The sequence below is a fragment of the Watersipora subatra genome, chromosome 8 (assembly GCF_963576615.1).
Source record: "Watersipora subatra chromosome 8, tzWatSuba1.1, whole genome shotgun sequence".
NCBI classification, from domain to species: domain Eukaryota; kingdom Metazoa; phylum Bryozoa; class Gymnolaemata; order Cheilostomatida; family Watersiporidae; genus Watersipora; species Watersipora subatra.
Genome location: NC_088715.1, coordinates 56,338,922 through 56,483,100, shown reverse-complemented (window position 1 = coordinate 56,483,100; position 144,179 = coordinate 56,338,922). Strand labels below are relative to the sequence as shown.

General features: G+C 34.1%; 6 protein-coding genes across 8 annotated transcripts; 3 read left to right on the top strand and 3 right to left on the bottom strand.

Moving 5' to 3' along the window:
* Positions 1–39,344: 39,344 nt before the first annotated feature.
* Positions 39,345–39,947, bottom strand: LOC137402766 (uncharacterized). Its single transcript, XM_068089273.1, has one exon. It carries the CDS (start codon positions 39,945–39,947, stop codon positions 39,345–39,347), a length of 603 nt encoding a protein of 200 aa, XP_067945374.1.
* Positions 39,948–54,359: 14,412 nt separating this feature from the next.
* LOC137402765 (general transcription factor II-I repeat domain-containing protein 2B-like) lies at positions 54,360–54,743 on the bottom strand. Its single transcript, XM_068089272.1, has one exon. The coding sequence runs from the start codon at positions 54,741–54,743 to the stop codon at positions 54,360–54,362; it is 384 nt and encodes a 127-aa protein (XP_067945373.1).
* A 640-nt stretch (positions 54,744–55,383) lies between these two features.
* On the top strand, positions 55,384–67,204 carry LOC137402764 (uncharacterized). The gene is made up of 3 exons (XM_068089271.1): positions 55,384–55,387; positions 56,370–56,518; positions 66,329–67,204. Exons 1-3 carry the CDS (start codon positions 55,384–55,386, stop codon positions 67,202–67,204), a joined length of 1,029 nt encoding a protein of 342 aa, XP_067945372.1.
* Positions 67,205–68,131: 927 nt separating this feature from the next.
* On the bottom strand, positions 68,132–69,124 carry LOC137402763 (alpha-(1,3)-fucosyltransferase fut-1-like). The gene is made up of 2 exons (XM_068089270.1): positions 68,578–69,124; positions 68,132–68,433 (listed from the first exon to the last, which is right to left on the bottom strand). The coding sequence occupies exons 1-2, from the start codon at positions 69,122–69,124 to the stop codon at positions 68,132–68,134; spliced, it is 849 nt and encodes a 282-aa protein (XP_067945371.1).
* A 13,185-nt stretch (positions 69,125–82,309) lies between these two features.
* Positions 82,310–103,399, top strand: LOC137401685 (uncharacterized). Of its 2 annotated transcripts, none has more exons than XM_068088144.1 (7): positions 82,310–82,436; positions 93,631–93,669; positions 93,825–94,402; positions 94,637–94,696; positions 95,958–96,020; positions 97,501–97,554; positions 102,820–103,399. In XM_068088144.1, exons 2-7 carry the CDS (start codon positions 93,650–93,652, stop codon positions 102,939–102,941), a joined length of 897 nt encoding a protein of 298 aa, XP_067944245.1. In that variant the 5' UTR covers positions 82,310–82,436; positions 93,631–93,649; the 3' UTR covers positions 102,942–103,399. The 2 variants fall into 2 exon arrangements, with proteins under 2 accessions (XP_067944245.1, XP_067944246.1); XM_068088145.1 differs by lacking the exon at positions 102,820–103,399 and adding an exon at positions 99,598–100,509.
* Positions 103,400–104,672: 1,273 nt separating this feature from the next.
* LOC137401761 (coiled-coil domain-containing protein 91-like) lies at positions 104,673–141,315 on the top strand. Of its 2 annotated transcripts, none has more exons than XM_068088241.1 (12): positions 104,673–104,745; positions 112,068–112,651; positions 113,491–113,544; positions 114,905–114,958; positions 115,905–115,961; positions 118,017–118,070; positions 118,370–118,423; positions 121,383–121,433; positions 128,776–128,829; positions 131,748–131,801; positions 139,665–139,718; positions 141,084–141,315. In XM_068088241.1, exons 2-12 carry the CDS (start codon positions 112,078–112,080, stop codon positions 141,185–141,187), a joined length of 1,164 nt encoding a protein of 387 aa, XP_067944342.1. In that variant the 5' UTR covers positions 104,673–104,745; positions 112,068–112,077; the 3' UTR covers positions 141,188–141,315. The 2 variants fall into 2 exon arrangements, with proteins under 2 accessions (XP_067944342.1, XP_067944343.1); XM_068088242.1 differs by lacking the exon at positions 139,665–139,718 and adding an exon at positions 139,237–139,290.
* The last annotated feature ends 2,864 nt before the right edge of the window (positions 141,316–144,179 follow it).

The following is a 144,179-nucleotide window of genomic DNA, read 5'->3' as shown; positions in this document are numbered from 1 at the left end:
TTCTACCAACTAAGTGAGGACAACTACAAAACAATATTACACAACAACATCACCAAAAATTATAAGAAGATACTACATGATATGTGTAAACAATTAAACGCTGAAGCTCGTGATATTGCAGAAAGAGTGGAATTGGATGATTGAATTAACACCACTGTTGAACGACAGGCATATATAACACTAAAAGACCCACAAGCCAAACTTTGTGAATAACCCTTTATGCAGATTAATAAATCCACTGAACTTGAAATTGGCAAGATAAGTAAACAACTATTAGATTGCATCAAGACAAAGATACTCAGCTCTAACCCACTCAACCAATAGAAAAACACAACAGCAGTCATACGATGCTTCAACAACATCAAGCACAAATTACAATGCTCATTCATTGAGTTTGAAGTGGTTGAGTTTTATCCATCAATAAATATGAAATTGCTAAAAGCCGCACTAGAATTTGCCACCAAATTTATTAACATCACCGAGGAAGAGAGAAACATCATCAGACACTCCAAAAGATCAATCCTACATTATGTAGTGAAAGAGAATACTGGTGAGAAACATCAGCTGGTGAGCTATTTGAAGTAACAATGGGAAGTTTCGACGGTGCCGAAACTTGTGAGCTGGTCGATACATTTCTACTTCATCAGTTCACAACAAAGTATGGTAACAACTTTGGATTGTACAGAGATGATGGGCTAGGCATAGTAGAAGGTTCAGCATGTAATGCAGAATCAATGAAAAAATATTTCTGTGCTATTTTCAGCTCATATGTACTAAAGATTATCATCAATGTTAATAAAAGAGTTGTAAACTTCCTTGATGTTACCCTTAACCTAGACAATAGTAAACACATGCCATACATCAAACCCAATGAGAGATCAGTGTATGTCAAAAAAGAATTCAACCAACCACCTGGCATAATCAGAAACATCCCAGCAAGTACAAATAAGAGGCTCTTTAAAATTTCATCTGATGCTGAGAGCTTCAATAAAACAGCAAATATCTAACAAGAAGCACTAACCAAGAGCGGATATAACCACCAACTAACATATCAACAACATCAATTTACATCTGAAAACAGACAACGCAAATAAAGCATGAGGATTACATGGTACATCCTACCTTACAGCAATAATGTCTATACTAACATCTTCACCCTAAACTCTTCACCAAACTAGTCAAGAAGGAATTTACGACAAGGCGCCCACTAAATAAAATATTCAACAGCAACAATATCAAATTTAGCTACAGTTATATGAACAATATAAAAGAGTCCATCAATGCTCACAACAAAACTATACTGACTGCCAATACAGCAAATGAAGACCGAACATGCAGCTGTAGAAAAAGAGAAGAGTGCCCGATGAATAGAAAATGCCTGAAGACATCATTAATATACCAGGCTACTGTGAAAACCAACACCGATTCACCAGACCAAACATACATTGGACTAACAGAGAACACTTTCAAGACGCGATTCACCAACCATAAAACTTCTTTCAACCACTACATCTAAGGGAAACTCTACTAAATTAAGCAAATATTTATGCTCACTAAAGGACAATAATACCAACTACTCAATATCATGGAAAACTCTGCGACATGCTAAAGCATACAAAACTACCTCCAACAAGTATAACTTATGCTTACGGGAAAAGTTCTTTATTATTTACAAACCATCACTAGGCACCCTTAATAAGCGTAGCGAGCTATTATATCATGCAGACATTTTTTTAAGTTCTACGCAATTGTACCACTTAACTATTTGGCTTTTGGCTTCTGTACCCTCACCCAATTATCAGCTTATCTAACTCTGCATAACAGCATATTACTGGTGTATGCAATTCATTTTAGACATTTTATCTGAAGAGTGTGATACTTATTGTACCACATGAAACTATTAGTAGTAAAATGTTTAACTTAAAGAGTGAAGTTCCACTTATATATATAATATATATATTATATATAATATCTTCATATATAATATATATATCAAAGTTCTTATATATATAAGAACTTTGGCAGCTGCGTAAAATTAACCTATTTTTTAAGCGATCCAGCAGGGTACTAAAGGCTCTGGCCTCTCTCCATGGTCAGCCACAATGGTGCACGGTAAGCCCACTAGTTATCAGAGAAACGGCCGTTGGGCAGACTCACGCCCTTGCTCACTTTAGGGTTGGTAGAACGATCAACCGACCACGACTATCCTGGTACTGGCTAGGATGATAGCCACAGTCAAAAGAATAATCAAGAGCTGTATGGTCTGTCGGGCAACAGAGGATGGTGGCACCAGAACGGCCGATGGCAAGGATAGACTCTATGTTGGGCACCTATGGCAGAAGGTGGCTGTAGATCTGGTGGGACTGATGTTGGAGACTGGGAAAGAGAATAAGTGAGCCCTGGTGCTCAAGGACCATTTTACAAAGGGGCTGGATGTCATTAAGGTTTATATTTTTTTTGTATTCAGCAAAGAACTAGACTGCCAACTGCAGGAGCTCCGAAAAAGCCAAAAAACTGGCGAAATGACAGGAACAGCAAAAAAAGGCTTCGGAAAAGCCAATTAGGCCCGCAAGCCCTGCACAAGACCGGCTTTTTAGTCCAACAAAAAATATTCTTGGGGTCAATGGCTACAACCGCCAATCAGCACAAAACATTCTGCCAACTGACTATTACGGAAAGTGGGAGTGGTTAACCATGGTAAGACTCAATCAGGAAAGCAACAGGCGTAGTGCTACCGGAGCCCAAGTGAGCATGGGTGCTAAAATCACTGATGACGTAACACCTATTGTTTATGCATTGTCAGAAAAGCCAGTCAGACACAGTTTTGCTTTTGCAAATAAAACTGCTCAAAATTTTGGTGAGTGTTCCATGGCAACCTCAGAAAAGGATATTTGCTCCTTAGCTGGAACGTTGAAGACATTGTACCATAGATGAGGAACTGCTGGTGAGTATGATAGACTTAGAGAAGAGTGCAGATGTGTGCGCTGGTGTGTCAGAGCATGGGCCCTGCTACTTCCACAAGTACATCATAGCTCCTTGGCAACTCAATGAAGTAAGTTGACCAGGCTGACGCTCAGGGTCAATATATTATTGGAAAAAATCTCAAGTAGAGTCACACCTAGTCGACATTCTAGTTAAGATAACAGAAATTTCTGGCATACATCATACCTATAAAGAAGATCCCACAAACTTCGCCTACCGAGGCACCACCAAAAACCCACAAATGACTGGACTGATTGGAAGAAGTAGAGAGCGTTGAGTTGGTCACAGAGTCGGTACGGGTATCAGGTGTTACTAAGACTAAACCCAGTTTGCTGCCAACATGCAAGCAGCCACCAACACAGAAGCTCAGAATTAAGCTGGCCAGGGTTCAAACAGAAAAAGAAACAGTGCAAATGAAACAATACGTTACTGGTGGTACCTGGTTTGGTCGGTTAGAGATGCCTTCAAAATTTTAGCAATCTTTCATGATCCAGCTGTTATATCGATTTAAAACTGAAATAAAACTAAAAACATGAAGTCGAAGTTTGCCATTAACTACTATTTTGTGGATTGATTACTAGTTGTCTGACCCTGACTTGTACTTAGTTATCATATATAAATGAGACGCAAAGGTCTACAGCATTTGCTTTGGGTATTATTTGTGTGTTTGCTCCTAACCTAAACACTACAACTAATTTAAAGTTTGTACAAAAGTGTCATCACTGTTGTATAGGTAACAGGAATAAACAGACGCAACAATTATAAACGCCCATATGCAAAAATGAGCAGCGCACTCAAAGTAGTGCAGTTATTTATATGGCACAATCAGATCTGTATTTTTAAACAACTAGCAAATGCTGTAAAACCAAATTGCAGTTTTTGGCAGTTCTGTTTAAGCCTTAGACAAAGAAAAAGAATAAGAAGGAAAAAGACAATAGAAAAAAAACAGAAGAAAAAAACTAAAGAGCCGCAATACTTAGTCAATAGAAATCAGAATTCCCAAAGGTCTGTCTACGGGTCTTTAGCAAAAATGATGTAAGGTGGAACTGAAATGTCCTGACTGCCTAAATGGTACGTTTATAACGAAGATATCAGTTGAAGATTACAAAAAGTCTCAACAAGCTAAAGGATAACAACTCCAAGAAAAACATGCAACTTCTTGCCCAGCTAAGCCGCGTAGTTGGTCAATGCACAAATCCATTAAAAACATACACCACACAGGGTGAGCCCAATTTTACAATCCCAAGTAGACCAGAAATACAGAAGCTTGAAAAGAACTAATATTCTGTCAGCAGCCAATTTTAATTTCTGTGTGGAATTTTTTTATCGAGAAATTTCTTTTCATCTCTCATTTTATTTCTTTTGAAGAACGGTTGGTACAAAAACAGTTTATCTTCAACTACTGAACTTGTGTTTATATGACTGAGGCTTCGGAGCATGGTTTCTTTTACTCATTAAAAGACTTGGTTTATAAACGACAAAATCTGCATCAAATTCTTGGAAATGGAAATGTCAACATCAATATATTCAAATCTGAATCTGATAATTTTGAATCAAATCTGAATCCGATATTTTAAAGTACTGTACCACTTTGTGATGCTTTAACCAACTCACATATCATGTCCATCCAAATTATGCATTAACATTTTGGTAAATTTTAATTTATGCAAAACTTCAAGTGGTAGTCTATAATCAAGCTACTCTGATAACGCGCCTGTTGTTCTTTTCTTAAAAAATGTGTGCAAAATTAAAAACAACAGTAATGAAATATAGAAATCTGAGTGTCAGTCTTGAAAAAATGGTTAAATTTTATGAGGAAGTTTCGTTTCTACCGGCTTTTAATAAAAGTAATGCTAATTCTGCGTACAACATATTTCTTGAGATTTTCACAGATAATTTCAAACAAGCCTGCTTTAGTCTGTTAAGAAAAGTTATTGAACAAGCCAAGAAAAACACCACACCATGGTTTAATTCTGCAGTAGAACAAAAAATTCAAGAATAATGAAATTTTTCTCAAAACATCTAAACTTTTCATTAAAAATGTTATATTCATATGTATAATATTATATTATTATAATGTTATATTATATATAAATTATAATATATTATATCTTCATTCATTTAAAATATTAAATGAAACTTGGTAACAAAGCCTTTCTTAGAGGCAAACTCTGCCATAATATAAGAAATTGCTTTAATGTATCAATACTTCTAGGAACTTGTAGATCATTATGAATAAAAAAATGGGCAAAAGATTTGTGTTTCAAAAATTTTAAGACATACTCCAAATTTGCTGCATTTCAAAAAATTTGATCTAATTGTAGCAGTTGAATATAAAAAAGCTCAAAATCTAAACAGGTATTATGTCTCAATTGGGCCAAAACTAGCATCAGAACTTTGACCTTCTCTTACTGAAATAAAATAGGTTGGCTTTTAATTTGGTCAGGTTCATCAAATAAAACCATCATAAAACACTCGCTATATGAATGAATTAAACTTCATTCACGTTATTATAAATTTTAACATGAACTGGGATCTTCAGATAAACAAGTTGAGAGAAGATTTAGACAAAGTTTTTGGGCTTATTCTTTACTCAACAAAGTTTATGCCAAGGTCGGTTCCAATTTTTATGTACAATGCTTTAGTTCATTCTGAATAGGTATACTATATTAAAAAAAGCATTAGAAAAAAACAAAAGAATTATTAAAAAGCCCTCTTGCGCATTTTTGAAAAGTAAGTAAGCGAAAACATTGAAAAAAATTCTTCAGTTTCACTGCTTAAAACTGTCAAAAATATTTCTGTCTCTGACCTCTATTTCCATCATATTCGTTTGTTCACTTACGGCCTGTTACTGTACTATACCACTTGTTCTACAGTATCTCTAAAACCGCTGTACTGGAAGCTCGTCAAGTTTTCTGTAAAATCAACAGATGGTAAGATATAATTATGTTTTGGTCTTTTATTAATCTTAACACATCGTGCTGTCAAACATATTAGTAGTATATACAAGTAAATTGGCAGAATAGTTAGAATTACATAAAAATTTCATGGCTAGATGAACATAAGTAAGTTAGTTTCTACTTACAAATATTACTGGTTCTTTTAGAGTTTAATTTAATTAAGAAAACTGTCCAAAAGCTACCCACTATAGCTTGATTATTTTAAAATTAAACAACGTGCATATATTCCGCTTTTTTTTGCTTTAGCATAGTGTTGCTTCAATACGGACTTGTTATTCAAAGTCTTGAGTTGCTGCACACAAGGAAATCCTTATCCAATGAGAATGCTTGCTAGCCTCTAACTCAATCCTGTTGCTAAGTGATGAGAACTTTGTCAATTGTAGATATTACTTGTAATAGATGTAGTGATAATTGTACGCTTTGTCATAGGTTACAGTGAACAAACTAAACAAAGCCCATGTTTGTTCTATTAAAAATACTCCCAATACATCAGAGGGGTAGGGGGGCAGTCAAACTTGAGAAATTACTAAACATTAACAAACATACGGCGGTAATACCCTAAGAAAATGAACACAAGGGATTGTCTGACAAGTGTCTGACATAAACAAACTATTAAAATCAAAATGCAGAAATGCTATACCACCAGTATGTGTCAGTGTGTGTGATCATATATAGGTATCAGTTAAGAGTAGATGTAATAACATGTCATTATTATATGTGGTACTTACTGCTTTTCAATTGGAACGATCTATTGTGTGTGCTTCTTGATATGATGACAAAATGACAGAAAGACCTGTGTGAGTTGCATCCTCCCTACCTGTGCTGAAGTTTTGATACTGTAAGTCTACTCGCTGAATGATACCATTCTTGTCCGGATAGATTTGAATAATCATGATTGACACTAAAAGATTGCTCCAATGCTTGCAAATCCTGACAAAATCAACCCTCATTTAAATCTCTATGACTTCATGCCCTCTTTTTGTTAACATGGCTGAATTTAGCTCAAATTGAGGTGTTGACATCCTTCGGAGGGTTGTTATGCGTAACTTTTGAAAGATAGACCTGCAGAAATATGTGTCGTTTGAAGACTTCTATTCAAAATATGCTGCAAGCTCGTAAGCTTTGTCACTAGTATCACTCAGTACTACTAGCATTAGCTTGACAGCTGTACTTTCAGGAGTCAAACACTTACTAAACTAGACTTTGCAAAGATTTATCATATGATGAAAAAACTCTACACAGTTTTTCTGCATTGAACCTGGCATCGATTATCCCAGCCGATTCCCAAATTCCATGTCTCCCTGAGATACACTTTACCAATCACGAAAAATGAACTGAGTATCTCGAGAGGATCATAAAGTCGCAAGATTTGCCTAAGAACCATGCATTTGGTGAGGGTTTTTAGGTTGGCTTTGAAGATCTCATCAGATTCTATTTTGCAATCACTTTGTTTGCCGCTCTTTGTTTGTGAGAAGTCAAGGGTTGGTCTGAACTGAATCTTATCTGTTCTTAGATTTCATGCCAGGCTAAGCACAACCGATGTTTTTTTTCTGTGTAGTGATCAATGAAAACCCATCCCTTGATCTGTGATTCTTTTGAAAGTACTTTTGTGACATCAGCTGCTAGACTTTTGACCTTTACTTTATTTCCTACTGACTCACCCACATACATTGACTTTCACAAAGGTCTATCTACTCTAAGGTATTCTTCTTTAGCCAGTTTCGCTATCTTGAGAATTGCCTCAGCACTGGGTGGGTGCTGGTCTATCCTTCATATCGAGCTTAGTAAGAACATAAGTTTCAGGTTCTTGTGTGAGATCTATGTCATGCCAAAGGAACCGATGTCAGGTTTGTTCCATCTCATTGATGTAAATTGAATTGAACATTTTTCCAACATCTCCTATGAGCGCAAGGATTCCATGCGATTTGAGTAAAATATCCAACAATTGTGCTGTATGACTATCATCTTTGTCTGCTATTGAGTCATTAAGGGATTGGTTGATGAACATTTGACTGCTATTGAATACAATAATTCTCACAGGTTTAGAAGATGAGCTAAAACTTTTGATTGCCATATGACTGATGTATAAAGTTGTACATGACAAGTTCTGGATTTTATCTGGTGAAAGTTTCTGAGCCTTTTTTTTGTCTACCATGTCCTGGACTTGGTCCTTATCAATTCTGGTGCAGTCTCTTTCTCTTTTTGTTAGAGTTTTCTTGGCACTTTTCAGGGTGTTGATTGCTGCTTTTTAGTTGGCAGGAAGCAGTGTAGAATCCAAAGAGTGTGTTGTAGTCAACGTCTCTTTGTCTGGATCATACCTGAGGTGGCTCCGGATCATCTCCAAGTTTTGCTGTTCTTAAAAACAGTATGTGTGTCCCTGTATTGGACATTTTTTACACTTGCAAACACTACATCGTGACTGTACCTTGCTCGCCACATCTTCTAACTGCATTAAAGAACTATTCTCTAAACATTAGTTTTTGTCACACATGTTTCTGTGCCTACTGTACTTTTTTATGAAACCAATTGCTTGGATCATTTTTCTCAATGCTTTTAAACTGCCGACACTCCATTGTGTTGTGGGTAACTTTTGGATGCGTATGTATTAGAAAGGAAGGTTATTTTCCATTTGCTGCACTTCCAGCAGAGTATTTGTTTGCAATTTCCTTACTTTATGAAAAAGATTAAATCCAATTCAATTTAATGTCATTCATTTTTAGTTTCCTTTGGTAATCAACTTGTAGATGGTTTTCATTTCAATCCCTTATTATATTTATTTTTAACCACATTTTTATCATGCAAATTTATATGCGCATATAGAGTAGATAATACTGAGCACGCAGAACTTTTTACTTCAATTTCTTATCTAGTTACATTAGTGAAAAAAATTCTCTACCACACTTTTATTAAGCAGATTCATCATCGGATGAAGTCTAGAGTAGATGAAGGTTGTTTATGAAAAGCAGAGTTGAAATGAAAAATTTGTAAAATGGGTAAAACATCAAGAAATCGTTTCTGAGACAAAAATACAAAATGAAGAAAGTATTACAATAATCCAGAGTTGCATTAGGATGTACTAGTTTTCCCTAGCTGCTTTATACTATGTTATATTCTATATTTATAGCGTAGTTGTATCTTAAGTTTTCTATGCTGCTTTACGTTGTTTGACAGTGTTTCTTTTTATCTTAAAATGGTTGACTAAATCATAATTGTTAAGGTGACGGGCACTTTATACTCATACAAACAATTGATACTGAAAGTAAATAAAAGCTTGTACTTGAAAGATTTTAATAGATTCTTAAAATAAGTCAAATTAATGAAGCACTTAACAAGTATCACTCTAAATTTAAAGATATAAAATGTTCAACTGGAAAAGCTGGGTAAGCTGGTGGCCAAATAAATTGGAATTTTGAGCTTTTGAGTAGCATCATACCTTTCTTTTTTAAATGGTTTGTGATGGATCACAAACACTTAGCTGTAAAATAGCTGGATATTCCCATTTAGTTGTTGTCGAAATTTAGGGAAATATGCGAGTTTGCATTGGAGAAGTCGAGAAAAAGCACCACACTGTAACATTATACTTTTCTGAAAGTCATATGATTGGCACCGTTGAAGACCATACTATCAAGCATCCCAAAAAAGAAGCTGGTTTCCATATTGGTAGACATCTTGATACGTTCACTGTTGGTCAAACTACTATCATCTGTAAAAACACACAGTATACTTTAAATTGTACTGACAATGAGACTACAGAAATAAGATTGTTAACCATAATTTCTGCTATAAAGTAATCTCTAACCTTTAAATGACCTCCGTTAAACATATCAGTGACAAGTCAAGATGAAGCTTTGAAAGATTTATGACAAAATGAAAGATTTCGGTGCAAACTTGAGCAAACAAAAAAGGTCTCTGTAGGTGCCTGTGTATTTGAGCCATCAGAAGAAGAGAAAAAACTCATTGTTTGCAGTGGTGGCTGGCCAAAAGTAGGTGATAGTCACAAGAATTATTTGCTTCTAATGGATGACACAAAACGACATAATATTCTAGCTATTTTAGTAAATGTACTTGATAGAATTGAAGCTAGAGATATGAGAGGTGTTCTTCAACTGTCAATGGAAAGAGATCGCCTTGGAAGTATAGTTAAACCTGGAAATGAAGAGCTTGGTAAATATAGGTGAGATGATAAAGATAAAAACAACTCAATTCATGAAGCAAACAAAACATCAGGAACATATTACACGATCCCAAAAATTAGAAATTTTTTCAAACTAGATTTTTACACAGTCATATTTAGTAGTGAAGAAGTAGAAATGGCAACAGTTAACAATTCTAGTTCGATAACTTTTCAATTTGTTTGGAAAGTTGCCTTGGCAAAAAATCTGAAAAAATTAACAGTACTTATAACTAACTATGTATTTCTGAGTTATTTAGCCTGCAGCTGTCTAAAATGGGAAGAAAGTGACTTTTATAACTCAAGAAAAGTGAATGGCCTTTTTCGAAAATTTAGTAAAACCACAATCTTCTTGTTTCGGCTGTCGGACACTCTAGCCATAACAACTTAGCGTACTATAATGTGCACCCACCCAATTTTTTGAGGTCACTAATGACTTTTGAATGCACCCCATCCAAAGACTTTGAAGGCATAGCTTGACTACAAGCAAAAATCCAAAAGGAGTGACAGTTTTTATGTTATCAATGCTCCTGACGATGGTTTGGCAATCTCAAATAAAAGCTGAAAGGCTCTATCAAAAATGGTATCATCTATGAAAATGCCTCTACCTACCTAAAGGACAAATCATTCATGTGCATTGCAGAAAGAGGTTCAATATGTTGCTTAGTAGATTCAACAACCAATTATGAGCTGGTCAGTTTTAGAAGCTCTGAATCATCGATTTAAATTCAGCAATATACTGACTTCAGTGTGAATTTTGATTTTCTCCAAACTGCTATGATTCTATCATCAGCTTTAAAGCATTGTTGCTAAAGTTTTAATCTAGATGAAATACCTGCACCTAAGATATCCTACATATATTTTGGTGCAGTGAATGACATTTTATGTGTTTTTAATATTTTAACTATTGAAACATAAACAGTTCTCACAGTTATCTAACCTTTTGAAAACAAATTTAAAAATGCTCAGCATTTTTGATTCTGTATAGTTGTAAATGTTGCGTATCAATCAGGACCAATATCACATAACTAATTAGTAATTAACTATTCTTTATCACATACATTTATTAGAAATATATTCTTTATATTATTTTACTTGCTAATAAGTTTATAAACAAGTTGATGAAGTTAGCTGCACTTGTAGTATCTGGAAAAAACCGGCCAATGCCCAATCTACTTTAGTGACTTCTTGCTGTGCCAAATTCTCCTTCTATAGACATGTTCTTGCACTGGTAACAGCTAGCTGCCAATTCTGCATGCTGAATGACCATTAAAGATATTCTTTCAGCTAGCTATTTGTGTTCTACTCTAATCTGTGTTTAAACGTGTATTTTAAAAATGAGACACCCTACAGATACAATAATGCAGTGAATGACATTTTGTGTTCAATTTAATTCAATTCATTTTAATATTTTAATCATTGGAGAATAAACAGTTCTCACTGTAACCTTTTAGGAATCCATTAAAAATGATCTGCATGTCTTGTGCCCTATAGCTGTAAAGCAAGTTTTGGTCTATTTCCTTAAAGTTTGTCTCACAATTATAATGTTTTAAAATGGATGTTTACTAATACGTATGCTTACGTTTTTTAATATGCAATAAAGCACATTCAAAAGTTATTGATCAGCAATAATATTAAAAACCATCTAGTGTTTTCTTATAGCATTTACTAAATTATCAATTACCATGTAAATCACAAGATAATAAAGTGTGATGCACTTAGAGCATCTACAGAAACAGCCCACGTGCCCAATCTAAATTGACGATTTCTTGCTGCACTAAGCTATATTTTTATAGGCATGTTCGCGGACTGGTGATAGTGAGCTGCCATTTCTGCTTGATGAATGACCATTAGAATTACCGTTGCTTTCAGCTAGCTATAATTGGTGTACAACTCTATTCGGTGTTAACAAATGTATAATAATTTGTTAAAGCTAACTATTTTGCACTTGATGTTGTTTAAATTTAAAGTGAAAACATGCAATAATGCTAACACATTCTTAGTGGTTTTAGTTACACTAGTTTGTGTGTAAAGTGATTGTCTGTAAACATATGACTCTCTTGAAGTGTTTTCTGATATCAATCACAAAAGTTCCCTAATTGAGTACACGGTACCTGCTAAAACATAACTTCTAGTGTACAGCTTTGTAGAGTATACACTCAAGTTTCTTAATCTTTACTATTTTAGATTTTATGATAAATCCTTCAGGCTTCCAGCCTTTCAATCCCTCAAACTCATTCACCGTGTGATTGTGTTATACATGTAAAATGCACTATTCTGTTTGTTTCTGATCTTCTAGCCTAAAATTGTACAAGGATTAGTGATCAGGTACAATGATCAGAATGCAGGATTGTGCCATCATTAGGTTTTTATAATAACACTGCACAATCAGTTAAAAGCCAAATAATTACATAATGGTTATGATTTATTATGCTCTAGAAAATTCTATTTTTGGATACTATGTAAGGGGAGACAGCTGCCATTTAATTCAATTCAGTTTGGACTTGCTTTAAAAACACAACGCAACCAATAAATGTGATACAAGTCAACATTAATAATTAGAGTTTTTTAAAACTTGTACAGCACAGCAAAAGTAAAAAAAACTACTGGATGTTACAAAACTGGTTTGTGGCATAATTGGTGGCTTGTTTTGAAATTTTTACCTACTTTTACTAGAGGGTTTCTGAAGACTAGAAAAGTCTGTAGGTAATCCCATAGGATTATTTCTCAGTGGAAAATTGGTAGACATTGTAGAAAAAGTTATTTATCTTTTTACAGCTAGTCTAAAGACTAAGAAGTTACGGCAGATAACTGGAAAAAAAGCAATGGCAACTTACCAGTGCTAGCAAATTGGTGCATAGCAGCCTTGTCAAATAGTAGAGATTGAAGTGAATTGAACATCCTCTATTGGGAAGACCAAGGTTATCATTCTTGGAACACTAGCCAACCCACTGCTGACTGAAAATATTTTTAGTCGCATGCTGTTGGTGGGACTAACAGCATGCGACTAAATCTACAGCCGAAGGGTGAGTTGGTGGTTTCAGTAAGTCGTTGTTATGCTATAGGGGCAGCTAGAACAATAGGAGAACACTATACCACCGAAGCTGAAAAAACAGATAGGGTCAAAGTGGATAAATAGGGGCTATATTTCCTACTCTTTCACCAAAAAATGATTCACCTTGTTTCCAACATCAGATTATCGTATGTCAAATTACCAGGACAAGGGCACCAAAAAACCAAACACCTCACTCATGGTGAAAACATAAACATTTTAATAATTTTTCAAACACCCCAATCACAACAATATAGAACTAAAATCTCAGCTGGTTGCTCCCCCCAAACACCGAAATACTCTGCACTGCACTAGACACATGAAGTGCCACTCACTGCTCATTTGGACACTAACAAGACTGAGGATGCAGAAAAAACTACTTGCAATTGCCATTCAGGTGAATGGCAATTCAGATAATGGTCAAGAAATGTGCCTGCTCAAAACTAGGTTGGTAAATATTCCGGAGGATGATGAGCAATTCAAGTGAGTAGCTTCACGACATAATTGAAGTGTTCACTTCTAAGAATTAGTCTTGACAGATAGATCTTAGCTATAGTAGACTACATGACTAGATATTCCAAAGCAGTGCTATCCGAGGCTATATCAACCAAGTTGGGTGCCAAAGCTTTACTTGAAATGTTTAGCAATCTCAAATTTTAGAAAAAAAACATTGGTTAGTATTGACAATTCGTATCCGGCTAGATGTAGAAAGTCTCATACCTCTTTTTTGTTAGCCAACTTAAGACAACTCCATATAGCTTGAGTGTACTGGGATGATACAGTGGAAACACAAAAATTGCATCGATGAACTCAAGAACTGGCGCAAATTTATCGATGCTGCCTCTTTGCTTATTTGTAAGTGCCTCAGCAAGCCATGGAATTTTTCCCTTATAAACTGTCATGTAAGAGGACTCAGACAGATATGATTTCTTGCATTAAAGCTTCAGTGAGCCTGAGCAGAACACTGCAACAACCGTGACTACTTACAGATACATGTTGGAACTGAGAAAAAGTCAAATGACATGATAGAACTGACACATTGATTAGTGGCTGAATTCCAGAAAAAAAAAAGTTTTCTGACTAGCACCCACATACTGATACCTAATCTCAAACCTATTTAGCGAGCAGCTGACAAATTGAAAGTTTTGAGGTCATACGGAATTCAATTTCAGTCTATTCAGCGCCGATAGTGCTTGTGCTAAGGCATCTTCGCACAAATTTTTGCAAGCATAGCAATTTACTCATGCTCACTTCTGAACAAATGAAAATATCAGAAAAATTGTGTGAGAAGCTGGATCAGGGCTGAGTGTTACAGCAAGGTTGTTCTGGCAAAATGTTATATGCAAATTCCAGTAAGAGAAGCTTTCACAAAGACCACTTTTATCAACACATATTAAGTTTTCTGTATTTTGCATTCAAATTTTAAAAGCATTCGTAAAATTTTTATTCAATCCATAACTTGAATATAGTTTTTGCCAGTACCTAATCGCGTAATTAATCGATCTGAATTTTTTATATGTATACGAGTGATCCTGCTTTTTGTGGCCTAGTTATTTTGTAGGAAGTAGTAACATAACAAAGTAAACAGGTTGAACCATCACTATTGTTGTTCACTATAGCTAAGATTTGAAAAAATGGTTGCTAGAAAAGTTGGTTTGCTTTAACTATTTAACCTGTAGGTATAGAACTAAGGCTTTGGAACTTCGTTCTTTTTTCTCATCACCAAAAACTTTGTCGTAAGTTTCCAAAACCAACCACTAGTAATTCTATAAAATTGCAGAACATTGCGAGTAAAAAAACTGGACAAAGAATTTGTGTTAATTCTAAGGCTACCCTAATTTTGCTACAGCTCAAACAATCTGTTCCAATTCCGTAACATAAATATAAAAGAACTCAGATGCTAAATGGATATTTAACCTACAGTAATTTTGGCCAAAACTAGCTTTTAATCTTTTAACTTTTCATATTGAAATTATATAGTTAGGCTCTCAATACTGCCTGATTCATCAAATAAATCCATCATTAACTATTTGCTATATAAATGAATTAAATTTTGTTAAATAATTTAAAATTCCAGTTGCAACTAGGAACTTCAGATAAACAAGTAGAAAGCATATTTAGACAAAGTTTCTGTAATCACTTTTTTGCTCCTGAAGGTTTATGCTAAGGTTAGTTCTGATTTGTATGTACAAAGTTTTAGCTCATTCTGAATAGGTATACTGTATGAAAGCACAGGAAAATGCTCCCTGGGCATTTGTAAAAAGTAGTACGCATCTAAGAACATCAAAATTTAGGTTCACTATTAAAAACTGTTAAAATCATTCCTGTATTTGATTTACATTGTCATCATATTTGTTTGCTTGCTCACAGCCTGTAGCAAACCACCGTTTCTCTCCCTAAAGCCAACCTTCTTACTTTACCCATAAATTAATTTCTAGCAACTGGTTTAGCATCTGAATGTTGTTAACTTTCATACCACATCTGAGAAGCAAAAAAGCGTCAGCCTTCTGACATCTAGAGAATGTAAATTACTAAGTGGTACAAGAAAGTCTAGCGGCAGCACCTGCTGTCGAGGCTAGAGTAGTCTGTGTACCGTTGAGCTGAATTTGTTCTTTCTTATTTAAACTGCTGTGTTTTTTTTATAATTTTGTTCATGACTGCTTCACCCCACTTACTGCTTGTTAACTAAGCTTTGCACCTCAATTAGTCAAACTATCGTCTACACAAAACCTTCATGAATGGTTTCCATAGAATATTTTCAAAATTGCTTTACTTGATGAAAAATAAAATCTAGTTTAACTCAAAATTGATCATTTTTCTGCTTGAAGTTAACTATCATGTAGATCTTTTCATTTCTATATTTTATTGAGTTATTTTATATGTTTTCTCTTTTAATCTTTATCACAGTTTTATTTTGCAGACTTTTTATATGCGCATGTAAAGTTAGTGAAGCTTGTTTATAAAAAATCAATAAAAAAATTTAGAGAGACAAAAAAATAAAATAAGAATTTCTAATAACAAAACGTAAAAATTACAAAAGCATAAAATATACCAAAATTACACAACATGATCTTTAAGTTTTGTGAGTCTGCATTACGATATGTAATTTTTGGACAGTATATATTTTTATTTCAATGTCTAGTGTTAAGATGATGGTCGCTTTTTGATCTTACTACTGATAAATACTACTTATAAATACACATGTAAGCTTGTAATTGAAAATGTTTAATAAATTCTTGAAATAGGTCAAATTAATGAAGTACTTAGCAAATATCGCTTAGAAATCTAAACGATTAAAAAGTCTGATTCGACAAGCCAATTAGTATGGCAGCCAATCGAGCTTTGGCATTCCTTGATGGACAAAATGAATTGGAACTTTGAGCTTTTGAGCAGAATCACAGCTTTCTTTTGGAAATGGTATGTGGTGGATCACGAACTTTTTGCTGTAGATTAGCGGAATCTTCACATTTAGCTGTCGTCGATATTCAGGGTAACTTACGATTTTGTATTGGAGGAGCTGAGAAAAATCACCACAGCGTAACAGTATATTTCTCTGAAGGTCATGTGATTGGCTCTGTTGAAGATGACACTATCAAGCATCCCAAAAGTGGAGCAGGTTTCCATATTGGTAAAAATTTTGAAACGTTTACCGTTGGCCAAACTATTATCACTCGTGATACAGCAAAGTATACTTTGAATTGGCTTGATGATGAAACACCAGAAATGAAAGTTTTAACTATAGCTTTTGCAATAAAGGAAGCTCTAACTTTCAAATTATTTCCGTTAAACAGATCAGTAAAAACTCAAAATGAAGCGTTGAAGGATTTGCGACTAAATGGACGAACATTTCAGTGCAAACCTGAGCTAACAAAAAAGGTTTCTAAAGGTGCTGGTGCATTCGAGCCATCAGTAAAAGAGGAAAAACTCATTGTCCGTAGTGGTGGATGGTCAAAAGTGGATGATACTCACAAGAACTATTTGCTTTTAATGGATGACACAAAACGGCATAATATTCTAGCTATTTTAGCTAATGAACTTGGTAGGGTTGAAGCTAGAGATATGAAAGGTGCTCTTCAGTTTTCAATGAAAAGAGATTGCCTCGAAAGTATAGTTACACTTGGAAATGAAAGGATTGGTAAATATAAACGTGATGATAAAGATAAAAACAACTCAATTCTTGAGGTGAATGAAACATCAGGGACATATTACATGGTCGCGGAAATTAAAAGTTTTTCGAAAGTAGATTTTTATGCAGTCATATTTAGTATTGAACGAGTAGAGCTGGCAACAATTAAAAGTTCTAGTCAGATAACTCTGGAACTAGTTTGGAAAGTTGCCTTGACAACAAACCAGAAAAAATTAATTGTTTCATTAATTAATGTAATGAATCGCGCGATTATTAAACTAAATGAAAACACATCATATGTATTCCTGACTTGTGTAGACTGCAGCTGTCTGAAATGTGAGAAAAGCAACTTTCATACCTCAAGAAGAGTAACTGATCCTTTTCATAAATTTAGTAAAGCCCGAAATCTTCTCGTCTCAGCTGTCGGCCACTCGAGCCGTAACAACTTAGTGTACTATAATGTGCACCCACCCAACTTTTCAAAGTCGTTAATGACTTTAGAATGCACCCCATCTAAAGACTTTCAAGGCATAGCTCGGCTCGAAGCAAAAAATCCAAAAGGCATAGCAGTTTTCTATGCTATCAATGCTCCTGACGACACTTTGGCAGTCTATGGGTCAGATGAGAAGCTAACAGGCTATCTTGATGATGGTATCATCTATGAAAATGTGTCTACCTACCTAAATGGCCAAGCAGTCATGCGTCTAGTAGAAAAACATTCAAAATGTTTCCTAATAGATTTATTAACCAATACTGAACTGGTCAGTTTCAGAAGCTCTGGATCATCGGTTGAAATTTATCAATCATGTGACTCCAGTGTAAGTTTTGATTTTCTCCAAACTGCTATGATTTTATCCTTCGCTGTCAAGTATTTCTGCTATCAATTTAATCTAGATGAAATACCGACACCTGAGATATCCTACAGATACAATGAGGCAACAAATGACCTTTTATGTCCTTTTTAATATATTGAAGCATAAGCAATTCTCACTCTCATCTAACCTTTTAAAAATAAATCAAAAAATGCTTAGCATGTTGGATTTCCTGTAGTTGTAAATGATGTATTTGTCTGTTTTTTTCTAAAGCTTGTTTCACAAGTTTCATTTTTTAAAAATTGTGTTCAGCAATAATATGGTTGCTTATCTATTTGGGTATGTAAACCAGCTCACTCAAAATTTATCATTCAGCGATGATATCAAAAACTAATTAGTGTTTTCTTATAGCAATTACTAAATTATCATTTACCACATGAAGCACAAGTTTATAAAAGTAGATGCGCTTGTGGTGTCTGGAAAAACAGCCAAGTATCCAATCTACATCGGCGTATTTTTGTTGTGCTAACTTACATTTTTATAGACATGTTCGCGCACTGGTAATAGGTAGCTGCCATTTCTGCATGTTGAATCACTGTTAAAGATATTTTTTCATTTAGCTATTTGTGCACTACTCTACTCTGTGTTTAACATGTATTTTTAAAATGCATAATACTTTGTTCAAACTTATTATTCTGCACTTGGTTTGAATATAAAGTAACAAACATGCAATAATGCTGCCACATGCAATAATGCTGCCACATTCTCAGTAGTTATGGTCACACTAGTTTGTGAATAAAGTGGTTGCCTGTAAACATATGACTCGCTTAAAGTGTTTTCTGATATCAATCACAAAATTTCCCTAATTGAGTACATGGTACTTGCTAAAACATAAATTCTAGTGTACAGCTTTGTAGAGCATACACTCAAGTTTCTTAATCTTTACTATTTTAGATTTTATGATAAAACCTTAAGGCTTCCAGCATCTCAATCCATCCATCTCATTCACTGTGTGATTGTGTTATACATGTAAAATGCACTATTCCGTTTGTTTCTGACTTTCTAGCCTAAAATTGTACAATGATTAGTAAGTAGAGTGTGACATTGTGCTATCAACATGTTTTTTTTTCATAATAACACTGCACAATTAGTTAAAAGCTTCATAATTACATAATTGTTATGACTTATGTAGTTCTAAAAAGTTTTCTGCTTGAATACTACGCAATGGGAGGCAGTTGCCATTTAGTTCAATTCAGTTTAGACTTTCTTTAAAAAACACACCGCAGCCAATAAACGTGATAATAATCAAACTAAATAATTAAAATTTTGTAAAAAATGTGTAGTATAGCATAAGTCAAAAGGCTGCAGGGTGTTACGACATTGGCTTTTGGCATATTTGAAATATCTTTTGGGAGTTTTTACCTACTTTTGCTAGCAGGTTTTGGAAAACTAGAAAAAGTTTTAAGGTGGTCCTATTGAGCTATTTCTCAGTGGAACATTGATAGACACTGAAAGATGATAAAATTCCAGAAATTTATCTATACTTCCATGGCTAATCAAATAACTAAGTTAAGATATTCAGTTAGATAATTGTAAAAAGAACAGTGGCGACTTTTCAGCTTTGGAAAAATTGTGCATAAAAGTTTTGCAAAAGCACACAAAGTAGAGATTGAAGTGAATCGAACATACTTTATTAAAACCACTAAAGCTATCACTCTTGGAACACCAAGATTTTAGCTATTGCCCCTCAAATACCGAAATACTCGGTACTGCACTAGGCCCATAAAATGCTACTCACTGCTCATTTGGGAACTAACAAGATCGAGGATGCAGAAAAAAACTCCTTTCATTTGCCGTTCATGTGATGCGTGCCAGAAAATAGTCAAAAAAAGGAGCCTGCTCAAGGCTAGGTTGGTATATATTCTCGAGATCAATTTACAACGTGTACAAATACATTTTAACTATTAGTAAACTACACAAGTAGATTTTCCAAAACAATGTTGCCCAAAGCTAGATCACCGAGTTGTTTGCCGAAGCTTTACTTGATACATTTGGCAATCTCAAAATTCCACACAAAATATAGATTAGTATTGGCATTTCACATCTGGCTAGATGTAAGAAGTGTCTTGCTTTTTTGTTAGCCCTTTCAAGACAACTCCATATAATTTGAGTGTAAGGGGCTAGTAAAATGAAAACACAAAATCCGCATCGAAGAACTCGAACAGTGTCACAGATTTAGCAGTATTGCTTTTTATGCTTATTCATGGGTGCTCTAGCAAGCCATGGAATTTTTTTTGAACTGGTGGTGAAAAGACTCGATAAAGACTGATCTTTTGCATAAAAAATTTTAGTGAGCAGAATGATGAACAAAGCTGTAAACGATGTAAAAGCTTACAGATATATTCGAACTGAAAGAAAGTCAATTGATATGATTGAACTGAAACAATGAGTAGTGGTTAAAACCCGGAAAAGAAACTAAATGTATTTTAACTAGCACTAAGAGGATCCAAGGTTCTGTGAGAGCAGAAGGTACTTATTCTACTACTAAACAAATGAGTAAGCTTCTCTTGTCGTATAAAAAGTTCTACTAAGTTGATTGCTAAAGCCTAGGATACATTTAACAACTATCTTATGTAGCTAAGGAAGGAAAAATCTAGGTGTTTCATATGAATCTGCTGAAAAATTATCAGAGCAGGCATGACACTCAAAAGAATTACACTCTGAACATATGAGTCACCGATGCAAATACTTCTTCTGAGAAAGGTCCATTAGACAGTTGCACAAATATACTCTCAATCTAAAGCAGATTGTCAACCATAGAAATGAGCTACAGCGATCCCATCAATAAAAATAAAAGGAAACAAACTATTCAGATTATCTCAAAGTTAAAAAGCATTTTGGCGGATTTCTATCTAAAAACCTAAGTTTCAGAGTGACAAATTCAACTCACAAGTAAACAACATAAGGCACCCACATACTGATACTCGATGTTGTTTAGGGAGCAGCTGCAAATTATATTAAATAAATTGAAGGTTTTGAGGTCATATGGAAATCATATTCAGTTTATTCAGTACCAATAGTGCCTGTGCTAATACAGATCGTTGCAAGCCTAACAGCTTAATCATGTTTACTTATGAACAAATGAAAACATCAAAAAACTTTAACTCCTATTTTCTTACGAACAAATAAAAACATCCAAAAACTTTTGTGAGAAAAAACTTTGCTGGGTCAGTGAAGCTGTAAACTTGAGTGTTACACCAAGGTCCTTCTAGCAAAAAGGTTATATGCAAACTCCAGTAAAAGAACAAGTTGTGAAGACTACTGTTATCAACACATTTTTAGTATTTTATGTTTCACATTCAAATTTTAAAAGTATTTGCAAAATTTGAAATTATTTGATAAACTTTATACAGATTCTACCAGTACCTTATCGCATAATTTGTCAGTCAGAAATTTTGTTAAATGTAAAAAAACACTCCTGCTTTTTGCGGCTCAATTATTTTGTAGGAAGTAAGAGCATAATAAAGTAAACAGGTTGAAAGATTTATGTTCACTATAGCTATGATTTCAAAAAATGGTTTCTAGAGAATTTGGTTTGCTTTAAATATTTAACCTGTAGGCATAAAACTAATGCTTTGGAGCTTCGTCTTTTCTTCCCCTCACTAAAAAAATTTGTCTGTAAATTTCCAAAACCAACCTCGCTGGAAATGTCAACATTAATATATTCAAATCTGAGTCTGACCATTATGGTGATATCTTAAATCAGTACCACTTTGTAATGTGATCACTATACCAATTTGCACATCATATGCACATCTCAAACATACACATATCATGTTTTGGAAAATTTTAATCTATGTGAACACTTTAAGCGGGAATCTAGAATCAAGCTGTTCTGATCATTTTGCAGATTTTGCTTGCTTCAAAATTGTGAGCCAAATTAAAAACAACAGTTATGGAATAAAATCATCTGTTCTGAAAAAATTGGTTAAGTTATATGAGAAAGTCTTGTCTTTTTAAATCACAAATTTATAAAGTTAGCTGCGCTTGTGACATCCAAAAAAACTGCCAAATGCCCAATCTACATCAGTGACTTCTTGATGTGCCAAACTAAATTTCTAGAGACATGTTCCTGCACTGGTAATAGCTAGCTGCCAATTCTGCATGATGAGTGACCATTAGAGATATTCTTTCAGCTAGCTATTTGTGTTCTACTCTAATCTGTGTTTGAACATGTATTTTAGTTGGTTAAAACTAATTATTTTGCACTTGGTTTACATTTAAAGAGACTATATGCAATAATACAATCACAGTCTTAATAGTTTTGGTAACATTGGTTTTTGTATACTATAAGGTGATTGCTTACAAACTTTATGACTCACTTGCTGTGTTTTCTGATATCAATCACAAAATTTCCCTGACTGAGTACCAAGTGTCTGCTAAAACGTAAATGCTAGTGTACAGCCTTGTAGAGCATGCCCTCAAGTTTTTTAATCTTTACTTTAAAGCTTTCAGCTCTATGAAACAAAGGAACTTGTAAGTCTTTAATTTTTGGATGAAACCTTCAAGCGCCCATAACTTCACTTGAAACGTGATTGTATTACACACGTATCTTACAATATCTCATTCTATTTGTTTCTGATCTTCTGGCATAAAGTTGAACAATAATTAGTAAGTAGAATGCGACATTGTGCCATAACCATGTTTTTATTTTCATAATAACGATGCACAATTAGTTAAAGCCTAATAATCACATAATGGTTATGACATATGTTGTTCTAGAAAGTTTTCTGCTTGGATACTACGCAATGGGAGGCAGCAGCCAATAAGTTCAATTCAGGTTTGACATTGTTTAAATACTACACTGCAACTAATAATTATGATAAAAATGAATAGAAAAATTAAAGTTTTGCCCAAAATATGTAGTGCACCATAAGTCAAAAAGCTACTGGGCGGTACAACACTAGTTTGGGGCTAATTTTAAGAGCTAGTTTTAGAGTTTTCACCTAGTTTTGCTAGTGAGTCTCTCTCTTTATCTATCTCTCTCTCTCTCTTTCTCTCTTTCTCTCTTTCTCTCTTTCTCTCTTTCTCTCTTTCTCTCTCTCTCTCTTTCTCTCTTTCTCTCTTTCTATCTCTCTCTCTCTCTCTCTTTTCTCTCTCTCTCTATTTCTCTCTTTCTCCCTCTCTCTCATTAGGAAATTGATAGACATTGTAAGCTGATAGCATTCTAAAAGATTATCTACTTTTGCCACAGCTAAACTTAGGACTGAGAGATTTGCGTAGATAATTGTAAATAAAACAGTGACAACTTGTCAGCGCTCGCGAAATGGTGCATAACAGCCTTGCAAACAGCACACAAAGTAGATATTCAAATGGATTAGACATAGTTTATTGGAAAAACCAAAGCTATTAGTCTTAAAACATAAACCTACGCCCTGATGATTAAAATTATTCTAGGTGCTTGCAGTTATGACGACTCAAGGTGAGTTGGTGGCTTAAACAAGCCATGGTTCTGCTATAGAAACATCTAGAAAGATAGGAACATACTATACCACCAAAATTTGAAGAAAACTGATGGAGCCATAGTGGACAAAAATAATCTAAATTTTCTACATTGTGATTGCTAAAGGGTTCACCATGGATTCTCAGAAGATTGAATATACCAAAGCAAAAACATCATAAATCTAAAACTATCTTCTTTATGGTGAAAGCGCGAGTCCTCTAATCTTTCTAACACCCCGATTGCAACAACTAACAACCAAAATTTCAGCTGGTTGTCCCCAAACAGTGTAACACTGTACTGCACTAAGCACATGAAGTGTCACTTACTGCTCTTTTGAGAACTAACAAAACTGACAATGATATTAAAAAATTATTTTTATTTGCCAGTTAATTGATGTATGCTAGATAATGGTCAAGAATGGGAGACTACTCAAGTCTATGTTTGTGAATATGGCAAGATTGAAGTACAATTCAAACGAGTAGCTTTGGAACATAATCAAAATGATTACTCCTAGGACTGAGTCTTGACACAGATACATCTTAGCTATAATAGACTACATGACTAAATATTCCAAGGCAATGCTGCTCAAAATTAAACTCACCAAATCATTTGCTGATGCTTTACTCGATACATTTAGCACTTTCGATATTTTTGAAAAAAATCTTTGGTAGATTTTGGCACTCAATTTACATCTGATGAAGTGTAAGAAGTGTCCCACAGTTATCTTTTTAACAAAATCAAAGAATCTCCATATAATCTCAAGTGTAACAGATTAATTGAATGAAAACAAAAACTCTGCACCAATGAACTCGAGCAGCAGCAGCACAAGTTTTTCAATGCTACTTACTTTGCTTAATTTTTGCTTCTTTTTAAGTCATTTGGAAAGACTTGTTTAAGAAATCATGAATAGTAATAATAGAATAAGAGTAATAATAATATAGTATTAATAATATAGTATGAATAGTAATAATAGAATGATAAAAGCATAATAGTCTCTCATGAATTATAGTATTAGTGAGCAAAACAATGAACTAACCATGACATCTTGCTGGTACATAATGAAACTGCCAGATGGTCGGATGGCATGATGTAATTGACACAATGATTAGTGGCTAAAACCTAGAAAAGAAACAAAATGTATTTCTATCAACCCTCAAAAGATCGAACGTTTTTTACAAGGGTGAGATGTTACTCATCTTCCTACAAATAAAACACGAGTTAGCTTTTCATGCAGTGTAACAATTTTTATAAAGTTAGTTGTCAAAGCCAATGATATAACTAAAACTACCTAGTGCAACTTAAAAGAAAAAAACTAGGAATTTCATGTTAATTTGCAGAAGAAGTAGACGAACGGATGTTTGACTGGTAGCTTAGATGAGTCGAGCGGAGTCTAGGGCCAAATGGCTGGTTCTCACCAAACCACAATTGCTTTAACCGTTCCACTACCTTTGCCAACAAAAAGCTTCCATACCAATGAAAAAAATATATTTGACAGCAAATAAGAAATGTTTGGCTGTCATCTTGACCATAACATGATTTTAGCTATATTTATATTTGTATTGCTCAAAGCTGTATATTTGTGTGGTAGAGACTGAATTTCATATTGACCACTGTCCATTACCATGACATGATATATTCAAGTTTGACAACAAGAATGAAAAGATGTGGGCAGTAGTATTGCACGTGTATCGGATGACAGCTCATTACATCAAGGGGGCAGGTGATAAAAGTATTGCAGGTGTATTGGATGACAGCTCATTACATCAAGGAGGCAGGTGATAAAAGTATTGCAGGTGTATCGGATGACAGCTCATTACATCAAGGGGGCAGGTGATAAAAGTATTGCAGGTGTTTTGGATGACAGCTCATTACGTCCAGGGGCAGGTGATAAAAATATTGCAGGTGTTTTGGATGACAGCTCATTACGTCCAGGGCCAGGTGATAAAAGTATTGCAGGTGTATCGGATGACAGCTCATTACATCAAGGGGGCAGGTGATAAAAGTATTGCAGGTGTTTTGGATGACAGCTCATTACATCCAGGGGCAGGTGATAAAAGTATTGCAAGTGTATCGGATGACAGCTCATTACATCAAGGGGGCAGGTGATAAAGGTATTGCAGGTGTATCGGATGACAGCTCATTACATCAAGGGGGCAGGTGATACTAGTATTGCATGTGTATCGGATGAAAGCTCATTACATCAAGGGGGCAGGTGATAATAGTATTGCGTGTGTATCGGATGACAGCTCATTACATCAAGGGGCAGGTGGTAATAGTATATCAGGCGTATCGGATGACAGCTCATTACATCAAGGGGCAGGTGATAATAGTATATCAGGCGTATCGGATGACAGCTCATTGCATCAAGGGGCAGGTGATAATAGTATATCAGGCGTATCGGATGACAGCTCATTGCATCAAGGGGCAGGTGATAATAGTATTGCGTGTGTATCGGATGACAGCTCATTACATCAAGGGGCAGGTGATAATAGTATATCAGGCGTATCGGATGACAGCTCATTGCATCAAGGGGCAGGTGATAATAGTATATCAGGCGTATCGGATGACAGCTCATTGCATCAAGGGGCAGGTGATAATAGTATATCAGGCGTATCGGATGACAGCTCATTGCATCAAGGGCAGGTGATAATAGTATATCAGGCGTATCGGATGACAGCTCATTACATCAAGGGGCAGGTGATAATAGTATATCAGGCGTATCGGATGACAGCTCATTGCATCAAGGGGCAGGTGATAATAGTATATCAGGCGTATCGGATGACAGCTCATTGCATCAAGGGGCAGGTGATAATAGTATATCAGGCGTATCGGATGACAGCTCATGGCATCAAGGGGGCAGGTGATAATAGTATTGCGTGTGTATCGGATGACAGCTCATTACATCAAGGGGCAGGTGATAATAGTATATCAGGCGTATCGGATGACAGCTCATTGCATCAAGGGGCAGGTGATAATAGTATATCAGGCGTATCGGATGACAGCTCATTGCATCAAGGGCAGGTGATAATAGTATATCAGGCGTATCGGATGACAGCTCATTACATCAAGGGGCAGGTGATAATAGTATATCAGGCGTATCGGATGACAGCTCATTGCATCAAGGGGCAGGTGATAATAGTATATCAGGCGTATCGGATGACAGCTCATTGCATCAAGGGGCAGGTGATAATAGTATTGCGTGTGTATCGGATGACAGCTCATTACATCAAGGGGCAGGTGATAATAGTATATCAGGCGTATCGGATGACAGCTCATTGCATCAAGGGGCAGGTGATAATAGTATATCAGGCGTATCGGATGACAGCTCATTGCATCAAGGGGGCAGGTGATAATAGTATATCAGGCGTATCGGATGACAGCTCATTGCATCAAGGGGGCAGGTGATAATAGTATATCAGGCGTATCGGATGACAGCTCATTGCATCAAGGGCAGGTGATAATAGTATATCAGGCGTATCGGATGAAAGCTCATTGCATCAAGGGGCAGGTGATAATAGTATATCAGGCGTATCGGATGACAGCTCATTGCATCAAGGGCAGGTGATAATAGTATATCAGGCGTATCGGATGACAGCTCATTGCATCAAGGGCAGGTGATAATAGTATATCAGGCGTATCGGATGACAGCTCATTGCATCAAGGGGCAGGTGATAATAGTATATCAGGCGTATCGGATGACAGCTCATTGCATCAAGGGGGCAGAGAGAAACCAGAGTTGATTAAATGTGTGGAGAGCACTCTGATTAATACTGAAGTAATTCGTTAGAATCCTTTTTGAAAAGGGAAAGGTTAAACACCTTCATGATAGCATTTTATGATACAATCTTAGTTGTTTCTGAATTACTTGCCTAAAATTATACTAGCATCAGTAAGCGGCATACTGTATTATGCAATAACTGTGTTGTTTCATAATCAGCATTGATAAATAAGTACATGAGTAATAATTGCATAATTTTTTTATGATCTATAATGCCATACAAAATTATTTTTTGAATGTTACATAGAAAAATGCAACTGCCACTTCTTTGAAGCAGCTTTTTTGTTAGCTGCCTCATTCGATTGATAACACACAGCAGTCTTTAAATATGATAAAAATTAACCCAAATGATTAAAGTTTTTTATTAAATTGTACGGGTGACATAAGTCAATAAACTTGACTTATGTCAAGTTTAAGTTCAAGTTAAAAGAAAGTGTTACATTATCTGTTTGGGACATTATAGTATAATATATTCCTGGCTACCTATAAGGTACTTTTTAGTCATTTTTAGAAGGTTGCTTATAGTTTTTAGCCTTTTAAGAGGCACGTCATAGCCTCCATTGCTTTCAAGTGTACCTTTGACTCTTGCTTTTCAAGCCAGGTATTTAGTCACTCAACACTTGCATCAACTTTAATTCTTTGGATTTTTTTGTAATCATTAGCCTTGTGAAATTAATTTTTGGGGCTTGTAAATGTACTTCCTACCAACTTGACAACTAAAAAAATATCATTTAGGAACCAGAAGTTAATGGATCCATTTGATATAGAAAATCATGTTAAAGCACTTTTGAATGAATTAAAAACTAAAAACAACCCATTGAGGTGCAAAAGACTAATATGTGGGCGCTGAAAGCTTAAAGAATAAGGCTGTCTTAAAACAGATACTACGAATATCTTTCAGGAAACCTAATTGAGGATAGTATCATATAGAAAACTGAAAACTTGAAGTTCATTTGCTGGAAACTAGATGTTAAAAAATACTCTGTATAATAAACTAAAAAACAGGATACACATTTTCAATAACTTGATATTAGAAGCTTTTCTCTAGGGAGTCATATACTAAAAATACATTTAATGGAGCTTTAGTGAAGTAGACAATATATAAAAGGCTGTTGACTAGAAGGTGCCTTTTCAAACTATAAGTTAGAAAGTAACGCATTATAAGTTAGTCACTACTAAGGTACATAGAAAGTATTTCTTTGAGACCGTACAAAAAGTCTAAAGAGCTTCATTTTAACATGTTATTATTCTTAGTTAGTCTTATTATCAACAAGACTTATTTACCAGGGCTCGTTGATCGTAATAGAAGTGCCTCTTTTGCTTGTATATAATACTCTAATTATCAGTAAACTATTATTTTACTTGTAAGCACAGGGAATGGCTCCAATGAGCTACCACAAAATGTTTTTAGTCATTTAGAAGTGACTGCTTAGAATAATATATTATAAAAACTCTTATCTTCCATCAACTCCTTTGTTTAAAATATCTCGTGTTCTGCCTATACAGCAACTAAACCAACTAAGGATATGTCTTTTAACCTTCACACAATTTAAGTCACAGATTAACTTGTCAACACATTATAACCCTCGTAGTTCCTTATTTTCCTTACATCTTCCAACCTCTTCCTCTACCGGCTGCCATAAACAGGTTGCCTATCGTGTCATCAGCATGGAATTCCTTGGCAATTTGGCTAAGAAAAATTGGTAGTCCTGTTAGTTTTAGGGCTGCTTTGAAGCAGTTCCTGTTGGACTATCTGAAATATATTTTTTACCGATTTCAATTGCTTAGACAACTTGTTTTTTTTCATAGACAATCAATCCCATTAGTTATCTCGGGCTCTGAGCCTCGAATAACCATGCTATTGCGCATATGAACCCACTATGCACTTTAACTTTTATATAATCTTGCTATGCCATGACTTAACGTGAAATAAAACAAATAAAGAAACAAATTAAACACCTAAAAGTAAACTTTGGCAAGTTCGCACTTTAAATGAATCTTTCACAAAACAAAATACTGTATGTTAGCTTCCCAAAAACTCAAAAATAGAATGTATGACCTCAGAAGTGACAAACTAGCAGGCAGTTTTTATAGAGCTAAACAGTTTAAACTAGAGTCGGTACTAGAGACTCAAGAGAAACCTATAGAACTGTTTTTAGCTTTGTTGAAGGTACTTTTTAATTTTCAGTTACATAAATTGCACTTTTTAGCATCTAGCTCTCGTACAACCAGAACTGTCAAATCAAAACCTTTATCCACTGGTTGCCACACTTACCCTCATTAAATGTCTTTCAGCTAGACGAGCAATAGCAGATTTTAAACCTTCTATGAACTTCTTTGCACTGAAATTGAATAAACTGTATGGATGAATCATCAACTGTATTTCAGTTTTTCAAACATCAATAGGCACCTCATTTGGCAAAGAATGAATATGATCCATAGAGTTCAATTTTAGTTGGTCAACTTTGTGTTATATACACCTGTGCATATTATAGGTTCCAAAGCTACAAAGAACTGGCCAGACCCTAGATTTACATTAGGAAGTCACATGAAGTAAAGGCTATATATACAAAGCACTGTGGTATGATATTTACTCATTTGGCATCTTCTTACTGGCAAATGACCAGTAGAAATCCAACATGGCACCGCTGGCAAATTTGGTTAGTGAGGGAAAGTTGATTCAGTGAAAGTGTTTAGTACTTGAATCGTCATATCGGCATTTGAAGCTGGTGCAAGAATAAGTGTTCAGTGATTCTGTTACAAGAGATGTTTACTTCTTCGTTTCAGAAAGATCGAGGATAAGGGATTTATTACTTTAGTACGGAAATTGCGTTCCGGGCACTTTCGTTGTTTTCAATGATGACTGTCCTCTGGTCTGACATAAACAAAACTTTTAGGTTTTTTATTAACCCTAGAAATGTAGCCAGTTCCTATAAGTTTCGGCTACAAGAATGTGGTTTATGTGCAGAGTTTACCAGTGTGCATATGGGTAAGGCTAAAGATCATCAGGATAATTTGACCAGTCGCATTAAACTGTTTGAGTTGTTGAATGCTGTTGAACTTTATCTTCATTCCTAAAATCTTCCATCGGTATATCATTAGACACAAACATTCTGTTGGCAGCCATTTTTAGTTTTTTGGTTGATTAGAGATACCTTGATATTGTAGCAATATTTCATGGACAAACTTTTTTATCAACTTAAAACTTGGAGGAAAAAACTAAAAACATGAAGTCAAAATTTCCAATTACCACTATTTTGAAGATTGATTACTAGCTGTCTGACCCTGATTTGTACTTATTTATCATATATAAATGTGACTTAAAGATCTGCAGTGGTCACTCAGGGGTTTACTCATGTGTTTCTGCTTATTTCCACTGCAACTAACCTATGGTTTGTAAGCAAGTACCTCCGCTGTTAGATTGGCAACCAGAATGCAAAAATGCAAATGCAATTAGCCGCTATGTAAGCAATTAAAACTGTAATAAGTTTTCACTTCAGATTTGTCTCCACCACACCAATATAATGGTTTTGCTCAATTGGCGGGCACCCAATTTATTAACTTTTGAACATGGTGTGCTGAAGAGCAAATCTGGGATCAAGGTGTAATGTCTAGACTTAAAATGCCAGCAAACTGAGTTCAAGTCATGCAGGTTCGTTTGTGAGGCAATACTGAGCCCTGTGATATTTTTCCTCTAGAACTAGTCAATCATTTTAGCTAAGCAGGCTAAGTTATCTGCTGACAAGTTCTAACTAATAGAGTTGCTTCTACCACGAGAATTTTTAACCGTTCACTATGCCAAATAACAAAACCAGATGAGGTTGGTGGCATGTGCCCATCTAGCAAATTTTATCTATTAAAACAGAGAAAAAAATGTACAAAATCTACTAAAATTGTTGCAAAGCATAGCATAAAATGTAAAAGAACATTCCCACCACTCTAAAAAAACAACTCTGCCCCTAGGCTATGTCACACAAAGAGTCACTTGCCTGAACAGTAAATAGCTCTGGTAGAGAGTCTGAGAGCGTGCAAGTGTAAATATAGATATAAGTGTATGTGTGCCAGCGAGTGTGCTTCCAAAGTTACTGGGTAGTGTATCTGATAGAAAAATGATAACTTTCTCGCTTTTATAATAATGGTAAATATTCTGTATATATAACTGGTTAAAAATATCTTGTAATTCTATTGGCTAGCATCAGACTGACGCAAAAGGGTTTTAAAATAAGAATATTGAAATGTGGTTGCAAAATCTGTTCGTCATCTGTTTGTCGTGACTCCAAAAGGGAAGATAGACCGTGAGAGCGGAGAAATACGGTTTCTGCTATGTAAGTTCAGCAGAGGTCTTTAGTTCGCCTTAGTCATAGGTCCTGATGTGGGTTTGGGTTTCAGTATAAGGTATTGTCTGTCAAGATTTTATCACGTGTAGGCTTGGGCAATGTCCATGTAAACATCTTTTTTGACCTTCTACTACCATCTGGTGTAAGTCTGATTGATGACAGATTGATTAGCATTTATTGCGGGTATCTCTGGAGATTGACGCGCTCTCTTTCTCAAGAGCTGCCTGCAACAACATTAATTGATTTTTAATGCCAGCCTCATCTGCTATACTGATTCAAGCATATGGTTAATATATCTCTATCAAAGTCAAACAGCATTACAACAACATGTGTTTAAGTGAGGTTGCTTATAAAACAATGCAGTTATTTGTACGCCGCAGTCAACTTTGTATTTTAAAATAATTATAAAATGCTGTACTATTCAAGTTACCAATTTTTGCCAATTTGTACCAGCTTTAACTAGCAATCCATACTATTATTACATACAGAAAAAGAAACAAAATAGAAAGCATCACAATTTGGTCAATACAAATTATGATTACCAAAGAGTCTGTCTATTAAGCAAAAATAATGTTGAGTAAAACTTTATTGTTCTTGTATGTTTATAACAAAAATATCAGCTGAAGATTACAAGAAGTCTCAACATGCTAAAAGGATACCAAGCAATAGAACCATAAGGATTCAACCACTTGCCCAGCTAAGCCGAAGGGGGTCTGACCAGTGCAGTCATTTGTTGCACGGGCAGTCTTGCTGCTTTTTGAAAAAATTAGGGTCACAAGAGACTCGTCTAGAAAGTTTTTAGCAACGCCTACAGCTTCTACCTTGGCCTTCTCCGCACTAAAGGTTACTTCCCTAGAATAGCTCTCAAGGTTTTGATGACAAGAGCCGGGCCAAACAGCTTTTTCTGCTACAACATGAGTGCCGGCGGAAACGCTATCTACTACCGCCTAGCCTTCACAGATCTGGAACGCAAACGAGCTTTCACTTTGGCCATTTTAGCTAAGGCACCTTGGAGGATGGCAAAACTCTTGTACTCCTTGCTCAACTCCAGTTCTACTCTCCAAATCTCCCATTTGCTCCTCAAAACTGCGTTGTAACCTCTGCCCCTTTGTTTAATAGATTTTCTTTTTTTCTCAAATTTATTCTCATCAAAAAAGTCTCTTTCTACTTAGTCTAAAACCTACTGTCTTTGATCAATATAAAACATTCTGAACTTGTTCATTATTCTTTATTACACTAGCATAACTTGTACAAATTGAGAAATTGATCCGCTAGGTTTATGCTCGACTATTTCTTCAGCCTTTCTCTTACTAGTTCTGTAAAATCTATCAGCTCCATAAGGACACTAAGTGATTGTGTCCAAAGGTCTTACACTACCTACATTCTATCTCCTGATTGCAATTTCTAGTCCAGTGACAACCCTGTTTACATTTATTACAAAAACATCTAACGCAGTCTACAGCTATGTGTTTTTTTTGCATTACATACCATGCATCACTTACCACATTAATTCTCGCAAACCATCTTCTCATCTTTTCCAACATCCTTTGCTGTTTTTGTTCTCCTAACCAGTGGCCTCTTCTCGCATCTCACTCAGTCCTTTCTTAAGTTTTTCAGCTTTTCGTTTAGCTTTTCTACTTCTTTACAGTTTATTGCCCATCATCTTTTTCATTCATGTTCATTGTGATGGTTTGTCTGCAACAGTCTTAACGTTTTAATAATATACTATAACTGGCTCATCCTTACTCTTACTCTATCTCTTATACCTGGTTGCAAATAAATTATCTTCTAGTGTAACAGGCTCAAAGTTTTTAGTTTCAGTAATATTGCTAGCATTATCATTAATATCATGACCTAAGTTTGTTTCAAACTCAATATCATCAACATCCTCTCCAACATCAACATCATCATCCCCACTATCATCCACAATAGTATAAGTAATAAATGTATTTTCAGGTAACTAAACCTTATCAGGTAAGTAGAATTCTTTTAGGCTGTCATTATCACAATCATGTTATAGATGAAGTAAATGTTTTCTATTTCTCCTAATTTAACTATTTTCTATTCTAACCTAAGCCCTAATAACTTTTGTAGTTGTGTTCTCTTATCGCTATATTTTCTTCCAAGAATTTCTGGTGTCTTCACTTAAACTAGACTACCGAAACAAAGTTTGGGTAACTCACTAACTCAGTATTTATTTTCTCACTTTTTTAAAATTATAGATTTACTAAGTAAAACATTCTTTTCAAATTTTTTTATAATTTGTATTACTGTTGTATGGTACAGCTAAACTAGACCTAATTGGTCTACCAAACATTAGCCCACTGAGTGAGTATCCAAAAGATAATGGAGTTGTCTAATAAGCTAACAAATATGAAGATTTATGTGCACATTTTGTTCAAAGCCTTTTTGCAGTTTTCACTGAACTTTTTGCTAATTTAATAGAGTGGGGATATGTAAGGCTACTAGTAACTATTTGAAATCTATGCAATTCATTAAAGTTTCTGAATCCACTACGTTCAAATCATGGTCCATTATCAGATCGAAACACTTTTGGTACACCAAAATTGGATTGGAATAGTCTCAATCTTCCTTGAATAATAGTCACAATTAAAAAATATTATACCTGTTCAAATACAAAAATGTCCGACCTAACTACATCCCAAAGAACATAGGATAGTAGTTCACTGACACACCAGTTCATATTTAATATCCCTGTGCATGATACAAGTATTGCAGTTATCCACAAATTCTCTAATATAATTACTTAGACCAGGTCACCAAAATATCACTGGGCTTTCTATGACCCTTATTAACACCTTTGCGACTTTCATGACTTTTTCTAAATAAGAATGTCACAAAGATTCAAATGTGTAAATGCCAGATTCGTAAAGCAGCAAACCATTAAAATGCAAATGCTAAACCTTTCTCTACTTCCATAAAATTTACTTATTTTTCCATCTTGGCTTGCACTTGACTCTGGCCATCTTTTCTCCTCATTTTGTTCACAGTTTTATTCACTCATCATTAGCAATAGATTGCAATAATTCTCCTCATCACTGTATACGCATTTCTACAAAGATACCACAGCATCTGCTTACCCTTCTACTTCTGCACAATTATCAATATCATCTGTACAGATTTTCGGCTAATTTGGTCTACTTAAAGAATCTGCTAAAACATACCCTTACCTGGAATATGAAATATGACATAGTAATATCTTAAAAGTTTCAAACTAATTTTTTGAATCTTAATCAGCTAATCAGCTATTTTGTTTCACCCGAAAATAGAACCTTTTGGAATTCGTTTCAATTTCAAATGGTCTACCTACAAGGTAATAATCAGTTGTCTCACTTGCCCAAGTTATGGCCAAAGTATTTTACTAAATTTGATTGCATTCAACTTTAGCATATCTCATATTCCTAGAAGAATATTCGAAAGGTTGCTAAAGTTTGTCACTTTTTAACTGCAACAAAACAGCACCAGTAGCATTTTTACCAGCATCAGCTGAGACTCTACGTTTCCTAGTAATATCTAAAGCACATAATATAGGATCTTGAGTCAATATTTTATTGATTTTTTCAAAACTTTCTTGTTGTTTCACACCGCAATACCCATCAGTCCTTGACTCCATTACAGCGTGCATCAGAGTGCACACTGTAACGGAGTGCACTCTGATGCACTCCGCAACCGTGTGAAATATTTCAGGGTAACCTTCATCACCCTGAAATAATATTACTGAATTTACTCAAATAATTGGCTATTCTTGGAAACCTTTAAGCTTCTACTTTATTGCCGAGAGATAAGATGTCTAAAATTGCCAGTATTTTGTATTGCGCTCTAACACCAACACTGGACATAACTTGAATCAAAAATTTTCTTTTACTACAACCAAACTCACTTTCGTTTTTTTAAGGTCATATTGGCTCGTTTTATTTTTTCTTTGTGACCAATGTAAACGTAACCAATGGTCACCAACTGTTTTACTATATACTAATGCATCACTCATTAAACATACCATCCCTCCTTTAATCCCTGTAGTATTTTTTCATTGTCTTTGAAAAATGTCCAGTTGCTGAAGAAATTTCAAATGGCATCATATTACAACAAAGTCTACATCGAGGGGTAACAAAATTTGACAACAATTTACTCTCAAAATGTAAATCTGCTTGACAAAACTCAGAATTAGCATCCAATTTTGAAACTAGCTACTTTCAGATAAGTTAGTTAGCATCTCATAAATTCTAGGCACAGAATGTATTTTCCTTTTTACAATTTTCTTCAATTTTGTCAAGTCTACACACATGCTAACCTTACCACCAGGTTTTGGCGCAATGGTAAGTTCGGAAAACTATTCAGAATTTGGTCAACTGATTTAATAACACCACTAGCTAACATATTGTCTAATTATTTTTTAAATTGATACTTAAGACTAGCCCCAATCGGTCTGAGTGTAAATAAACACTGTGGCTTTATATTTTCCTTCAGGTTGATTTTAAAAGTACCAGGAATCATGCCTAAACCTTGAAAAAGCATCAGAAAACTCCCTTATAGTGTCAAAACTATTTTTGCACATACTCATAATAATGACAAGCAGTTTTGTAGGTAAATCCTGATCTTTAGTTTTTTACATTCACATGTTGAATGTGTTCATAAAATATTTAGTCGCATGGCCACCTTAATGTAGATTTTGTTGATAACTTTTTACGCAATTTTTCAATCTGAAACTTTACTACATGTAAACAAACACTCTTGCTTTTTGCTGCCTAACTATTTGTTGCAGCAATTTGTATTATAATAAAACAAAACTTTTGAAAATTTATGTGCATTGTAGCTTTGTTTTCAAAAAAATGGTTTGGACAGAAACTGCTTCGTTTCAATTATTTAACCTATTTTCATAGGCCCAAGGCTTCAGAGCTTGGCTCATCTCTATCTTTACTAAAAAACTTTGTTTATGAATGCCAAAATCAGCATAAAATTACCGTTGGAAATGTCAACATTGATATATTCAATTCTGAGTCTGACTATGATACTGATATCATAAATGAGTACAAATTTTGTAATGTAATCACAAAATCGTAAAAAACTTGATAACAAAACCTTTTCCTGAGACTAAGTCTTTAAAATATGAGAATTTGCTTCAAGTATAAGTAATTCTAGAAATTTTTAGAACATAGCAAATAAAAAAGCAGGCGAAGATTTTGAATTAATTTCCTAACTACCCCAAATATGATACTATCCAAAAAACAGTTAATATTGTATCGGTTAAATATGAAAAAGAGCAGACCCTAAACAATTATTTTGGCTCGATTACACTTAAAGCTATCAGCTAAGCTTTCAACTTCTCTTATTGAGATTAAATGGATTGGCTTTCCATTTAGGTTCACCAAACAAAACCATCATACACCATTCGCTATGAAAATTAAATTTCATCATTATTTTAAATTTCAATTGGAACAGGAAGCTTCCAATAAATGATTTGAAAAAGTATTTAGACAAAGTTTCTATGCTTATTTTTTATGCATCAAAATTTATGCTCTGGTCAAATTTGATTCGGGTGTACATACAAAGCTGAAAAACGTTTTTGCAAATAGTTAAGACTTATCAAAGCATAGGAAAACACACTCTTGCGCATTTAAAAAAGTAGCAAAGATTAAAAAGAAATCTAAATTCAGCATCATTGTTTAAAACTGTTAAAAGTATTTTTGTCTCAGAATCATACTCTCATCACATCTATTTTCTGGCTAACAGCATGTACTATACAGGTTGTTCTCTTGATAAAACCAACCACTTCTACTCTACTCGTAAATTTACTTTAAGCATCAAATTTAGTTTCTTGAAATTTTTAGCTTTCAGATCACGCCTTATAAGCACAAAATTACATGCCTTCTAACATTTGAGGAATCATCAATTCTAATCAATTTGAGAAAGTTGCGCAGTGGCGCTTGATATCAAGGCTGGAGTAGGCTGTGCATTGTTGGGTCGTCTTTGTTTTTTTTAAATCATGTGATTTTTTGTTCATGAAAGTCTCCCCTTGCTCACTACTTGCCAGCTGAGCTTTGCATCTAGATTAACCAAGCTATTGAATACATGAAACCTTTGCCCATAATTTTTATACTGTATTTTTTCACATTTGTCTCACTTGATGGTAAATAATATCAAATTCAGCGCATTATCAATCATTTTTCGGTTCCAAAGTTAAAGCTGTTACCATCAATTTTTTGTTTAGCTATATTATATTTTCATTTTTAATCTCGACCACCCTTCTATCTTGCAGAATTTTTATATGCTCATATAAAGTTGGTAAAGCTTGTTTTTAAAAAATAATTTCCATTTAAAAAAATCTGCAAAAGACAAAAACAAACATTAAAATGATTTCCGCAACAAAAATAAAACAGATTACAAAAGCAGGAAAATAATTCAGAGTTGTATCATAATATATTACTTTTATATAGCTGCTTTATACTATTTTATTTTTGACAGCATATATTTTTATCTAAAGGTCCTTTGCTAAAGCATAAAGTTAAGATGATGGCTGCTTTGTAACCTTACAAGTAATACTAAAAACAAATAGGCCTATAAGCTTGTAATTGAAAATTTTTAATAAATTCCTGAAATAGGTCAAAGTGATGAAGCACTTAGCAAATATCACTTTGAAATTTTAAAATATAAGAAAGGACCAACTTGAGAAGCTGATTGAGATGGCGGCTAATAGAGCTATAATGTTCTTTGATGGGCAAAATAAATTAGAGCTTCGAGCCTTTGAGCAGCATCATAGCTTCATTTTCGAAATGGTATGTGGTGGACTACGAACACTTTGCTGTAGAGTAGCTGAATCTTCACATTTAATTATTATCAATATTCAAGGCAATATAAGGCTTTGTATTGGAAGAGCCGAGAAAAAGCAGCACACTGTGACAGTATATTTTTCTGAGGGTCATGTGATTGGCACCGCTGAAGATCATACTATCAAGCATCCAAAAAGTGGTGCAAGTGTCCATATTAGTAAAGGTTTTGATATGTGTATCGTTGGGCCAACTACTATCATCTGTGAAACATCAAAGTATACTTTAAATTGGGCTGATGATAAAACACCAGAAATGAAAGTTTTAACTATAGCTTTTGTAATAAAGGAAGCTCTAACCTTCAAATTATTTATGTTAAACAGATCAGTAAAAACTCAAGATGAAGCTTTAAGGGATGTGCGACTAAATGGACTAACATTTCAGTGCAAACCTGAGCTAACAAAAAAGGTTTCTAAAATGCAGATGCGTTTGGGGCATATGTGGAAAAAGAAAAACTTATTGTGCAAAGTGGTGGCTGGTCAAGAGGAGCTAATGCTTGGAAGAACTATTTGCTTTTCATGGATGACACAAAACGCCATAATATTCTCTCTATTTTATCAAATGAACTTGACACATTTGAAACTAGAGATATCAGCGGTGCTCTCCAGTTTTCTATGAAAAGAAAGGGCCGCAGAAATATACTTAAGCTTAGAAATAGAGAGCTAGGGAATTGTAGGCGTCATAAAAAGGATAACCGAAAAACAATTCTCGAGGCAAACGAAACATCAGGGACATATTACACGGTTGCAAAAATTAGAAATTTCTCTAGTTTAGATTTTTACGCGGTCATATTTAATAGTGAAGAGGTAGTGTAGAGTGTAGATCCAGCAGTGTGTGAAGTTGCCTTGCCATACTGGTAGTTGGAGTCATGATTAGCCGTGGCATGTCCTTTTTTACACTTCATACAATTTATCTTCTTATCACAATCCTTCGGCAGGTGGCCATGCTCTAAACATTTGAAACATAGTCCATTCTTTCGAATAAGTTCTTCCTTTTCTGGTTTGGACCTTTTTTGGAGACGGTAACAGTCTGCAGTGTTGTGGTTAGTTGATTTACAACAAATACATTCCTTCTTTTGTTCAATGGAAGCTGCAAAACTTTTAATGGCTCTGTTTTTTGTGCTAAGTTTATCACTCTGATTATGTTTGCTTGGTTTATGACTCAGTGATATCATTGTTTGTGATATTGGAAGTGTCAAGATGTGGGCTCCTTCATTGATAAATTCTGCCAGTTCTTTAAAGTCTGGATAAGTTTTGTTAGCCGAATCAGCTTTTGCTACTACTCTTATCCATTTAAGCTGTAGCCACTCAGGAAGCTTTTCCACCATCCTTTCATTTTCAATGCAATCGTTGAGAACTTGCAGCGTTTTAACAGACTGCATGGCACTCCTTAAGTGACTCAAAAAATCTCTAAAGTCTCTCAGGCCTAATCCATCTTTGGAAACAATTTTTGGTCACTTGTCCAGCTTCATTCTGAAAGACCTAGCTATGTTTTGTTCATTTCCATACCGGCTTTTTAAAGTTGTTCTAGCTGCCAGATAGGCATCATTTGTGTTTGTGCTGAAATTTCCTTCAACACATAGCTTGGCTTCTCCTTTCAAAAACCTTTTGAGATGTCGCAGTTTGTAGCTACCCTCTATATGTTCAGCACAAAAGTAGGAATCCAGGTCTACTTCCCAATCATTGAATTCTAAGACATTTCCTTCAAATACACTGGGTTCTACGGATTTATGTGAACTTCTAAATGTTGCTGCCAGGCAGGCTGCTAGTTGTTCTACCATTGATAGTTCTGACTTTGTAGTGTCAGAAGTAGACATGGTACTTTTTGACTTATCTGGTAGGGCTTTGGTTGGGTTTCTTCTGCTCTCAACATTCACACCTATCTGCTCAGTAACTTTAGCTACTTCTCTGCATGATTGTGCTTGTTCTGTTCTGGTTGTGTTGTGTCTGTCTCCTTCAATAGATGGCAAATCAGGTTCCTTTGTTTGGTTGATAGCTCTGTTAATTTGTTTTACGCTATGCATTACAAAGGATGTTGAAGGATAGTTAGAGCTAGATTCTCTCTCTTTTACCATCTCTTCAAACAGCCTTGCTTGTTTTTCTATTTCTCTGTTGACTTCAGCAATTTTCTGTTGAGCTTCCCGCAGTTGCAATTCTTCAAGCGCCTCCATGTGTTCCTCTACTGAATCTTTCAGAGAATTACCTGTGATCACAAGGCCATCATACATGGGCTTTATTGTTTCTATCATTTTATTTGATACCATATCAGTAGTAAATAGAGCAACTAATTCATTATACATATTATGAGTCTTGATAATTCTAGCATCAATGTTGTCACAAATTTCATACAATGTGTCAATAGAAGTTTCTCTTATTACATTATGCTGGACCTTACCAATAATTTTGTACTGAATCATGAATTGTTTGGTTAATTTAAGATTTAACTAAGAAATTTGGCTTTCTCTCCCAATGCTAGAAAGTTTTACCTTTCGTCGCAAGCGCATGCTTTTGCTGACTACACTGGGAGTGAGAGCGCTATTAAATTCCCTATCATTATTTGAATTGGCTATTTCCTGTGTTTCATTAGAAGTCAAGTTTTCATTACTGTCATCTATTGATTCTATGCTTAGCATTACATTATGCACACCATCAGTGTCGTCAGTATGCAGCATCGTGGAAGCGTCCCCAACCTTAGACATGCTGACGTAAATGGCCAAAAGCGCGCTGTTCAAAGAAATCGCCGACGTGAGTCACAAGCTACAGGTTGCCAGAATATAGGTACATATATAGCATAGTTAAAATGAAAATTGTATGGTAATAATGCCTAAATCCAGAATAGCCAATTGTATGTATATTAGTAAAATGTTAGTTTAAATGAATGGTTCTATCCAGATACTCACAGTTGACTTTCGCTAAGATGTAATGCAGGCATAGATCCTGATGTCTGTTGACTGGGTGGAGTTATCTTTTCTTGTAGTTCGAGAACAGCTCTTGTGTTGTATACACTGTGGCTGACTGGAGTTATCTTCTCTTTATAAATTCGGAACAGCTCTTGTGTTGCCTACAGTGTGGCTGACTGGATTTTTCTTGTCTTTATAGGTCCAGAACAGCTCTTATGTTGCCTACACTGTGGCTGACTGGAGTTATCTTTTCTTTATTGGTCCGGAACAGCTCTTGTGTTGTCTACACTGTGGTTGACTAGATTTATTTTGTCTTTATAGGTCCAGAACAGCTCTTGTGTTGCCTACACTGTGGCTGAATGGAGTTATTTTTTCTTTATTGGTCTGGAACAGCTCTTTTGTTGTCTACACTGTGGCTGACTGGAGTTATCTTTTTTATTGGTACGGAACAGCTCTTGTGTTGTCTACACTGTGGCTGACTGGATTATCAATTGTCCTCACAGTTGATTAGAGGAAGGTTTCACTGTAGAGTTTTTTGGAAACTTTAGGTTTTGAATTCACTCAGGATTTTAAAAGAGACGATTTCACTGGTTAAGTGTGCGGTTCACAATCTTTAATTTTACCGTGAAACCTGAAATAATATTTCAGTACCATTTCTATACCAACTTGCAAAGCACAATAATTATGAATGCAATAAAGTATGAAAAGTTACAGTATGATAGCAAGTAAACGTACTGAACATCAAATGAAAAGTGACAAGAAACAACATAACATGGTATAATAAAATACAATAGCATATGCAACTAACCTGTAATCTCTAATAAATAATCTTTTAGTAATTGACAATTTAATAATTAAGAGCAATTATTCAAATCTGGCTGCCTTCTAAAGAAGTTAGAAAACGTCACGCTATGAGTTGAGCAAAACCTTAGCTTATGACTTAACGCCGGCAACTATCATTGGTCATCACGTATTAGGCCAATTTGACTTGGCCTCAACTCCAGGAATGCTAAACTAATAAAATTTTCCTACAGGTAGAGTTGGCAACAATTAACAGTTCTAGTTTGATAACTCTGGATCTAGTTTGGAAAGAGGCCCTGACAACAATTAAAAAAAAATTAATAGTATCATTTATTGTTGTAATGAATCATTTGGCTCTTAAACTGAATGCAAACATTCCTTTTGCATATCTGACTTCTTTAGACTGCAGCTGTTTAAAATGTGAGAAAGGCTCCGCACTTGTTCTTTCAACTTATAGTTTTAACAATGTGAGTAAAACCCGAAATCTTCTTGTCTCAGCTGTTGGACACTCTAGCCGTAACAACTTAGTGTATTATAATGTGCACCCATCTAATCACGCAAAGTCACTAATGATTTTAGAATGCATGCCATTTAGAGACTTTCAAGGCATAGCTCGGCTAGAAGCAAAAAATCCAAAAGACGAAAAATTTTTTTATGCTATCAATGCTCCTGACAACAATGTTTTGGCAGTCTACGGATCAAATAAGATTCTAAAATGCTATCTCGAAGATGGTATCATCTATGAAAATGCCTCTACCTACCTAAATGGCCAAGCAATCATGCACCTGGACGAGAGAGATTCAGAAGGTTTCTTAATTGATTTATCAACCAATAATGAGCTGGTCAGTTTCAGAAGCCCTAGATCATAGGTTGAAATTTAGCAATCTTTTGAAATCAGCATGGACTTTGATTTTCTCCAAACCGCTATGATTTTATCCTTCACTGTCAAGTATTTCTGCTACCAATTCAATCTGGATGAAATACCCACACCTGAGATATCTTACAGATACAATGAGGCAACGAATGACATTTTATCTTCTTTTTAGTATTTCAACTATTAAAGGATAAAATCATTGTGATCTAAGCTTTTAAAATTAAATTTATCAATGCTCAGCATTTTTGATTCTGTATAGTTGTAAATGTTACCTATCAATCAAGACTGATGTCACATAGCTAATTAGTAATTAACAATATTTTATAACATACATTTAATATAAATGTATTAATCTAGCATTATTATTTACTTGCTAATAGTTTCGGCTGCATCCAGTCATATTAATTGTTATAATCATCATTATAATCAATATCTTATTTCTGATTGACTTGATATACAGCTAAATACGCGTAGCTTTAAACATCAACTATTATCTTGCAGAGCCTCTATATTTTGTTGACATCTAACCATAATCTAATGACACAATAAAATGTATGACATAATGAATGACATTACGAATGACATAACCACTAGGTAATAAACACAGAGACAGCAATCCGTGAGACAGCAATACTTGTACACAGAAACGAGAGATAGTATTACATGCAGTACACAAGAGTAAATGATATAGGCTTATAAAATAATACATGCACGCATAGATTACTATACATACATAGGCTACAAAACTGTCGATGGCAATACCAAAGTATAACTCAACTGTAAAATATGTTTTGTCTGTTTTTTTTTCCCAAAGAATGTTTAACAATTACAATGTTTTAAAGTTCACAGCCAATAATACATACATAATGCTTACTGTTTTGGGTATATACATGTAAGAAAGCTCACTCAAAATCTATCGTTCAGTGGCAATATCAAAAACCAGTTTGTGTTCTTGCATATCAAAAACTAAATTATCATTTGCCACATGAATCACAAGTTTATAAAGTGAGCTGCACTTGTGGTATCCGGAAAAACTGCCAAGTGCCCAATCTAGATCAGCGACTTCTTGATGTGCAAAACTACATTTTTATAAACATGTTCCCGTACTGGTAACAGCTAGCTGCCATTTCTTCATGATGAGTGACTATTAAAGATATTCTTTTAGCTAACTATTTGCATACTACTCTACTCTGTGTTAAAATGTATAATAGTTGGTTAAAATCATTTTTTTTTGATTTAAAGTGATTATATGCAATAATGCAATCACAGTCTTAGTAATTTTGGTAACATTGGTTTGTTTATTGTATAGTATAAAGTGATTGTCTGCAAACCTTATGAGTCGCTTGACGTTGTGACTTTCCTAACTGAGTACAAGGTGCGTGCTAAATCGTAAATGCTAGGGTACAACCTTGTAGAGCATACCCTCAAGTTTCTTAATCTTTACCTTGTAGCTTTCAACTCTATGTAAAGGAGGTGATTTTTAGTCTTAAAATTTTAGATGAAACCTTCAAGCCTCGAACCTCTTAATCTGTTAACCTCAACCACCATGGGATTGTATGACACATGTATAATATGATATCTCATTCCGTTTGTTTCTGATCTTCTGGCCAAAAATTGGACAATAATTAGTAAGTGAAATGCAGCATTGTGCCATCACCATGTTTTTTAAAAATAGCAATGCACAATGAATTAAAAGCCTATTAATTACATAATGGTTATGACTGACTTATGTTGTTCTAGAAAGTTTTATGTTTGAATACTATGCAATGGGGCTATTTAGCAACTGTTATTTAGTTCAATTTAGTTTGAACTTTGTTTAAATAACACACCACAAACAAAATTGTGATATAAATCAATCTAAAGAAATAACATTTGTTAAAAATGTGTAGCGCAGCACAAGTCAATAGGCTACTGGGTGTTACAACACTAGTTTGAGTCCAATTCAAGGAGCTAATTTTGGATTTTTACCTACGTTTGCCAATAAGAGTCTGAAAACTAGACAACATGAAAGTAATATCATAGAACTCTTTCTCAGTGGAAAACTTATAGACTTTGTAAAACGATAGAATTTCAGAAGATTATCTATTTTTGTCACAGCTAATCTAAGGACTAAAACAGTCAGATAGATAACTGTAAAAAATGAACAGTGGCAACTTGTCAGATCTTGCAAAATGGTGCATAACAGCCATCCAAAGCACACAAAGTAGAGATTCAAATGAATTGGACATAGTTTATTGAGAAGACCAAGGCTATTACTCTTGGAAAATTAACCTACTCCCTGCTGATTAAAAGTATTCTAGGTGCTTGCTGTAATGATGGTCCAAATGTGAATTGGGGGTTTAAGCAAGCCCTGGTTCTGCAATAGAAACAGCTAGAAATATAGAAGCATACTATACCACCTAAAAGTTAAAGAAAATTGATGGAGTCAAAGGGGATGAAAAAAAAGAGAAAAAAAAGTATTTTAATTAGCGCTAAAAGGCTTTGCAAGGGCGAGAATGTACTTGTCCTCCTCAAACAATACACAAGTTAGATTTTCATGCAGTGTAACATTTCTTATAGAGTTAGTTGTTAAAGCTAATGATATAACTAACGGCTACTTAGTGTAAATTGGAAGAACAACTTTAGGTATTTCACGTTAATTTGCAGAAGTAGACAAGCAGGTGTTTGACTGGTAGCTTAGACGAGTTGAGCTGAGTCTAGGGCCAAATGGCTGGTTTTCAACAAACCAAGATGGCCTTAACTGTCTTATTAGCTTGCCAAAAATAATCTCTTGCCAATGAAAAAAATATATTTGACAGCAGAAAAGAATCGTTTTTGTTGAATTTGTACAGGATGACATAAGTAAAAAAAACTATAGAGTGCTACATTATCTGTTTGTGACATTATAGTATAATATATTCCCAGCCCTTGTTTTGGTCATTTTTTAAAAGGCTGTTTGTACCTTTTAGCCATTTGAGTAGCACCTCATAGTCTCCATCGCTTTTGAGTGTACCTTCGATTGCTTTGCTTTTCAATTCAAGCTTTATTCACCTAATACATGCATCAACTTTAGTTCTTTGAATGTGCCTTGTAATCAGTAGCCTTATAAAATTTGTTTTGGACTTATAAATGTACTTTCCATCAAGCTGACACCCAAAAATTATCATCCCAGCGTCTACGAGAGTCAAAACCAGCCTCTGAGAATGTGCTTCAAGGAGGGAGAACAACATCTGACTTCATGGTGAGAAGCCCATTCGGTGACAATAGGAGACCATATATTGTGACAGACAACACAATATGCACCAACAAATTTGGTGCCTTCGTCAGACTGTACGCTGCTTATTGGACCCCTTTTTGCCATGACAGTACATACAGCATTTATGAAAATGTCAGTTGACATATTGTCCAGCAACTCAATGTGCACTGCTTTTGAAGCCATGCAGGTGACAATTTAACTCATAACGCTTTTGTTCCTTATGCCCATCCTTGGCAAAAAATGGTCCAAAGCAGTCCAGGCCATAATGTGTGAATCAAAGAGACTTGTTGACCTGGACAAAAGGCAGTGTTGCCAATTGAGGGATATGTGGACATCCCCATATTTTCATGCATGCAACACAGTCTCGAATTTTAAATGAAACATTAGATTTCTCACCAAGAATCCAAAAGTCAAGTGTACGAAGCCGGGCTAAAGTGTATTTTGTACCTAGATGAGCTGTGTCATGCTGAAAGTAATCTATCATCATTAAGTTAGGTGACTTTTTTTCAGCAATAGAAGAGGATGTTTTTCTTCAAAGGTTAGTAACCCACTAGACTGCAACCTTCCTCCCACCCTAAAGAAAGAATGCTCATCGAAAAATGGGTGAAGTATGAGAATTGAGCTGTCTGCATTTACAGATTTTGAGCTTTTCAACTTGTGGACCTTTTCTAGAAAGTGTTCCAGTTGAATAGCTTTGATCATTGCATTTATTGCCTGTTGTTTACAATATGTTTGGCTATGAGCTTTGTAGTGAGGGGAAATACTTTGAATTTTAGAAATTACAGCGACTGCTTTGTTAAGTTTGGAGAAAATGTATATGCGCCCATCAATAGAAGCGCAGCTGCTCTGAGTTGCTAATGACACCTTGACTTCTGCATCACTAGCTGAGATCTGAAACTTAGGCTGTGAAGTAATAGTTGCAGGCTCATTTCACAAAAAGTTTGGTTCTGTAAACCATTGGCAGGTAGGAGATAGAAGTTGTTTGGGAAACAAATCTCTTGAGACATGATCGGCTGGGTTTAGATTGGGTGGAACATGAAACCACTTGTTTAGATCACTACTATCACGGATCTGATCGATTCTATTAGCTACATAAGTATGGTATCTAGCTTCGGTATTATCAATGTAACCTAGAACCACCTCAGAGTCTGTTTAATAAAATTTGTCAGCATTATGCAGTTGCAATTCTTCTTGTACTTTCTGAGAGAGCTCAACAGCACCATGTGCGACTTGAAGCTCTAGTCGTAGCGCTGTTACAGATTTAACAGGTGTGAATCAAGCCTCTGCTGTTTTGAAGCTACGATTTGAAGTTGGCTTCTGTTTGAGCATCAACGGCATTGTGACATTGTTTTCTGATACCACAGTTGCATTGCTCATTAGTTCAAAAGAGGTTTTGCCTTCTATGGATAGTGCATCTTTGGTAGTAGCAAAATCTTTGAAGTCTTGGCTTAGCACGTTTATCAATTTGTTTATTGGTTTTGCTTGTTTCAGGTTGGCAAACGAAATTTGTTTCAGTTTTCTCATCTATGGGTTCTATGATAGTTTTGTTTACAATGGTGCAGTTAGAAATTTCTCCGGAGTAAAATTTCAGACTGACCATAATTGGCCATCTCAGATCACTGTGCAGGCTAAAAGGCTCATTATCTAGATTGCTTCCCATCCTGACTTTTCTAGGTTTGAAGGCTACTGGACAATTACCTCCTATGAGTAGATCGACCTCAATGTCTGGTTCGTTAGTCATTTTTTCTGCAATGTCTCACAGATGACCCCAACGAGTTACTACCTCAGCTTTCGATATAGACTCATATTTAGAAGGTATCTGTTTGGTAGTGTATACAACAGGAAGATTAACATCTTTTTTGCAGTTATACCCTCTGACAATGAGGTCAGATGTAGACATTGTGTCTAGTTACCATTTGTTGCACAAACCAAGTGTTAGTTAGACATTGTTGCCATCGGCAGTTTGATAGGTTTTTTGTCACATGTGAGTTGATTGGCTATAGTGCCTGTTATGTAACAAGAATCGCTACCTGAGTCTAAGTTAGCATATGTGAGCGCCTTTTGGTTTGTCTCCTTTACAGAAAAGACCCAAACCAGAACTGTCATTGACATAAGCACTTTGGTTCTTTTAGTGGAAGCTAGGTTGCATACAGTTTCCTTTGCATCTGTGGCTAAGTTTTGTGGTTTTAGTATTTCAGGTGTCTTACTGTTAGGATTTACTTGAGTAGCATGGTGGTTTTCAGCTTCATACTTTGCATGTTGTACAATTGGGTGTGCTGCCTTGCATGTAACACAAGTAGATTTTGATTGACCTTGTTGGTATCCATGGCCCTTCTTAAGCATGCAGAGCTCAAAGACCTATATGTTATGAACTTTTGGATTTCTTGCTCTGAGAGTTATCCTAGATGGAAACAATTTGCTGTTTCATGTTTCCATCGTTTTTTTCTTGAAAGTTTGCAAAATAAACACTGGATTTCCGAATTTCCCTGTACTAGCTTATTCCTAACAACATTTTCAGGTTCATTTTGTACTTCAGATTCAACAACACTGTTGGTTTCACTTTGAGACTTAGTTTCTGCTTTTAAAAAACATGTGCTGATCTTCTCTTCAAGCTGTCTGATTTGTCTTTGTTCACTTGCTTGTGTGTTATTTCATGCAAAGTGCTGCCAAAAACCTTTGCTTTGTGAGCAATGAACTTGGCATAACTGTGGAAATCAGGAAATACATCTGACTTTTTCAACTGATTTGTTGCATACCTGATCCGTCTGTCACGCAGTTGTTCTGGTAGAAAATGTATGAGTTTCTTGTTATCTCTAATTTTGTTAAGTACTTGAAGGCCTGGAATTGCTTCCAATGCTGTTGCACATTGATTGAGAAAATAACTGTCCATTTTCAATGTTGAATGATCTATGATTTTTGGCCACTGTACCAACCTATCATAGAAAGTCTTCTCAATCAGTTCATGAGAACCAAATTATTCTTCAAGTACATTTAATGCCACTTGGTATGCATTGGGCTTTTGCAAAGTGAAATACCCCTTTATACACTCAATAGCACCTCTACTTACATACTGATGAAGTAGATGAAGCTTTTGAAAAGGAGTGTATGGGCAAGTCTCAATCAAGACATGGAATGCTATCTTCCAGTCTGTGTACTTTAGTGGATCTCTATTGAACACAGCTGGAGCCGGGATATGGTTCCTGTTCATGGCTATGGCTGTAGCCATAGATTCACCCACAGTTTTAACAGTAGTCTCAGATACATCTTGTACCAGACTTATGGAGTCAGCTGATAATACACTTTTGGTCTCTACATCTTTATAAGTTGTTTAATCATTTCTTTTGCCAGAACTCTGAAAGATGTTGGAGGGTGGTTGCAACAATAAGGACCTTAACTCATCGTCATGGTGTCTATCTGATGCAGCTTCATAGGCTTGCTGCTTTGCCCTGTTAGTCTTTACTTCACCACAAAGTTTGATTTCGGTGATATGTCGCCTTTTAGCCAAGACCTGCTTATGTTGTTTGATCTGAAGCAGTTCCAGCTCCTCAAAACGCTTGGCGTCAAACTCCGCTTGAAGTTTTGCCTCTGCTGTGGCAACTTTAGCGGCTGCTTCTGTAGCCTTTGCTCTAAAATATGAGGAAGCCTGAGACTTGCCAGTTTGAGCACTGTTTGTAGTCTTGCATGACTATGATTTTGATGTGAGAGTTTCAATAAAACTGCCTACTGCTTGTGACTTATTTGATTGAGCCTTTGAACTAGATTTCTTGGGCTGTGACCTAAGACTTGTCTGTGATTTTGGTGAGTTACTTTTAGATGCATTAAGCTGTCCTAAGCTAATATCGTTTTCATTCATGGTGTGAGTCCTTAGTAGTGTCTCAAGGTCAGGTACAGATCCCTGATCTGTGAGTCAGACCTGTATGACCCCGATGACCTCTTGCTACAAACTTTTTCACTAACCGAACTCAAACCCAAAGCAGCCATACCGCTTTGTACCAGTTCATTTTGACCATAATTAAGAGTTAGACGTGATGAATATGACTGTAGTGATTGCCTTTGCCTATCCCTGCTACTTCTAAAATGAGGAAGTGAATAGCTGTTGGACCTACTGGCTGACACACTAAGTCTCTGCTTCAACTGTCTTAAAATATTTGTTTTATCTGCCTCCATGCAATCCATTTGTTTCACCAACTTTGAAATATTTTCATCAGATAACTCCATCTGCATAGCTTTTTTCAAAATGTTCAACAGCTTCACTTAAACTAGGTGAAATGGTGACCTGTTGGTTTAGCTGCTCAATGTGGGAAGTTTGTGTATCACTACTGCTCAATTCATGCTTGACTCCGAAATAAAACTGACTTTGAATTTCAATGGCAATTTCGGCTTCCTTATAAAGCAGCAGTCCTTGCATTATCTGTGATGTGAGTTAGCGAGTGTCAACATGGTTTGATGAACTGGTCATGTTAGTAAGTATGTTGTAAAATAATTATTAAAACTGAAGTACATAAAACACAATCATAATGCTGCTGCCAATGTGTGGCTGAGGCAAGAAACTAGATTTCTCTGTAAAGGCTAGAAAAACTCCATGCAGCATACCCCCACTGCTTCTACAAGGCAGCAATTGTAAAAAAATATCTTGATATGTAATATGGTTGGTTACACATACACAGTGAAGAACTTAACACACTGCGCAATAAGGATAATGAGATTGATCAAAGCGATGCCTGGCATCTAAACAAGTCTGCTATGATATTACTGACCCAACTTTCAACAATTTTGAACCAAATTACATATGTATATATTAAAAAAGCTGCTTCTAATTCTAAGTGTAACAGCTAATAACTAAACCTAAATACTAATCGATTGTGATGAATAATAGTGTTTGTAGAGAGAGTTAATTTCTGTAGCATTTTTACTACAACAGTATGTGTGAGCAGTTAAGTTGAAATTGAAGACTATAAGTTTTAATAAAACAAACACTATCTTTTCATGTAGCAGATGATGATATCTTGTAGAAAAGAAAATCCTAGGTAGTAAATGTTCAGCTACTCTGATTTTACTCTGGGCCGCCTTGGCTGTTGTATAATTGTAGATATATACTACTTCTGTCTCTTCACACTATGCAGCTGTTGTATGGGTCTGAACCACAAGTCTTGAAGTGACAAGTTTTTACTGTAAACTGCTTCAGCCCAGATTGTGAAGAATTCAACTGATGCTTTCACTGGTTTTGTTGCGTATTGATAAGCACTGTAAAAACTACGATAAATTATGTGAGATATTTCGTGAGAGATATTACGCATGTTATGTGAGATACTAATTTATACAGAATAATGAAAGGCTATAAGTGATATAAAAATATACTATAGTATAAAATAACTAACAATGTTGTTTGTAGTTTGACAAACAATACATAAAGCATAGTAATGAGTAATACTGAATAATGAACAGAATAAAAACAATACCTTGTTTGACTCTCCGGGGAAACAGTTATATAATATGAATGAATGTCTTCTTGTGGTTGCCTCTGAATTAGTATGAGCAAATATGTAGCTGTTTGATCATGTAAAGCATATAATCAAGAGCTAGGTATAATAGTATAATATATGAAAGTTTGTTGTAGAGATATGTAAATCTTACATGTTACCAGCTGACTTGTTGCCTTAAAAATGAATCAACAACCAGTGTGAATACTTGTTGGTTTAGTGGTATCATAGGCCATCATAGAGCAATAAACAGCTATGGGTTTACCAAAACTGATGACAAAAACAGCTAATTACAAAATTATTGTCAGGTCAGAGCAGTTAGAGTATAGCCTAGTGAACCTTACACCACAGATATTGTAACTGAATCTTACGAGGAAGTATTTCTTAACAGGGGTATCGTAATGCTAAAATAATTTTGTGGTCTGAGGTATCTAATAATGTATTGGTTAATATATCATTGTAGCTCAGTGGTAGAGCGCATGGATAAGAATGTTGTGTAATTTGTTGTGCGTTAAAATCCATCAGAATACAAAATCTTAGCTTCAATATTTTAATAGCTATAATTGAAGCAACACACACGCACGCACACCAACATTTAGAAATATATACATATATATAGATGAATGCAAGCTTAAATCTACACTTTTCTTCTTACAAAAGCGACATTTACCTGTTCGGTGGGCTTCTACAATAACCATGATTAACAGTGCTCTACAAAATATTGATTGCGCTCAAGCTTTTTTAAGAGGTTTAGGTAATAAGAAAATTTTATCATTAGCAAGTAATTATTTTGTTTTAGTCCCTATTCACAAGAACAAAGCGTTTTCAGGTTTACTAGTTACTTTTATTTATACCAGGTTATGAAATGGAAAAGCTTAGGAAAGTCCAAGATCTATCGACTCCTTTGGAGGTTGCTACTCAGAGACTCTGTGGCGCAAGTTTTGTATCGTTAGCAATCGCACTTCCAGAGCTCAATCATCTCTTAAGGTTTATGTGTGTGGATGATGATGATCCTGGATATATATCACAGTTCAAGCAAGCCTGCCCTAGTAATCTGAGACAAAGGCTTGATGTTCTTGAATCCAGCATGCATGTTAAAGCTGCCTCTGACTTGGGCCTGAGGTTTAAGACATTGAAGTTTATACCAAAAGAAGATCGAAAAACTGTCTAAAATTTTATACCTAACAAAATTCACATTAAAGTGATTTGGTATCAAAAAAATTACCATGTCTTACTCTGCTGTGTTGTAGATGCAAAATATGCGGAAATGTGGCTACGAGCTTTTGAAAGCTCAAAAATGAACCGTTAATCGCAGCCATCACGAAAGCGCCGTAGATAAGAATCCCTTTTCAAAACGGCTCAAATGGAACGTAGCTGAACAAGATGGCTTCTGTTTACCCTTTTATGCAACCTCATTCATTGAAAAATTTTCACAAATATACTTCTCGCATTTAATAAAACCGTGTCCGATTGTCCTTGCGCGTCGGTTTCATCATCATTGTAATGCGGTCATTTTCGAGCACTGATATCTTAAAACCTACACTAAAGCTCATTTATGTTTTTAAACTTAGCTCGAATGAGTGCATATCACACTCTGATAAACATAATGAGGTTGTTGGTCACTTGTGATAGTAAAAAATGCTACAGAAATTATTCGCCCGCTGTTTGGCAAGAAGTATGGGTCACAGGATCAAATTACGACTTGATGATTAAACCAAACCGAAAAAAAACTGTAATGTAGCAAGCATCTATAATTGATACAGGCTTTTCAGTGAAGCCCCGCAGTGTTTGTCATAAACTAGTGCAACAAAATATTCTATATTGAGTCTTTTATTGGCCTTTCAATTCACGTGATAACATCACGTGCCAAAACAATAACCAAATTGTTTGAGTACGTCAGAGAAACTAATTAATTCCAGCCTATGGCTTTTTCGTGATGGTGGCGATTGACTGTTCGTTTTTGAGCTTTTAAAAACTTGTAATTACATTTCTGCTTATTTTGCATCTACAATACAGCAGAATGAAACATGGTGAATATTTTGATACCAAATAGCTGTAATGTGAATTTTTTTGCAATTCAATCTTTAAGGAAGGAGATACTAGTCAGTCTTCAACTAGCGTTGATGAGCATCCTATAAAAAGAAGTGAATACCAACATTATACAGTTCCAGTAAAAGCAGAGACAGCGATAATGAAGTTACAAACATTTCAAGTCATGAAAAACTACAAAAGTACAAGCGAGGTACCACAGCTCATGATGATGTTGATCTGCTAGCTTGGTGGAAAGACTGAGCATCTGCATATCTTAGGCTTAACAGGTTGGTGAGAAACTACCTACACATATGTATTACTGCCCCTACTTACACCTGTGAGTGGCTATTTTCTAAACTCTTGTTGCAGCTTTTCTATAAAGTGAGTGCACTCAGCTGTACAAGACGCCATTTCTTCATCGTCATATAAAAATGCTTTTAGCGTAGGAAAGTGAAGCAAATCACTTTGCACATTCACCAGAAACAACTCCAACTAATGAGAGAAGGCTTGAACAGCTGGTAGAGTATTAATGATAGTCTTGTTCTCGATTGAAGCTTGAGGTTCAAATCATTCAAATGGCCGCAGATGTCAACAAGGAAGGCAAGGTCACTCATATCTTTAGAAGAGCTCATCATCTCTTGAAACTGTTTTGCATTCAAGCTTGTGCATGTATTTAGAAATGAGGTTAGCTCCAGACGAGTACTCCACAGCCTCGACAGAGCATTTCCCTTACTTAACCAGCTAATGTTATTGTATGTTCGTAAATCTTCACAAATGGCATCGCTTTCTTTGAGAAACTTCCTTAAGTTTCTGTGTCTGAGAGCTGATTGACTTCTGAAGAAGTTGATCATCTTCATAGCTTGAACACGTTAGTTGTTGGTAGTGATCATTTAGTTTTCCGCATAAAAAAGTTTGGTGGATGATGCAATGGAATACTAGCATTGATGGCATATCCTTTTTCAATCTAGCTATGATCCCTTGATCTCTTCCAACCATGGCTGGTGCGCCATCTGTTGTTACAGATATGCATTTGTGGGAGGTATCTTCATCTTGTCAAGTCTTTTAACGAGGGCATCATAGTTAGCCTGACCGGTGGTTTCTCCTTCTTATCTAACCAAAGTAAGAAACTCATCCTTTATTTCTTCACCATCAAAGAATCTGCAACACAGGGTGTATGACTAAAGCATAACACTATGCTTTATAAAGAAACATACTGACGTTTCATAAAGAAACATGTAGTATAAATGTGTGGGTTAGTCACTTTGAAACAAATATCATAAAATAAGTGCAACATTTTCTACTTGGAATTGTGTTCTCTCTTTACTGTCTATTAAAATGCACGTATGACTTCAGCTTGCAAATGCATGGTAAAAATGATTACCAGTTGTGGGTGTACACACAGTAGCCTACATACCTTACAATGTCTGCTAATTGAGCTACGCCCATTATATCAGTAGATTCATCAATAGCGATTGAAAAGCAATCTGCCTGGTCTATATGGGTAAGCAAAGAACATTAATGCTTTCAATTCTACCAGTGACAGTTTTCCTAGAAAGTGGTATTGCCTTGACTTTACCAATTATATCACGCTTATCTGGAAAAAGTGATTTCATAGCCTCAACCATGCATTCTTTTACAATCTCAGCATGAGAATAGAGAAGCGTTGCTTTTGCTAGAATCTTTGAGACTCGTAGAGATGCTTCGTAAGCGCGTTTATCAGTAGCTGTAAAAGAAACTAGCATATTATCTGAAGACGTTAGTGACTTTTGATGTTTATTTAGCTTTTGATGTCTCGCTAAAGATCCCAGTCGAAATGTTGCAGTAAACTCTCCGTGCTTCGCCGAATGATGCCGTTTGATGTTCGTCTTCTTGTTAGCGGAGATCGTTTCCTGACACAATAGACATTGCGGTTTGCCATGCCTAAAAATGAATGCATATTCCAAGGTGCACTCATTTTAGAATTTTCTTGTAGATATTTTTCTATTTTGTTTACTTGGTGAGGTTTCTATTGTAACTCTGGGAAAGGTTTGTTCTGTTGAATATGCCATTGCTACCCCCACTTCATTAATTGGCTCAATTACAAATAACACGTTCAGCTAAGGCACAGCATCTTATATAAGCCAGCATTATGAAATCATAATGAAATGACTTCTTCATGAACCTTTCTGGAGCAATCTATTTTTGTCCTCATAAGGTCAGCAACGGACGTTATTACATCAGAAAAGCTACATGTACATTATGTCATGACTTATGACTCTGATGAATGTGTAGGCTATACATATAAGGCAGTAATAGTGCACTTTTAGATAAGCCTAATATGTCACAATGCATGTAGTTTTATACAGTATATTATAAGGATATTTTTATATACGTCAAAAAAGTTTGAATTGTCACAGAGTTAAAAGAGCCGCAACAAAATTTGCCAAAAGCCGCATGCGGCTCTAGAGCCGCACTTTGCCCAGCACTGAACTCTATATTGTTAGATATTTCATACATGTTCATGTACATGCTGGCATCAATGTTGTCTGACTCGGATAAGGATGAGAAAAAACTTGGAATGCTGAACAGTGACACAGCTCAGCTGTCTAATTCAGATATACAGAACAAAAACTTGAAAGGTCTTGTGGAAGAAGTGTGCCTATTTTGAAAATTGACAAAGTTTTCTGTTTTCCTTTGGTGTTGTCTTAGACATACGTTTTAAAGTTCATCTTATGATATAGTGTGTCTTAAACACAGTTTAAATACTAAAATAGACTATACAATGAAAACTGGACCCAATGATATACTGCGTTCTGTGGCATAAAAATGCAGTAATTATTCAGCGTTGTAACTGTGTCCAGTCAACATCTTTCAAAGATTGCCAAAGTTGCCGGTCTATTATCAAAGCTAGAAAATTTTGATATAACTTGATATTTGGTTGAAACTTGCATTTAAACAACAGTTTGTAATGTTATCTACTACTATTAATAATACAATGAAAACATTTGTTGTCAGTTTCTGAAAATAGTGAATTGGGAGGTAGCCTTAGAAGAAAATGAAAGAATTATACCCAATGCAAATGTTATAAGACTCAGCAAACATAACTTTTAATACACAATTAATTTTAAAGAAAAATCAAAATCAATGACTAGATTAAATTAGTCAATCCTCGAATTTTTTAGTACTTTAAAACACCAATTTTTTTAGCGGAAACTTGAAAATTGTAGCAGATTTTTGACTATACAATCAGCATACTTTTAACATGCACATATAGTATTTATAAGTCCTGAAATTTGTATATCAGTGTTTATTTATCAGTGAAGTTTGTGTATCTGAAGCTTGTATATCCGTGGAGATTTACATAGCTCCTCTTCATTTTGGTTCTATGATATCTGAATGATATTAAGTAGTAGGTCTACTTTGAGCCTGTTTTTCTATCTTAGGCTTTAATCTATAAATCGTGCAGCGTCTCGTGTATGTAGTAGTAGTAGCGAAGTGAAGTGGAAAAGACAATCCTCTCAATTGAGCAAAAAATTAATGCTGAACTAGGGCTGGACGATGAATAATGATATGCTAATACCGAATCTTTGGGAGTTGTTTTCTTGATATATCGAGTTACCGATAACTACTGGATGATGGTGATGCAATCAACTCCCTACCAAAATAAAATAACTATCGACCTATTGGTCAAATAAAATATTGAGTTGACAAGAAATAACTAAAAAAATCTCAATAATTATCAAGGGAACAAGGATTTTTATGGCATAAGATCTACTGAAATGATAAGATTGTGTGTGCAAAAATAGTCTTTAAAAGATTCAATTGAGTGCTTAGGCTTCAGTCAGCATTTATTAGGAGAAAGAAAATACCTTGATTCAGCAACAAAATCACAGCCAGAACAATCATGATATCGTGATCTATAAATAAAAAGAATGAACTGGAGAAAAAAAAACTATCTGCAACAAAAAAATTGACAAACAATATTTTGAAGTTTGAACTATCGATGAGTAAAAGAAACTACCGGTAAGATCGATAACACGAAAGGGCAGTTTCACTTCAATTTATATTATCGAGAAGACAACTACCGAATATCGCTATTATTATCTTGTCCATCCCTATGCTGAACAAACATCATCATTACTTTTCATACCAACTACTTAAAAAATCTAAGACTGTCTACCAGTAATTGTTCATAAAACTGTCTACCAATAAATTTATAATAAACTGCCTACTACTAGATGCCTATAAAATTATCTATGCACCTATAGTTTACTACTGGTAGTTTTCTATAAATCTGCTTACTAGTAGAGGTCTATAAAACAGACTATGAGTAGATCTCAATAAAAATATATTTTGTTAAGTGTTTATAAAACTGTTTATCGGATGTTGTCTTTAAAGTTGTTCACCAGTAGATATCGATAAAACTAACAACACGACATTGTCTACAAAATTGTCTACCAGTAAATGTCCGTGAAACTGCCTCCCAGTAGATCTGTATTACACTGTCTACCACTAAATGTCTATAAAGCTGTCTACTACTAGATGCCTATGAAGCTGTCTTCTACTAGATATTTATAAAGCTGTCTACTACTAGGTGCTTATAAAGCTGCCTACGACTACATGTTTATGAAACTGTCTACTACTAGATGTCTGTAAAGCTGTCCACTGCTAGATGTCTATAAAGCTGTCTACTACTAGATGCCTATAACACTGTCTACTACTAGATGTCTATAAAGCTGTCTACTACTAGATGTCTATAAAGCTGTCTACTACTAGATATCTATAAAGCTGTCTACTACTAGACGTCTATAGAGCTGTCTACCACTAAATATCTATAAAGCTGTCTACTACTAGACGTCTATAAAGCTGTCTACCACTAGATGTATATAAAGCTGTCTACTACTAGGTGCTTATAAAGCTGCCTACTACTACATGTTTATGAAACTGTCTACTACTAGATGTCTGTAAAGCTGTCCACTGCTAGATGTCTATAAAGCTGTCTACTACTAGATGTCTATAAAGCTGTCTACTACTAGATGCCTATAACACTGTCTACTACTAGATGTCTATAAAGCTGTCTACTACTAGATGTCTATAAAGCTGTCTACTACTAGATGTCTATAAAGCTGTCTACTACTAGACGTCTATAGAGCTGTCTACCACTAAATATCTATAAAGCTGTCTACTACTAGACGTCTATAAAGCTGTTTACCACTAGATGTATATAAAGCTGTCTACTACTAAATGTATATAAAGCTGTCTACTACTAAATGTATATAAAGCTGTCCACCCCTAGATGACTTTAAAACTGCCAGCCGGCAGATGTCTACACAAGCATTGACAGGTAAATTGTAGAAAAAAACTAACAGAGATATAAATGTACAATGAACACATAAATGTTTGAGTTTGGAAATGATGAAATGAACGGTTATTAGTCCAACATAAAAACCGACCATAAAAGTACAATAATATGGTAAGTTATGTTGATTTAAAGTCTAGGTATAGTAGTCTAAGTTATACCAGCCCCATTTCTCTGCAATTGCTGCTCTTACCTACACACCATTCATTTCCTGTATCGCCCAAACTACTCATCCATTTTTTTATTATAAGGATGACAATAAGACTTTAGTTTATTGCTTTTAATAACTTCTAACATTTAATTTTCAGAGTTTACACTAATTAGTTTTCAGAATTACACTAATTAAGCAAAGCATGCAGTGCAGTAAAAAAAATGTGTCACCATCTAAAAGCTAAGGATTTTTGTATGTCATGTATGTAATCATAATTATGTGCATGTGTATTATGATCAAAGTTCAATTTATTTTTTTTTTAGATCAACAACAACTGATACAAACTGTCACACTAAGTCTAGTAAACAAACAGGCTTTTACTTTAAGCAAAATGCTGCTTCCTCTAAGTCATAAGTTTGAGCATGAACAAAACGAAATCACTACTTAACACTGTAAGGCTACTTATCAAGTTGATAGCTTCTCTCAACTCTGTAAAGTTTCATACAATCATTAAAGTTATTTAACGATTTCATTTTTCAAACAAAAACAGACAATGAAGGATAAAAAAAACTCTAAGTACCATAATTTTTAGTTAAAATCTAAGACTTTCTTGCGTTTGGTTAGTTTTTAAATTAATTATTCAATCTAGCATTATCTTGACTCAGTCTATTTCTAATATTTAATTACATTTCTAGATCATAGACTTAGCAAAAGTAAACAGGCTGCATCTTTAAACTTATTAGGCTGTTATATTGTTCTGTCATAGGTAAAATTAAATGAAGTGGCAAATATAAACTTTTAATACAATTTGAAATAATAATTGTATTTTTACAAATTAACTAAAATTAACATCTCGATTTGCTGTTGCATAACAATAGGTGATTTCAGGGTGATTTTGTTAAGCTCGATAAAAGCCTTAAGTTTGACAAAACGCTTTAAGAGCAATTGTAACAATCATTGCAAACTTCAGAGTTGTGCGATCAGTTTGAAAGATAAACAGACACAGCCCAAAGGCTTTGTTTGATCAAGGCTATGAACCGTGATCTGGAAACCAAAAAACATCTCAGTTTCAACATTTCTACCGAGTTGACTACTATGCGTCGGTTTTTGTGGTACCTTTGATGGCCTTTTATTAAATTGCAGGTGGGGCTTATGTTCATCATTAAAAAAGGTGTCTCCAAAAAGATATCCTCATATACAGATAATAACAGAATAAATGGCAATTGTACCATAGACTGGAAAATTTATTGAATAGAACAGCACTTTCCCGTGCTCAATATTTACTTTTGCTTTAGCAAAACCTTGAAAGCCTTCTACGGGTCTCTAAAATCTAAAAGTGTAATGTCTAAAGTGTTCTAAAGTCAGCAAACAGTATCCATTTAATAACTTATAATACACCACATTTTAAAAGCTAACACTTTATGACAGTATCTTTAAGCTCCTTAAATACAGGATATGTTTTCACCTGTTTCCTTTTTGATGGTAAGATCATTAGACCACGAGACTCTGCAGCATACTATTATACAGTCATCGGCGATATGAGAACTGCTTTGGTCAGAAGATTTTTGCTCACGCCAGTCAAACTCATTGAAGCTCTCACCAGAAGTTTCTCTTACTGTCACCTTGATGATATTCAATGTTAGGACAATAGCAAGTAATCACTGCAACTTTTTAATAAGTAATGTAATATTATTAATTGCATTATAGCTAGAAGTATTTGAATTATTCACAAACTATTTCAATAATCTAATAAGTGACTATTGATTGTTTAAAAGTTCTGTAAGACCATAGGGTTATAGCAGGGTTATAGCCTTAATATTTGTGTGAATTTATCCTTTCATATTTAAATATAGTATGGTGTTGCCTTAGCCTAGTGGCTTGGAATTCTTGACCTGTAAACAGCAGGTTAGAATTAAATTTTCTAAAAGAGCACTGGTGGTAACAAGAATGAAATCCATCCTTTAATAGCCCTCTTCAACTGAGTGTGTCTCCAGCTGTTGACATTTGCTTACCAACAGATTCAAACCAGTTTGGCCGAGGTCATAGAGCAATGGTCTGTGCAGCATAATTCTTAAAAATAGCAAAACATTTTGTTTACCACACTAAGCAGACCTCAAACTCGGTTTTTGAGGAATAAGTTGCGCACAAAACACAGTATTATTTTGTATTGCAAACAATAGCAATCATTAAATATTGCCCCATTACCAAAATGATACAGTTTTTTACTATGCAATCAGAAGCTTCTGTGAAATGCTCAACTTTGCTGTACAACCAAGTCCAACAAAATAATTCTGATATAAAAACTCAAAAGTTGCAAATAAAATTCTGACAACTTTGAAATGAGAGAAGAGAAAACCTACCATCGTCACGCTACTCTAGTATACATGACTTCTGCATGATGCAAATACTTTGTATAGATTCAGTCAAAGTAATTTAACAGTTACAAACTTTTAGGAAAATATAAGTGGTTTTGACACCAGAATATGCTCCTTTATCAGGTATAAACTTTGCTCTTCAAAGCTTCCCATTTATTCTAGAAAGTACATGATCACTCATTAGATACTTGTACCATGAAAATCTAGAGTGCTGGTAAAAATCATTAGGTGTGTCTGTATAAAGCAAAGAGAATAAATAAACACAATTAGCAAACCTAGGTAGGTAGTCAATTGGCAAAGGCGCTACCTTGCCAATCTAGCAACCTTCGCGGCAGGACATTGAGTTTTGTTCAACAAAAGGTTTCAACTTGATCTCTTACATCTGCTCTGAACTGACCAGCCCTTCCCCAGTAAACATTTTTGAAGCTTTGGTACCTAGACAGCTTGAAGCAAGCACCTAAAAAGATTAGGTATTTTTACTTCGTTACACTGGTGTAATAAATAACAACAAGGTAAAACAAATGAAACTATGATCTTGAACTCCAATCAATGTACAGTGGACCATCAGGATACGATTAGCCTGATATCCAATTATTTTCACCTTACGAAGTTAAACATGGTAAGGTTTTCATTTCATCATACAAAGTTTATCTCACTATACGAGTTAAAGAAAACTTTCGCCCGAGTTCAAATTTGGCAGCTGGTGTGCTTGTTACGTACCTTGAAATGACAAAAATGCCAAAATTTGGTTAGCCAAAAACTTTTTCACAATGTTTGGACGAGACATGAACACCGTAAAAAGTACATAAGCGAGAGCAAATATTCATTTTTACTCTTAAACTCATTTCTACTATAAATTTTTAAACTTTTATTCAGCATACGTATATAACTACAAGTACCTATATTTAATTTGTTAGCTATCAATTTTGAGATCGATACAAATGTTACAAGACAAAGGAAAAAATGATTTCCATGACAACAAAGTTGAAGATCATTAATAAATAAGAAGAAGGAATATATATAATATTGCCAAGGAATATGGCCGCAACCAATCAACAATTGCAATTATTATTGCAAAAAAAACACATTAAAGCAAGCGCAAGGAGGAGCTTTCAACTGACAACTTGAAGGAGTTGGAGGCCATGTATGGGATCAGCATTCAAGAGGAACAACAATTTAGTGGCAATAAAGTGGAAAAGACAGCAAAACCTACTTCAGCAGAAATCAAGGAAGGTATAAGTTGGTATGAAAGCCTTACTAGGTTTATTGAACATAAACATCCAAAAAATGTTCTTCCATGCCGTGTTGTGGACAATGTTAATGAAAGGTGCATGAGTTATTTTAGAGAAGGTTTGAGGAGTCGTCAGAAACAGAATTTATTAGATAGGTTTTTATTAAATGGAAAAGTGTCAAAAATCTGAGATGATAACTGTGATTCTAACAAAAAACCTAGAGACAAAAGAACACTTTTCTTAAAGCACTTTTTGCACCAGCAAGAAAGCTGGGTTCCCTGGCCATTTCCGTTTTTCAGGACCCAAAATTGGTAAACTTTTTGTTGAAAACCAGTAGGAAAATTGGAGTTGCGATCCAATTCAACAGGAGTAGACAACTTCTTTTAGATCGCTAAAAATTCTCATTATGTATTAAATTTATTTTCAAGTGTACATAAATCATTCTAACATCAATAGCATTGATACTTTTTGCCTCCTCTCTGCCCTACTCGTTACATGTACCAGGTCAAGTCACGTTACCCCAAACGTTTGCACATCCTGTATAGTAAATAAAATTTCATTTTTCTTTGCAATGACCATTAAATGGTCAAGTGTACAAGAAGCCGCTTTTGATAACTGCATTGCTGGACCTTTTTTATTAAATTAGGTTCAATAAATTTTTTGAAAAGTAATAAAATTTTAGTGATAAAAAGTTTAAATTCAGTAAAATAGTTAAAAATACATACTTAAGCTTACTTTTAGGCGTGAGTTTAGTAAACTGAACTTACTTGAAGTTAATTCAAAGTTTATGTTAGATGTACACCGTAAAGGTAAGAACTCATTACTGCACGTACTTCATTTAGTACATACATTATAATGTTGCATTTTATTGCAGATCATAACCATTAAAATACCCTAAACACTAAACAATTACTGTAGATAACTATAGTTACTAAAGTTAACATAATACTATGTTACTAGTTTTCAAAATGTACACATTTATATGGACAAAACTTTATATGGACAATCTTTTTATTTAACAATTTGGACAATTTTACCAGGGGATGTTTGCATTGTTTGATTACAATGGCCTCTATACCCCTACATACGAAATTTTCACAATACAATGCCAACCCTGGAACGGAACAACATCGTATCCTGGGGATGCACTGTAATCTAAATTTAATATTTATGATTCTATCTACATTTTTGTCTGAACTTTAATAATGGAATATACCAACATATGATCATCTAACACACTGGCCTTTCAAGTGACTATGTCAAAACTGTAGTAACTAAAAATTTAGTTCAAATGCTACCCACTTGTCTACAATATTTTGTAATATCCCTTAAAATGTAACTGACCCAAATAATATGCTTCCTGAAGCCAGTATTCCATTGAAATATTTGTTAGCTTCAATTCACATCGTAATTTAGTGAAATGGCTACGCAGTTTTGATGGATACAAGTAATTGATGAAATTTTTAAAAACATCAAATATTATTTTATGAACCCATTTTAGAGCCTAAATAGGTGGATTATTGTTACTTACTGATGTTAGAGTTTTTGTCTTGAAGAACCCAAAGAAAGTAATAGTCAAGGAATTTAGATAACAAATGAGAATATGGAAGTGTGACAACTCCTGCATACGCTTGCACTCATGTATGAAAATCTGCTGCGACTCAAAAGCTACCAGTAGACATCACACTATCCTAGCGATGCTTATATTTATGATGTCTAGCAAGAAACTCTATGTGCAAAGTTTACTGAATGTTGGGATTTGGTAACCTTGGGGTGTTGGTCTATGAGAATATATGAACTCACTTGACTATACAAAGAAAATCATACTTTTACTATGACTGAGTGAAACATGAACCAAATTATTACTGGTTCAGATTTCACTGTTGGTTTGTTTGAATCTTTATTCATATATTACCTTGGAATCAGTATTAAAAACTAGTTAAATAGTCAGGGAAACATTAAAACTGAGAGGTATGTGCTTTTTTAGAAAATGATGAGCTTATTTCACAATATTTTTGGTTAAATATTTTGTAAATTAAACTGCACAAAATTAGAAATTATTTGTTTGTTAGTGAAACATTTGCCTTCACTTGAGAGCACGATGGCTTAGAAAATGGTAAAGTAACTTTTGAAAAAAAATTTAACGTTTTCATAATTAAAAAAGGCCTATTTTTAACTGCAGCTATTTCTATGAATATACTATAACTAGATAGATGCCCAGAGTTGCACGGGTAATAAAAAAGGTTTTTGTATAAAAAACTTATTTATTTTTAATCAACATATTCAACATCAACTTTCACTATTACAACTTTTAAATCAAGGCGTTTGTTTATTTCTGTGTACTGTGCTATTTATGTTTACTGTGTATATTTCTGTTTAATTCATACCGAACCGGCTGCAGTGCCTACTACAGATCTATACTGATTACAATAGTCTGGTTGGCTATGCGAGTTTAAGCATTTTTTTTATTTATAAGCATGCATTTTTCTTTCGGTATGGCTTTACACATGAAGCGTGTTACAGTTTAAGGTGAAGCCATGAAATATTGGCATGTATTCCTAGTATGTGCCAAGTTTATTCCATGATGAAGCAAGTTGGACAGTTTAGTGTATTAATTCAATAGATGTCCGCAGAACTGGAAGTTGTGAGTTCAAATCCAGTTTGCAGTGGATTAAAAAAAGTAATAGTCATAATTGTTATAAAAATAATTTAAAGAAAATAACAAAAAGGATCTATATAAAGAAAAGGAGCACATTTTGTTCTTATTTATTGATTTTGGACCGCAAAGTAAGCGCCAAGAAATCCTTATAAATTAATGCGTAATCAGAATCAATAAAAAGGTAGTGTAGCTGGAAAAAGTCTTCTGAGCAGATGAAATAAATTAGGAAAGAAAATAAATATAAATGAGATGTAAATAGCAAGCATGTAAACTGCCAAACAGATGATTTGGTAATAATACAATTCATACAAACTAAGAAAATCAATTAAAAATCAGTACAACAATCTCGAAATTTTTATTTCGAGAGATACTTTTGTTGATTTAATATTGCAAAAAACTATTTTTCCTTAGTATGGTGAGGACAATAAAGCATCATGTTTCATATAAATTGACATAAAATATTTTATAACAGGGTCATCCTAACCTGTAGGCACAAGTATCAATTAATACGCAGTTTAGAGTGTGAAATCGGGTAAAAGGGTATACGATATAGTATAGTAAGAGCTATGAAAACATAGGAGTCTTCGTAAACTTGTAGTTAGATGATTGAATCACAAGCATGTGGTTGCGATCTTCGTGAGTTTAAATCCAGCACGGTGCGAGCTTTTCATTTCAACACTTTAATAGCTAGAGCTGTACATAGACATAGAGCTGTACATAGACATAGAGCTGTACATAGACATAGAGCTGTACATAGACATAGAGCTGTACATAGACATAGAGCTGTACATAGACATAGAGCTGTACATAGACATAGAGCTGTACATAGACATAGAGCTGTACATAGACATAGAGCTGTACATAGACATAAAGCTGTACATAGACATAGAGCTGTACATAGACATAGAGCTGTACATAGACATAGAGCTGTACATAGACATAGAGCTGTACATAGACATAGAGCTGTACATAGACATAGAGCTGTACATAGACATAGAGCTGTACATAGACATAGAGCTGTACATAGACATAGAGCTGTACATAGACATAGAGCTGTACATAGACATAGAGCTGTACATAGACATAGAGCTGTACATAGACATAAAGCTGTACATAGACATAGAGCTGTACATAGACATAGAGCTGTACATAGACATAGAGCTGTACATAGACATAGAGCTGTACATAGACATAGAGCTGTACATAGACATAGAGCTGTACATAGACATAGAGCTGTACATAGACATAGAGCTGTACATAGACATAGAGCTGTACATAGACATAGAGCTGTACATAGACATAGAGCTGTACATAGACATAGAGCTGTACATAGACATAGAGCTGTACATAGACATAGAGCTGTACATAGACATAGAGCTGTACATAGACATAAAGCTGTACATAGACATAGAGCTGTACATAGACATAGAGCTGTACATAGACATAGAGCTGTACATAGACATAGAGCTGTACATAGACATAGAGCTGTACATAGACATAGAGCTGTACATAGACATAGAGCTGTACATAGACATAGAGCTGTACACACTGATTTACAGATGATACACAAACTTGAGATTTATATATATAGATAGATGCGGCAAAACCTTTGCATAGTATGAGATGTTGCATATTGCTGTGATCCCTGTGAAATTATTGACTTTCTATATCTTTGTCTGTATCTTTCTCTACGTATACGCCTGTCTCTGTGTATATGCTTATGTTTATTGTAATCATCATTTTACTAAAGAGCTCACGAAAACTTGGCTTCACATTCAGGTGAAATTACTAAAAAGAACCTAATGGATTTACATTAGAATTAAATTACAATGCTAATGCAAAACTTTAGCATTTACTGGGTGTTTTTCTTCATGAAATTGTATCGTCCCATTTTTGCCTAAAAGCTAATCTCATGTCGTTTTACAGTGAATCGTTTGTCATTTATATTACATAATGAGATCGAATTGTTTAGTTGCAGAGTTCAGGCAGCAAAAGAGAATCTCTGTTCACTCGACCTCCACATTCACTAATCTCCATCACATTTTGTACCTCCTTTCGAATGCTAGGAATCCAGAAGCCAAGATGGATAAGACCTGACGACTTTGATTATACAATAGTATATGACAGTGATATATTTATTTATAATACAAAAACTCATTGTCAAATCAAAGAGTTGCTTCTCTTTTGCTTCATTTAACTGCTTCGCCTGTACAAGTTTTGAACACCAAAGTAAAGACATACAAACTTGGTAAGTCGCTATCTACTATTATATGTTAAACATTAAACAGAAGATGCAGCTATGAAACTTCATTATTATTAAGTACACATATATGTATATCACTTTAAGCAACTTTTAGATACCGAAGAATAAATAATTGGTTCAGGTGTAATACTAGAAAAAACTTTGCCAACAAAATTCATTAGCACAACAGAGTGTCATGAATAAAATGAACCTGCCACTTTCAATGTAATGTCTGCGCTAAAGAGTATTTAACTGGCAGGTATGGTCAGGTTCTTGCAGTTTTTTTCCATATTCCTTTCATCAGCAAATTGCCTATTTTGCTCCACGAGCAGCAACTCAGGGTGATTGATGCTTTTGCAAAGGCCACAAGCTTGTCCTATATTTAACGAAACTGAGTAATGCTGACGCCACTCGTGGTACCTGTTATAGGCAGCTTCATCTGTCATCAGGTGCTGGAGATATTTTCCTAAAGCCTCTACTGATGAGAAATTGTAGACGTGGATAAAAGAATCTGGAGGAGCAATGTCAGTATATTCTTGCACTGATAAACCTCCGAGAGCAACAGGAACAATATTTCCTTTACTCTTCAAGGTTTTCTAGAATTTCTCAGTTATATACTCTGTACATAAAGAATTCTCAAATGCTAAGTAGAATCTGTAAGGATAGTGTGTGTCAGCCACACATGTTTTGTTACCTCTTTTTGGACAAGGTATTTGTTTGGTGCAGCCACCAAATATGTCTACATTTATGTACTTCTTTAGCTGCTCCATAAAGGGCAGTCTGTCATACTGTCTTGTTTTGCAGTGAGAGACGTATGCATACGCCCCTTTATTTTTATTCTTCGAATAGTTAATAGTTGGTTGTTGCTGAGTAGATGCACGCTCTTTTCTTGTGTGTCCGTAAAGTAACTGTGCAGGCGTGGAGTTGCGTAAGTAGGTCATGCTTCCATTAAAGTTGTTGACAACTCTGTTGAATTTATGCCAAGGGTAAGCTGGTGGCTCCATGCTTGCTACAAACCACAATTGTCGTTGACGAACAGCTCTTGGAAACTGTAACAAACTCTGCGTAGTGTTTGGAACGAATATAAGAGCATCGGCTTGTTGAGCATAACTGATGTTATCTGGACTGTAGATGAGATCACAATTTGAATATTCACATCCATCAAAGTGGATCCTTGGAAGCAGCCATGGCCCTCCTTTATCTATACTCAGTATAACTTTCCTCACCTCAATATTTGCCATATTTGCAGATTGGTTTATAACCAACTCTTTAGAATGCTCACCCTCGGCATAGCGATCTTGATTCCTAGATAAATGTAATTTGTCCATAAACTGATATCTTGCTTGAAAGAACCCCTTGTCACTTTCACGTCTGTACACAATAGTGATGATACAAAGTATAACAGCAAGACTAATAACACTGAAAACCTTTGATGAGTGGTTCATTGTTGAGCAGGTAAAGCTGACTCGGTAGCCTCTTGTTAATTTCAGCAAGCAGTGGCAAGTAGTGTACTAGCTCACTGTCTGCGCTCAGTTTGTATAAATTCAATCAACACGCATTCGACCTGGTCTGATGTGTGTAATGCCTATTCAATTATTACATAACATAAATCAACCCACTACAGCTATTTCTAGTAATCCGCCTACTGAATAAGCAACTATGACCTAATCGTTAAAGATGAATATGAAATTTTCATCCCAATAACAAACAATATTTTCAACAACAAAATTTTATTAAATTGAGATTAAACGCAGCGTCTCATAAACAAATGCTGAGTTTTGGAACTACAAGGTGAATAGTATAACCATTAGCCAAATTTTTCAAAATTTCATAGTTGTTTTGTGATTTCCATAATGATTGCATGTGTTTACCTGCATTCATCAATGCAGAGATTTTTTGAAAAATGCTCAATAAAAAAATAAAAGATGGAAATATAATCACTGGATAATAAGTGAAGTTTTAATAAAATTATTAAAAACAAATTTGTTAGTTCTTAAAACACATAAATGTCTCATGTTTAAAAAGATTAGCTAGAGCCATAGTAAGTCTTATTTAAATTATTTAAAAAGTGTTTATGGTTGGTATCCAAAGCACATATTTAATGATTGAAAATTGCTAGATCTGCTGACAATTACTCAGAAGTATAATTATGACTCATTAGTTATCATTTGGAAACAAAATGTTCAGATATCAAGTATAATTTATGCAGCAACCAGTTAACTGCCCTAAGCAAGCAAAACAGCCTATCTGACCATTTTTTCAAAATCTACTTTTTTGTGCTTATATGTAAGTTAGGTTGAGATCTAACATGTCCCGAAATTGCATATTTCTGAGAGCACCAGAAATAGCACTTTTCACAATGCGCAAAACACCCAATCCACATTTACCACACATAAAGTGGCAATCAAAACGCCCTATATGCAGATAAGACATTTTGATTGGCCTGAACATAGACAAAGTTGGGCATGATGAGCAGCATTATGTAATCACTTAGTATATAAACAAAGAGAAGCAAAGCTGAAGCAGATATATTTTGTTGTTTCTAAGGCAGCTTTAACAAACTAGTGCACTTTTAAGTGCTCGATCCTATTGCTATATTTTTATCGTAACATATTTATTATGACAAGACGATCTCTAAGTGATAAAACTCTAGATTCAAAAATCTGACTCTGAAATTTGATGAGAAACTTGTTTTAATTACATGTCCATGGAAAGGTTTTGCTTTCTTAAAATACTGACATTATTGCACTCAATTGTTTGTTTTAAATTATTTTCAATAAAAGCGTTTGATCATATTAAAACTACTATTTTACTTACTTCTTTCATTTCACAAACATCAGGTTTGAATGAGACTTAGATCTTTGACCATGTCATGACTTTTGAGCTGAAGGATGGCTATGACAAGACTTTAATCCTGGATGAGTAATTAGAAATGCCACATTTATTCTTTTGCTGACTAGTTGCGGATGAATATCGTGATTGAAACTTTTAATCCTTTGATAATCCAGTCATAGCGCATAGCCTTGTGGCAAGCTAACAATGAGAAACCAGTCCAATTAGGCAATCAAACCGCCCTATCTGCCATGATAGGGCGTTTTGATTGCCTAATGCCAGCATAGTAAATTGTCATTTTAGGCAATCAAAACGTCCTAAGTGAAATAACTCCTTTGATTTTGAAAATTCACAAAAACAATTTTCTAGTAAAGATTGTTGGATATCTCACCATAATAAATCAGAAAAAAATAATTAAAATACTGCTAATACTGATGCCAGGCTGAACCAAAACGCATTTGTGCTTGTACTGAACCACTTACAAAGATCCAGATAGGGCGTTTTGCTTGCTCAGTGCAGAGTACTAGACTCCTTCACTGAGACCTTCCATGTTTACTACCTAGTCTAAACTACCCGATACTGTAGTTCCTCTGATATCATGGCTAGTGTAGTGCCACATGAATCAATGGTACATCAGAATGTATTAACTATTAACTTAATGTATATTACGCATATAGATTTATTGCTAATAGACTTTAAATTTTTATTACAGTATCTTGAAAAATTCTCCAACAGCAATCAAAACAAAACAAATAATAAAGGACTCGTACACAAAAATAATTTTTCATTGAACAATTCTTGGTAACGGTGCATCTTAAATCAGTACAACGCGCATACAATGCATGCACAACGAACATATGAGGCACTTGCAACGCACAAACCTTGTGGATACATCGCGCATGCACAATCATCACAATGCACATACAACGGTCAATAGAAAAATAGAACACTTTGTGTAGTGTTTAGACCTGTTTTATTTACAGGCTCTAACTATAAATAGAATATTGAATAATCCCACGACCAAACACGAGCGAAGCGATTGTTTGGGAGATTTATGATAAATGCATATGTGCACACAACTCACGAAAATTATTCATCAACGGCCGTCGCAAACCTTTGTACCGAAATCTCAACAACAAATTTAACCATTTTTTAATGGAGTTGTTTAAATATAATAACAATACAAAACAAATATAAACCTATTTAATTATGTTACCAAGTCTTTATCATTTGTAGAAAATTTCCTAAACCTTAACCATCTGATCGGATTATACATAAATAGACAGAATAATTTGGCCTAAAAACGTTATTAAAACTTGACAAGCTTTATTTTTATCAAAATTAAGACCAGCAATCGAAACACCGAACGACAGAGAATAGAACCATTAAGTCGTGCACATTTCACAAGAAAACGTGCACATTTCACCAGTCTATAGCATTGTCCAATTGCCGAAGGTTTCTGTAATTAACGTAGAAGTACTAAAAAGCAATCGTTTCTTTTTTGCCGATTTCACAGTAATTGACATTTTTGATGTCGTGGTTTTCGTATTCCAACTGATGTCCAAAGCAGTGAAAGCAAAGGAAATGACGATGATATTTTTTCCAACGATTTTTATGAGATTAGTACAATATTTAATTATAAGAATAATTATTTGATTTTATAACATTTAATTGTAAGAATAAGCATTCGAATTTACAAGGTCAAAGTATATAGTGACCGATGTTGGGCAATATGTTACTGTTATTATTTTTTCTAAATAGTTTTGTTAAATAGATTTTCTAAAAATCTATATAAATATCACAACTTCTTGATATTGTTAGCTATGACGTTTTGAAATGTAAACAAAATTGTGCATTGGTTTTCTATTATTACTGTATTACTATATTAATAATATTGGTTATTCTAATAATATCAGTACATTTTACTTCTAATATTGCATTTCTCCTATTGCGGGGAGAGATATAAACATATAATCTTTTCCTTTTATTATTGCCGTTTGTTGTACACAATAACACCCACACCCAGTACATTACAGCTACCATTGCAGTTATCCTATTGCACTGCAGTGCCATTTGACTGCTAATATTGCATTTCTCAACCATCAGTACCCTTTCTTTTTTCCAATATCATTTTATTCGTGGGCTGTATGACAGGGGAATTTCTAGTAATATAATATTATTTCTACTATTATTATTACGCATTAATATTATTAATAATATTAATGTGTTAACAGTGTCACATTGCGGCACATGTGTTGTTAGTTGTTAGTTACTTGTTTTAGCATTGTATCCACAGTATTTGTGCATTCCAAGTGCTTTGTATGTCCATTGCGCATGCGTTGTATGCGCAATGGACCAACCTAAGATGCACCGTTACCCAATTATTTGGCTGCAAATTGTTATTTTGAGCAAACAATTTCAAAGTTTACAGTTTTTAACAAAATTATCATATGTAAGGTACTAGTATGATGTAACACTAAGGATCTAACGGGCTTTTTTTAATTGTGTTGAAAGGGACTTTTATTAGTTTTATCACAGTCACAGCAAACTCTTCAGAGTTGATAAAATGTTTATACACATAGTAACTGTGAAGATCTCAGCAAACAGGTAAGTGTGTGGCCATAAACTTTCAAAAGGCATGCAAATAAGTTTATGAAATTGCTTCCATCAGAAGCCGTCTTTGTTGTTTAAAAGTATCAACCAAATAACACAAAGCAAGTGTATTGTAAGTAACAACCTGTACTAAAGTACTGTTCATAGAGAAAACCCTCTTGACTCATATGAATATTTATAAGTGAGAGAGCTATTCGACATTTAATCGCTTGGTGTATACCAAGTGGTAGAGCTGACTTAGGATTTGTTTCCTCTTTCTATTAACGAGCACACAACTCTTATAGCAGATGGTCATTGGAATACTTTGCGCTTGAAAATAAACTTATGATCCATGTTTTGGGTAAGCAACAATACAGTTAGTAATTACTAATTACTAATAGTACATTAGTACATTACTAATAGTACATAATACTAATTACTAATAGTTAGTACATTATACAAAAATATAGTTAATACAATTGCCTGAGTAAAATTAAAATTATATATATATATATATATATACATATATATATATAGTCAAACATGGATAACTCGAACTTCACGGGACCAAGCGAAAGTGTTCGAGTTATCAGAGCGTTCAAGTTATCAGAGCACTGTCACAAGTCCATGTATTTATTTATTTATTAGTAGATACATGCACATATACAAACTATAATAGAAATCAAAAGCATAAATGACTTGTTTCAAATTAAATGCTTCTAATGTAAAGTTTAAAACTTTTTTATTCAAAAGTATAGGAGATTTTTCTATCACTTGAGATTGTTATGTTGTTTGAGGTGATTTTATTACCAGGACGTTTTTTTAGATTAAAATTGGCAAAACTTGATCGTTGTTGAAATGCTCAGAAGAAAAGACATCTTTTTCTTTTGAGCGTTTTAACCAAGATCAATTTTGCCGATTTTTCTTGAAGTTTATGCGAAGGTCACCTCACTTTTCCATGCTTCAGAATGGCGATCGCTAAGCGGATGTTTGGTAAAAATTAAAATTCACCAAACCTTTAGAAAAGTCGTTTACAAAAATATTTTGCCGACGGTGGTAATAACGACGGTATATATATAGATATATATACAGTATATATACAGTATATATATATATACTGTATATATGTATACTAGCTTATTATTATAATATATATATATATATATATACATGTATATATGTACTAGCTGTGCTGTTCGGCATTGCCCGGGTAATAGAAGAGTCTTTGGGCAAAAAATTGATGTGTATTTAACGTACATGTATAACGACGTTTGTCATTCTAACTTTCAAACTACATATCATGAGAAAAGTGTTTTTTATAAGCAATGAGAAGTAGTGAGAGTTGCTCGCTATTAGCCTGCACGCTATTAGCCAGTAGGTTTTATGATGTGAGAAACAGCTTCTCGTGATGTTATGCTATGACTGCGTCGTACGCAAAGCAGTTAAGTATTTGTTCTCATATAAAAACTTACATTGGCAAGCTAGCAATTCAATTTCAGTAGTCTAGTAGGTAAGGGTCAGACGGGCAAACAGCAAGGTCCAAGATCGAATCTTCTTTGGTATGAAATCTGTATTCTAAGATTTTAAGAACTATAGCTGGACAATAAAACCTACGAATACACATACGACGACCAACTTTTAGAAATATTTATATAAATGTATAAACATATAATTATCTTATTGCTTACATATACTAGAAATTCCCCTGTCATACAGCCCACGACCAAAGTGATAATGGAAAAAAGAAATTCTGCTGGTTGAAAAATGCAATATTAGCAGTCAAATGGCAGCGCAGTGCAATAGAGCTGCAATGGCAGCTGCAATGGTAGCTGTAATGTACTGGGTGTTATTATGTACAACAAACAGCAATAATGAAAGAAAAAGCATAGGTATATGTTTATATCTCTCCACTCCAATAGGAGAAATGCAGTATTACATGTAGGTAGAGTTTTTAGGGAGAGTGAATGAGACTGTCAATCCGAATATAACAGAATTACATGTATCATGTACTTATAACGCATAACTTTATAGAACGTACTTTCATGCGTTTTTAGTAGCGTGCCATACTATCCATCATAGGCAGTCACGCTACATTTACTTACTCGATTTACCAGATTATACTGTATCACGAATTATTACTAATAAAATAGTGTATAATAATATATTGTATATTGTCACATTATGTCATTATCAAAAACCATTTCAGTTGATCTTGTCATTTAAGAAAAGATACATGCTTTTGTTGAATGGAGCATGAGTATTTTGAGCTAAAAATGTTTAAATCTATTACCGGCTGTTGTGCTAAAAAACCCTTGGTCCACTTTCCCGGCTAAAAGTGCCTAAAAGAAAAAATTGTATTTTTACCAAAGAATGTGTAATAATTTTATCAAAAGTTTGTGTGTATATTGTTAAGGGCAACACAAACATACACTGAGGGCGTTTAAAAAAACATTAATTAAAAACTACTCATGCTGATTTTAATGATAGAGGTGAAATCTAATTGCTGGTTTTCTCTTTAGCTATTATGCATGACTAAGGCACTTTTAGCACTCAGTCCTTTTATTGCAAAGAGACCAACGAAATAAAACCGCTTTACACTCCAACTATTACAATGATGGCAAATATGAGCTATCTGAGCGATAACAACTCATGACATATTTTCGCACGCAGCTTTCTTATGGCTGTTTTAAGTAATCAAGTTTTATCCATGCGATCCAGTTTTATTAATTTTACTCTAAAAAACATCGTTCTAATTTGATCAACTCAAAAATCATAAACAATTGCAAATGATAGAAAAATGCCAATACTTTCCGAAAATGTCTACAGAAAAACGTGTGTATGCTTAATGTTTCGGCGCAACTCAGGTGCTGTCAAGTCACTCCTGGTTCATTAACACCTGTGATTATTGGCTATGATAACTACTGAGTCCAGATATGACGTCCTAGCAATGACCTTGCTAAGCTAACGTAAGTCCAGTTCTGTGTCCTTGAAACAAATACTGAGTGGTGTCTGGGTGACCTGTGGGTAATTGGGGTAACAAACTAAGGTTAATTATTGTGACTAAAATATGTGTATTCATTGTACAAAAGTAGAAACACAACTGCGCTCTATAAAATTCGGAATCCTTATATACACTCCCTGTCAGGTAAAACCACAGTAAAAACTTGCCCGAATACAAATAAAACTAACAAAAGACTATGCCGGTCATGTATGCCAATTTAGGAAGAAAGACCATGACCAAAAGGCAAACAATAATAGTTTTTTTTTTATTGTTAAATTTATGTTATTTTTTATTTTTGTGTTAACTATAGTTTTCTGACATTAAATTTTACTCAGGCAATTGTATTAACTATATTTTTGTATAATGTACTAACTATTAGTAATTAGTATTATGTACTATTAGTAATGTACTAATGTACTATTAGTAATTAGTAATTACTAAGTGTATTGTTGCTTACCCAAAACACGGATCATAAGTTTATTTTCAAGCGCAAAGTATTCCAATGACCATCTGCTATAAGAGTTGTGTGCTCGTTAATAGAAAGAGGAAACAAATCCTAAGTCAGCTCTACCACTTGGTGCAAAGCTTATCACTTTTGTGATTTGAGCACTCTGGTGCCAGCACATTGACTTTCTTAAAGTCTGTGAAGCAACTTAGTTGTTTCGTGGCAGGAAGTCAACTCTCATTGGTAATGGGATTTGTGTCCCTTGCCTAAGCTCTGAGCTGCACTGATGAGGCTTCAATAGCCGAAACAGTACTGTCTGTAGCATGAGTATTATGCTCCCTCACTTCGGTTTGGTTGAGCGCTCTGTGAGAGGTGCGGCACTACTAGCCTTTGTGCAAAGCTCATCACTTTTGTGATTTGAGCACTCTGGTGCCAGCACATTGACTTTCTTAAAGTCTGTGAAGCAACTTAGTTGTTTCATGGCAGGAAGTCAACTCTCATTGGTAATGGGATTTGTGTCCCTTGCCTAAGCTCTGAGCTGCACAGATGAGGCTTCAATAGCCGAAACAGTACTGTCTGTAGCATGAGTATATATATATATATATATATATATATATATATATATATATATATATATATATATATATATATATATATATATATATATACATATATATATACATATATATATTTCAGTTCCTTCAGTTTACTGGGGAACCCTTCAGTTTACTGGGGAACCCTTCAGTTTACTGGGGAACCCTTCAGTTTACTGGGGTTGCATGTATATTTAGGACCTACTTTTTGACCATGTTGGCATCTTATTCTTATACATGTATGTGTAGTCCATGTGTCTTTCAAAGGAAAGCGTGAAGGCAGCTGCCATGTTTCCTTTATTGCTCCACAAGAATCAAAGCATTACGATATTATATATATATATACATAATATATATATATATATATATATTAACTAAAAGCAAGTGCAAAAGCATATAAAAAGAGAACTCTACACTAAAAACCCAAAAGATTATTAGTGGAGTATGAAATATTTGAAAAATTATTGCGAAAAAAGTAAACTTTTAGTATTTGCGTTACAAATTTGTTTCGTGCGAAGCACTCCTCAGACACAATTGTACTAAAACTTCAGTACAATTGTGTCTGAGGAATGCTTCGCACGAAACAAATTTGTAACGCAAATACTAAAAGTTTACTTTTTTCGCAATAATTTTTCAAATATATATATATATATATATAATATATATATATATATATAGATATATATATACATATATATATATATATATATAGGCGCTATCTGTCCTATATGTATAGGACAGATAGCGCAGTTGGTAAGGTATCGGGATCGTGATCATTAGGTCCTCGGTTCAAACCCCAACAACTGCACCTTTCTGGTGGTCCTTGGACAAGACTATGATATGGACAGACAAGATTATGGAAGCAGGGTACCACTACGAAGAGTTAGCAAGGCCATACCTAAGAAGCTGTTAGAAGACATCAACGTGGCACTGGAGTCGATCTCAACTGGATCAATCAGTGAGACTAATGCCTTAATCTACAGTACAGCAACCATCATCTTGGAGGAGATGGATATTAAGCCAATGCCAACAAGGCTTCAAGCCATTCCATTCTGGCAGCTGAGGCTACAAAATAAGATCAAAGACGTGCGCAAGAAAGTTAGTAGGCTCAGTGAGTGATCTAACCACAGTTTGGAGTGTAAAAAAGGGAAGCCACAATAGAAGCTCTAGAATCTGCCAAACAGCAGCTAGTAGCACTCTCGGCACGACTGAAGCGGTACACCAAAGAGCGGAATAACAAGAGAATGAACAAACTGTTCATCAATAATCTATCTAGAGTGTATTCCCAGTTCAAAGGTGAACTGCAGAGGCTAATGTCTGAGCCTCTCCGATCTAGCACTTCAAAGTTCTGGAAGGACATCTGGGAGAAAGAGACTACTCATGACACCACTGCAAATTGGCTGGCTTAAAGAGAACCATCAACACACTGTGGCTCAGCAAGGACTCACCATCAGCAAAGAGGACATCAAGTGCAGAGTGCAGCGTATGAAGAACTGGGCAGCACTTAGCCATGACATGATTCAAGCCTTCTGGTTAAAGAAATTGACATCACTTCACACTAGAATGGCTAAGCAGATGGAATGCCTAATAGAACAAGGTGACCATCCAGAATGGCTGACCAAAGGACGAACTGTACTTCTGATAAAAGATCCAAATCAGGGGCTGATTTCCAAAACTATCGACCAATAACGTGCTTGCCCACCACTTGGAAACTGCTCTCAGGAATAGTTGCAGACAAACTGGAAGAGCACATGAGTCACTATATGTCCAGTGCTCAGAAAGGAATTGGGCGCAATACCCGAGGAGCTAAACATCAGTTACTGGTGGATCGGACGATCTTTCATGACAGCAGGAGAAGGCAAACCAGTCTTGCCATGGCTTGGATTGACTACAAAAAGGCCTATGACTCAATTCCCCATAGTTGGATACTTGAGTGCCTCAGTATGTACAATGTTCACCCTGCTCTTGTGGCATTCATCAAGATGTCAATGACCAAATGGAAGACGGAACTGGAGGCTAATGGCAAAAAGCTGGCGAGTGTACAAATTAAGCGAGGCATCTATCAAGGTGACTCCTTATCACCGCTGCTCTTCTGCATATGCCTAAACCCTCTAAGCAATATGCTGGAGGAGACTCAACATGGGTACCAGTTTAAGAGTGGCACCAAGATAAACCACCTCTTTTACATGGATGACATCAAGCTGTACGCTAACAAAGAAAGGGACATTGATTCGCTAATACACCTCACTCAGGTATACGGCAAGAACATCGGAATGACCTTCGGTATTGAGAAATGTGGAAGGCTAATTTTTAAAAAAGGCCATTCTATGCTCACAGATGGCCTAAGAATGCCAAATGGTACCATCAAAGATATAGAAGAAGGGTACAAGTACTTGTGGATTATGCAAAGCAATATCAACCACGAAGCCGAGGTACGTCACAAAGCCATTACCGAATACAAGAAACGCCTTCAGCAGGTCTTACGGAGCCAGCTCAATGCCAAGAACCAAATCATGGCAATAAATACCTACGCACTGCTAGTAATAAGATATCCAGCAGGCATAATAAAGTGGACTGAGGAAGCCATCAAAGAAACAGATATAGCAACTCGTAAACTGCTGACTATGCATGGAGCACTCCACCCAAAATCTGATACTACTAAATTGTATCTTGATAGGAAAGATGGCGGTATGGGACTCAAAAGTGTACAGCAGACAGTGAAAGAAGAGGAGCAAAGCATCAAAGCATATGCAGCCTCTATGGCCATCTCAGATAAGTTGCTAGCTGAATTTTAATCGGCTGCTTTTACAATGGACCTACGCCCTGATGATGAGGAAATTGACTGGCACACGAAACCTCTTCATGGTGCTTACCACCAACAAATATCTAAGGTTGGCGATTTTCACCAGACATATATGTGGCTGAACAAAGGAAACCTAACGGCCAATACAGAGTCGCTAATCATGGCAGCCCAGGAGCAAGTGCTCCCAACAAGGCAACTTCAAACGAAAATCTATCACACTAGAGACGATTCTAGATGCAGACTGTGCAAAGATGCACCTGAGACCATCCAACACATTATCAGTGGATGCAGGCAGATAGCAGGGAACGCATAAACTGAGCGGCATAATCATGTCGCAGGTATTGTGTATAGAAGTCTATGTGATGAGTATGGCCTTAATAAACCACAACACTGGTGGGAAGCTCCTGGTAAGGTCAATGAAAATGACCGCGCTAAGATCCTCTGGGACTTCTACATCTAAACTGACAAGCATGTTCTGGCAAACCAACCAGATATAGTGGTGGTAGACAAGGAGAACAAGAGGGCTAATATAATAGATATAGCAGTACCCAATGACTACAGTATAGCCAGCAAAGAAAAAGCAAAGGTAGAGAAATATCTCCCTCTTGGAGAAGAAATTGAAAAATGCTGGAATGTAAGAACAACTGTAATCCCAGTAGTCATTGGGGCACTGGGCGTAATAACACCGGCGCATAAAATGTGGCTTGCCCAAATACCAACAACAATCAACTCAGGTGAGTTGCAGAAAAGTGCGCTAATGGGAACAGCTAAGATCTTGAGGCGAGTGCTCAAACTCCCAGGTCTCTGGTAGGAGACCCGAGTTAGAGCAGAATTTACCACCCATACGGGGTATCTGGGATGAGGAAACAATTTTATATATATATATATTTATATATATATATATCTTAATGCTTTGCACTCAGTGGTTTTAATTCTTGTGGAGCAATAAAGGAAACATGGCAGCTGCCTTCACGCTTTCCTTTGAAAGACACATGGACTACACATACATGTATAAGAATAGGACGCCAACATGGTCAAAAAGTAGGTCCTAAATATACATGCAACCCCAGTAAACTGAAGGATTCCCATTTACATTCATGCTTCACTAAGTGAATCATAAAAATGATGGAAAGAAAGGCAGCAACACACATTGCATTGTTTTTTTTTACTTTAAGGAAAAGTTTGGGATGTTTCATAGCAATACCGCTTTCATAAATTGTCAATCACTTTGAATCATCATAACTGTGTACCAGTACACATAACCCTATACTGCCCTCATAATGAAAAGTAAACTCTCTCAAAGCAATTACGTCACTCACTGCTTCATAAATGTAACTAAACATCAAAGCGTGCAAATAGACAAGACTCAAACTTCTGTAAACCCACATTTTACTTTTTTAGTTTTTAGATGGTTTCTCTTCCACTCCCTGGAGGATATTTTTTCTTTTTCGCAGTACTGTTTTGTGGTTTGCAGTTCTGTTTTTTGCAGTAGTTTTCATCTTGATTTTTAGCCATGATTGTTCCAATGATCATGTGACCACACTAAACAATCTCAATGGTTCTAAAGGAACTAAGGCTATTGTTGCATAGAAATTAAAGACTTCTAAGGATCTAAGAACATAAAAGTCTAAGCACAAGCAAGCACATAAAAGTGGACAACTTCCAAATTAATGAGCCGGTCAAATAGGATTCAGAGAGAAAGTCATAATTCCTTATCCTATGTCAAACTCCAAGGTATTTTTAGCACTAAGCTTTTTAATTATAAACATCCTAATTACACTTTTGTTTGATCTGAGCTTCTTAGTCATGATGAAGCCTTTTCCATTGCAATCTTGAAATATCCTGGCAATAAAGCCTGGTACCCATATCGATTGCGAGACTCCGGCGGTAAGATGTGCAGCAAAACGCTTGCGACGCTAGGCTCGGCAGGATCTGTTCCCATAAAAGCATCAAAAGCAATGGCAAATGATACAAAAATAGCAATACTTTCCGGTAAAATCTACAAAGGTCCGGTGTAAGTTCATTTTTACGTCGATAAAAACTCACAGCATGCATCATGTTGCGTGCAGGCAATAGAATGACTCACATATATGATGCAAGCTCACAGTTGTCGGCTTTAATTCCTTGTATATGACAGACTTGATTTATCAATGCTTCAGTATTTTAACAGGTATAAGCTTCGGCTCGCTTAACTTTTGCTCTGCTAGCCACTACTCCACTCAGCTCTTTGCACTTGAGTTGAAAATATTTCAACTTCGTTCTTTCAGTTAACCCGGTCAATAGATTGGTAAGTACTCCTAAGATTGTGTTCTCACTTATCTTATCACTGTCTATTTTTGCTTGTTTTCTCTGCACCTCTATGGACATAAATTAGATATTATATTATATCTATGTTATATTTTTACAAATCGCTAAATTTAGCCTGTTTTAGGCTTGCTCACAATGTCTATCATAACTTGACTTCTGTCAACCCTGATGACATAAGCTGTCATCTCCAGGTTACTTCAGATTTATCTACAATTTACAACAAAATTTTAGAACTTACGACTGAAAATCCAAAACGCTAGGTACATGTAGGTTACCTCTGAGTCACAAACACTTCACAATGAGCTCACTAATTTAGTAGTTTTTAAAACCTAAAAATTAGTTGCTAAAATCTATTCACAGGCAATCGGTTGCACTTAGTAACTGTGCCATCGTAGCTACTGGTAATAAACTGTTTGTGCAGAAGAACTCAAAAGTTTATGCCATGCCGAGTGTTTTTACAAGCAAAACGTGAAAGCAGTTTTGAGTTTTTTTGTAGAACATGGCCAATATACTTAAACACGGCTGAATGTGGTCTAAGTATCTTAAAATTTTAATTTAGAAACATCCTGGTATTTTGATCACTCTTAGCATCAAAAACAATCCCTAATGATAGAAAATACTAATATTTTCTGAAAAATTCTACAAATTACATGTGTACGTTTAATGTTCCGGTGCAACTGCCATCAAAGTTGCTCCCGGTTGATGATAGCAAACCACCCAAACTAGTCAAGCTACCTAATAGATTGTTTACTATTTTATAATTCTGAACTTTATAGTGTTCCCTGGATTTGCTTCAGTGACCACATGGCATATCACTATTTATCCTTTTGTAAAGGAACCACTGCATTCCTTTACACTACAAAGAACCACACCACTTTGAATATTTTGCCTCTCTCTCCCTTTCTCTCTCTCTCTCTCTCTCTCACTCTCTCTCTCTCCTTCTCTCTCCCTCTCCCTCTCCCTCTCTCTCCCTCTCTCTCCCTCTCTCTCCCTCTCTCTCCCTCTCTCTCCCTCTCTCTCCCTCTCTCTTCCTCTCTCTTCCTCTCTCTTCCTCTCTCTTCCTCTCTCTCTCCCTCCTTTTCTCTACCTCTCTCTCCCTTTCTCTCCTCTCTCTCTCTCTCTCTTTCTCTCTCTTTCTCTCTCTTCCTTTCCCTTTTTTCCCCTTTCTATCCCTTTCTCTCCCTTTCTCTCCCTCTCTCTTCTCTCTCTCCCTTTCTCCCTCTCTCTCTCTCTCTCTCTCTCTCCCTTTTTCTCTCTCTCTCTCTCTCTCTCTCCCTTTCTCTCCTTCCCTCTCTATCGCTCTCTCCCTTTCTCTCCCATTCTCTCTCTTTCTATCAGTTTTTCTTCCTTTCTCTCTCCCTTTCCCTCTCTCGCTTTTACTCTCCTTGTTTTTCCACAATTTAAAAGTTGGAATAACAACAAATTCTAAACAAAAAGCGTAGTTATGAGTTGAGAGGTACAATAAACATACCTTTCAACTCACAACTGTGATACTTGTCAGTGATTGATAGATCACCATGTACTTATTAAGGAGTCTAATGTAGAAAATATGAAATAATCTTGCTTGTCATGGTTAATACGAGCTTTGTTAAAATTTTTGTACAATTTTTTTTAAATTTTGTGGAGTTAATTTCTCATAGCATTATACTGAGTCAAATGGAAAATAATTCAAACTTAATTATATTTATATTCACCTTTAAAGCAAACCTTAAATATACACTTCACTTTTTTTCACTAATCTTCGACTCCTGTTTACGCTGATGTAATGGTTTAGCCAGTAATCCATTTGACTGATGACCCAAAATGCTACGACATCGACTACTTAATGCTGGGGTTACAGCCATTTTGTCTGGATTCATTGTGTTCTACAAATTTTATGACTTGCTAATGATAGAAAAAGTAATTGTTTTTACATGCATTAACAAACTTAATTAACAAGTTAACAAATGTCAACAGTCATTCCTCAGTAGAAAGACTCATACATACTGTCAGGCAGTATATGGGTCAGAATCTCAAACTTTCTTGGTTATCAATGTCATCTGTGATAACATGGTTTCCACTATCTTGATGTGTTTACATCAACCAATCTTGTCTGAGATAGCCTTATCAGTATACAATGTAATCACTGAAATACTAGCCCTGATTTGTGTGATTCACCTATCATAAATATAGATCACATAATCTGAGACCATCAATCATTTTCAGTGTAGTTTGCGCATTGCACTGACCATCACGGTTGCACTGCAAAACGCCATGAAAGTTTGATAGCCGCATTGTTTCCCAACATATCTGCATTGGCTTGGTTATGCCATCATTAGCGCCTAGATTAATCAATGACAAGACAACCCGGACATGCCAAGTTACTTTGGGTACTTTGCTTTTAAATCTGTAATTATTTGTAAGTTTGTTAGACTTGGTTCATAATTTTGGGTGTCTGCTAAAAATAAACTTACACAAATTTGAGTAGATTACATCAAAGAATATTCAAACTTTTCTATCATTAGCATTTTTTTGATGTTTGAGATGATATGATTGCCAGGGTGTTTGAAGATTAAATTCAATAAAACTTGAACGCAGTTACATGTCAAAGACTCAGATCAAGGGAAAGTACAATTATGATGTCTATAGTTGCAAAAAGACCAACGGAATAGAAATGCATAATGCTGCAAACTGAACGCAGCCTATATCAACTATCCCAACAATAACAACTAGTGACATCATTTTATGTGTGTTTTTCTTAATTTTTCTACCATAATCAAATTTTTTCAATTTTAAAACATTCTGGCTTTTAAAACAACAAACAACAAAACAAATCGCAAATGATGAGAAAATTCTTCTATACTTTGTGATAAAATTGATTGAAGTTTGTATAAATTCATGTTTATGTGTTAGTTGAACGCGTTACCCTATGATAATCCTTTTGAAACCCACCGAAAAGGCAGTAAAATATAACACATTTACTGTCTCCATACATGAGACAGCTAACTAAACTTTATTGGTTGCCATTTCACTTAAAGTGAAAGTAAACACGTAGTTTTAAGAATGTTTTATATGAATGGTCATGCATCATACAATGTTAATTGAATGAGAAAACAAAATTTCAGCAGATATTTTTACTAGTTTAGCAAGTTTAAAGTTGAAAATATATTTAGACGCATTTACCTCGGACCATCACTATATCGTAATTCAGCCGTTTCCGGTAACTTATTCCTTAGTGAGATAACGTCTAACGCATTTGAATTTCTTTGTTTAGCCACAATCAGTTAGTTACGATGCGTAGATGTCTCTTTACTAGTTGCGAATCTGGCACTACAATTCATGACATAACTTCTTTTAGAGTGCCTGTGTCTCAGTTGCCAAATTTAGCAAAGTGGCTGTCTAAAGCAAAGCGTGCCGATTTGAATTTTTGCAGACTACCTGCTAGTGCGGTCGTGTGCATTAGGCACTTCCATGAGATCTAGCTTTATTCTGAAACATTTGAGACAACCACAAGATTAAGGGTGAAAATATCAGTGGTGAGTCCATTTCACACACATTTTTTGCAATGGCGTTATTCATTCGATTTTTGCAAAATATGCAGTTGAAAAAAAAACTCTGTACTCAGTTATATGTGAATGCATGGGCATTTTTTGTTTTTAAAATATTATTCTGAGTATTTATCTGTTGTAAGAAATAACTTATGTTTTGCTAAACATGGTAAATTACACAAAACAAATAGGGTAAAAGTTGGCCTTCATCAGTAAATTGTGTTCACGTTCCCTTTAAGGTGTGAGCGTTACATAAGTATTCATAACGGTTCTCACTAATTGAGGTTTGGTTTGAAGGCTAAATCTTATAGGTCTATTTTAAATGCATTGTCTCCCAAAGCTAAACTAGCTCGAGTTTCTGCATAGAATCTTTTGATAGAATTTAAAGTATGTTGATTTAAATTATCTTGGTTTATATATTTTGTACTAATGTTTTACTTATTTTAACATCTGCTAGTTTTTTACCTTCTTTAACTTAGACTTCATGTTTTAAGTATTTTTGAAAGTACCATATTCAAAAACAGTTTGCCACGTAGAGGTGAACATTTGATTAAGTTTGATGGTGAGTATCAATAGATCTGTGAGTATGAGTACAGATCAATAGATCAATAAGTATCAACAGATTTCCATGTACAAGATATGAGTTATTAAAGTGTGAATGTAGTTGAAAATTGCAATTAATTCATAGTAAATAAGAATTGTTCATTTTTTTTAAACACAAAGCAGCCTTAACGTTATTAAATTTTCAGTTGTAATGGAGCTTTTTCAAAAGACTTCAAATTTACGAAGTTTGATTTTTACATTTGAAAATTTACATCTTTTTTCGTCGTATTTTATTTCTTCAAATAATATTTTTAAAACTTTGCAAATGTTCAAAGATTTTCTTGAAATACTTGAATGTTTGCTTTATCTTTCAATTTTTTTATTTTATCCAAATTAAAAGTTTCAAGATCTTTGATCGCAAAGTCAGAAAAGTATTTCAAACTATTTATTTGATTTTAGTGTCTAACTGTTGCCTTTTTTTCTCATTTCGGTTTATGGCATAATTTAAAAAAATTTCTTTTTAAAATAAAGTTATTGCCAATGAAGTGGTATATTGTAAAACCTCGTAAAAATTGAATGCCATGGCACTCAATTTTTCAAACCTTCTTCTATAATGGCGGTCAATTGGAGGCAGGGTTCAGATAGAGGCTGGCGGTCTATTTTTTAAATAGCTCATCAGAGTTTTGGGAAGATAAATTTAGCCCTATTACGGGCGAAGTGAATGTCACCTATATTTTGCCCATTTTTTCCGGTGGACCAATATTAAGCATTTTGAATGCAATTAATATGCTAATTTACCTCTAACTTGTCAAACATCTTTTAATAAATGTGCATAAACAAACCGAGTCAAAAATATCTCTACCAGTGGATATCTATTGCTTGCAATTGACTTGTGATTATATTATAGCCTGTGTTCTTCTTTGTAATTTGTTGGAATTTTCAATTTTATTTCTTTCTAAGTTCGAAAACATATTTTTATTTTATACCTATATTTAACATTGTAGAATAAAAGCTCATTGCACTCACTGATATGTTTGATACAGTTTACAGCCAAAACTAGCTTTTTATGTGCAATTGAAGTGGAGTTATGAGCATTGATCCACTGTAAGCCGTGTTAAGATAGTCGCAAGGATGCTATTAAATAACATGCTACAAATCTGCATATTTATAAGTCTATTTATAAATATGCTCAGCAATAATCTATCAAATGATACAAATAGATATTCATGGAAAAGTGGCATACACGAATCCCACTTATATTACATGCAGAAAGTAAAGTTAACGTTTTTAAAACAAAAATGTCTCCGTTGTTTGCTCTGACAGCTGCGTTCTGATTGTTGCTACTGATGGAACGAACATCCTTTAGTTGTTTAATACCTTCCACAATATTTTTTGGTCTCAACTCTTCTTCTGCACTGCTGAACTAATCGATATTAGCATTTAAACAATTTGTCGGCGAGAAAAACTTTCACGAGCTACATTTAGCACTAATGCAGTGTTAAAAGTTTGCTCACTAAACGTAACTTCTGGTCAAAAACTTGAGAGCTGCTTTTGATATACATGTACATGTATGTAGGCTACTTCGAACTAGAAAGATTGCATTAAACAAGGAAGTACTAATAAGCCTAAGACAAATATTAATTATTTTCATGGTGTTGCATTCAAATTTTATCCGCCAACGTAAATTTAAACCGTTTTTATATATATAAACGTACTTCGAAGTATCAGGGCTACGTTAAACAAAGAACTACTGTTAGCTAGAGGCAGTAATTATTTCTATAGCAATGCTTTGAAAGTTCATCTACCATTTTAAAGTTAAACCGGTTTTTTTGTATATGTAGGCTATTTCGAAGTAGAAAGACCGAGTTAAGCAACGAGCTACTACTAGCCTGACATGGTTATTGATTATTTTTATGGTGTCGTGTTCAAAGTTGAAAAAAACAAAAAGCTTTGGAATTGGACAACGAGAGAATTAACTGTTATTGATATAAGCGATTCATTATTAATACAATTTTGTAGACACCTTTCTACTGATCAGTTAATATCATGGGCTGGATATATAATATCGAATAATGGCAAAGTGGTGGTCAAATTAAAAACTGCGAAAGCTATTCCACTACATTAGAAAGGATCTTGTGAGGAATGTGCTAATTATCGTACAATCTCTATCCTACCTATTTTTTGTAAAATAATGGAAAAATGTGTAAATCAGCAAATTCTTGATTATTTAGAATCCAACAAATTTCTAAAACAAAATAAATTTGGCTTTAGGCGGGGAAGAGGCACATCAGATGCAATTTTATCTTTTACTGATCAAATTCTAGAATCTTTTAATTAAATTGAATGTGTAATTAGTATTTTCATAGATTTTAGTAAAGCATTTGACACCATTGATCATAACATATTACTTAACAAGTTGAACAATTATAATTTTAATCCATTGACTACTAATTGGATCCATAGTTGTCTGTCGAATAGAACTCAAGACACAAATAAAAGATTCATATTCTAATTCCAGTGATATAACATGCGGTGTGCCTCAGGGTTCTGTGTTAGGGCCAACTCTGTTCTTACTATATATAAATGATCTTTTTCAATTTCTGCAGTATCTAACTCCAATTTTGTATGCTGACGACACAAACTTGTTTTTTCTTCTTCCGACCTAAATGAATCTTACACTAAAATTAATTTCGATCTTCAAAGACTGAGCCTCTGATGTCAAGTAAATAAACTAACAATTAATTGTGAAAAGGCAGCTTACGTTGTTTTCAAAAACTACCAAAACAGATTTAAATTTGAACACATTAGCTTCAAATGATAAAAATATTGTTGAGATTGATGAAATTTAATTTTTAGGCGTTACGGTTGATACATATTTGAGTTGGTCTTCATACACACGCAGTTTACTGATTGACTTAAGACCTATTTCAGGACTGTTTTTTCGATTAAGCACTACTGTTCCAAGAAAGATCCTGATAATGCTTTACTACTCTATTATTCTCTCTAAATTATGCTACTCTATAAAATCATGAAAGAATGCTTCTTAGGTTGACCTTGACAAACTAATTAAGATTCAAAAGAAAATATTGCGTATTATTATAAAAAGCCTACTGGTTACCAAAATTTTGATTTATTTCACGACTCTAAGATTTTTACTGCTGATAGAATGTATCCTTACAAATCACTTATTAGAGCACAAAAACTGTATCATTTGCAAACATTTCAAAAACCTTCACATAATAACACCCGATTTCAATCATGCTCACTTCCTACTCCTTTTTATTCTTCATCTGCTGGTCAACGAACATCTAACTTTGTGATGTCTGCATTGTGGAATAAATTTCCAGTCTCGATAAAATTAATAAAACCTATTGGTAAGTTTAAGACGGAGATAAGGTTCCACCTTAGCTCTGCTTGGTGAACATTAGTGTCTACATGTTATGCTGTCGACTTAGGCCTGCGACCAGTTTAGCTCTGCTATTTTGCACTGTCTTCATTTTCTCTACTTTTGTTTGATTGTTGATATACGTGTACAATTGTTTGAAGCTTTTTTGTATGTATGCAATAATTATTGTATTTATTATGTATTTGATGAAATAAATCACATACATACACACACACACACGCACGCACGCGCGCGCACGCGCGCACACACACAAATGGAGGCGGCATTCAGCTGGAGAATGGCAGTCTATTTTTCAAACCTTCTCTCAGGGTGGTGGTCAATTGGAGGCGGCTTTCAAATAGAGGTTGCGTTCAAATAGAGGTGGCGTTCAATTAAATGCTTCACGGTATATAACTTCAGCTGACCTTTTATTGTAATTCAAATAATAATCCCATGAACAAACGAGCGGAGCGAATGTTTGAGAGTTTTTATGATACAGTGGTGATACAAATTATGGAATCGCCTCTAATTTTCGTTGCATAGTAATGAATTCCGAGTTGTGTTTGTTTTTTCTACAATCAAATTTCTACATAACTAAAAAAAATTATATATCATTGGATTTGTCGCAATGTTGGCTTTTTGATAAACTTATATTAAAACCACATCGTATTTTCTATAAAAAAATTATTAGAGGTTTACTGAAAGCTGTCGGAGAGTTACTGTACAGTTATTATTTCTATTAAATAGTGTCTGACCAAAAGTCATAAAATAACATATTTCTTTTCTTTGAAATGGCTTTTATTGTGAATTAACTTAAAGACAAAGTATAGTAGCTTTGAAAAGAGCTGTTTTGGTCCTTAAGATGGTCAACACTTGGTTGGCCAGCCTTTGTTGTCAATCACTGCTCGGCAACGCTTGGGTATACTATCTGTCAGCGTCTGAAGCTTTTCAGGTGTCACTATTTGATGCCAGGATTGCGCAATAAGCTCCATCAATCTTTTATTAGTGGGTTTGTCTTTAGTTACGAGATTGCCTATTCTGCTCCACAAATTTTCAATTGGGTTAAGGTCTGGTCACTGAGCAGGCCAAGTCAGAGTGTTAACATTATTGTCAGCAAACCACTTCTTTACTCTTCTGGCTGTGTGGCATAGAGCATTATCTTGCTGGAACAGCCACTCTCTATCAAACCGACTTCTAGCAGATGGTATCATCACACTTTGCAGTACTCCACAATAGTTTTTTGCATTCATCATACCATCAACAAAATCTAATCTACCAGGACCAGCAGCGGAGAAACAACCCCAGACCATTACTGAGGTGGGATGCTTTATCGTAGGTAAAATACATTCTGGTTTAAACTCTTCACCAGGTCTCCTTCTTCCATAATTGTTGCCAGAGTGATTTTGCACAGTAAATGTTCTCTCATCGCTGAGTAATACTGCTCTCCAGTCTTCTGGTGACCAATTCACATGATCTTTTGCCCATTGTAGACGAGCTTTTCTTTGTCGAGATGATAACAAAGGTTTTCGACGAGCTTTACAGCCTCGTAAACCATTATCTCTCAATGATTTGCGAACAGTTGATGGTGCTAACTCTGTACCTGTTGATTCTTTTACCTCTCTGGCTAGTAGAGGACTGGTTAGATGTCTATCAACCAAAGAAAGTCTCACTAGGCATCTGGTCACTCGATCTGTTGCTAGCTTTTTCCTTCCCCCACCAGCCCTTTCTTCAACTTGACCGGGTTCCTTCCATCTGCAGATTGTTGTAAATACACCTTTCTTAGAGCAATCTACCTTCCTTGCAATTTCCCTCTGTGACTTCTCTAGCTGATGAAAGTGAATTATTACAGCACGCTTTTCTTTCGTGAGATGTTGAAGCATGATGATGAAGTTATTAGAACGACTTTTACTGAGAGCAGAAGGACTTTTCAAAACTACTTGGGTTACGTTGCGTAATGCGCAACGTCTCACTCAATGCAATTGTTGTCTTAGATGATTGTTAACCTGAGCTGATCAAAGAATTTAGAAATTTTAGGCATCATTCACCAGACTACTGTTTTCGAAAAAAGTGACTTGTTATGAGAAACTCTGACTAGTTGCACCTTCAACTGCACTAGCAATGGAATTATGTTTGGATGCGGACAAAATTAAACAATGTGAAAGCGGATAAAAAATTTTTTCTAATGATGTATAACTTTCCATATCTGGACTGAATATAACTAATATGAGAGCCATTATAGCGCATTATGTATTAAAACTCAAAGGCGGTTCCATAATTTGTATCACCACTGTAAATGCGTGTGCACATAACTTACGAAAATTATCCATCAACAACGTCAAAACCCTTGCATCGAAATCTCATCAACAAATTTAATCATTTTTTTGTAGATTTGTTAAAGTATAAGAACGATACAAAACATAAACAAACCTATTTAAACGTGTTACCAAGTCTTTGAAAGGTTACCGCAAAATCTTAAAACTAACCATTTGATCGAATTATACATAAATAGACAGATTAATTTGGCCAAAGTTTGTTATTAAAACTGGCCAAGCCTTACTTTTATCAACATTAAGACCGGCAAAGGAAACGCTGAGCGACAGAAAAGAGAACAATTAAGTCGTGCACATTTCACGAAAAAATAACGTGGACATTTCACCAATCTATAGCATTGTCGAATTGGCGACGGTTTCTGTAAGTAAATTAGAAGTACAAAAATTGTTTCTTTTTTTTCCGATTTCAAAGTAAACGACATTTTGGAAGCTTTTGAGTACTTTGGTATTCTAACTGATGTCCAAAGCAGTGAAAGCGAAGGAAAAGACGATGATATTTTTTTCTAACGATTCGAATGAGATTATTACAGTAATTAATTATAAGTTTGGATATTCGTCTTGATACTTCTTGATATTGTTAGCTATGATGTTTTGAAATGTAAACAAAATTGTGCATTGATTTTCTATTATTACTGTATTAATAATATTGGTTATTCTAATAATATCAGTGCATTTTACTTCTAATATTGCAATTCTCCTATTGCAGAGGAAGAGATATAAACATATAATCTTTTCATTTCGTTATTGCTGTCTGTCATGACCAAACACTTTTTCAAATAGATTTTCTAAAAATCGATATAAATGTCACAACTTCTTGATGTTATTAGTTATGACGTTTTGAAATTTAAACAAAATTGTGCATTGGTTTTATATTATTACTATATTAATAATATTGATTATTCTAATAATATCAGTGCATTTCACTTCTAATATTAGCCAATATTGCATTTCTCCTATTGCAGTGGGAGAGATATAGACATATACTCTTTTCCTTTCATCATTGATGTTTGTTGTATATAATAACACCCACACCCAGTACATTACAGCTATCATTGCAGTTATCCTATTGCACTGCAGTGCCATTTGACTGCTAATATTGCATTTCTCAACCATCAGTACCCTTTCTTTTTTCCAATATCACTTTGGTCGTGGGCTGTATAACAGTGGAATTTCTAGTTATAATAATAGTAACAATAATAACAAGAACCTCAAGTTCTCATCTGATTATGGCCAAAGGTCAAGGTCCCATCTGCTTATGAGCATTTTTTTGTACCTTGGGGCTTTTGAGATCTGAAACCTAAAAAATATGTTTTAGGTCACATTTCGTGTTCGCATAACTTACCTACAGCATGCTGCATTGTCACAATTTATTTTCTAATCTGTTTGTAGAACCACCAACAACAACAAGATGGCTTCCAGAAAAACACGGTATGTCATTTTGTTGGTCGTTTTTGGTTTAGGTCCAGGTTGTGACAGGTTGACTTTGAAACCTCTCTAAAATTACAATGCATGATATTCAAAGAATCTTGACACCCGCCTAAGCTTTTAGGCCTTAATAAAGAATATATGAAACATACTTTTAGGGTAAAATCTTCTATGGAATCCAAACATAAAAAAGAGCTTGCGGACTTACTTTCTAAATACATCGACAGCGCAAAAGGCGTAGCAGAGCTAACAAGCTTGAGAGAACTGCTACAGAAAACCTCATCAGCTCGGAGATACAAGATGGTTCTAAAGGTCAGAGGGGTGAGCGATAATACATGGACAGTACTGCATGCAGCTGCACACCAGGATGATACTGATACTTTTAGATGCCTTTCACAAGGATGGACAACTGAACAGTTGTTGATCGCAGCAAAAATACAAACTGAAGCTGGGGCCACAGTCATGCACATCGGGGCGTATCATGGTAGTTTCGCAACTGTTAGATACCTGTTAGAAAACATGGAGCAAGACCAAAAACTTGAGTTACTAAAACTTAAAAATAAAGATGGTGCCACTGCGTTGCATCGAGCAATGTCTTGCAGGAAAACAGACATGGTCCAATTAATTCTAGGTTCACTAAATTCGGAAAACCAGATGGAGCTGCTCAGCATACGCAATGATGATGGAAGATTTGTGACAGATTTACCAGAGTACCAATTTCAGTTACCCTTGCAAGGTGACTATTTATATATATATATATGTTTATACATATATATATACATATATATATATATGTAAGCAAAACATATCAACATATATATTTGCAACATTTATATGACACAAAATTTTACTTTCCAGATAAGTTTCAGCCAGTACTACATGTTTTAATTGACTAGGTTTTGTCACTGCATTCTTGAGCTTTTTTTCAAAGTGGTTTAACAAACTTTAGTGTTTGTCTCTTGTTTTGCAGTTACTAGTTGTGTAAAGAAGTTGGAAACACTGGAAGAAGAAAACAAGCAGCAAAAACAAGGTAAATGATAGGATAAAGAGTGTTTTATTCCTATTATTATACTATTAATCTAGTAAAGCTATCTGAATGACCAAAATAATTAAATCAAACCTAAATTTCTTTTACCTTCAAGTATTAAAATTGTTTTAATATAAAACCATTATAAAAAAGATGCGCTGGATAATCAGAATAAGCCATAAAACTTGTTCCCACTATTTCAATTTGAAGCCGCTTTTGCCAAATACCATTTTGCTATTTTCTGAATGTGATTGTAGGCAGGTGTATGTGCAAATGATCTCATCATATTCTACGTACATCTCTACAATTTTAGTATATTTGTTCTCTGACAAACTTAAAAAAAAACCGTCACTGCGGTCAAGTCCAAATAATGCATGATAAACTTAAGAAATTTTTGTCAAATTTATTTATATACATTAGCAAAATCGTCATATGACAAGCATAAAAAAGGTAATTGAAAAACAAAAAACTAATTATCATCAAATCATGCATTTCTTCCAGCAGCATACATATATCTGAGTTTAAGTGTATATGGTTTTATAGCTAACAGAAAACATGTCCAGGAGTCCTCTATTATCAAAGCAGATTTTTTGACGTGTTACAGAACAAATTTTAGACCTTTTTTAGAGTACTAACTAAAAATAAATAATTATTCTTCTGTTTCTGTGATAATCACTGGATACCCAGACTCTAAACAGGCATGATAAAATATAGATTAATAGCTTGCTAAAATTTACAAGCAGAACTATTCATACTCCGCTGCTTGTTATACACTTTTGACATCTAGTGCAGAGCTTATTGCACAGAAAACCTGTTAGAGCCTATCAGCTAGTGAAAGTGCTGACCGACATTTGCTTATTAGTTAATGTTGTCACTGCAATGCTGGGCTCGCTTATCAAACATTGTCAAACAAGTATTTACAAACGTGTTGATCTTTTCAATTGTTTCAAATTATTTATAATCTTGTTCTGAAGCTCTCAGCTTTCATTATATATAAATATAATATTTACTGCTGAGTAATACAGCAGCAGTTTTTTTGTAAACTAAAACTTTCTCATGTTGTATTGCCAAATATCTGATTATCTATGCTTGGTCTCAATGCTAGAGGCGTGTTACTCAAGGCAAGACAGCTGTTGTTCGATACCATGTGCTTGTTGTTGAATGCACGACATTCGATGTTTGTTTTGTGATACTTTGCCTGATGCTTGAATTCAGTTGCTCTATACTTGGACAAGATGCCAATACACTTCATCTACATTTTCAGCTTTAAGCAATGCAGACAGAAAAGTGGAAACATTACTAAAGGAAAACACAAAACTTCAGCAAGGTACGAGTTTAAACAGTTAGTCTTTTTTGTATAATGATCACTCGAAAGCCATGTTAATACTGTAAGAATTTTTTTAAGCTTTTAGCAACCGAGATCAACTCTTGAGGGCATTTTAAATATTTTCTAGTCTTTTGCAACTGAAATTCGTTGAAATGCAGGCAGTACTGGTCAGATAAAGTTCATCTTGTCATGAGTGTTTTATTTCTATTCTATTATGCCACTACGAGATATCTCAGTTGTTTACTAATGGCAGCTGCTATTTTTTATAACCATCTCAAGGCAACTTGCAACGCATAACTTATAAAATTTTGAGAAACCCCAAAGCTCTGTGAATCTAATGTAAGATGCATTTTGACAACAGATCATATTGCTAACGGACAGGGGGGCTTCAGATAGACGGGTGCCGGTGGGTACCGACGAGTACTGGTGGGTACCAGCCGGTACCGGCACCAAGCACGGTACCCGCCGTACTTGAACCCAATACACACACGAGCGGGTCCAGGCATGCCCTATGGTTACTGATAAAGTTTGAGGAGAACTTGAGTCATAGCTACCACAAACAGCTTTCATCAGTTTTGCTAGGTGAATCAGACGCGCTGATTCCAATTTTGTCATCAAAATAATGATTGGTCCACTAAATTTCAAAGTCATGAGAGCTTTTATAAAGCGTTTTAATATTGGTCTCGCAAACGGCACAATCGACACAACAAGCTCCGCCCATTAATACGTGACGTAGACTAGCTTTTAAAGAATGGAAGTTAGAGATGTTTAGTCCGATCTAGAATTATAGAAATGGGTGTCTTAAAGCTCACTATTATCTAAATTCAGTCTTCAAATAATCTCAGTCTTTTATGAAAGGTAGATAAGCTATTTAACATTGTTCGTAGTTTGTTGCAGAATGTTTAGTAGGCTGAATGAGCTGTTATCGTTGTTATCCTGTAACAAACTACGAAGAATGTTAACTAGCTTATCTAACTTTCATAAAAGACTGAGATTATTTTTAGGTTGAATTTTGCTGATGGTGAGTTTTAAGACCACCATCTCTATAATTTTAGATCAAACTAAACATCTCCAACTTCCGTTCTTAAAGAGCTAGTATACGTCACATTTTAAATGACGGAGCCTGTTGTGTCGAATGTGTCGTTTACGAGACCGATATTCAAACGCGGTAAAAAAGCTCTCATGACTTTGAAATTTAGTGGACCAATCATTATTTTGATGACAAAATCGGAATCAGCGTGTTTGATTACCTAAAATAAACAATGAAAGCTGTTCATGTCAGTTATGCTTTAATTTAAATACTCAAAAGCAATCAGGTGAATATTATAAATGATTTTATTTTAGTTTAATACTGATTTGGTCAGTCTGCTGCCATTCAAAATAAAATTGCAGTTTTTACAAGTGCCATAGACATGTGCTTTCCTAGATGACTAGTAAAATGTACATTCACGTAAGGAGTATTTACCTTTGCTTATTACAGCACTGGAGAAACAGCAGTTGGACCTTGAGCAAAGAGTCACCAATCAAGAAAGAAGTAAGTTTTTTTGCTGATAAATTTTGTTGGATTTGCAAACTCAGTTCAACTGTGCTGAGAAAGTCTTAACGTAAATAAGTTAGCCGCAAACAACCAGCGTTTTATTTTCACTGATTTCTCTAAGGTGTCTCATGTGCTGTTACAGTAAAAATATTTTGAAGTCTTTACTACTTGTGATTCTAAACTAATCCGACCCGGCAATTTTCTGCATAAGCTGATTATTCAGAGTAGAGAATTTTAGTTGTGTCTCGCACTGTGTCAGCTCTCAGCAAGGGCTATGTCATCACCTGACACAAAGCAAACTTGTTATATAGCTGGAAGGAACTCGTAGAGCATTGATTCATGGAATACAGTCTTATATTCTAGTTTAAATTAACTGCTTTAGGATAATTATAACAATACTTTAGCTTGTCAAACACTATGAAATAGTTGGCAGGTATCTATGGCAACTTCTTAAAAAATACTCTAAGAAACTTCCGGAAGCATGAAATCAAATGCATGATATCTATATATAGAGCATGTTTTGTCTCGTATAAATCTCGGTATTAGGCATCTGTCATTCGGATGTCTAGTTGTAGCTACAAAGTTTTAGGACACAAATTCTGCTTGGCACTAAATTTCAATACCGAACCTTCAGATCTTCAGGCAGGTGTACTAGACCCTGCACTAGCCATTTAAATGGCAATACTAATTATTAATTGTACACATACTTATGCAGCTCATAAAATACTATTTTAAAAATACTATTTGTTGCTATTGGTCACGCTGTTATTGGTTGGCTCTTATTATAGTAAACAATTTAACTCGTCAAGTTACTGTTGTCATGCACCCAATTTTATTGTGTAATTATTTAAATATCTGTGCAGCGCCAGGCATTCAGCAAGTAGAATTATATAAAAAACTAAATGTTGAAAATTCAATTAACTGTAAGCAAAACTGAACTACAGTAAATAAATATAATAGAAGAAACAAAGTTTTTATTTCTTTTTAAATGCCTGAGCAGAAATATAAACTGACATTTAGTGGACTGACTAGTAAAAGCAGTATAAAAGTTTTGCAGTATGACTCCCACCAGCATGAACTAGAAAGATGTACAGTGATTTGGCCTCTCTAGCTGCCATTACTTTTATTTTGTTAATGTTTTACTTCAACTCTTATTTATCTACTTACACCTAAAAGACTGCCGTGTTTTAACAAACTTAGTTCTTTTCTCAAAATTTGCATCGAATTTCCAAAATTTGTGCAACAAGTGTTCTTATACAGAAGTTTAACCTTATAGTAAGCAGAGCTTTGACTGTACAGTAAGTAGAGATTTGACTGTACAGTAAGTAAATGTTTGATTGTACAGTAAGTAGATGTTTGATTGTACAGTAAGTAGTGGTTTGACTGTATAGTAAGTAGAGGCTTGACTGTACAGTAAATACAGGTTTGACTGTATAGTAAGTATGAGTTTGACTGTATAGTAAGTAATGGTTTGACTGTATAAGAAGTAGAGGTTTGACCGTATAGTAAGCAGAGGTTTGACTGTATAGTAAGTATAGGTTTGACTGTACAGTAAGTAAAGGTTTGACTGTACAGTAACTAAAGGTTTGACTGTACAGTAAGTAAAGGTTTGACTGTACAGTAACTAAAAGTTTGACTGTACAGTGAGTAGAGGTTTGATCTTATAGTAAGTAGAGGTTTGACTGTATATCGTGAAGGAAACTGTCCATTTCTTTGCTTTTTACAAAACAGTCAAGAGCACTAAACACAAAGTAGCACTGAAGGGTGACAAAAGTGAGAGCTTTGCGCACTTCACTGATGAAGCCAAATAGGAACTTTTTTGAAAAAGAGAGTGCCAACCTTACGATGAATCCGTGTATCCCTATACTGATAGCAGCGCACCGGCTTCCAGGAAGTCAGAAGCCAAATTGGTCAGTGTAAACAGGCCCATGTCTCAGAGAGCAGCCCAACCCAAGAGGTCGATAAAATCGTTAAAGCACAAACCGACTCGGCAATTCAGTGTCATTTCTTTACAGCCAAGCTAAAGTCATTTCTTTACAGCCAAACTAATCTAGATCAGCCAAGCGACCAGACCAGCCTATAATTGACAGCCGGCTTATCAAGCCAAAGAGGCATGCCGTTGAGCCATCAGCGCAGACCGAGTCATGCTTAGAGTGCCTTGCTTTTGTGTTAGGCTCTCCAATCGCAGATGAGCTTTTATCCCATTACCAAGAAAATAGTTTACCAGCTACTGGAGGACAGTAGCCAATGGCAAGAGCTAGCCCAAAGACCACCAGTCTAATACAAACAAAAAGGTTGCAGAGAAGATATCAAGTTTTTGTCAAGACTGAAGTTTGCTACCTGGAGTACAAAACTTGACAGCCCTTGCTCTGGTTCTGACTGATCTCTCCTTTCGACACTGAGTGAGTTGTCCCCAGTACCTCTACTGGAGGAAAGTGTAGCGACCAATCACCTAAACCAGAGCCGAGTTGGAGAGAAGTGCCAACTTCAAGGCAATAAATGCCATGACTGGGCGGAGCCTCAACTCAGTAGCTGACACAGCCCTTGGTCACACTTTCGGTCGATTGAGGGTTGGCTACCGAGTTGAAGGAGGCAGAGCTAAGCAACCCGCAAGATCTATAAAAGAGGATGCATATGCGACCAAAAGCAGAGCGCCGATATGTCTTTCGTTGTGCAGTTTACTGTATGTTCATCGCATCTTGAACTGTACTATCTAATGTATGTATATTTATATACTATATAATACATAATATATAGTATAATATATTATATATTAAATTATGATATAATATATAACTAAACCACCTGAGTAGTTGTATTCTTGTATAGCAAGTAAAGGAACTTGTTCTGTTCTTTTACCCTTTTTAAAAGCTGACAGGCTATGATTAATGGTGGACATTAAAATATTTTATCATAGTGGGTCATTGTATCATAGTAGGTCATTGTATGCATAGTAGGCCATTATGCTTTTTGTGCAGTAGCTAGGCAGCTAACAAATATAAATCTACTATAAATTTTCCCACGAACAAACGAGCGGAAGCGAAGTATGAGAGTTTTTATGATAAATGCATGTGCACACAACTTACGAAAATTATTCATCAACAGTGAGACGAACCCTTGTCTCGAAATTTCATCAACAAGTTTAACCATCGTTTTTTTAGATTAGTTAAAGTATAATAACGATACAAAACACATATAAGCCTATTTAAATATGTTACCAAGTCTTTGTAAATTATCGAAATTCTCTTTAAACTTACCCATCTGATTGGATTATACACAAATAGACAGATTTATTAAGACGAAAATTGTCACAAAACGCTTGAAAAGCTTGGTTTAATAAAAGTTAAGACCGGAAATTGAAACGCCGGGCGACAGAGAATAGAATGATTAAGTCGTGCGCATTTCGCGAACAAATGACGTGCACATTTCACCAGTCTTTGGCATTGTCGACGGTTTCTGTAATTAACGTAAGAGTACTGAAATCGTTTAATTTTTGCCGATTTCAAACTGATATTTTAGACACTTGAGTACTTTAGTATTCTAACTGATGTCCAACGCAGTGTAAGTAAAGGAAATGACGATATTTTTTCTAACAATTCTTATGAGATTATTACGACATTTAATTATAAGTTTGGATGACTACAGAACAATCACTACGTAGCACAGATTTTCTAAAAATCTATATAAATATCACAACTTCTTGATATCGCTAACTATGACGTTTTTAAATGTAAACAAAATTGTGCATTGGTTTTATATTATTACTATATTAATAATATTGATTATTCTAATAATATCAATGCATTTTACTTCTAATATTGGCCAATATTGCATTTCTCCTATTGCAGGGGAAGAGATATAAACATATAATCTTTTCCTTTCATTATTGCTGTTTGTTGTATATAATAACACCCACACCCAGTACATTACTGCTACCATTGCAGTTATCCTATTGCACTGCAGTGCCATTTGACTGCTAATAATGCATTTTTCAACCATCAGTACCCTTTCTTTTTCTCCAATATCACTTTGGTCGTGGGCTGTATGACAGTGGAATTTCTAGTAAATATTATATAGCGGGAAGTGGACAATCGATTTTTTTCAATAGTTAGATAACGTTAGATGATCTTAACCTTCTGTTTGTATTAAATTTGCTGGGAGGTTCATATCTCTCTGCTGCATGATTCACACATTTACATCACAACTGGTCATAATAATTTAGTGGTTTTTATTTTTTCCAAGTTTATAACAACCTGCATAGCCAAAGACGTGCAGGAAATTGTGAGACCATCTTTGCTTGGGCAAATAAACACAATAAATTTAGTATTAATAGGGCAAACTTTTTATTGATCTCAAAATCAGAAAAATTGACCAAATTGTTTTGAGAAATTGACTTTATTGACTTTCAATTTAAAATACATAGTTTTCTACTTAATTAACAAATCGAGGTGTCCAAGCGTAGTTTGAAGACATAACATTAATACATGTATCTACATATTGGATGCATCGCATGCTGCTGGTAAGAACTTTTGCGTTGAATGGTTTGGCTGTTCCATTTGTTTCTTGCGCATAGAAGTTTTCTGATGGCTTTCTACAAAAAATTGTTTGGAAGACTTAACCACACAACTGCAAAGGTTACAATACAGATCATTGCCGGGTGTCTTAGTGAACTCGGTAGGAAACTCTCTTATAATCTGAAAAACCTTCTCATGAGATGATTGCTTAGCTTTTGGCATCTTTGCTAGTGTAAAACTGATTGCATACTAGTCATATAATTAGGCATGCTATACATTTCAACCAGTGGCTTGAGCAGATTGCATCATGCCATGCTGACTCATCCTATACATAGCAAATAAAGCAAGAGGAGAAAACCTACCAAATTTCCATTTGGAAAGGGAAATACCCAAATACCTTAGTAAGGGGAAATTCTGAATTCCTAGTATGCATAAAGAGTGAAAATTGACTCAAAAATATAAAAATTGACCTAAAAGATAAAAATTGACCTAAAAGATCAAAATTGACAATTTATTGACCTTATAACTTGGCTATTAATGTACCTAGGGTGCTCATATGTGGTATTTTTTGTTTCTATATTCGGTCATATATTAATACTGTGTAGAATGAACTGCGAGTGGTATTAGACCACTCATTAGACCAAATTCATAATTGACCGATAGCGCTAACACATTGTTCATCCTTGGCTATCGGCACTGATACAATGTCAATTATTGGTTAATTGCACTGATACTTTTGTTGATGCAGAGATGAAAAAGTTGATGAAAAAGCTAAAACAGTTGGAGGTCAACACCAAGGTTACTAACAGTGGTGATGTCAAAGATGTCCAAGAGTTAGCAGGGAATGAGGACTTGTCTCCACATCATTAATAGAGGCGTAAAGCTTACATCAGAAATATTATTTACTAATAGATAAAAATAGTTTTATGAAGGGGTGTTTAGACACCGTTTGTTTCAATATTAGTATAAGACCCTAAGTAACCATTATATAAATAAATTAATTGTGCTCAATAAACAAACAGAAACTAAACAATAGGCAGACACTGAACAACCCAAACCTACATAGCTCTTCTCCTGAGACTGGGGTTTCTCCGAGTGAAATAATTTTCTATGCTGAGTGGAGATTTCCTCTTTTTAGAACCACTTCATAAAATATTTATAGAGATTCACCTTCTTTCATCCTAATGGTAAATTAGCTTTATTTACTGAACATAGTATCTCATCACAATATGGAAGACCATACTTCTTTTTACAGTGTTTGAATTGTAGTTCATCTAGAAGCTTCTATTTTTAATGTCAGTTTCTACTTTTCTTAGCTGGCATAAATAAAGACCTAACACTTCAACATGTTTATCATACATTTACATACTTCCCAACTTTCTCTATCAGTTGAAAGCCTTCAAAGAACTCTCATGACAAACTTCACAGACATAATTTCTTGTGTTTTGTGGTGGTGTTGGTCATTGACCATGCTGCCAACATAAATATTGTATCGCTGAGCACAGGACCAATGTTAAACTTGATGATCTTCCAGGCATGATGGAGCGGAGATTAAACTTCCAACTTGCTAATTGGCAGTTTAAACTGATAACCATCATAACAACTTTATTTCCCACAAGCACCATTTTATCATTTGTCGTTAAACTTTTAATCAAATAGTGCAAAGCATACAGATTTTCAACCCATAGTTTCAAACTGTTTCCGTCACAACAACACATGATTGTTTTCATTGAGGGCAATTACGAAGGAGTATTTTTAAGTTTCTATTTAGATGGGAGTTCATGAAGCAGATTTTCAAGAACTCTATAGAGCTTAAAACCACATAATTGCGGTAAGCTGGGGAAAAGCTGGACGCATTCGCATGTGAGTTTCGCATGAAATCAGCTAAAACCTTTAGTTTCAATATGAAATAAAGTGTAGACAGGCGTAGCATGTACACTTACTACCAACTACACAAACATATAAACGCACATGTACATACACACATGCAAATACATACACATACACACGCACACATACACACACATGTACATACACACACGCTAACACGCACACACACAAATGCACACGCACCCGCTTAACCGCAATGAAGTTGTGCCAATCTTTAGGTTGAAACTTCTCGGCTGTCAGACCACCTCAACTGGCAAAAACAATCACAAATGATAGAAAAATACCAATACTATCTGATAACATGTACCAAAGTTTTGTGTAAGTTCATCTTTAACAAAGCAATGACATGCCAGGGCATGGTGCATGCAGCTATGAGCTACAGTAGTTATTTTTTAATCTCTAATAAGCGTATTAACATTTTAGCGATTATACGATGCATGCATTTTAGGTATTGGACAGTTTTGTTATAAAAGTACTATGAGGACTACTAACTTGTTAGTATGTTTGCGCCGATGTAGTAAGTTTTAGGTGATAAGGAACTACATGGCGTGCCAGATAGATTAACCGCCACAAAATTAAGCGTGTCGGAGACAGGTGATGATATACTGCCTATTAATTTATAGTCATAGCCGATTATCGTGAAAAGTTTACTTAATGTGATTGGCTAAAGTATTTTACTCAGAAAGCTAATAGTACTGCTAAATGTAACAGAGCTTACCGTGGAGTAGCAGCAGTCACACTCAATTACTAGACTAGTTTCTACTGAAAACAAACAGATCAACAGGTACACACATATGTCCTCGACTGTTTCTAGTATGTGATATACTGAATACTCATATAAATATTTTAAAGCATTAATTATATTGCCACTGATGGAAAATCAATCAGTTATTAAATATTGCATATTACTTGTTATGTTTTTTTGCAATCTAATTTTACAATTTCAATAATTCTAATTGCAATAGTTAGTATGGTGTATTGCATTTGAGTTTCAGCTTTACACGTCTCTATTCTGTTGATCTCTTTGCAACTAATAGACATCATAATCACACTTTTGATTGATCTGATTGATTTAACTGCGATTTCAGCAATCAAGTTTTATTTATTTCATTATTGATACGTCTTAGCAGTCAAATCACCTCAAACATCAAAATAATCACAAATGATAGAAAAATACTAAAAGTTTCTGGTAAAATTTAATAAATATTATATGCAAGCTCATCTTTAAAGAATATTATAGATCAATAAATAGTACATGTTTGACCGTTGAAAAGGTTTGTGTCTGTCTTTTATTGTTATACTTTCCTTTTACATTTTTGTATTCAAAGATTTTTGGAATTTTATGAATAAATACAAAACTGTAGCGTGTGGTTATTTCACCATTGTCTAAAGCAGCATGATTTACTTTAATAACAAATTAATATACACTGTATCTAAAAACATACAAAAATACATTGAAAAATACTGCAGTGCAAAGAACGGCGTAATAAAAAGCTAAAGTTGAATATTGGAACGAAGAGCTGGTCTAAAAAATTACAAGTAGTAAGAGATGTTAAGCATTGTCTGCATTTTTGAATATGCTAAATATTATTGATTCCAAATGTTTATGTTTTTCGTTGTCATCTCAGTTTAATGGTAGCCTCAAAATAAATTCTAACAAGCAAAGCTTGACTAGTTACAAAAAACGCACGCAAGTAATTTTAAAATTTTCTTTCGTTCGATTAGCAATAAAGGTTCAACTACTAAAAGTGGCAGCTGTCAGTTACCAGTAGCAGTCACTAGTTGACAGTTGTCGGTTACTTCAAGCAGCCACTAAGTGGCAGCTGTCAGTTACCAATAACCGTCACTAGTTGAAATTTTCCAGTTACTTCTAGCAGACACAAAGTGGCAGCTGTCAGTTACCAGTAGCAGACACTAAGTGGCAGCTGTCAGTTACCAGTAGCAGACACTAAGTGGCAGCTGTCAGTTACCAGTAGAAGACACTAAGTGGCCGCTGTCAGTTACCAGTAGCAGACACAAAGTGGCAGCTGTCAGTTACCAGTAACAGACACTAAGTGGCAGCTGTCAGTTACCAGTAGCAGACACTAAGTGACAGCTGTCAGTTACCAGTAGCAGACACTAAATGGCAGCTGTCAGTTACAGATAACCAGTTGCTAATTGAACAGTTGTCAAATTAAGTTGAGATTTAAAGATTCGACAAATGAAGTTTTGTACGGAGCAATGGTTGAGTAAAGCCTTTCTTCTTTATTCATCTTCTTTTTTATCTTGTAGTAGTTTACTAGCTCAGGCAATGCCTTTTCACAATACAATCCCGCTATTACGCCTAAGAGTTGGCTACACACTTGACTTGACAATACGCATTTTTGCCATAGCCAACATTTTTGTATGCGTTTTTAAATAAAATGAAATTTAAAAGAAATGATATTGATGCATCAGTGATTGGCTGACATAGTTGAATGCTAAAATCTTGATTCAAGTTTTTTCATTTGTATTGCATGCTGATTGGGTCCAAAGTTTGTTTACAAATGACAATAACAACAACAATTCCAGCCGTCATATAATTGTATACTTACTTGCATCATGACTAATAATAGAAAGCTGCCATATCTACCTCTTAGCTCATTTACATACCACTATAATGCTGACTCTCAGAGTTATCAGTTTTTCACCGCTGCCGTGGACCCAGATGTCAATGCATACTGTGAACTGCAACTCTAATTGTTCACTCACAAATGGCCATTTATGTATCTACATAAATGTATCTACAAGGATATTCTCACTGCTAAAATTTATACTTGAGACAAATTGGAGCGATTAAATGAATGTTCCAGATTATATTCTTGTAATTAAGTAGGCTAAAATACTTTTTTCTATTGTTCAACTTATCCCACGACCAAACATGAGCGAAGCGATTGGTTTGGGAGATTTATGATAAATGCACATGTCCACACAACATCCGAAAAATTATCCGTTAACGGCCATCACCAAACCCTTGTTACGAAATCTTATCAACAAATTTAACTATTTTTTAGTAAAGTCGTTTAAGTATAATAAAAATTCAAAACGCATATAAACCTATTTAAATATGTTACCAAGCCTTTGAAAGGTTATCGCAAATTCCTTAAACTAACCCATCTGATCGGATTATACACAAATAGACAGATTTATTTAGCCGAAAATCGTTATTAAAACTTGCTAATCCTCACTTTTATCAAAGTTAACACCGGAAATTGAAACACTGAGCGACAGAGAATAGAACGATTAAGTTGTGCGCATTTCACGAAAGAAATAACGTGCACATTTCACCAGTCTATAGCATTGCCGAAGGTTTCTGTAATTAACGTAGGAGTACTGAAATCATTTCATTTTTGCCGATTTCAAAGTAACTGACATTTTGGAAACTTTTGAGTACTTTGGAGTTTTAACTGATGTCCAACGCAGTGTAAGTGAAATAAATGACGATGATATTTTTTCTAACGGTTCTTATGAGATTATTACAATAATTAATTATAAATTTGGATGACTACAGAACGATGACTACGTAGTACAGATTTTATAAAAATCTATATAAATATTGCAACTTCGTGATATTGTTAGCTATAACGTCTTGAAATGTAAACAAAATTGTGCATTAGTTTTATATTATTACTATATTAAAAATATTGGTTATTCTAATAATGTCAGTGCATTTTACTTGTAATACTGGCCAATATTGCATTTCTCCTATTGCAGGGGGAGAGATAAAAACATATAATCTTTTTCTTTCATTATTGCTATTTGTTGTATATAATGACACCCACACCCAGGACATTACAGCCACCATTGCAGTTATCCTATTGCACTGCTGCAGTGCCATTTGACTGCTAATATTGATTTCTCAACCATCAGTACCCTTTCTTTTTTCCAATATCACTTTGGTTGTGGGCTGTATGACAGTGGAATTTCTAATGTAAGGGTTTTAAACTCTTGTTTACCTAACTGTTATCATTCTTGTTGTTTAGCATTCTCCAACATGTTCTTAAGTGTAGTAGCATTACCATATACAATGTATGTAATGAATCAATACTAGCTATTGCAATACTAGGGGTCAGGAAAGCTACTTGAAGTTGTTTAAAAAATACATGCATGTTTAAATTGAAACAGGCTTTAGTTAACCATAATAGTGGCTATAGAATGACTAATCTTTTTAAACCAGCTTCATCAATATTGTTTAAGTACAAATATTTTCCTTTGTGTTTTACAACTCTATCCATGCTATAAAACTCTTGGAAAAGGTAAAAGGTACTTGGGACCAAAACTATATCATGTTACGATAGCATTTGTAAGAGTTACTATTCAAATGTCTGCCTTTTTATGACCTGCAAAAAAAGCATTTAAGTTACATAAAAATAGCTACAATGCAGTAATTTGGGTCGAGAGAGTTATTCTCTCCAAATAGTACCCTCTACTGTTCTAGTTTAACTGATAACTGCGAGTGCTTCAAGGGGTTTATTAGGGCTGGTATTTTTAAGTCAACGACAATAAAGGATATTATGCTAAGCTCTCAATTTATAGTCTGCCATGTTGACTAAAGCCTGTTTTGTTTGCGTAAAATTTTAGATGTTTGCATTAGGAATAAGTTTGTGCTTTTTTTTGAGCTAATCGGATTTTTTCTCCTATTGTGTTTAAACCGTTCTTTTGTTTTGTTCCTTTTAATTTTTTTTATGACTTTTGATAAGACGTGATATGTTGTTACATCCAGGCTGTAAAAACTAATCAAATAAGACAATAATATAAAACTTATACTGTGGGTCTGCTTAGGTCTACAAAACAAAAATTATCTTAGATTATGTGCTTGTATGTAAAGTGCACTTCAGCCAATAATGATGACCTTCTAGACTAGCCTCTTCTGCAATAATTGATTTTATGCACTAGTTGAGATAGATTTACGTGAAGCGATAGACTAAGCTAATGTCTCACCAGACAATGCATCATATTATGACTGCTCATTAAGAATGCGAATACTGCGAGTGATTTAATAACATGTGAATTGTTTTTCCAAAAATATAATCATAGAAGGGAAGCTGTGCGACATACTTGAGGTAGTTGTACTGTTAGTCCTTACTTTTTAACAAACATAAATTATTGATTTTAATTTGACAAAAGTACAAAAAGATGGGAAAGTTGGGCATTTCTAGTATGCAGCAAGAACATGCAAAAGCGGCAAGGTTCGCCCTAGTTACTTCTAAACTGAACGGGCACCCCAGAGGCCTGCCCCAGCTAGCTCAGGAGTGCCCCAGCTAGACACAGCAGTTTCTCGGGGTGAAAGTGGTGCCGAGCCAATCAGAGCGCAGGCTCTACATCGACCTCATTTTACTAGCTATTTCCTTTGGGAAGCTAGAAAAGCGATTCACTTACTTCAAGATCGACATCAACTAGAGCATGAGTTTCCTGGACAATCAAATGCTCAACAGGCTTCCGCTAAGTGCACGAGATCTGCTCAAGGAAAATGACACTAATGGCTTTATGAATGACAAGACATGACTGCCAGTTTATCGAGTCTAACAATCAATGGTGCGACTCCGGGATGTAAATATCGATTACGTCTTTTTGGTAAGCCACATCAGTGAGAGCACCATCCAGACTCGAAGAAGGCCATCAGTTGTGACAGGGTTTGCCAAAAGCACGTGCAAGACTGCCAGCTATTTGGGCAACCCGCTGCCTCCAAAGTGATAGCCAGAGAAGTTGACTGAGGGCTGGCTGAGGCCACCTTGAAACCTTGCAATGCTGTTTGGAGAATTCTCAAGCAAACATTGGCAAACAGATGGTACAAATTCAGGGTACTGATTGAACCATAGCTATCATGTACTATGCCACTATTTACTATAGCCACCCCTGCTACTTCTCTCCACTCTCAAAGAGAGAGAAGCTGGCGAGAGACCAATTGGAGTTAGGGCGACTCAAACTCTGGCTACTGCTCGAAATCTTGCAATTTTTCAGCATAAGGTCAAACGAAGTGTTGGAGAAGTGCTGTTACTCATTGGCAGTACTAACACCCACATTATCTGATTTAGTCCGAGCTGGTGCAAGGATCTTCCTTTTTAAACCTGGAAATGTTGTTTCCGATTGTCAAATCTGCTAATAAGAACAAGCAGAGAAGACAAGAATAAAGCAGGACCAAACCATCAGCCAGCTGGCAATACTCGTACAGCAGTTGGCGAAACAGGTTCGGCAAGGACAAAAAGAAGAAGACAGACTTAAAGAGGCTACTGCAAAAAAACTATTCAATGCTGGGGTGAAGAGGTTAGGAGCATATTCACAAGAAGTCCTCTAACCAAAAACCAAGATCCAGGAAAATGGAGCGGGCCGCAACATTAGTGCTGACTACTAGTTGCACTGATGCCCTGAACCGATCTAACCCCAGCAACAAAGATTGTGACCTGCTGCGCAGAGACAACCTGCCAAGAGGAACTCTAGTTTAGTAGAGCTTGATGAGTAATAGAGAGATGACACCAAGGTCTGCCCGGACCCCCGCAAGCAAGATGGCGGCGAAAGAGCCTCTGGCTAGTTTTCTAGAATTGCTACAAGGCCGTAGAGAAGCTGGAGCCTAAATACCTAAAAAACGGCAAGGCAATAAAACATGATCAGAGCCAGAGCGAGTCACACTAGGCTACTTTGCTAAGGGTGCACTCAGAAACCAATTCGAAGGATCGTGACCGTTGCATGGCCGGAACCTTGCTTTGAAAGCAGCAAGGCCTGCTTGCCTTACGCCCTTCTTCCAGGTTGAACCAACACACCAGGAGCTTGTTTCATATGTGTCTCCACCATCAGCAAAGACACAGTTCCAGCAAAGCAAAACCGCTGCCAAGCGAAGTCACATCAGCAAAGACTAACGACGTATAATAACAAATACAAACAACACTAATGTTGTTATTATTCGCATTTCCACTGATGTAATAAGTATGTTCACATTTATTCTATTGCATCGCAAGCAGCTGATGTGTCTTAGTAGGTTAGTTTGCCTGTTTTAAGGCCTAGAGGTTCTGAGTTGAAATTCTGTGTGAGGTAGATTTTTCATTCCACAAACTGTATTGTTATAACTGGCTATACAAATGACAGACCAACAGACAAACAACAACATTTAGATTCATATGTATAAACTGGAGTTATTTAATAGCCAATGCTCCAGTAAGCAGTAGATTTCTTACCAATAAATGATCTCGTTAGTATTTTTATATTGCTAACAGCTTCAATCGCTTTTCAATTAAGACAATATGAACACTTATCTTTTGCAATATTTCTCTACAAAAAGTTCCTCGAATATAAACAGTTACTTTTTTTATAGACTTTTAATTTGTTTTCTATTTTTAATCAAGTTTTTATGCAATTTTGGAAAGTAATGGAATCTCAGCTAAACAATATACTTTCATCTGATCAAGTGAACTGTATGACTACTTTATCAGATATTGTATAATAAATGGTGTACAGAAGCAAAATACATGGTAAATGCTCAGAGCAGGGCTCCACTTTTATAGTTGTCAGATCGCTACTCTATCCTTATGGTTGAAATTTAACTAAGACAACGCACAAAGCCACTCTTTCATGATGCTTCTTAGAAACAGCTGGGCCAAGTAGTTAGGTTTTAAATAAGAAAGTTGAAATGATTTCTTCCAGCAAATCAACATTTCGTAAACAGCTTATAGTTTCCGAAAAATTACCAACAAAGCAAATCATTCATGTAGTTTGTGAAAGTAAGTGATGGGTTATAGAATAGAATTTAGATTTAAGAAAAAGTAATTTTTAATGACTCACAAGTAAATTCTGAGCAGAGTTGGTCAAAGCTAAGGTAAAAAAGTAAAATCAGTCATATATTAAAAGGTGCTAATTTCAGCTATGACTTTGTTGATAAAAACATGTCTATGCACTAATTATCTCTACTTCTAAGCATTATTTAGCCCCATCTTATTAACAGTAGGTTAGATTCTGTCAATCGCACATGTTGTCATATATGGGCTATATGGGCTTTAGGGCAGCAGTTTCAACAGAATTTGTTCAACAAACATTTGTGCAGTAATCAGACAATTTAGCTAATTTAAAGAGTCAACCGGAAAGATTATTTTGTTACAGGAAACTTGTAATGGCGTTCAATTACAGTCAAGAACTTGAAGAGCTCCTTCAGAGATATATTGATGAACAGGGGTCGGGTGAACGTATCAAACCACAACTACGACCATTGCTACAAAGAGTTTCTGCCGAATTCAGGCACCGGCAGTTTATGGAGATAAGAGGAGTGAAGCGTGGTTCATACATGATGACTGTCATGCATGAAGCCATTAGAACAAATGACTGTGAGACATTGAGGTGGATGATGGAGGGCTGGACTAGTAAGCAGATTTTTACCGCTACAATAGTGCGAGACAACAATGGAAGCACTGCTCTGCATAATGCTGCGTATTTCGGTCAAACACCTATTGTTAGGTTATTACTTGAACGACTCACATGGGATCAGAGATTTTCACTGGTTCAATCAAAAGATGGCTATGGAGAAACTGTTTTACATAGAGCAGTAGCTGGAATAAGCAAAGACACATCCCAGCTCATCTATGCCTCCCTTGAACCTGATCAACAGGCTAAAATTTTATTAGAAAAAAACAGGAACGGGCAATGTGTAAAAGATTTAGAGCATTATCAAGACTGCCTTCCTCCACAAGGTGATTAAGTAAAAACATCTTGTTTGAACTCACTTTTCCAGAAATTTACTTTTATTTGTAATATGGATATTTTAGTGGTTGCATCGATCAAGGTTTCTTCATTTTGATTAAAATCAACTAGTTAGTTTTTTGTTTATTTTACTATTTTAACGTGATGATACATCTACTTGCATAACTCAAAAAAGCTTGCTATAAACTGGCATAAAGTCAGTAAACCTTCTTGTTTCAGGTTTGTTTTACCTCTGTAGTTTAGTCAAACTAAACCATTATTTAGACTGAGGCTGTAGAGAGTTTTACTGTCGATTGTTTACTATTCGAAAGTTTTACTTTCAAACAGCAAACAATTTGCATTTTTGTTTTATTTGAAAAGTTGGATGTAATAATTTCAAATCTATCTATGTAACTTTGTATCTGTTTAAAAAAAACATAGAACTTTGATGTTTTATCAGTAAGTTTCATAATAATCCATAAAAATAATCCATAGAAATAAAATTTTGCTTGGTTCAAGTGTAAATGTGTCGCCTGAAACTCTTTGGAGCGCGATACAACAAACATAGAAAATAATAAAAGCATCATAATATTTTGTTTTATTATGAATTTATTATTATGCATATATTATTATTTATTTATTGTTGTTTATTTACTAAACTTATTTACTACGTTTTATTATTTAAACAATTTAGTTATTTAGTTAATAGACCAGACAGCAAAAACATATTTTTCTTGCAGTTGATGTGTAAACAAATTGAAAGCATGTTTTTAGAGCCTGGAAAATATTTTATCAATCATTTCATACCTGTTAGTTCTTCTATTGAAACATAAACTTATTTGTTTTGCAGTATGCAATCAGTGCTCAGCAAAGCTTGAAACAGAAAGCAAGCGTCTTATGGCAGGTAAGCAACGTGTCATGTCATAATGACATGTGACGACAGGTAAGTTAGAGTGCGGGAAAGATAGAGTCTACCATACGTAAAGATGTGTAAAGGCAGGCTGTTAGATAGTAAAATAGTTAAAGCTTGCTTGTCAGATTTACATGTCATGTCAATATGACATGTAAATATGCATTACATGCCATATTTACATGTCCCAAGTAAATATGGCATGTAATGGCAGGTGATTTGGAGGGCAGGAGTGTCTCGATTCTTGTGTCAGTATTACACTCTATGTAGAATGCCGCTCCAGCCTTTGCTGAGTTGGAACTCTTCAAAAATAAGCGTGTATGTTAAATACAGCTCCAAATTCTGCACTGTGCTTTACTGTAAGACCAACAGAGTTACAGTTGCCCCTTTTTTGACTAACTTCATCAATATTGTTCAACACTACCAAGTTTATTATGTACGGTAGAAACATTAGTTACAAAATTAATTTGTTCCAGAAGGAATTTCATAAGCAAAAGATTTTTCAGTGAGAAAGCATTTTGCCTTTTAAATGCCCTAATTTGTTTCAAGCCACCACAAAATTAAACATGAAATTTGTATAGTTTATAAAAAATAGTTAAAATCTAGATTAAATACATGTTGGAATCAAATCCCTGTGTAATAAATGTGAAAATTAAAAAAAAGAACGGATAAATAATGTATAAAAACTACAAATCATATGGTTGTTTAGCAAACATGGCAACTAGGAAAAAGCTGCAGAGGTGACTTGAAAGCTTTTGTCTTAGCGTGCTATCCTATGGGCACTTTAGGCACTTGTCTCAGCATGCCATTCTATGATCACTTTAGGCACTTGTCTCCGCATGCTATCCTGCGATCACTTTTAGCACTTGTCTCAGCATGCCATCTTATGGTCACTTTAGCCACTTGTCTCGCCACGCTATATTACCATTGCTCAAAGCACTTGTTCCATCATGATGTTTTACAACAACAAACATGTAAATATTATGCATCAAGCCCATGAAAAAAATTTTCCTCAAGAGTTTTATCTAAACCCGATATGCACTGGTAGTTTTTACATTCTCTACAATCTGCACTTGTCTAATGTGAGGCTGTTTACACAGTATAGATTTGAATAGCCATCAATTCATAAGTTTGGAATATTTCTGCATTTAATTATTAATGCAGAAATCGTTCACGCTATGTTGGAAAAATCTACTAGCTTCAACTAATTGCACAAATTTCATGACAGGGTTTAAATAGAACCGGGCACCTGCATAATGTAATTAGTGTATCATGAGTAGGGGTTAAAGCATTTTCATCAAAAGCAAAACCTTTAATCTAAGGACACATTTTTTTGCAGTTTTGTCTGTTACAGTAATGAACCAAAAACTGACCGCCCTGCAACAGAACAACAGTCAGCAGTTACAAGGTACTGTATCACTTCACTAAAGGCTGGTTCACACTATATCCCCGTATTCCAACATTGATGTCTCACTATTTGGGTGATGGTTGACGATAACAGTTTTGACACTATCACAAGCCCATCCGCATTTGCATTAGAGACGTGGTGTTCTCTTTTTTTCTAGCGAAAAAACTTCTTTGTTTTGAGTAACTGAAATCAAGTACTAGTTTTGCAGCAACGGTCATAAACAGAAACAACTAAATCATGCTGTCTGCGACCGCGGATTACTATGGCCAAAATGGTTCACACTTAAAAGACAGTCTTCGACGCTTGGCGACAGATCGGAAAAGTTTGACTGCTGCGAAGTTTCTTGACGTGTCCACGTTGCTTCGTTGATGCTATTGGTTTACAGTTCTAATAATTGATGATTAACTCTGAAAGAAAGATTCTGACATATGGTGATATAGTGTGAGCCAGCTCTAAAGTAAGGCACTGCCAAAAACTTTGTTCACAAAATGTTTTTGGTCAGCATGCTGCTCTTTAGCAATTTATTAAGTTACCTTAGACACACAAGTTACTAGATAATTAATCGGTTTTCAAATAAAAATTTTGGAAAAGTTTGAAAGGTCTTTAGTTTGATTTCATTCTATGATACCACGCTTTACCATGATAGTATTACTTAGTAGTATCTGATACTACTTCATAAGCAATCAGTATAGTATGTTGCAGCTTTTCTGATTGATTACATTCTTGAAACAGAATTATTCTATTTTTCTTTACTATTAAAAAAAAATTGGTCAAACTGAGAACAAAGTAGAAGCTCGCTCTATCTTTATGAAAAATTTTAATTTTAAAATTCTAACTCTAAGTTTTTGAATTATTTAGTGAGTGACTGAAGTAGATTTAGGACTTTCTGTAACATTGTTCGGAATCAACAACAAATGTTCAACTCTTACTTTGTATTTGTTTATAGCAGCGTTACAGCAACAGCAGGCATGTTTCGAAAAGACACTTATGATGCGAGAAAAAGGTGAGCAGTAAATTTGTTATTTTTAGCTAAAAAGCTAGAAAAAAGTTATGTCGAAGGTCTGATTTGAGGTTCTCATAACATGGTAAGGAAAGCTCTTGATTCTAAAGTTTAAGTTCTTATATTTATGTCTAACATATATGTATGACTCATACTAAACAATACAGTTGAGCAATAAGTCTTATATTTATGTCTAACAAATATGTATGACTCATACTAAACAATACAGTTGGGCAATAAGTCTTATATTTATGTCTAACAAATATGTATGACTCATACTAAACAATACAGTTGGGCAATAAGTCTTATATTTATGTCTAACAAATATGTATGACTCATACTAAACAATACAGTTGGGCAATAAGTCTTATATTTATGTCTAACAAATATGTATGACTCATACTAAACAATACAGTTGAGCAATAAGTCTTATATTTATGTCTAACAAATATGTATGACTCATACTAAACAATACAGTTGGGCAATAAGTCTTATATTTATGTCTAACAAATATGTATGACTCATACTAAACAATACAGTTGAGCAATAAGTCTTATATTTATGTCTAACAAATATGTATGACTCATACTAAACAATACAGTTGGGCAATAAGTTTAAGCTATATTTGAAGTATAATTACTTTAAAAATATCTGACAAATAAAAGATTTGTTGCTAATTATGTTCACAGCAATATAAAACTTTTGAAAATAATATTAAACCTTTATATAGTAGTTATATTAAATATTATATTTCAACTAATTAAAAACTAAGCATTTTAGCTTAACGAATACAGTGGTTAATCAATTTGCTGCACACGGGTGGTGATGGTTTTGGTGTAGCTGTGTATCTTAAGCTGTTTCCATAGATCTAAACAAGTGTTTATTCTGAGTTTTCTGGCTTTAAAATTGCCAGAAAACTGATTATTCAACTCTAATCAGCTATTAATTTTAATAATTCTTTTAGGTCAGTGCTTTAGATTTTTAATAATTTTTTAACATCACTGGTAAATCAAATGCATTGATTTCTTCAATATTTGCTAAGGCAGCATCACTTGTTCTTCCTTTTGTCTTTATTTATTCTTTTTTCTGTTTTTATAAACATAAAATTATTAGATTACTTAACTTTCAGGTAATTTTCTTCAAAAAAATAAGTAAAATATAAACGGCTTATATATATGAGCAATCTTTATTGTGGTAATCAATAGTCATATTTTACAACATATTTTTCACAGGGTACCACAGGAAGTAAACAAACTAAAAAGCAGTGTACAAATTAAAACAACAAATTTATGGTCTAACTAATATAATAATGTTGGAACTAAAACCATAAAACACTTAAAAAGCAAGCTTGCGGATCGACCTGAGTATTTTTTAAACCAAAGATGAACAAATAAAAGCTCTGTGGAAATAATTATGCATAGCTATGACAACAAAGTGCTAGTTCTGAAAACAACGTATAAAATAGCAATGTTAAAATAGGTAAGGCTAGATGGTGAATGATATTATTAGTCAAAGAATAGTAGGTTTAGTTTAAGTTTAAAATACTGCAGAGGAAGACTAAATAGGTTAGTAAATGCATTTAACAGGTTACTATTGAGTCTGTTGTGGTTTATGGCACTAGGTACTTCATGCTTTATTGATTTCTAAAATTCATTGTTGAGCTTGATTATTTTTATATAACAATGTTAGTTTTTTAAATTTTGCCTAAATTTATCTATTTAAATAGATTTACAAAAATTATGTTGACTGCTTATCAAGGTTTAGCCGGAATTAGTCGTGTCTTCCATTAGCCAATAGGCAATGAAACAAGACATATCCTTTAGACATTTGAACTTGTTTTAAGGTGACAAGTTTCTATGTCAAAAATTATTTTACATCAAAATAAGAAATAAAAAAAGATATCTAAAACCGGATGTATGCTCTGTAGGTGAGACTTGGTAGCAAAAGGTTCCCTGCTTAATACAAAATAACTAAAGAAAACGCAAAACTACTACATTTAATTGGCTATAGATGTGGTCCTCCACTAACAGTTCTGACTGCAATCCACATATGTTATAGAAATGCAGGAGAGGGTTGAGGAATTACAAACAGATAATTACAAAAGAGCACAGGGTAAGGTATATCTAAGAGTTGTCTTCTCTTTTAAGTAAATGCTAATACTAACCGATTGAGTCTAAATTTTACAAACTTTCGGAATTTTAACTATTACCAACACCAAATTTTTTGTATTAATAATTAGTTTATATCAAAATTATACAATGCAAGTGATATCTAATTTTTTGAGTGACAGTTGGCAGATAAAAACTTCTTCTTGATATAAAGTGAAGACACAAAACTGCTACTTCTCACTCGCTATAGATGTTGACGTTTACTAACAGTTCTGGCGCTAAACAAAATACTGTATCCTTTAGAACTGATACAGAAAGTCAAGGAGTTACAAAAGGAAAACTGCCAAAACTCTCAAGGTAAGGTGCATCCAAGGGTTGTCTTCTCTTTTAAGCAAAACCAAATTTTACTCGATGGAATTTCAATCGCGTAAAATCTTGAACCAGACATTGCATGAGTAAAATTTTACAAAGTCCCTAAATGTTCGATTCCAAAAATCTGGTATACTTTTAAGCAAGCAACTTTTCTATTAAAAAGTGAGAAGTTATTATTTGTAATATTTATGTGGCGAGTGCACAAAAACAAAAAGTCATCTGAGAATGGCAGCTAAAACCAATTGGTTTTTGTTTCTTTGTTTTGTGTTTTTTTTTTTACAAAGCGCTATGTTATGCAAAACAAAACAAGAATGCTTTTTGAGTTTTTCAAGTGTTTCTGAAATCAAAAATGGGAAATAATGATTATCGCAAATGCAGCCAATATAACGTACATGTATTAATAAATGATTTAGAGTATTTACTAAACTTTTAGCTAATCAGTATAAAACAAGGTTATTAGAAAATTAGTTATTTGTGAATTTTAAACTTTTCATATATAAATGCTGTTATTAGCAATGGCTGTTACCTTCCGCCATGTTAATTTGTTAATATAACAAGGATAGGAATTTTTAGAATATTTTTATTAGGAAAATTTATAAGCAGTTGCAGCTGTATTTTCTGAAAAAAACAAATTTGATTCTCGAGGAAGTATTGTGTTATCTTGAGGTATATAACTCACGAGGTCTGTGTATCCAGTTCCCATGCATTAATTTAATCATTTATGCTTTTGTATTCATGCATAGTTTACCTTCAGTCATCAAGCATTATCAGATATGAAACATTTAGTACAAATGCAGTGTTTAGTACATTTAGTACAAAAATGTATGCACTCAGTTTTCACGGCAAATTTATTTAAATATTTTTAAATTATGGACATTTTGAAAGTCAGCGAAGCACTGAAAACTTCCTTTGAAACTTGCAAAATATTTGTTCAAATTTGTTCTATTTTGCAACTAAAATGTCTAATTTTTCTCTCACAGCAACCTGGAAACATGAAATTTTTACTGCGACAATTTTTATAAGGAACAATTAAGTTATGGCATGCAAAATTAGGATGTTCCGATATTTACATTGCACTTTGAAACAGTCTTACGTTAAAACCAGGCTTTTTACAAGAGTGCATGCTTTTTGGTTTCATTAGTTTCACAACTCAAGATATTCTCGACTTTTGCTGCGCATGAAAAATTTGCATGTAGAATTTACCAAAACTTTGTGCTTGATTGTATTGTGTACTAGCTGAATGGCGTTGCATAAGTAATAAAATAATTAGCCAATGAATTTGAGTACCATAAGCTAGTAACTTTAGCTAGTCTAAGTCTTTACTATAATAAAGGTCATTGTTATAACTTAAGCAATCGTTTGGCAAAAAATATAGCAGAATGATTTTTCATGCAATCATGATTTTAAATGGGCTAGCAAAAATGTGAAACATGAGTACTATAACCAATCAGCATTAACGATTGTTAGGTGTAATAAGTATAATCTGTACAATTATTCCATTGTATAGCAAAGTAGCTGCTTAACCTACTGGTTTAATACCTGTGTTTTTAGACTTGGAGTTTCCAAGTTGAGATCTAGTACAAAGATAAGTTTTGTCCATAAAACGTCATTGCTATAACTGGGTCCACGAAAAGTAGACTGCAAACAATCAAACATGCAAACGTGCCAATATGCAAATTCGCGATCGTGCAATCATGCAAACATAGGAACAAACATACCAACATACGGCCAAACTTACAAACATACTATCATACAGACAAACATATGACCAAACTTACAAGCATATGAACAACCGTATGAACATGTAGACAAACATATGGACATACACATAAATAAACATGTAAGCAAGCATACAGTAAAGCATAGAGACAAAAATACGAACAAACATGCAAACAAGCATATCAACAAACGCACATACGGAAATACAAATATGCAAAAAAACATACATACAGACATACATACAGACAGACATTCAAACAGACATATTGACATACAAACATGCAAACATACCAACAAAAGTTCAAACATACAAACAAACATACAAACACACAGGCAAACATACAGACAAACATGTAAACCTACAGACAAACATACAATTATTTAGAAAAACATACAAACATACAGACAAACATACAAACATACAGACAAATGTACAAACATACAACCAAGCATACAAACTCACAGACAAATATACAAACATACAGACACAAATGTAAACATACAGACAAACATGCAATCAAACAGAAAAGCAAACATACATACAGATAAACATGCAGAAAAAAATTCAGACAAACAAACTGCCAAAAATACAGACATACAGAAAAACCAAAAAACATACAGACTAAAAAACAGACAAACATGCAAACAGACAGACGTGCAAGCAGACAAACATAAAAGCGTACAAACATTTAAGCTGACAAACAGGCAAGCAGACAAATATACAAACGGAAAAAACATACAAACATACAAAGATACAAACAGACAGACAAACAGACAAACACTGAGGTTTATATATACATAGATATAGACGTTACAAAAAGATTCAATAAATTGTTTAGTCATGTTCAGTTTAGCATTAATGTTATTCAGGTATTCATACATATTTGTAGAACTTGGGAACTTATTTTTATTTAACTTTACTCGCCTTGTCTTAACTTATCTATTTGCGTAATTTCATTTTGCCTATTCAATGCGTTAACAGTAAATATAGTTTTGAGCAGGTTAAAAATATTTCCTATCTTGACTTAGTGTTACTAGTAGATTCTCAACTTTAAAAACATGCCTGTTAAACTTACTCAATAATACATGGTTTCCGTCGTTTTATTTCTTTCTTTTGGCATGTAACAAAAACCATAATGTTTTTGATGATTACTAATACTAGTAAAAATTTACACTTACAGTAAAGTTTTATGTAAATACATAATCATTTATTTTCTGCTTACAGTACTGGTGAACCGGCTGATAGAGTTTGAGAATAAAATACAACATGAAAAAAGTAAGACTGACAAAACTAATCAGTTGTAATTGACAATGATGTATTGATGTATTGATGTATTGATATATTGATGTATTGATGTATCGATGCATTGATGCATTAATGCATTAATGCATTGATGTATTGATGCATTGATATATTGATCTAGTGATGTATTGATGTATCGATGTATCGATGCATTGATGTATTGAGGTATCGATGTATTGATGCAATTCACAACTTTAATAGAAATTAGTACGTTATCTACACTAAGTTATTTGACGATTAAACCTTTTTTCTGTTTACTACAAATCAGATGAACCATTTGGAAACATTGATATAAGTTTTGAAATACCTTGATCTGTTTTTGAACCTAAATGAGCAACCGCTCATTCAACAAACAAAAAATATTAAAACAAATTCCAATTAGAACATTTTAGAAAAAAATAATTCTCAAGTTGCATTTGAAAATTAATCAGACAAATCATAAGTTTAATATCAAATTTTTCAAGTAATAAATACAAAAAATATTTACTAATAATTGTTAGGAAACAAATGTAACTACATGTAAAATACCATTTTATTGATATGTCCATTGTGATGTTATATGTTATGTTATGTGATGTTACGCTATGTTACATAACATTATTTTATTTTAGTGATTTTATAGCGATTAGCTAATTTTGTGTGGATATGAGCAGGTTGACAGCCCTGACATCTCATTGTTTGCTAAACTTGCGTTTGCTTGTAAAGAATATCTTTGCTTGTAAGAAAAGAAAAAAAAGATAAAAAAGGCATATACGAAAAAAGGGGATAATGGGAGGAAGAGAGGAAAATGGAGGAAACAAAAAAAAGAAAAAAATAAAGAGAAAGCGGTAGAAGTGTGACAGATCAAACTATGTTGCTAATTGTATGAATAAGCTGTGATAAAAATGCTTTGATTTACCTAAATAGTAAATAATAGCAGCACACCAAAACTTAATATGCATATTAAACTGATAATAAAAAATTCAAATGGACTATCATTTGCTAAATATCAACCTTTTACAAATTTTTTAGAGAAACCAAAAAATTATTCACACTGAACATAATGGTAAGCTTTACACTAATTGCTGTTTGCATAATCCCAGATGCAATTAGCGTATATATCAGGATATTACACATATCAGGATATTATATATATATCAGGATATTATATATATCAGGATATTGTCCATTTGAATTAAAGCTAATTAACAGTGATTACAAGCTCTTAAAAGCTCAAAAACAAACAGTTAATCGCCGCTATCAAGAAACCGTCGTAGATCAGAATCAGTTTGTTTCTCTGATGTAGTCATTCCATTTGGTTATTGTCTTGACTCGTGATCTTCTCACATAAATTTAAAGGCCAATAAAAGGCTCAATATAGAACTTCTCGTAGCAATAGTTTATGATAAACACTTCGGGTTTTACCAAAGACCCCGTATCAAATATAGATGCTCGCTACTTTACAGTTTTTTTCGACTTGGTCTAATCGTCTAGTCGTAATCTGATCATGTGACCCATACTTCCTGCCAAACAGTGTAAATAATTTCTGCATCATTTTTTGATAATTAAATGTGACCAAAAAGCTCGTCATGATTATCAGACAATGATATGTACTTCTTCGAGCTAAGGATAAAAATTTTAACGAACTTTCACGGAAGGTTATAAAATATCAGCGCTGAAGATGACAGCATTACGATGATGATGAAATAGACGCGTAAGAACAATAGACATGGTTTTATTGAATGCGTGAAGTACATTTGCAGAAATAATTCAACGAATTAGGTTGCATAAAAGTGTAAACAGAAGCCATTTCGTTATCTGCGCCCCATTTGAGCCGTTTTGGATAAAGGTTCTAATCTATGGCCGTTTTGTGATGGGAACAATTAACAGTTCGTTTTCAGCTTTTAGGAGCTTTTAATCACGTTTTCACACATTTTGCACCTACAACACAGCGATGTAAAACATGGTGACACCAGATAACTGTAATGTGAACTTTGTTGCAAGTAAACCTTTAAATAAAGGCAGGTAAAACAGAACATGAATGAAATAGGCTCAAATTAACCTATTACCAGATACAGTAAATGCTCCAACAGTGCAACCACTGTTTACGAAAATTGCATTTAATGATATAAATTTATGTAAAGTTTTTGTTCTGCGTGACACGTACATAGACAATTTCATTTAATGTAACGCAACAGGCTGGTGAAGTTGTAATTATTTGAATAATGAGAGTGCCATAATTGTCTATAAATTTGTTTGTAGCATTTGTACTTTCTAGTACCCTATCAATCGAGTGTACTGTAAGAGATCAAATGTGTCAAAAAATCACAGAGAAGGAGTATGTAGTTGCACAATTATTCTGAAACATTTAACGGAGGTCTATAGGTGCAATATGTTGATAGTGTCTGTCTACCAAGCTGAATGTCATAAGTTGGAGTCTCGTTTAAAGCAGTATTTTATCTTAGCCTCTAACCCTGAGTTTGAACATACAAACATAAAGACTTTGTTGTTAATATAGTTAGCCTACAAGATGAATTTATTCGCGGAGTTAATTGTCGCGCAAATTGCCTTTTTCATGCATATTCGCGGACTAATTTATTCGAGGGTGAACACAATCATTCTCTATTAGGAGTTAACTTTATTGTGGCAAGCAATAAAGTTAACTCTTCGCACGCGTACACCACGTGTTTCTGTTTCTATTTAGCTTACAACTACAAGTCGATCATGCTAAGCCATAAATTTCTTGCTACGTTCAGAGGTTTTCATGAATATTTATTGATTTGGAGGCCTTTGATGAACCAACAATTTGTGGTAAGTAATGAGGTTTTTTCAAAGCAGTTTACTAAATTAAGAATTGAATTTTACTTTGGTTTTTTTGGTAAAACGCAATATTTATTTTATTCCATCCCTACAGCTTCGTTATTTGTTTTAGTGTGAGAGAGAGTCGAATAATCTGCACGACCTCTTGACACTAAAGCTAATAAACACAGACTACGCAACGCAACGGTTGGTGGTCTACCCCATTTAATAATTAGAGTAAGCAGCTTTTTCATCATACACTGAGGCAAAATACCTGCAATGGTAGTAGGTGTCACTCCTAAAAGAAATCGGCAAAACTTTGCAATAGTAAGCCACGAGGAGAGTTCTGATGATAACTTCTTTACCAGCCGTGTAGTACCAAAAGAATCGACTTTAACATCTACCCAAGACAGTGTTAGGGATATAGAGCTGCTATTATCAAAATAACTAATCAAAGAGCACCATTACACGCTAGTATTTACTTATCAAGAGTAGACCTATCAGTTTAATTTTATTGCCAGACAACCGCCATATGGGCTAAACTGTTTTTATTTACTCCATTCATTGTTTGTAAAATTTTATTTGTATTTGAAATATTTCATTTGCACACTCACATTTGGCTTTAGGTTGACTGGTTGCTTCTCTGCCAACATTCCTGTCTTGGTGAATATTACTACTTGTATCTAGTTTTCGTAATCAGAATAGGTTCTGTCTCATTCTCAATAAAACAAAAACACAAAAAACAGAAAAAATATTAATAAGTGTAAAGGAAGTACAAAAGCAATAGCTGAAGTATTGAATGAAAGCGATCAGATTTTAAACAAGAGAATGAACTAACGCATTTAATTATGGAAAACCTATCTGAACTGCAAATCAAATACATACATGTACCATAATGTCCAGATCATAATCATTATTGTCATCAACTTCGGTCTTAGAGGTTGATGGAGTTGATTTCAATGTGAAAAGACTGCAGGAGAGATTTTTCGATAACGAAGCCAGGCAGAATAACCTGTGAAAACCTTGAAGAATTGTGTAAAACAGTGTGATGCATTGGCATAGGGGTTAAGTCGAAGGCCCGGCGATGATTTTTAAAAAGTTGTGGAACTCAGGTACTTTCAGCATTTCTGCTTAGCGGCTAGTTTTTAGTTTGAGGCAGTAGTTATTCTCTCTTGTGTTTGAAAATAAAACTAATTAATTGCGGAATTTAATTATTTGTGGAATTTAATAATTCGCGGAATTGACTGTTCGCGAAATCGCAAAATCCTATATCCATAGAATATTTTCATCCTGTAGGGTAACTCTTTTTTGTTTTACTATAGTTTAGACTTGTACATTATATCTATGGCAGCAAAGACTTTTTTGTCTAAAAAATGGAAAAAAATGATTTTTTTTTACATTTATGGAAAGCTCTTCATTTACCTTAATGTAAAGTAAGCGTGGTCAGACACCAAAACCAACTGCAAGTGCAAAGAAAAAACAAAAGAGTCTATGATGCAAATCAATAATGCCACAGTTACTGCACAATCAATAAATTAAACAAGCTAAAGTCTGGTTCTCATATTGACTGCGAGACCTCAGTGGTAAGTTTGCACAACAAAATGCTTGCAATGTTAAGCTCAGCAGCTTCTGTTCACATAAAGCTGCAATGCTAATAATCGCACCAAAAGATTTCGCTCGCCATGCCTTTTCAATAATAATGACCTTCACCGGAACAGTGCATTTCGGGAAGGTTTTGCCTGCGGCGTTTCACAAAATTTGACCAACCTAAACTCTTGAATTCACCGCCAAACTCTACAGATGGTACTCGGCTGTACCCACCGGTACCCGGCAATACTCGGCGATACTCAGCATGTATGTTCACATTTCACCGCTGATAGCCTGCGGCGCTGTTGCCAGTGCTTGCGCTGCGGCGTATATGGGAACCAGGTGTGAGGTTAGTGTTTTTCTATTTCAAAGACCAAAGGGGTCAGTTTGGGCATGCATATGTATTTTATGGTTCGTGTAACATAAAATTACTATAACATAAACATAAAATTCCTATTTATATCTCCTTGATTAGTCTTTTCAGATATGCACATATAGTAATATATTTTTAACAGTATATATTTTCAAAAGAGTAATAATATGTAGAAAAATATATATACATATCATATTCCAAATATACTTCTATGACTAGTCTTTCCTGTCATGCATATTAAGTAATGTATATGTAACAATAATATATATTATATTATATACATGTATATATCACATGATATATATCACATTATTTATATAGGTACTGTATATATATAGGATATATAGGATATATATACATTATATACGTATATATTGCAAGATATATATATCACATGATGTATATCGTGTGATATATACCATAAATATAATATGCTAATGAATACATTATATTCATTATTATAATATACATGTATATATTAATAACTTTTAAAAACCATGAAAATGTATTCATGGTTTGTAAGGTTTTTTATCACAAGCTATTAATATATTCATCTATATCTATGTATAGCTATCTATATACATGAATATATTTATGTATATACATGAGTCTATATGTATATACATTTACATATACATATATATATACATATATATATAAAATTTTTGAAAAATTGTTTCCTCACCCCGGATACCCCGTATGGGTGGTAAATTCTGCTCTAACTCGGGTCTCCTACCAGAGACCTGGGAGTTTGAGCACTCGCCTCAAGATCTTAGCTGTTCCCAATAGCGCACTTTTCTGCAACTTACCTGAGTTGATTGTTGTTGGTATTTGGGCAAGCCACATTTTATGCGTCGGTGTTATTGCGCCCAGTGCCCCAATGACTACTGGGATTACAGTTGTTCTTACATTCCAGCATTTTTCAATTTCTTCTCCAAGAGGGAGATATTTCTCTACCTTTTCTTTTTCTTTGCTGGCTATATTGTAGTCATTGGGTACTGCTATATCTATTATAGTAGTCCTCTTGTTCTCCTTGTCCACCACCATGTATATATATATATATATATATATATATATATATATATATATATATATATATATATATATATGTATATATATATATATATATATATGTATATTAAAGGCTTTTCATACCTACAGCATACCTACATCCTTGCAAATAACAAATCTCTCTGAACTCTCGTGAACCCCTTGCATTCTTGCTGCAAAAGTACAATCAGCAAACAAGCGCTATAAAGTTTTTACAGATGATGATGTCATCATGTATAATGATATACATGATGACACATAATCAGCACCTGTGTATTAACACTTTTTCCCAAAACCAGTAAAAAGAGTATCGGTTAATTTTAACTAGTATTAAAATCTTTACAAGTGTTTTAACTATATACGGTTACTATGTCCAAGAGACACAATCTATTAAAGTTTTGTTATGAGTGAGTCATTTACATATTATTATCAAACTCGTAATCATTAGTTTTATGCAACTTGCTAATATTTACCTGCCTCCTTCGCTTAACAACTTAGTAACACCGCTTGGCAACCATTTTACAACTTTAAAATACTTATGCAGTAGTTGCTATCTCATGAATAGACCATAGAAATAATTCAAAAACAACTCGTAATTTAATGTATCTTGTGTTGCTTGTTGTTGTGTGTTGTTGGTGTTTTACTACCTAGAAAGGAAACCTCTAGTTATGAAACATGTATGTACACCATCTGATTTAAATGCACATCTATACAATATGGCAACTTACATCAGCTAGTTATTTTTATTTTTTAGCAACAAATAATTATTTTTCAAATATTTTTAATCTAATGATTTATTTTACTTGATTCTAAAATTATTTACTGAGTCAAAGAGAAAAGTATAGACATAAAAAATTTTATGGCGCAAGAACATGACTCTTCAAAGTCGTTTGGCAAAATGTCTTTTTTCACGGATGAGGCTTCACCTTAAAAAGTCAGCATTTTATGCGACTGTGATAGATATTTAGAGTAAAACTGTGTTTAAGCCAAGTTTGAAAAATATACCAAATATTTTAGAAAAGAACATTTAATGCAGTTATTACATATTATTAATATAGTAGTGATTATGTGTTATACAAATTGTGCAATACAAGTAAGTAGCCTACTTCAACTCAACATTTTTCCAAACTCGTTTCTTTTACCCTTCAAAGCAAAAAACCAAACTTAACTTAATGTATTAATGAGTAACTATGTAAAAACGATCTCTGTTGACAGGTAAATACAATGTAGCTCAGCTGTATAATTTATGATAAAGCCAAATAGCAATCTCTTGCCTGTTTGAAAGAATTTCAAAGTCAGGTAGAACTGCTAATGTTGGATACAAACAGATATTGACATATGGACAGCCAAGAACATTATTATCTATTCACACTTAGTTCAAAACAGAGTAATATATAAATGAAGAGTTGTATCTCTACAGCTCTACAGAGCGTGTGAAGATTGTTTTTTATAAAAATCATGGCATTAATTGGAAATGTTTTAGTTCCAGTGCTTGAATAATTGTTATGTTAATTTTATCTCTTTTAGCTCAGACTAACCAAAAATTAACATCTGAACAAATGTTCCAAAAGCACCTCAAGGGTAAGCATTTTTATTACAGCTTTGCTTTACAGAAATTGTTTACTGCACTTGTCTATGATATACTGTAGCGTTTATTGCAAAGTATTATGTTGTACATGTATATCACGAAATATATAGTGCTTAGTGCATGCATAATATTGTCTATTATCTAATTTATATTTATTATTTTATCTAAATGACGCCTATTGTCCATTGTCTATAGCCTATATCCTATAACCTGTTGTTTATAGTTTATTGTCTATTTTTATTGTCAAGTGGCTATTGTTCATTGGTTATCATGTATTGTTTGTTGTCTGTTGCTTAATGTCTATTGATGGTTGATTATTGTTTATTGTTTATTTCATTGTTTGTTTTCTGTTGTTTATTGGTTATATTACTTTTTGCCTATTTTATCGCTTAGTTGTAAATATCATAATCTTTTTACATAAATATGCATATATTTGCTTAGACATTCTATTTTATGCTACTTGGAAAATAACTCATACATTTAGTAACAATTTTAGTTGTCAATAAACATGAGTCAGGTAAATATTTTTTGGTTTAGCTATTGTCCCATGACCAAACGAGCGGAGCGAATGTTTGAGAGTTTTTATGATAAATGCATGTGCACAAAACTCACGAAAATTATTCATCAACAATGTCGCAAACCCTTGTTCCGAAATCTCATCAACAAATTTAACCATTTTTGTGTAGAGTCGTTTAAGTATAATAACGATACAAAACACATAAAACGTATTTAAATATGTTACCAAGTTTTTGAAAAGTGTCGAAATATTCCTAAAACCTACCCATCTGAACGGATTATACACAAATAGACAGATTAATTTGGCAGAAAATCATTATTAAAACTTGCTAAGCCTTACTTTTATCAAAATTAAGACTGGCAATTGAAACGCCGAGCGACAGAGAATAGAACCATTAAGTCGTAGACATTTCACACAAAAAAACGTGCACATTTCACCAGTCTATAGCATTGTCAAATTGCCGAAGGTTTCTATAATTAACGTAGGTGTACAGAAATCGTTTCAATTTTGCCGATTTCAAAGTAACTGACATTTTAGACACTTTTGAGTACTTTGGTATTCTAACTAATGTCCAACGCAGTGTAAGTAAAAAAAATGACGATGATATTTTTTTCTAACAATTCTTATGAGATTATTACAATATTTAATTATAAGTTTGGATGATTATTGAAGTGATATAGTCACACTAACAACATCAATGATGGGCAATATGTTACTGTTATTATTTTTTCTAAATAGTTCCGTTAAATAGGTTTTCTAAAAATCTATATAAATATCACAACCTTTTGATATTGTTAGCTATGAAGTTTTGAGATGTAAACAAAATTGTGCATTGGTTTTCTATTATTACTGTATTACTATACTAATAATATTGGTTATTCTAATATCAGTGCATTTACTTCTAGTATTGCATTTCTCCTATTGCAGAGGGAGATATATAAACATATAATCTTTTCCTTTCATTATTGCTGTTTGTCATGACTGAACACTTTTTTAAATAGACTTTCTAAAAATCTATATAAATACCACAACTTCTTGATATTGTTAGCTATGACGTTTTGAAATGTAAATAAAATTGTGCATTGGTTTTATATTATTACTATATTAATAACATTGATTATTCTACTAATATCAGTGTATTTTACTTCTAATATTGGCCAATATTGCATTTCTCCTATTGCAGGGGTGAGAGATATAAACATATAATATTTTCCTTTCATTATTGTTGTTTGTTGTATATAATAACACCCACACTCAGTAAATTACAGCTACCATTGCTGCAGTTATCCTATTGCACTGCAGTGCCATTTGACTGTTAATATTGCATTTCTCAACCATCGGTACCCTTTATTTTTTTCCAGTATCACTTTGGCCGTAGGCTGTATGACATTGGAATTTGTAGTCTATATTGTATTTTTTGTGTTTCATTGTATGAATTAAGTTTTACGTTTACCTATATAAAATGAATTATTAACCAAGGAACTTTTATTAAATACCATTAATCTTAATTTCAAACAACATTGAATGTCAAACTTGTACTAATTTTTAGTTAGTCTTTTTTTGAAAATATTGTAATATTTTTGAAATAAAGAAAATCGCCAAAGAAATTAAAAAGGGTTTGTGTTTGAACTGTAGGCTGAGTTTTGATGAAATAGCTAAAATCAAACTAAAGGTACTAACGCTGAAGACTAAACATGATATAGAGCATTACAGTTGTTCTTATGATTGTTGTATCGAAGCCTTTCCATTGCATTTTAGGATTTTATTGTCCTAAAAGCTATTAATAAGAGTTTAACCAGACAAAGTATTCTTTGCGCTTTAAAAAGCTATTTTAGCAGTATTTAGATATGAGATTATTTAAATATTTAGTTTTCATAGTAAATTGAACACTTGACTGAGTTTCTCCGTCAAGTGTTTTAGCATATATAAACTTATATTCAACTTGAAACTTTAGTTCACTCAAGTTTTAGTACTCATAAAATTACTATTAAATTGCATTTTAATTTGCTTAATAACCATTAAAAGTGGGAATGAGCAGAATTTGCACATTGTGTACCTTTATGGTACCTAAATATAATATAATATATATAATATAATATGGTACCTAAATGCGTTTATAGAATAACTAGAGTTGCAATTATTCTGATCTTGTCATATAAGCAGATATTGTGGCAAAGTACAAATCTGGAATAGCGTTGCCTGATCTTCTTATCTGAAACTTTCTATAGTTTCTACAAATCAGCTATTGAGCTTTGATTAGTACTAGCCATCATACTAACAAAGATTATGAAGTGCAAGTTGTTATGGCTTTTATTACTCTTTTACTGTCTTATGAAATAATTTTAAGTTGACCTAGTTAGTGACCTTAATACTTGTGTTTTTATATTTATGTAGATCTGGCAGAACAAGAGAGAGTAACAACCAAAAAAAGTGGCTTACTAGAAGCAGGTATTGAGTACTATAAAAGTTTTTAGAAAATGAGCTAAACTGAGTAATCTATGTATACAAATTTCAATTTTTAGCATTTATTTGAACGTCTGCCTGTCCAGCTACAGCCGTTAAAATTGGGGGGATGAAAAATCTGTATCGCAGAAGATTTGATCTCGGAATATCCCGTTCCTCGGACGATAGCTAAATCATTGAGCTACGCAAGATTGTTAGAAAGCATTAGGCAGTATATGTCGCTATTTAGGGTAAAATAAGCATACTGCACTGCGTTACAGTGCAACATCATTTTTTTATGCTTGCTCTCACGGCTCTTATTAGTAAGTTTAACAATACTAGTTTACTCAAATTACCCATTGGCAATATGCCAAGCTAATGGCAAGTGGCAAGCAGCTACTTTAACTGCAACTGTTTATAAGTTGTTTTAATACCCCGGCGACGCCGGTCATGCGGCTAGTCCACATATATAAATCTCAAATTTTCTCAACGGTATCTAGCAATGAAGACTTCGTATCGCAAAATATTTGATCTTGAAACTTCCGATTCAACAAGCAGTGGGAGGTTCATACTCTCTACTTGTTTACAAAATATATATGTATATAATATATAAGTAATAATATATATTCTATATATACATATAGAATAGATATATATATATACATATAGAATATATATATATATATATATATATATATTTATATATATATATATATATATATATATATATATATATATATATATATATATATATATATATATATATATATATATATATATATATATATATATATATACTCATGTTGCAGACAGTACTGTTTCGGCTATTGAAGCCTCATCAGTGCTTCAATAGCTCAGAGCTCACCGAGAGCTTACTGCTGAGAGCTTGGGCAAGGAACACAAATCTCATTACCTATGAGAGTTGACTTTCTGCCACGAAACAACTAAGTTGCCTCGCAGACTTTAAGAAAGTCAATGTACTGACACCAGAGTGCTCAAATCACAAAAGTGATGAGCTTTGCACAAAGGCTAATAGTGCCGCACCCATCTCAAGGCTTAGGCAAAGGACACAAATCCCATTACCCATTACCCATATACAGTCAAACATGGATAACTCAAACTTCAATGGACCGAGCAAAATTGTTCGAATTATCAGAGCGTTCAAGTTATCAGAGCACTGTCACAAGTCCATATATTTACTTATTTATTAGTAGATACATGTACATATACAAACTATAATATAAATCAAAAGCACAAATGGCTTGTTTCAAATTAAATGCTTCTAATGTAAAGTTTAAAACGTTTTTATGAAAAAGTATAGAGATTTTTCTATCACTTGAGATTGGTTTGTTGTTTGAGGTGATGTTATTGCCAGGACGTTTTTCAGATTGACATTGGCAAAACTTGATCATTGTTGAAATGCTCAAAAGAAAAGACATTTTTTTTCTTTTGGGGTTTTACCCACGATCAATTTTGCCGTTTTTTCTTGAAGTTTATGCAAAGATTATCTTACTTTACCTGGGATTCGTTAAAAGCAACACTCCGAGGCAGTTCAATTAGAAGTTTTACGAGGTTTTACGTACATTCTATATCACTCACGTTTTTTTAATAGATACTTATTGAATGTACACACAGATTCTGTGTTTAGGTCAAACGATGAATAGTTTTTTGTAGCTCAGACAACGTTAAAGTTTAATTACAACAATTTTTAAGACGTTTTGAACATTCAACATTCCGACGTTGATTCAACACGGAGTCAACGTCGGAAAACTATTCATCACGGGCTAGCCGGGTCACGCACTCAAGGATTTTCGCCACGCACATACAAAACAAAAACAACATGCGATTTTTGTTTTGTATGTGCGTGGCGAAAATCCTTGCGCGTGTGACCCGGCTAGCCCGTGCTACTCATCGTATAGCAGTATAAATCAAATTTCACCAAACCTTTAGAAAAGTCGTCGACAAAAATATTTTGCCGATGGTGGTAATAACGACGCTTATGAATTACGAAAAGATGAAGTTTACCTCTATGGCTTTGAATAAAGTGATTTTCTAAAGCGATAACAACCGTTTCGGTAGCCGTTAGGCAAAAACAGTTCGAATTAATAGTGTTGAGTTCGAGTTATCTATAGCAATTTATCATTACGTGGGAACGGACCAAAGGAAATGTTCGAATTAACCTTGTGTTCGAGCTATCCGTGGACGAGTTATCCATGTTTGACTGTATATACATGTATATATATATGTATGTATGTATGTATGTATGTATGTATGTATGTATGTATGTATGTATGTATGTATGTATGTATGTATGTATGTATGTATGTATGTATGTATGTATGTATGTATGTATGTATGTATGTATGTATGTATGTATGTATGTATGTATGTATGTATGTATGTATGTATGTATGTATGTATGTATGTATGTATGTATGTATGTATGTATGTATGTATGTATGTATGTATGTATGTATGTATGTATGTATGTATGTATGTATGTATGTATGTATGTATGTATGTATGTATGTATGTATGTATGTATGTATGTATGTATGTATGTATGTATGTATGTATGTATGTATGTATGTATGTATGTATGTATGTATGTATGTATGTATGTATGTATGTATGTATGTATGTATGTATGTATGTATGTATGTATGTATGTATGTATGTATGTATGTATGTATGTATGTATGTATGTATGTATGTATGTATGTATGTATGTATGTATGTATGTATGTATGTATGTATGTATGTATGTATGTATGTATGTATGTATGTATGTATGTATGTATGTATGTATGTATGTATGTATGTATGTATGTATGTATGTATGTATGTATGTATGTATGTATGTATGTATGTATGTATGTATGTATGTATGTATGTATGTATGTATGTATGTATGTATGTATGTATGTATGTATGTATGTATGTATGTATGTATGTATGTATGTATGTATGTATGTATGTATGTATGTATGTATGTATGTATGTATGTATGTATGTATGTATGTATGTATGTATGTATGTATGTATGTATGTATGTATGTATGTATGTATGTATGTATGTATGTATGTATGTATGTATGTATGTATGTATGTATGTATGTATGTATGTATGTATGTATGTATGTATGTATGTATGTATGTATGTATGTATGTATGTATGTATGTATGTATGTATGTATGTATGTATGTATGTATGTATGTATGTATGTATGTATGTATGTATGTATGTATGTATGTATGTATGTATGTATGTATGTATGTATGTATGTATGTATGTATGTATGTATGTATGTATGTATGTATGTATGTATGTATGTATGTATGTATGTATGTATGTATGTATGTATGTATGTATGTATGTATGTATGTATGTATGTATGTATGTATGTATGTATGTATGTATGTATGTATGTATGTATGTATGTATGTATGTATGTATGTATGTATGTATGTATGTATGTATGTATGTATGTATGTATGTATGTATGTATGTATGTATGTATGTATGTATGTATGTATGTATGTATGTATGTATGTATGTATGTATGTATGTATGTATGTATGTATGTATGTATGTATGTATGTATGTATGTATGTATGTATGTATGTATGTATGTATGTATGTATGTATGTATGTATGTATGTATGTATGTATGTATGTATGTATGTATGTATGTATGTATGTATGTATGTATGTATGTATGTATGTATGTATGTATGTATGTATGTATGTATGTATGTATGTATGTATGTATGTATGTATGTATGTATGTATGTATGTATGTATGTATGTATGTATGTATGTATGTATGTATGTATGTATGTATGTATGTATGTATGTATGTATGTATGTATGTATGTATGTATGTATGTATGTATGTATGTATGTATGTATGTATGTATGTATGTATGTATGTATGTATGTATGTATGTATGTATGTATGTATGTATGTATGTATGTATGTATGTATGTATGTATGTATGTATGTATGTATGTATGTATGTATGTATGTATGTATGTATGTATGTATGTATGTATGTATGTATGTATGTATGTATGTATGTATGTATGTATGTATGTATGTATGTATGTATGTATGTATGTATGTATGTATGTATGTATGTATGTATGTATGTATGTATGTATGTATGTATGTATGTATGTATGTATGTATGTATGTATGTATGTATGTATGTATGTATGTATGTATGTATGTATGTATGTATGTATGTATGTATGTATGTATGTATGTATGTATGTATGTATGTATGTATGTATGTATGTATGTATGTATGTATGTATGTATGTATGTATGTATGTATGTATGTATGTATGTATGTATGTATGTATGTATGTATGTATGTATGTATGTATGTATGTATGTATGTATGTATGTATGTATGTATGTATGTATGTATGTATGTATGTATGTATGTATGTATGTATGTATGTATGTATGTATGTATGTATGTATGTATGTATGTATGTATGTATGTATGTATGTATGTATGTATGTATGTATGTATGTATGTATGTATGTATGTATGTATGTATGTATGTATGTATGTATGTATGTATGTATGTATGTATGTATGTATGTATGTATGTATGTATGTATGTATGTATGTATGTATGTATGTATGTATGTATGTATGTATGTATGTATGTATGTATGTATGTATGTATGTATGTATGTATGTATGTATGTATGTATGTATGTATGTATGTATGTATGTATGTATGTATGTATGTATGTATGTATGTATGTATGTATGTATGTATGTATGTATGTATGTATGTATGTATGTATGTATGTATGTATGTATGTATGTATGTATGTATGTATGTATGTATGTATGTATGTATGTATGTATGTATGTATGTATGTATGTATGTATGTATGTATGTATGTATGTATGTATGTATGTATGTATGTATGTATGTATGTATGTATGTATGTATGTATGTATGTATGTATGTATGTATGTATGTATGTATGTATGTATGTATGTATGTATGTATGTATGTATGTATGTATGTATGTATGTATGTATGTATGTATGTATGTATGTATGTATGTATGTATGTATGTATGTATGTATGTATGTATGTATGTATGTATGTATGTATGTATGTATGTATGTATGTATGTATGTATGTATGTATGTATGTATGTATGTATGTATGTATGTATGTATGTATGTATGTATGTATGTATGTATGTATGTATGTATGTATGTATGTATGTATGTATGTATGTATGTATGTATGTATGTATGATTGTATGTATGTATGAATGTATGTATGTATGTATGTATGTATGTATGAATGTATGTATGTATGTATGTATGTATGTATGTATGTATGTATGTATGTATACTAGCTGTACTACCCGGCGTTGCCCGAGTAATAAAAAAATATTTGGACAGAAAATTTTTTGTTATTCAACATATAAGATATTGTTACCATTCTCATTTTCCAACTTCATACCATAAAAAAAGTGTTTTGTGAACTTTAAAAAAATTAAAGAAAAGACTAATATAACGGTAAATGTTTTAAAACTTTATTAAACCACCATAACTTTCAAACTTCATTCTATGAAGAAAATTTTTTGTGCATATCAATTAAGTTAGGAAACAAAATAAAACAGCTATAGAATTGTTTAGGCGTAAGTTAGCAAGTAATAGCTAAATTAAATCTCTTTTGCTACAATTACAATAAAAAATGATTTTGAAATGCTACAACTAAAAAAAACTGAAAAAAAAGATTAAAATCTTGAATATGTTGAATTAATAATAACAAATCTTGCATATAAGTGTGTGCGTATAACAAAAGGTTACTGTTTCAGCAGAAGCTATCTACCAAAACTTTAAATACAACAATACAGGTACCTCTCGATAAGGGTACAAATGTAAAAATGAGATACCGGATTGTCTTTGTGTGATAGGCCTACTTTGCCGCACCAAACGAAGAAAAATTTAGAGGCTATTCCTATTTGAGATAATACAATTGTTTACAGGAAAAGTATAAGTATTTACCAATTTAGTAACTGAACTTTATGAAAAACCAGAAATAGATCTGTAACGGCACATTCAAAATCAAAACCAAAAATGTTGCAATGTAAAATGTTGCAAATTAAAAATATAAGTCATAATAGCAAAGACGCAGTTGTTAAACAATTTAGAAAAATAACAAATGCAAAAGGGAATAATTGTCAATAATCAAAGTGCACATTTAACATACAGTATACGGTATATGACAAGAGCGATAGAATGTTAAAAACTGTATAGCTCAATGGTAAATGTGTGATTTGAAACTTGTGGTTGCAATTTTCGTGATATCAAATCCAGCCTGAAACAAATATTTCATGCCAAAATTGTTATAGCTATAGCTGGACAAACCGAACTACATACATACAAACTTTGGGATTTTTATTCAAGTAAATGTAAACGTACACATAAACGTACACATAAACGTACACATAAATGTACACATAAACGTACATATAAACATACATATAAACGTACATATAAACGTACATGCACATGTGTACATGTGCAAGTTTACATGTACATGTGTACATGTACATGTGTACATGTACATGTGTACATGTGTACATGTGTACATGTACATATACATACATATATATACATATACATGTGTGCATGTATGTATATGTACACATACACATGTGTATATGTACATGTGTATATGTACATGTACATGTGTATGCGTAAATTTACATGTCTGTTGTTGATGTATATGGATATATAGGCCGGCAATGACTCCTGCACATTTATAATTACTAATATATATCGGTAATTAATAAACATAAACAAGTAGTTGCCAGTTTATATGAGTCATATAAATTTATATGAGTCATATAAGCTTATATGGCTCATATCTCGTATATATAAATTTATGTATCTAAAAGTATATATAATTATAATCTATATATATTATATATATAATTATTTATTTTGTAACATAATTTTAGTAATTATTGTGGTTGTATCATATAACAGTTTTTTTCTGAAAAAAATGAATTATTCACCAAAATAATTGCTAAAATCTAAAGTCTAATCTAAAATAAAAAGCCTCATAAAATAATTTTATACCTTTCCTAGGTTTTTTCAACATTTTTGTTGTTAAGAGAACGCATCCCTAAGCATTTACAAGTAATCATCCCTTTTCAAACATAACCAGCCTTAAATTATATTCTTGCATTGGAAGCGCATTCAATGAATGATGGTATTTTATTTTAAAAACAGAGAAAAACAGCAAGGAAATTTTAATCTATAACTTAGATAGCTGATTTCAGCAAAAAAGAATTTACAAAGCAGTTTGTTTTATAAAGCAATTAATGATATTTTTTGACCAACTTTTTTAACTTGTCTTTCTTACTGATTTATTTATTTGTAGATCTGCTAAAGTGGCAGAACATGGTTACACAAAGAGTTAGGGACATAGAGAAAGGTATGTCATTGATTTCTATTGTGAAGTAATATCGGGGAGGTAGAGTTTGAAAGACACTCATTGAGAAAGAGTATCAGGAATTCATGATTGTTCAATAGTGGGCAGACAACCCTCTACTTGAGATTTTTTTATACAATTTTTTATACAAATTTTATTGCTATACCCTACTCAGTTTTAGAAATAAAACATTTAGAGTCTTTTTAGGATATTGTTTTAAAAAAATTTATAAGTAATGAAAGGCTGATAAAATTGAGACAAAATAAGCCTATAACATAAAACCATAACCTACAAAAGTCATAAAAAATGTGATCTACAGTATGTTAGTTTAATTTTACTAAACCCGAGTTAGAGTTAGTATAGTAGTTTGCTTGTAGATCTGCTCAAGTGGCAGAACAAGGTTACACAAAGGGTTGAGAACATAGAGAAAGGTATGTCTTTGATTTCAATCGTGAAGTAATATTGGGGAGGTAGGGTTTAAAAACACGCATTGAGAAAGAACATCAGGTTTTCAAGATTTTTGCAATAGTAGGCAGACAACCCTTTACTTGAAATTTTTTTATACAAATTATTTATACAAATTTTAACGCTATACCCTACTCAGTTTTTGCTATAAGACATTTAGAGTTTCTTAAGTCATTGTTTAAAACAAATTTTGTAAGTAAAGAAGGGTTGATAACATTATGACAAAATATAACATAAAACCATAACCTAAAAAAGTCATAAAAATATGTAATGTACAGTATGTTAGTTTAGCTTTACTAAACCCGAGTTAAATTGGTATCTCATTTCATATCATAAAATAATCATTTCATTTGACCTTTGCTTCCAAACTTAGGCAATGTCAATTTATTCTTTATCAATATCAATATCAAATAAATATCAAATATCAATAATGGCCTTATTTGGTGTTTTATTTTTGTATTTATTTGTTTATTACACAACCCGATTTTTTGCATTTATTTTACACATATTTTATGTAATTAATATGTTATGGTGCCTCTATATAGTTACTTTTCGTAATTGTCATAAAGCTAGTATAGGTGTTGCGTGGTACAATAAAAATGCAAATTGTTCTTGTAAAAAAATTGCCACACCATTTTATTGTTTAAACAAAGCAGATTTTGGGGCCAATTAAACTCATGGATAAAAATGGTATTTCTAGCAGAGTCCATTTTTTGATTATGCAATAAAATATTAGGTTTATTTATTTGCTCATCAAAAGTATAAAATGATATTAGAACTGGCTCTTTCACAGCAAATATAAACCTGGTAATACAGGTGGATGGAACACAATTGAAGTTAATTAATTTTTAAATTTCATAAATATGGTCGCAAGAGATTAATGTTAATAATTCACATATCCTGTTCATAACCATTTCTTTATTTCGTATAATTTACATAAATTTTTTACTACAAGCTGATATCTTTCTACACTACGCGTGTCATTTCTTATACTCCTATACTTGTAATTTAACTTTGGCAAAAATATGCCAAGCAAAGTGACTTCTCTGTCTAGGAAAAAAATTTTATTAGGTCATATTTGTGTCTAACTTATTCATGCTTAATGTCTATTCTACCAAATTAACCCGGACAAGATCCTAATGGTTCTGATACAGAAAATATTGGTTCACTCCGATCTCTTTTGAGCTTTTCATTTAATTTTTTTTGTAGCAACTAACAAGATTTCAAGATCAGATGCAAAGCAATAAAATACTCCCAACTACCTTTAATTTGAGATTAAACAGCTGACTTGATATATTAAAGTGTAACATGCATGAAATCTATTTTTGCAGAAATGAGTAGAATTGGGCAGAAACTAAATCAGTTGGCGATCTACCTGAGGACACCTCAAGATTGTGATGCTAGTGGTGACCAGGAAGTTGAAGATTATCACTAAGATATCTATGCGCTTTTGTCTTACTCATTCTTTGCTATTGAAGGTTTCAATAATCAAAACAATACAATAATTTTGTTACATTTTTTGTTCAGTTGGGCATACATTAAAGTGATATATAAAAAATAAAATAATAACACTTGCGGTATCATGAATTCTGTCAAATTACTTCTTCTTGTGGCAAGCATGGGCACTATGGAAGAGGCGAACAGGTGCTAGCTTTTTAGCTGGCATAGTTATCTTCACCTTCTATAACAGTTGAAAAACTTTTTTACCATGAAGCAAGACATTGCAGGCAGAAGGAGTTATATTTTTTTAAAAAGGTATTAATAACTACAAACATACACATGTAGCGCAGTTAGTTAGTGTATTCCTTGGGAAGGTGGCCCACATTGTCTCAAACCTTAAGACATGCTTGCATAGTTTTTCATATCACTGTTGTTAGTAGAGCAGGTACATTTGTTTGAGTGTCATTTAAACTAATATGTCCAAGTATATTTTATACCCATTAATGTTTGCATTTTCTAGCTATAAGAACTACTTTATCAAGTTTTAGCAACTTACACCTACCGCATATACTGGAAGAAATTTTGCATGAATTTTGTTGTTTTTATCTCAAATTTAAAAGTTCCTCCTTCAGGTGTGCTTTGATCAAAAGATTTCATGAGCAAGAAGAAAGATTCAAGATATCTATATAACTGCACATTTCTCAGAAGTATTTTCTGCTTTTAAGATCTTACAGCAAGCTGAATAATTTATGGTTAGTTGTAACTTTTTACTGACAAATATGTGTTTAAAGCTCATTAAAGAAGAGAGATTTATTAGACATTTTAAATGCGATCATATCGAAATAGTGTAAGATATTTGTTTCCTTACTTTGTGTTAATAAAAGTTCTGCTGTCTTATGTTTGGCGTTGAGGTTCTCTTCTTCACCCTTGTAATTGCATGGACCACTTATGTTTATGAGCTTTTGTAGGTTTTATACAGACTTTTTTGTATATAAATTATACTTGCTATAATTTTATATTGGGCAACAATTTCACATACTTGAAGATATTTTTTCAATTTTGGTAGTATTTGTGTTAGTGACAGATTTAGCCAATTATGAATAAGCAAAGCAAACTTTTTTTAGACATGAGATGGCAAAATGGGTATGGAGACCATAATATCAGTAGCAGTGTGCTCTGACTGCATGATCATTATTCTGGCTGACGACAAAAAGTAGCTTATGTACTTACATTTAGTTAATAGATGTAAAAGTGACTATACTCTTGATTTCCTTCTAGGAGTGCATCAAATCCATTTGAGTTCTGAATAAAAAAGTTGTGAGTATAAAGTTTTTACGGTATATGTTTAAAGAACTAGATGTTAAAGAGCACAGTAGACTACTTACAAAATAAATAGTCCATTCTGAGAATGTTTAAGTTAAGGAATTTCGCGCTAGGTGGACAATAAAATACATTTAAATTGCCTAAATCTTTCCAAGATTTTTCCAAACCCACCCCTTTAGCCTTTCAACAACAAAAAAACTAAACTTGACTTTTTAATTTAATGACTGTACAGTAGTTGTGATCTTTTTGTTTTGTATTGAAAACTTTTGTCTTTTTACTTTCTTTTGGTTTAGGGTCAATGATTGCAGTAATTTTAGGCAAGGTTGAAGGGAAGCACACATCTTCATTTTCAACGTAATCCATTTTTTAATCTTTTCGTAACCAGCTAGGTCTATGCTGCAACAGAAAAAACTTTTGTATGTCTAAAATGTATATCTAAAATAAATCAAAACAAAAATGTATTCTTGCTATGACAAAAAGAGGTTTCTGTATGTTCGCTTGTTTAAGACAAGGGTCAAAAGTCGGAATAAAAGATTGCTTTTAATGAGATTTCACCTCATGAAATTCACTTGGTAGAGAGACACTGTAACACCCGCCCCAATCGACTACCTTTAGCTGTTTCTGAAAAACCAATGGTTGAGCTACTCATTTTTTATGTTTTTTCTGCACGCCTAAAAATCTCTCACATTACACTAGACTCAGATAGTACTAGTATATATACTAGAAGTACTCCTATATATAATATATATATATATATTAATATACATGTATATGTATATTATATTATTAATTACCTAGTATTACTATACTCATACTTATTAACAATAATTACGTATAGTTATTAGGTGTATGACTTCTGCCAATAACTGGGTCACAAAAAAGTAATATGTACAAAATACTGTAGGTATGGCGCAATCCTCATTGTTGAAAGAACAGTCAAAGGAATCAAGAGTTTTCACTGATCTTAAAAAATTCCGTATAGTCACCAAAGAGCCACAAAAAGCCACTTTTTGATAACCTACTCGTCGCCGCAAACTATTTTTAATAGTGAAAGCTATCATAAATCTGAAAACTTGGTGTAAAAATATGAAATGACTGCAGTAAAAGAGTAGGTACCATTAGTAATAATTGAGTTCTTGCAACTGTGGAGATCTCGTGCACACGTCAGTTTACTGCATCAGAAAAAGAGAATGGTGCGAGCACAAGTTATACAAACAGCTATGTTGTACAAGGCTGTATATAGCAATATAATGTTTGTGAAGTTGTCTCACATAAAAAGTGGCTGACAAAAGTGCTAAAAGGTTCCACTAGAAAAATCACAAACAGGTCAGCACTATGACTTTAGCTTTTCACAGCACAATTTGAGATTAAAAACAGCAGGGCACAGTAGCTTGAAAAATGTGGTGTATTACGAGTTAACAAATGAATACTGTTTGCTAACCTTAGAATGCACATCAGTAAATGGTTTTGAAGGCTTCGCTGAAACAGAGTTGAAAACATGGCATGGGAAAGTATTGTTCTATACAATAAATATACCAGCTGATGATAAAATTGCCATTTAACCTACTAGTGGCTGTCTATGGGAGATATATTTTTGGAGACACCTTTTTTAATGCTGAGCATCAACCTCTACTTGCAAACTAATGAAAAATTTGCAAAAAAAA

Coding starts and splice junctions, on each gene's coding strand:
- LOC137401685 (XM_068088144.1), top strand. CDS start 93,650: ATGGCTTCCAGAAAAACACG. Junction 93,670..93,824: donor ATGGCTTCCAGAAAAACACG/GTATGTCATTTT, acceptor ACATACTTTTAG/GGTAAAATCTTCTATGGAAT. Junction 97,555..102,819: donor AGTCACCAATCAAGAAAGAA/GTAAGTTTTTTT, acceptor TTGTTGATGCAG/AGATGAAAAAGTTGATGAAA.
- LOC137402765 (XM_068089272.1), bottom strand. CDS start 54,743: ATGAAGATGATCAACTTCTTCAGAAGTCAATCAGCTCTCAGACACAGA.
- LOC137402766 (XM_068089273.1), bottom strand. CDS start 39,947: ATGCAGTCTGTTAAAACGCTGCAAGTTCTCAACGATTGCATTGAAAAT.
- LOC137401761 (XM_068088241.1), top strand. CDS start 112,078: ATGGCGTTCAATTACAGTCAAGAACTTGAAGAGCTCCTTCAGAGATAT. Junction 114,959..115,904: donor CAACAGTCAGCAGTTACAAG/GTACTGTATCAC, acceptor ATTTGTTTATAG/CAGCGTTACAGCAACAGCAG. Junction 115,962..118,016: donor ACTTATGATGCGAGAAAAAG/GTGAGCAGTAAA, acceptor CATATGTTATAG/AAATGCAGGAGAGGGTTGAG.
- LOC137402764 (XM_068089271.1), top strand. Junction 56,519..66,328: donor TGAAAGGTCTTGTGGAAGAA/GTGTGCCTATTT, acceptor ACACTTTAATAG/CTAGAGCTGTACATAGACAT.
- LOC137402763 (XM_068089270.1), bottom strand. CDS start 69,124: ATGGCAAATATTGAGGTGAGGAAAGTTATACTGAGTATAGATAAAGGA. Junction 68,434..68,577: donor AATACCTTGTCCAAAAAGAG/GTAACAAAACAT, acceptor TTGCTCTCGGAG/GTTTATCAGTGCAAGAATAT.